The sequence below is a fragment of the Cyprinus carpio genome, chromosome A1 (genome assembly GCF_018340385.1).
Source record: "Cyprinus carpio isolate SPL01 chromosome A1, ASM1834038v1, whole genome shotgun sequence".
Classification (NCBI taxonomy): Eukaryota; Metazoa; Chordata; class Actinopteri; order Cypriniformes; family Cyprinidae; genus Cyprinus; species Cyprinus carpio.
The window spans coordinates 193016-337194 of NC_056572.1; the positions used below are offsets into that span (position 1 = coordinate 193016).

General features: G+C 35.8%; 6 protein-coding genes across 16 annotated transcripts; 4 read left to right on the forward strand and 2 right to left on the reverse strand.

Annotated features, from left to right (window-relative positions):
• Positions 1-4722: 4722 nt before the first annotated feature.
• LOC109060683 (LIM and calponin homology domains-containing protein 1-like) lies at positions 4723-20724 on the forward strand. The gene is made up of 4 exons (XM_042772629.1): positions 4723-5190; positions 18681-18751; positions 19861-19930; positions 20318-20724. The coding sequence occupies exons 1-4, from the start codon at positions 5083-5085 to the stop codon at positions 20510-20512; spliced, it is 444 nt and encodes a 147-aa protein (XP_042628563.1). The 5' UTR covers positions 4723-5082; the 3' UTR covers positions 20513-20724.
• A 586-nt stretch (positions 20725-21310) lies between these two features.
• Positions 21311-59974, forward strand: limch1a (LIM and calponin homology domains 1a). Its single transcript, XM_042772158.1, is given in 30 exon segments — positions 21311-21400; positions 21516-21717; positions 23487-23727; positions 23930-24109; positions 26140-26478; positions 27718-27999; positions 28485-28772; positions 30414-30728; positions 32768-33175; positions 33539-33874; positions 34346-34561; positions 35072-35101; positions 36106-36238; positions 36321-36478; positions 37001-37451; positions 37552-37858; positions 38430-38548; positions 39032-39119; positions 39332-39388; positions 41340-41365; positions 51129-51242; positions 52318-52410; positions 52483-52570; positions 52573-52711; positions 53065-53159; positions 55321-55429; positions 55646-55732; positions 56798-56906; positions 56985-57087; positions 57739-59974. Coding segments are annotated over 30 exon segments (5151 nt in total). The 5' UTR covers positions 21311-21388; the 3' UTR covers positions 57765-59974.
• A 76-nt stretch (positions 59975-60050) lies between these two features.
• LOC109060566 (paired mesoderm homeobox protein 2B-like) lies at positions 60051-68692 on the reverse strand. The gene is made up of 4 exons (XM_042772538.1): positions 68583-68692; positions 61888-62256; positions 60857-61044; positions 60051-60622 (listed from the first exon to the last, which is right to left on the reverse strand). Exons 2-4 carry the CDS (start codon positions 62078-62080, stop codon positions 60356-60358), a joined length of 648 nt encoding a protein of 215 aa, XP_042628472.1. The 5' UTR covers positions 62081-62256; positions 68583-68692; the 3' UTR covers positions 60051-60355.
• Positions 64766-69419, forward strand: exosc9 (exosome component 9). Its single transcript, XM_042772440.1, has 12 exons — positions 64766-64924; positions 65019-65113; positions 65237-65356; positions 65469-65571; positions 66159-66296; positions 66402-66484; positions 67022-67154; positions 67249-67337; positions 68252-68398; positions 68613-68731; positions 69132-69195; positions 69303-69419. The coding sequence occupies exons 1-12, from the start codon at positions 64859-64861 to the stop codon at positions 69331-69333; spliced, it is 1188 nt and encodes a 395-aa protein (XP_042628374.1). The 5' UTR covers positions 64766-64858; the 3' UTR covers positions 69334-69419.
• Positions 69420-69560: 141 nt separating this feature from the next.
• On the forward strand, positions 69561-85396 carry LOC109068113 (tyrosine-protein phosphatase non-receptor type 9-like). Of its 2 annotated transcripts, none has more exons than XM_042772263.1 (13): positions 69561-70306; positions 75115-75258; positions 75361-75450; positions 76817-76941; positions 77031-77136; positions 80318-80428; positions 80545-81398; positions 81493-81589; positions 81948-82017; positions 82122-82200; positions 84482-84632; positions 84855-85062; positions 85145-85396. In XM_042772263.1, the coding sequence occupies exons 1-13, from the start codon at positions 70274-70276 to the stop codon at positions 85366-85368; spliced, it is 2292 nt and encodes a 763-aa protein (XP_042628197.1). In that variant the 5' UTR covers positions 69561-70273; the 3' UTR covers positions 85369-85396. The 2 variants fall into 2 exon arrangements, with proteins under 2 accessions (XP_042628197.1, XP_042628276.1); XM_042772342.1 differs by lacking the exon at positions 69561-70306 and adding an exon at positions 70323-70469.
• Positions 85397-89229: 3833 nt separating this feature from the next.
• LOC109063250 (receptor-type tyrosine-protein phosphatase S-like) lies at positions 89230-135901 on the reverse strand. 10 transcript variants are annotated; one of them, XM_042773257.1, is made up of 35 exons: positions 135546-135901; positions 123484-123612; positions 122133-122278; positions 121776-121917; positions 121217-121402; positions 115781-115891; positions 115574-115585; positions 113971-114240; positions 112404-112985; positions 112161-112303; positions 111934-112075; positions 110346-110642; positions 109808-110001; positions 108903-108926; positions 108300-108417; positions 106557-107210; positions 106017-106114; positions 105313-105569; positions 103686-103779; positions 103294-103503; positions 102812-102972; positions 102433-102444; positions 102208-102323; positions 99907-100004; positions 99530-99653; positions 98443-98618; positions 97005-97124; positions 96253-96407; positions 95253-95538; positions 94809-94987; positions 94548-94674; positions 93989-94114; positions 93518-93672; positions 93085-93220; positions 89230-91939 (listed from the first exon to the last, which is right to left on the reverse strand). In XM_042773257.1, the coding sequence occupies exons 2-35, from the start codon at positions 123560-123562 to the stop codon at positions 91871-91873; spliced, it is 5799 nt and encodes a 1932-aa protein (XP_042629191.1). In that variant the 5' UTR covers positions 123563-123612; positions 135546-135901; the 3' UTR covers positions 89230-91870. The 10 variants fall into 10 exon arrangements, with proteins under 10 accessions (XP_042629191.1, XP_042628672.1, XP_042628795.1 ...); XM_042772738.1 differs by lacking the exons at positions 106557-107210; positions 108300-108417; positions 108903-108926; positions 109808-110001; positions 110346-110642 and adding exons at positions 97706-97729; positions 102038-102076; positions 117447-117464; positions 119407-119415 and having other exon boundaries at positions 135546-135875; XM_042772861.1 differs by lacking the exons at positions 106557-107210; positions 108300-108417; positions 108903-108926; positions 109808-110001; positions 110346-110642 and adding exons at positions 97706-97729; positions 102038-102076; positions 119407-119415 and having other exon boundaries at positions 135546-135876.
• Between the last annotated feature and the right edge of the window lie 8278 nt (positions 135902-144179).

A 144179-nucleotide genomic window follows, 5' to 3' on the forward strand; every position in this document is an offset into this window, starting at 1 on the left:
GTCAATGTCTGCCAGCAACTGTTTGGTTACCAACGTTCTTCATAGTATCTTTTTTTGTGCTCAACAGCTGAGAGAAACTCTTACAGGTTTGAAATAACTTGAGGGTAATTCAAATTTATAGTAAATGATAACTACCCCTTTAAGAGTTGCATTTCCTAAAATAGCCATTCTCCATCTTTTTAAGCCCAAGCTAAAGTTTCATTTCTGCAAATTATTCATATGTCAGTCAACCTTGTTGCAACCCACATTACTCTCGACTACCAAAATTAACTGTCATTTTTAATTTGGGACGTCATTTGATTTCATACGCCTTAAAATTGTGTGTACATGCCTGTTTGAAGAGGACTGATTATATCGTAGCATTTCCGTTTCTTTAAAAAGAGAAATGCACAGATTCTGCAGGAATTGCAGCGTTTTAAGTACCTTCCCTTTATCCCTCAAAAGCTGTGGTCTTAGTGAACGGTTTATGCTTCATGTCCTTTCATTTGCTCTCTCACTGCCCTTAGCTATTCTTTTTAATACAGCCTCGATAAGGCTGTTATAACCATTCATAGCCATGTGCGTTACTTTATAATGAATGCCTGAGATGTGTTATGACCTAGAGGGGTGTTTGTGTGTATGATTATTTTTTGTCATGCGTTGTTAACATTATGAATGGATATAACTGCCTCTGTGTCGCATTATGTAGGCTCTATGACTGGTGTAGAAAGTGTCATATGAATTCTGTGATGTGGTCTCCGAGCCTGCAGTGTCTTAATGAGAGATGCCTTTAAAGTTTAAACCATTCTCCAGTGTTGTCCGCTTTGGTGTCATAAGTCGAATTCATGACCAGAAAATTATGAATTCTTTATTCTTTGCAAACAAAAAATGTGCATTACCTTACTTAACCATTGGCATTCTGTGTTATAGAAGTTTTTTTTTTTTTTTTTTTTTTTCCCTGCTTTTTTTTTTTTTTTTTTTCCTCAGTTTTACTATTTATGTTTTTTCCCTTTATTCTTTTGCAACACCAATAAGAGAGCTTATGAATTCTCTTGCGTTTGTTTATTGGTTGTTTTAATTCTTACCATTAAAAATACAATTGTATCATTTAACATGTTGTAGTTTCATATGTATAATATCTGTAACCAAAATCATTTGAAGGCTTGATATAAACATTTTTAACAAACATTTGTACTTTTTTTTTTTTTTTAAATGAGAGATATTACTAGTAATGCTTTAAGTAATGCAAATGATTTTTTTTTTCTTTTTCTCTGATGCCTATTCCCAGTCTTTTGGATTTTTAAGGGTGGCTCAGTAATAAATGTATAATGTTCTCTTCCTTGACCTTCTCTGTTCTTTACTTTTTCCATCCATTCTTATCTCATCTTTTTGTCTTCATTCTCATGTTCAAGTTTTACTGCTTGGTTAAAGGAATATTTCAACCCCTTTAAAAATAGAAAAATGCCATTTATACTGAAGAAGAAACGTAGAAATTGTTAACGTAGAAATTTACAGCATGAAATTCTGAAGAAGACTGAAATAATATTTTCTTGTAAAACATACTCCAGTAATCTTTGATTTATTTACAACTTCAAAAAAGTTTTTTACAGTGTACAAAATCTGTATGAGGTTCTACTGCAGGACATACAAGAAAGATTCATAGCTGAATGTCCAAACCGCTATTTTCCATACAATTCCATACGAATGCAGGATTTAAGAGGCAAGAAAACATTAAAGACTTTAAATATGATCCACTTTCACTGTATAAAAAAGTGCAGCTCAGACATTCTGACAAACATGTTATCTTCAACAGTAGTAGTAGTAAAGTTGCATACTGTAGTTTTGGAATGACATGAGGGGGAGCAAATGGACACAAATTGCATTTTGGGGTGAACTATCCCTTTAACTTGTCATAGGGATGTTCTGTGTACATGCAGAAATGCATCCATGACATTTTAAATGTCACACTCATCAGTAGATAATACCAGTGGCAACCAGTGGTGGACTTAATTTGATTGGACAGCAAAAGCTATAAAGCTGCTTTATACAGACGTTTTAAGTCTCTGATGCAGCTTTTAATTTACTCCAAAGCAAAATATCTGTGGTTGTGTCTGCAAGCAGTGTCTAGAGCGCAATCCAGTCTACTGCAACTTCTAGCCATAAGCTAAAGATGATATGTAACTACTTGAAAATGCTTTCAATTGTTAATCAAGTTCTATAATCTCATTTGAGCTCTATATGCTTGGAAGACTGTATCACGAAAGCAGCACAAGTTTTGCAACGGTTGGTGCCAAAACAAAGCCCCAAAGTTGGAGTCTCTTTAATTCTGCAGGCAGCAGAAAAAGAGAAATGGTTGCATAAATTCTGATACATCAAAAACAAGCATGTGTGACCAAGGACCACAAAACCAGTCTTAAGTGTCAATTTTTCGAAACTGAGATTTATACATCATCTGAAAGCTGAATAAATAAGCTTTCCATTAAGGTATGGTTTAGGATTGGACAATATTTGGCCATGATAAAATTATTTGAAAATCTGGAATCTGACGGTGCAAAAAAAAAAAATCTAAATACTGAGAAAAATTGCCTTTAAAGTTGTCCAAATGAATTGTTAGCAATGCATATAACTAATCAAAAATTAAGTTTTGATATATTTATGGTAGGAAATTTACAAAATATCTTCATGGACATTCTTTACCTTATATCCTAATGATTTTTGGCATAAAAGAAAAATGTATAATTTTGACCCATACAATGTTTTTTTGGCTATTGCAAAAAATATACCCCAGAGACTTAAGACTGGTTTTGTGCTCCAGGGTCACATATAGTTGTTTATAGTAGCTCTGTCACTTTGTCCAGAACTTGTTTCCGAATGTAGGCGTTGTCTTTATTCTCTCCTGTGCCTTTCATCTTCATCTTTCATATCACATCCACGTAAGCCTCTGGTCTGGAGTCATATCATCATGATGCTGAGCAAGGAAGGAAGGAACATTTGTTTACTCTCACTCAGTAATACAGCAACGGATGTGACAGTCAACCGATATTGAAAGTGTAGAAATGGCAAATGCTAATTGAAATCAGCAGCTGGGAATAATGGCACACAACGTTCACAAGACAATCCACACATAAAGTCTTGGTAACAAGGTTGATATAATTACTACCTCTGTCTCAGAGGAAGAAATTTCAATGGATTTCCTTAATGTTTGTAAGATTTGTGGCATTGCCTGAGGCATGTAGGCCTTAATAACAGGTTTGCAACTCCAGAAAAGTCCCTGAAACTGTACCAGATGTAAAATACCATTTCTATTTATCTGAATGTCATTTGCTTCAAATGACATTCAGATAAATAGAAATGGTATTTTACAGTACACCTCGTTGAGAAAGAAACAATTACTTATCAAATAATACATTTAAAAAAAATCATCTGTGACTGCATTTTTTTAATTCCTCTGCTTTCAAAATGATTGAATGAAATTCATTCGTAACAATGGGATAGCACACAGGACTTCAAAGCAATATTAATAACATACAGTAAATAAAATTTACTGACTACAACAACTGTTGTAGTCAATAAACTGATAATATTGCTATATAGAATAAGGGATTCCCAGAAAAAAGGTCCTTCCTGCAGAGGGTGCATGGCGACTAAGAGCAAAAAAATGTGACTCAGACTCAAGTTGGAGTATGATGACACCTATTGGTTATAATATTTCAGTCCTGATTCTGGGGACACACAGCATTGCACATTTGGTAACCCTCATTAATCTGACACATTCATTTCAGCTCACGAAGAAGCATTATCTCAATCAGATGTTGAATAAAGGAGACACAAAATGTGCAGAGTTCTGGGTTCCCAGGACATAAATAAATATATCTGGCTAATCAGGCTGCAGATGTGCTGTAATATTTTTTGTAATGATATTCATAATTCTGAACAAACCCCTAATTGAAGACATATTAAAATGTCATTTCAGTAGGAAATTCGCAAAAGATTTCCACACAGGTTTGGAAGCTGCTTGGTTTGAAAGTGACTTTTTCACTAATGTGACTGTACCTGTAAAAATGGCACACTGTACAAAGTCAGAAATGAACCATGGGGCAAAAATACCCCACACAGTTAAAATGCTGGGGAGGAATAATGCCAAATATAGTGCACTACATTCTTAAGATTTTTAAAATCTGTTCTCTAAATATTTAATGCATTGCATAGTGCTTTATTCTAGTCCTGTATCTAGATATGCTAATATATTACATGTATTCTAGCAGAGTGTTTATTGTCTTTTGATACGCAATAAATTATTTATGGCTTCTATATGTGATGATTTGATTTTATATGTAACAGTAATTGAGTATTTGATATAGATAAATAATATAAGGTTTGATTTTATATGGTTAGACATAAAGACCTCAAGGTAAAAAAAAAAAGAATCTGAAATAAATTTCAGAAAACAGTTAAAGCCTTTTTTAAAATTTCTCACACTGTACTGAGCACAGAAAGTCTTTTCTGTTCATCCAGTTCAATTGCATGATTCTAGAAATCTCTGTCTCCCTCTATCCATGGGTTTACAACTTTTTCCAATTATGAATTTACCTAACATTCCTGATATAGAGGGTGAAAGACAAGATATAGTTATATCTATATCTATAACAGTATATATAAATTCGCTATAATATAATATAGAGAACGAGCGAGAGAAAGAGAGATAGCTGTCTGGTCGTAACTGGAGCGGTAACGGAACTGCACTATTGTTCTCGTTAAATTCCTTTCCCCCGCGCTCTCGCGCATGCCAGTCTCCCGTTCTTTAGGAGGAGAGAGACGGAGGCTCGCGGGGCTGGGCTCTACGCATTGGCTGAAAGGAGACCTCTGGTGTTTTTTTAGCTTATATTTTTAGCAGCGGAGGTCGGATTCGTATTGCATCGCGCGTGGCTCATCTGCAGTGCTGCTGCGCGCTGGAGAACCGCAGTGTGTTGCGCTCTGAACGCTCGAGCTCCGCATACTGAACGCGCCCGCTGCAACGGCGAATGAGCTCAAGAAAACACGCAGTTCGGTCTGTTTGCGGAGCGCTGGATATCTCATATAGGCTTTCTTCTTATTTTTTTGGAAATGGCCAGTCCCGGAGACGATTCGGCTTCAAATGCCCAGCTGGATCAAGCTGAATCTGCTGACGCTTCGCCAGAACCAGCGTTTCAAGAAGCTCAGAAATGGATCGAGGTGAGTGACCCGTCCATACATGCTCACAGTCGCGTCATTTTAATGTTTGTTTCGGCACTCATATAAAGAGGTTACATTACGCTCTGAACAGCTTATAAATATTGCACCGTCACCTGTTGTGAGCGTGTGGAGCGTCTTTGGTTACAACAGCGCGGGGATCATGTGCGCGCGATCCGGGCGCTGTAAGCGGCTTTGATGGCTCACCGATTCTTTTCACTCACATGACAGCCATCAGCCTATTTAAATTTGCTGCTAGATTTTAGAATGCAGATCGAGTGGACGCTTTTCCAAACAAAATTTAGCTCATTTTGAAGACGTGCAGAAACAGAAGGATGCACTCATAATAGTCTGCGAGCGGAAACGCCCCCTTTTTGCGTTAGAGATTCCAGTTGTTGTCAATATCTCGTTGTTGTGGAAGCCAGGAGACACGCCCCCTTGTCCTACAGACCACGCCCCTTTCAAGGCCAGTCGTCGGGGCAGCGAACAATGCAAGCTCAGTCAAACAGTTTGTTTACGGAGCATTTGTGGCATATACAGTATTTATTCGACCTTGGTTTTATTTGACCTGATTGCGGCATGTGAATGTAGGACTATTTCATCCCCAGAGATGTTAAAGGTTTGAGATGTAGGTCTTGGTATTAATATTATGACCTATTTTATAGGTCGTGGATTGGATAGGGAGAATCCTCACGTCACTGATCTAGATATGAGACTCACTCTTGTGCATTAGATAAGGGTTTTTTAATATTTCAGATGCCATGGACCCCAGATGTGATCATTTTTGTGTACAATTTCTTGTGTAGAGACCAGATTTATAATGTGAAATATTATAAATATCTAAAATATTATTTGGGAAATATTTAGATTCTATTAAATTATATCGCCCCACGCCACTCATTATACTTTTTGGTGTATTATTTATTTACTTACTTACTTACTTCAATCCCATTTCTATTTATTTACGTGAATCCAATTTTTATTTAAATCTTTTTTTTTTTTTTTTTTTTTTCTAAATTTTTCGGGTTACCCCATCACTTGCTTGCTGACTATCAGTATTTCCTTATGATAATATACCTATGGTCCTTCAAAGTTTTACATATGTGACCCACTTAGTATACTGTTATTTAGCTGGAATATGCAAGTTAGATTAGTAGAAAAGATGAAGTTGCAAATATAGTGCACTACATTATGTAGATTTTTTAAATCGGATATTGCATAGTACTTTATTCTGGTCCTATATCTAGATATGGTAATATATTAATTGTATTCTAGCAGAGTATTTATTGTCTTTCAATGCATCATGAATTATTTACAGCTACTATAATGTGTTATGATTTGATTTTATAGGTAACAGTAATTGAGTAGCTATTTATTTCAATTAATTGATTCAAGGGTCAAGTATACTTGATATAGATGAATAATATAAGGTGAGATATTATATGGTTAAGTAAAAGTCCTTATTAAGTGACTCTGAAAATCTGTATTTTCTTATGATAATATACATATGGTACTTCAAACTTTTACATAATGGCCCACTTACAGACAGTTTTAGTGTATTGTTATTTAGTTAGATTATGCAAGGCCTTGCCTAGTTAGAATAAAAGATGAAGTTGCATGGGATTTATGTGATTACATTTCAAAGGTTCCTGCAAAAGTGGCCTGTATGCCATTCCATAATCCATTCACACTTTTTCTGCATTACTGTCAGTTCATTTATCTGTCTGTCTTTCTGTCCATGTGTCCATGTGTTTCTCTAAGTGACACAGGCAGGAGCTCATGTGTTTTAGGACGATCAGTATAAATAGACAGGCTGAAATAGCCCAGCACCCTGCTGCTCGCAAATAGTTTTAACTAAATTGGCACAGAGAGAGACATGGTTCTTCTGTCTCCTGCTAAAAATGCTTTTTCCTAAGTGAGTCACTGAAAGAGCTAGAACATTACAGACCAAAGCATATGGCAGACAGAAGCGTGAACAGCAGACTGCAATACAAAGATACATGGAGCTCTCATGAGACACATCCACAGACTGAGCTTCCCTGGAGTGCTCAACTGAGATGGGATCGATGTCAATATTTAGAATGCATGGCGATGGACAATATGTGACCCTTGACCACAAAACCAGTCTTAAGTGTCATTTTTTCAAAAATTGAGATTCATAGATCGTCTGAAAGCTGAATAAATAAGCTTTCCATTGATGTATGGCTTGTTAGGATAGGACAACATTTGGCTGAGATACAACTATTTGAAAATCTGGAATCTGAGGGTGCAAAAAAATCAAAATATTGAGAAAATCGCCTTTAAAGTTGTCCAAATGAAGTTCTTAGCAATGCATATTACTAATCAAAAATTAAGTTTTGATATATTTGCAGTAGGAAATTGACAAAATATCTGGAACATGATCTTTACTTAATATCCTAATGATTTTTGGCATAAAAGAAAAATCAATAATTTTGACCCATACAATGTATTTTTGGCTATTGCTACAAATATACCCCAGAGACTTAAGACTGCTTTTGTGGACTGATCTATCTATCTATCTATCTATCTATCTATCTATCTATCTATCTATCTATCTATCTATCTATCTATCTATCTATCTATCTATCTATCTATCTATCTATCTATCTATCTATCTATCTATCTATCTATCTATCTATCTATCTATTATTATTGCAAATCGCGAACTATTAATTTATATGTTAATAAAGGTGAGCTATTAGATTTTTTAAATTGAAAGTATTTTTATTACAAATGATGAATTATTAATTTAAATGGTATTCAAATTTTTCAAGTTGAAATTATTTATTATTATTATTATTATTATTATTATTATTATTTCAAATCATGATTTTATTTTTTTGGGTGTACCAGATGACAATTTACTACCTGTACTTACTTATCTACTTTTTTAATTAAATTACTAAATTACTTTTTTTTTATTTTCATGGCCCGTCTTCATAATTTATAAATAATTTGTAAAAAAAAAAAAATCCATATAATCGGTCTGTATATTAGGATTGTTTTAGGCAGAGTATCGTATGTCCTGCAGTCTTTGTTTAGTAGTTCCTCTCTCAGGGCTCATAGGTGTGTGCAGGATGGGCTATGGGACATTGTACAGAAACTGTATGAGGAAACACTCCCAGTGCATCTATCAGTGGCTAGAGACGGACAGCAGCAACCACATCGCATTACACACAGTCTTTCTCAGCCTCTCATATTTCAAGAGACTATCAGGTTCCAGAACACTTCTCTCTTTCTCTGCCTGTTTCTTTCAGTCCTACCATGTGACCACCACTCTCATAGACTCACCATAGAGACCATGTATGTGTCCTGTTAAATGCACTTTAACTTGTGGTCCACTTTGAGAGCATTTAAAGCATCTCTCTGGCAGATCAAGGGTATGAGGTCAAATGTGTGTGTGTCTAAGTGAAAGAGCCGGTACATTTGAGTACAGATGGCTCTGTCATATGACCTCATAAAGCCAGCTGTCACAGCTGTGCGGTCACACACACATACGTACGGATTAAATGATACAGCTTACACAGTGAGAGAGATTTGGGAGGCAGACACAGGCTGTCTACAGAATTCACATTCATTTTATACAGTCTAAGAACACAGGGATTGAAATCACAGACTGAATATGAGCTCTCCGTGGCATATATCACAAAAATATGAAGCAGCACAACTGTTTTCAACATTGATAATAGTGATACATGTTTCTTAAGCAGCAAATCAGCATATTAGAATGATTTCTGAAGGATCATGTGACAAGAATCTGAACTGATTTCTATAAGTCAGTTGTTAGTTAATCATGCATTATAGCTTGTGTTGTGTTTATTATTGTGTGCAGGAAACTATTGTGCACGACAAAATGTTAATAGATTTGTAATTATTGTTGCACATTTTTAATTTTTGAAACATTCACAACCATTTTACCATTTTACATCACAACTCTTCTTGTAAAAAAGTGTTACCTCAAAGGATTGTTTTCGGGATTGTAACAGTCTCTGATTAGCTTTTGATGAAGACATATTAATCTAATGCTCTCGTCTTATACAGCACAATTGTTCATGTTTTGTAAATGAGTCTCGTAGCTTATGTAAAGAAATGCAATTCTTTCCAGCATCAAAATCTCTCCAGCTTCACCACCCACCCTTGAGAGCACACACAATCTTGATGTATTTTGCAATCATTTAAACGCAGTGTTATATAACACTGCTTTTACTCATCTTGGAAAAGCTTTTCCTGGTCAGGGAATAATCTCCAAGTGTCCATGGAACGTTTAGTATAACTCCCATAATTCAGTGCTGCACTATATAAGGAGAGAAGAAGAGATATATAAAGTTATAGTAGAAATAGTATGAGTAGTATGCTATTCCAAATTCAGGCAGCAGACAGTGTGTGTGTGTGTGTGGCTGTCTTTTTGTGTGTGTGTGTGTGTGTGTGTGTGTGTGTCGTTTTGACCTCTGACCTTAAAACGGCACATGCAAATGCATTTTTTTCTGTCGTTGTGGCTAAATTTTGTCAGCGGTCGTGTTGGTCCAGGTCTTTGTTTGTGCACTGAAATTTTCAGTCGTGTATGGGAAACACCAGACAGCAAATAAAACAAAACAGGGCTTCCAAACTAAACCATGCAGCACAAATCTAATATCTGCACGGCCTTTGAACAGTGGGGCACAAGCCACTGAATATGGGTTTGTTGACCAACTGAACAACGCTGCATGAATCAGAGTCATGCACAGCACGATCCATTTGAATTCAACACTGTTTCAGACCTCAATGCAAACCACAAATTTTGCTGTTTTAATCATTGTAAACAAGGACAACAGGACAAAGCAGTGCAATGCACATACTTGAAGGCCTTTCAGTCCACGCATTTACTGTAATAACACAAACTGTATTTGTTGTTTTTTATCTTTCTTCAATTTTAATTATATTTGATGTTTTTTGTTTTTTTTTTATATTCTCTAAACTCTGAGAATAAGATAGAGTAGTAGAAAATATCTTACACTGAAAATATTCCCGGTGGGTGCAATAAATCAGGAACTATTAAACTTTCTTGGCCTATAACCCAATAAAACATTTTGTCTTTACTAATATAATGCAATATGCCGTCAGATAATTTCTTTGCTGTGTTACATTAAATAAATTGCAAAATATACACCCATTCTTAAAGAAATCGCTACTGTTCTCTCAACAAATTAAACATTTGAACATGAATAAAAATGATGCTAAAAAAGGTTGAAAATGATAATACATCCAGCTTGTACCAGAATTAAATATGGTTTAATATGATGTTTTGAGCTGTGTTTCCTGTTACTGTTACAAAATTGTGCTTTGCTAACCATAGTTTCTGCCAAAAATATCATAGTTGCTACAGTTATTGCTCCTACAATAAAACTGTGGTAACTTGGTATTCACCACAACTGTCATCCAGAAATATATGGAAGGTTTTTACACAGCTAGAATGTTTTTCTGTAGACCTAGTAACAATAATTGCAGAAACTGTGGTGTTTTGGTTGAAACTATGGCTACCATGTGGTTGTGGGATGCTTGATAGAATACATTACTTTTGACTAAATGGTCCCAGCACATACTTTTGTGAATATTTATTGCTACAGAACAGAATACATTTAGGAATTAATCTGAAACAATGAATTTTCTCTTATTAATATGTATTGTGCTTTCCTGTGTGTGCTCAGCCCCCTCGGTGCCTCTGCCCCCGTCCCACATACACATGTCATTTGCTTGGTTATTTTAAAATGCTTCAGTCACACACATTCTGTCCATCTAAATTTAGGGTACCTACAGCTGTCCAGTTCTTTTTAATACTTAAATCCATCATTAAGATATTTTTAATGCTGAACTGTTGGAGGATGGTCTCAGAAGATTAAAGTGCTGTGTATTCGTGACCCAATTAATATTTATGCACTTAATTATGGATTCTAGGTTGCAAACAGTTTGATGGAAAGCAATAAAAAGCAGTCAATTGCAGTGTGAAAGATAATCTGCATATGAGGTATGAGGTATTTGTGTTTTTATTCTGATTTTTAGGCTTTTATTAGCACTTTTGAACATTTTGCACATTGGTAAACAATAATTTTCTCTTCAAATTGAGAGTAGAGTGACATTCCTGTGAACAAATGGATAGATGAGCATAACATTTTTAAATCCGCTTTTGCCCATGTAATATCCGTTGTTCTTTTACAGCTTTTAATTTTCCTGTAGTGGTGAGAGAGTTTTCTGTTTAATCCTGTGTGTGCTCTTGTCTGGACGGATGAGCTGGAGTTGTCTATTTCAAACAGCCCTAGTCAGGTGGCCTATTTTCAGATGTATTTTAAGACGGTTCATCCTGAGAGACATCATCCCCTGTCTGTTTCTGCCTCACTGAGAGTAGGCCTGCTTTCTGCTGCTGAGGCTGTTGCTTAGGTGATTATAAGCAGGAATAGCACCCGTACACTGCTATTTTTGTCGGCATTTACTGATGATATCATGGGGCAGATTGTCAAACATGGTCTTTTTATGAATATGGTGCTTGTTGCGGAAGATTTTTAATAAAGGTCTTTCATAAAGCGTTATAAGCCATGAACAAAACCAACAAGAAACAAGGTAAATCACAACACCACAACACACAATATTTGATATATATATATATATACATAGGGATTTTTAATAAAGGTCTTTATTAACACACACACATATTTGTATTTCCCTTGCAGTTTTATATTTTCAGTTTGGATTTTATTTATAGTTCAATTTTTAGTTTAATAGTCATGCTTTTTTATTTTTTAATTTTTGTAGTTTTTTTTTAGTTCAATTTTTAGTTTAATAGTCATGCTTTTTTATTTTTTAATTTGTCTAATATTCATATTTGATTTTAGCTTTATTTCAATAACCAAAAACTACTTTTAATAGGTTTAGTTTTTTAAATATTTGCATAATTAATTTTTTTTTTTTTAGTAATTGTACTACTTGAACTTTATTTCAGTATTTTCAGTTTTTTAAAAGTTGTATATTTCATCTAAAATTTATATTTAATTTTGTTTTAGCTTTATTTTTAATTACCGAAAATATATATATATATATATATTTTACTAATTTAAGTTTTGGTTTTAGTTAACAGAAGTTCAGAGGAAAAGTTTTTCCCAAAAAAACACAAAGCCATGTATCACACACAAGGCAGGTTTTCCTTCACTGCATACACATGATATGATAAGCAGATGAGCTAGTTACTAATTTCAGTGTAATACAATAGTTTATGTTAGTCTGGTATTCCTGTTTTGTGTGTGTGTGTGTGTGTGTGTGTGTGTGTGTGTGTGTTTTAGTGAGATTTAGGCTGATTTGTTGCCAAAATAAAGCATTGTAATATGTGAGTGTGACAGACTAACAAAAGAGAGCATGATTTCGGCAAAAACTGCTGGCAAGTGAGATGTAGCTTTGAGTCAGCTAATCGGAGGCTGCCTTGAGCAGCTCACTGTTTTCTTGGCTCTGGTGAATGGCATCTTGGCCATTAAGGTGAAATGTAGCCTCTTACACAACTGCACTGTAGGGGAGCTGTTGCTGTGGGAATGTTGACTGGACTGTCATCAACAGGTGTAAGTGTGTGTGTGTGTGTGTCATCAACAGGGGGGGGGGGGGGGTGTTTGTGGGGTTTTTGTGAGGTTGGCGTAACTGCTTGTCTGCCACCAGAAGCTTTTTTGGTTTTTCCTAAAAATGTTGCCAGCAATCAGCTCTTTCTCTCTCTTATGTCTATTTCTCTATATGAATGAATTAGGCCAGAATATGAATGCAGGACTGTCATATAGCCTTTACAGTATTAAGAGCAGTTTCAGGAATTAACGTTTTTATTGAGGACAATATTTGCTTCTCAAGGCACATTTCAGTTTATAAGACAAATATCTTTAGATTTTAGTTGACAGTGTATTATAAAAAAACGTAAAAGTTGTCTCCAGGTCATGTCAACACTCTTACCATTATATTTTCCATTTTGGGATGATTAAGAGGTCACAGTGCAAGTTATTAACAATAAAACATATTATTTGTTTGTTAGGATGTTTTAAATCTTATAAAAATGTACCGTACAAAATCGCCTCATCACTCTGGAAATGGCATCAGTTTCAAAATGACCTTTTCAATTAATTATAACTACAGCTTATATAATAGCTTTGTACTACAGTTATGGTAGATGTTAATGTAAAAGCTGTTTCATATAACTGAGTTATGGAGTTGTTGAAGTGATTTCTTCATATTCGAGAATTAATTTCTGACTCTGGTCCACAGCAATATTGAGAATGTTGGAGCAGGCAAATGAATATTTGTATGAAAAACGGCTTGCCTCTAATTTATGTGTGTGTGCTCATCTGAAGAGAGCGTAAAGACATAAAGCGGAGGGAGAGTGAATCTTTCTGACAGTTAAAGACAGCTGCAAGGGATTTCTCAAAGAACTGTGTGTGATTCTGAGAGAGTGAATGTGTCTGTAGTGTGAAAATCACTATATGTAGCTGTGTCCTAAATCATGTCTCATATAGTGCACTGTATTTGCAATACCAACACTATTTTGTAGTGTTTTTGAGTTTTTAGAGAATATATTTTTCCCTGTATAATTAACTTATTTATTCAGCACAAAGTTTGGTATACACTGCTGTTTAAAAGTTGTAATATTTTCGAAAGAAATCTCTTATGCATTTATTTGATCAAAAATATAGTCAAAATAATAATTAGAGATGCACCGATTGCAATTTGCCTGGCTGATTCCGATTTTTTTTTTTTTTTATCGATACCGAGTTCTGTCGATTCTGATTTTATTTCTAAGAACTATTATTAACAGTATATACAAACAATAATCGACTTTTATTTCAATGCAGAAAGTTACAGATGTTCTCTCACTTAAACAACTCTCAAAATAAAGTGCTCTGTGACTGGAAAGAGGTAGAAATAACAATTAACTGAAAATGAGTTGCTGTAAGTAACAAAATGGATGACATTTCCCACTATGTTTATAAATGGTCATTTTTTCCCCCTAACATTAAATGTATCATCTTTCACATAAAATTCTTACATTGTTCCAATTAATTAATACATTGTTAATAATTAATAATTCAACAAACTCCATCTTTCCACTGCAGGAAAAACAGAAGCTGCATCTGAAGTGGCATTAGATGTATTTTGATGATCTAAATGATAGTGTATATTATATAATGATACCTATGCAACATATCAGTGTTATAAGAATCTTTAATAGTTTGCACCAGCACCCAATCCAGTTACATATGCAAAATACCATGCTTGAAGTCATAAACGTTCCCACCGAAAGTTTGTTACCATTGCCTCAATGACCCCCTGGAGGCGTGACCTCCACAGAAGTTAAAAGGACACTACATAAGTGACCTCCCTCTCTCATCATCTTCTGCTGCTCTTCTGGTTGTTGCTCTTGTAGGACTCACCAAGTCCCGGGGGCAGTGGTGAGTCTACAGTCATACTACAGTCATGTCTTCACTTTCCACCTGGGAGACAACTCGCCAGACTACCACTGAGTCAGAATAATATCTTTGGAGTTTGTCACTTCTCAAACCCTGGAAGAATGTGATCGCGATTCCAACACCATTGAGCCTTCTAGCCAACAAGACTTTCACCCGTGACTGCTTCAGGATGCTCATTCAACTGCCAAGGCGATGCAAGTATAGTACATTTAACTAAACGAAACAGAGGTTTAGTATTAGCTGTAGACCCCATTGTAAAATGGCTCTGATGGTTTCAGTCAGGTGGTTTACTGACTCCTTTTCCTAACGGTTTCATTCGTTCAGTCGCATTTGCCCCTCCCCCCATGTATGTGTGACTGTATGTTTGTTCGTTTAGACTAGTTATGTGTTAGTGTTTAGTTAATAAAACTTTCTGTTTTCTGATTCTGTCACTGCTTGTGGACAATGTCCCTTTAATGATTCCTGATCTTGTTACGTGCTCTAATACATTTGTACTGTAAGAAAGTTATTTTCTATGGTGACAAAAATATCATTACTTAAGAGTTGAAATGAAATTACAATGAATGTTTATGGGCCGAACTGATTAGTTTATGGTAATATTAATTCTGAAATTCTGAAATAAATAATTGTAATTAATTATAATTAATTGTAATTATTTAGATACATTTCCCTTTTGAGCTAATTTGCTACATCTGTTAATACCAGAAATGTATGCCTTGCCCCCTCCAGCCAGTGACGCCATTCTTCAATTGCCGCTTTCATGGCAAGAAGCTCTCGATTGCCCACATCATAGGTCTGTTCAGCGGCTGAGAGTTTGTGAGAGAAGTAGGCACATGGGAAAAGCTTAGGAGGATTACCTTGACGTTGGGAGAGGATGGCGCCAATGCCGGTGTTAGATGCATCTACTTCTACCATAAAAGGTATGTTAGGGTCAGGATGATGCAGAATGGGTGCCGAGGTGAAGCAGTTCTTCAATCCTTTGAAAGCTTGAACAGCATCAGTGGACCAAGGAAGGTTAGTATTCCCTCCCTTTGCCATTGAGGAGAGTGGAGCAGCGACAGAGCTGAAGTTCCTGATAAATCTTCTGTAAAAGTTAGCAAATCCCAAGAAACGTTGTAGTTCCTTCACTGTGGTAGGTTGAGGCCACTTGTGAACCGCTCGTACTTTGCTCTTACCTATAGACACCCCTTCAGGGATGATGATGTTACCGAGAATGGAGATTGAAGTTTGATGGAATTCATATTTTTCTGCTTTGGCATACAGTTGGTATTCAGTGAGATGCTTTAATACTGCCTGGACTTGCTTGATGTCCTCCTCTAAAGTGTTAGATTAGATCAAGGTGTTATTATCAATGTATATGATTAGGCACTGGTTCAACGTGTTTCTGAATATGTTGTTTATGAAGGACTGGAACATGCACGGACAGACTATTGGACAACCTGAATGGCATAACAATGTACTCGTTGTGCCCACTGGTGGTGGAAAAAGCAGTATTCTATTCATCCCCTTCTCAGATGCGGAGAAGGTTGTAAACAGAGTGCAGATCTAGCTTGGTGAAAACTTTGGCAGTTTTGAGCTGCTCTAATGCTGCTGGAACCAGGGACAATGGACATCGGAAATTGACCGTTATTTCATTTAAGACTCGATAATCGATACAAGGATGAAGGCCACCATCCTTCTCACCCATGAAGAAGAATCCTGCTGCTCCCGGTGAAGTGGATGGATGAATGAATCCCTTGGCTAGCTCTTCTTCAATGTGTGTTTTCAATGCTTCAGCCTCAGGTTCTGATCTATGCTGCACGGTGCCAGGTAGCAGTTCTATGACACAGTCACTGGGTCCTTGCTGGAGTAGTTTTGAAGCTTTGGTTTTACTAAAGGCTTTAAGCAGATCACCATACTCTGAAGGTATATGTGGGGCTGAGCTGGTTTTGTTGATAACAACAGCAGTGCTCACAGGTATGGGCATGATGGACTTCAAGCATTTAGACAAGCAGTTGGGATCCCATTGCATGATCTGTTCCTCACGCCAAGAGATTTGTGGATTATGGTCCTGTAGCCAGGCATGACCGGGTTGTGTGGAGAATGGATGACGAATAACCAAATTATTTCAGTGTGTTATACTCCGACTTGCAGAATGAGTTCAGTAGTGGTGTATAGTACATGTCCGTTCCATAGAGTTTTGTCTGGCCAGAGGAGCACAAGCCCCCTGACTGAGACAGTTTTTTTTAAGACAGGTGTTCTTAAAGGAATAGTCCACCCGAAATCAAAAATGTCCTGAACATTTACTAACCTTTAAGCCATCAAAGATCTAAATGAGTTTAATTTTTCCAGAGGAACAGATTTGGAGAAATTTAGCATTATGTCACTTGCTCTCCAGTGGGTCCTCTGCAGTGAATGGGTGCCGTCAGAATGAGAATCCAAATAGCTGATAAAAACATCACAATAATCCACAAGTAATCCACATGACTCCAGTCCATAGGTTAACATCTTGTAAAAGGAGTATATTTGTATTAAATCCATCAAGTTTTTAACTTCGAACTGTTGCTTCCACTCTTAATGTCTAATATCCATTCTGTTGCTTACTCCATTGAAAAAGATGTCTCATCTGATTCAGGAGAGAAATATGCACAGATCAAAGTATGTTTACAAGTGAAAACAGTCCAAAACAGTTCTAAACAAATATATTGGTAGATTTTCCCATGAGAGGACGACAGGAGATGGACTTTTTCACTAGAGGAAGCATTTTTATGGATTATGGACAGGTATGTTGCCTAGAAGCAATTGTTTAAAGCTAAAGCATATTAATGATGGATTTGTTTATTACAAACACACAGTTTTTCACTTCACAAGATGTTAACTGATGGACTGGAGTGGTGTGGATTACTTGTGGATTATTGTGATGTTTTTATCAGCTGTTTAGACTCTCATTCTGACGGCACCCATTCACTGCAGAGGATCCACTGGTACACAAGTGATGCAATGCTACATTTCTCCAAATCTGTTCTGATGAGGAAACAAACTCATCTTGGATGGCCTGAGAGCGAGTACATTTTCAGCAAATTATCAATTTTGGCTGAACTATTCCTTTAATAGTGTTCTGTGACTTCCTTTCCTAACAGCAGCTGAAGAACAACTGACAATGAGTGACCTCGTACTGATGTACAGGTCAGCTGTTTTCTGCTCTGAGAGAAACTCTGTGCAAAGGTTTAGGGGCTAACAGGTTTATAGGTAATTGTGTGTATGCTTGCAGGTTTTGTCTTCATTCCAAAGTGCTTTGCATTATTGAAACTTGTAATCTTTATTAATCTCAACTACTAGGTCATGTACTTGGCCTCTTGGCAATAGAGAGCCTTTTTTATTTTTCTCTCTCTTTTACACACACATGCTTGTTTAAACGTGTTAAGTAAGGACAGGTTATGTAATACTAGTTTAGTACTTTGCTTGTGCACATTAAATGCACACACACTACCCACAGTTTATATAATCACTCACACTCAAAGAAAAACATACATATATACATTGTTATACGTACGTACATACATACATATTTATATAATTAGACCCCCCCCCCACACACACACACATTGTGCCTCTTGAATGTGTTAAGTATTACCCTAATAACTACCAGATTTTTGTATAAAAGAAGAAGAGCTGTTTTAGAGCTTGTTTGTGAAACCCTTGTTGTCTTATTTAGTTTTTAAACTTAAAAAGAGCATTAGATGTGTGAGCACACATACATATTATAAAAAGGAAATATCATAACTGATTAAAACATGAAGAATTAAGCTTTGAAGCCTCCCTAAACAAATCAAAAGCATCTGTTTGGTTAGCATTTAGACACAAATCATACTGTAAAACTATAGCTTTAGAAGGGGACATTGGTCACTAAAAGCATTTGACTACATTCAAACTGCTTCAGTCACATTAGCACTCTCTTACCTTATTTCTTACCAAACATTTTCAGTTCTTTTTCTTACTGATAATGTTTTTGCTTTTCTGTTTGGTTGGCAGGCAGTGACAGGAAGAAGTTTCGGTGATAAGGATTTCAGAAGCGGCCTGGAGAATGGCATTCTGCTCTGCGAGTGAGTTTTACACACACACACACACACATACACACACACACACACGTTTGTTTTTGTCAATTGTGGGGACATTTCATAGGCATAATGGTTTTTATTCTTTACAAACTGTATGTGCTATTGCCCTACACCAACCCTACACCTAACCCTACCCCTTACAGGAAACTTTGTGCATTTTTACTTTCTCAAAAAAACTAATTCTGTATGCTTTATAAGCGTTTTGAAAAATGGGGACATGGGTTATGTCCTCATAAGTCACCCTCTCCTTGTAATACCTGTGTCATACTCATGTCATTATACAAAGTTGTGTCCTGATATGTCACAAAAACATGCACACACACACACACATACTGTAAATGTAAATGAAAAATGTTCAGTGGAAGTTAGGTTTTCTGTGGCAAAGTGCTTAAAAACATTAATTGATTAAATGCAGGTGCTATTAATTCGCCAGTATGGAAGTATGAATTCAAAATACATAACATGTTTGTTTAAGCATCATTTACATTTAGGAAATTTTTATGTTAAAGAGGACAAATAAAAGCCTAATTCTGATCACTACACTACTGTTCAAAAGTTTGGGGTTGGAAATATTTTTATGTTTCCTCTTAAGTCTTCTATGCTCAAGGATGCATTTATTCCTGTACATTATTTATTTATTACAATTTATTCCTGTGATGCAAAGCTGAATTTTCAGCATCATTACTTCAGTCTTCAGTCTCACATGATCCTTCAGAAATCATTGTAATATGCTGATTTGCTGCTCCAGAAACATTTATTCTTTAAAAAACAGATCAAAAGAACAGCATCAATGTGAATTTTTTTTTTATTTACATGTAAAAGTCTGTACCATCAATAAATAGAGTGAATGTAATGCAATTAATGTAAGTATTAATTTCTTTTAAAAATATCATGCAGACCCCAAATTTGTGAACAGAGTGATTTTTTTTTTAAACAATTTTTTTTTTTCATTTTGTAGTCCAAACTGTAATGAAGAAAAAAGAAAGGCAAATAAATAAATCACAAAAATAAGATGGTTATGAGTCAACCAACATATTAGGGTTCCAACATATTATGCAATTTCTCTCTCTTTCTCTCATCATATGACTTATTAGGTTGCTGAGTTCAATCAAACCAGGCCTTGTGAAAAAGATCAACAGACTTCCAGCACCCATTGCAGGACTGGTGAGTGTGGTTCGTGTGTGTTTGTGTTGTTCTGTGCCTGTTTGTGTCAGGCCAGTCTCAGCACTGCTGTCTCAGAACAAATCCAGTGCTGTCCCAATTTGTGTGTGTATCTGTGTATGTTGTGTTGTGAGTGTGGTTCGTGAGTAGCTTATCAGTGCTTTAAAGTTATAGCTCAAAAGCAATGTTTTGAGAACTTTAATTAGATACAAAAATCCTGGTATTGTAAGTTTCATGCTAGACTTTCCAAACGTAAAGGAAAACTGCCTCAAACACATTTTTTACATCTTTAGTTGCTTGTTTTGATAACATGCAGCTCATCACACATTGCCTGTAATTGTCACATACAGCAGGCAGCAGGTGCATAATATGTGTCTTTCCTCTCATCAGGATAATCTGACCATGTTTCTGAGAGGATGCGAAGAGCTGGGATTGAAGGGATCACAGCTGTTCGATCCTGGAGACCTGCAGGATACGTCGATACGAGCAAACTTAACGTATGTGTGTGCTTGTGTATGGGCGAACAGACAGAAGCAGGAGGAGGAAAAAGAAGTTTCAGCTAAAGAAGCTACATTTTTATTTTAATTGGTTATTTGAATTGTTTAATGAGACTATAAGCTTAGCCAACAGTTTTTTTTTTTTTGGAGAATTTTGGTTAATCCACATTCAAGGAGATACAAGATGTTTACAATTTTAAGATGTAACATTCAGCAAGGGTTTATTAATTGAGCAAAAGTGCGTTTTACATCGACAAAGACTTATATTGTTACAAAAAGTATATTTCAGTTAAATGCTGTTCTTTTAAACTTTCTATTTATCAAAGATTTTTCTACAAAAATACTAAACAGCAAAACTGTTTTCTACATTGACAATAATCAGAAATGTTTTTTGAGCACCAAATCGGCATTTTAGAATAATTTCTGAAGGATTGTGTGACACTGAAGACTGGAGTGATGATGCTTAAAATTCAGTTATACATCACAGAAATAAATTGCATTTTAAAATATATTAAAATAGAAAAGAGTTCTTTTAAATTGTAATAATATTTCACAATATTACTGTTTTTGCTGTATTTTTACACAAATAAATGCAGCCTGGGTGAGCATAAGAGACCAATCTTACCGACCCCAAACTTTTGAATGATAGTAAATCTCTGTTGATTAGATGGAAAACAGCTGTTTTCTCTCTCTCTCTCTCTCTCTCTCTCTCTCTTTGTTTTGTCTCTGTCTGTATTTGTATGTTTATGTATGTAAGTACACTGAACTGACTGTTTTTAAACTTTACATGTCAATAAGTGTTTGATTTACATTTTTGCTGATTTTTTTTTTTTTTTATTCTCTCCTGTGTTTTTTGAATGATTTTACAGATTTACATTTTTGCTGGCTTGGTAAAGCTGCTAACAGCTGTACAACATATAACGGCCCCACACTCGACCTGAAAGAGTTTGAGGGGCTTCTTTCCATGATGCGAAAGGTAAATCAATTTTTGCCAAGAACACTAAACCTATGAAACAGCTTGACAAATTAAATATTGTTATAAACACTTTTATGTTTTCAATTCTTTTTTTATATTTGGTTTTTGTGTGCAGGAGTGTGTAAATGAAGAGTTAGACTCCCCTAAGCGCAGTATAAGGGACAGCGGTTACATCGACAGCTGGGAATCGGAGCGTTCTGATTCGCTGTCTCCTCCGAGGCACGGCCGCGAAGATTCGTTTGACAGTCTCGACTCGTTTGGCTCACGATCACAGAACACACCCTCACCAGACACAGTTATTCGCTGCAACAGTGATGGTATGACCTTCTCTTCTATTTATTTCTTGTCATCATGCTAGTTAAGTCAGTAGTCATGAAATATTGTCTATAATTGTGCAATAATACATCGCATGATTTTACTGTATTTTTATCAAATAAATGCAGCCTTGGTGAGCATAAGAGACTTATTTGATGGTAGTGTGTATATATATTTTATTTTTACTTTATGTGACATTGAATTGTCAATGCACTGAAAATAAATGATCTCTATATCTTATGCACACACACACACACACACACACACACACACACTTACGTCAGACAGCAGACATTCATGCAAGAGCAGCTGGGGGTAAAAATACACTCGGCACACAATCAGGAACTCTGGACTCAAAGAGAGGAATAATACATTTCCACATATGTGCAGTGTGTGTGTGCGAGAGTGCAGCTGTTGGACTGGACAGACATTCACACACTCATCTGTGTGCTGAGTGTGAGAGGCTCTATATGAGCTGCATCTGATTACTGAGTCCAGACATGGGCGGACTAAAAACAGGGACCGAAAAAAAGCTCATGAAGCTTCTAAACCATAAATTATATTTATGTGTGTGTGAGAGAGAGACTTTCATTTCAAAGATAAGCCAGCACTCTTATTTTCATTGTTTGATTTTTGTTATTTTAAAACAGGAGTCTGCAACTTTTTGACAAGTGCATTTTTAACTGTTCTTATTAATTACATTCACACAAAGTTTTTATTAAAGCCAACCAGTTTAACTATGATATTGAAAATAACATAAAATAAAGAAAATACATTTAATGGACATTTTTAAAAAGGTTTCTCCTGAAATAATTTTTGAATCTTTGTCATATAGTTAGTTGAAAGACTCTATATAATTGTTATTGTTATTTTTGTTGTATGTTGACTTTTTAAGACAAAATTGTCAAATTATTGTAAACATTATGTTGAAAGGATATTGATTTAATTGTCTGAATGATGCAGTTGAATTGTTTTGGCCATGAATATAGTCATTGCTTCTGACATGGTGTTACATTTAAAAAAAAAAAATAATAATAAATAAAATAATCAAATTTTAATTTAATTAATTTTAAAATAAAATAAAATAAAATAAAATAAAAAACACTTGACAGCTTTATTAAGCACTGCAATATTAGATTATTTATGTGAAAATTTAGGAATAATAAGCTGACTCTTGCTGATTAATGCAATGCCAACAATTCAAATTAAAGACATACAAACTATCTACTAAAGAAAAAATCTGTTGCAACTCACATCCTTTAAATTAGTATGACATTTATACAATTAAAATAAAAAATTAAATATTTATAGCTGACTATTTTTTTCTGCTTTTGTCCCACTTCACTTATTTCAGTTATCTGAATTCCTTTTATCTCAAAGCTAAATACGATAGACTTTATGTGACTATGCGGAAGTTCTATAGCAAGAAGCTTTTGGCATGTTGATGTGATCAAAAACTACATAAAATAAATGCATGTAATATTCTGTTGCTAATCCTGATGTTATATGTTTAGACAAGCTTAAATATATTTACACTCAAATACATGTTCTAAGCTTTCATTCATGTCGGCGTTGATTTGGATGGTGGTCAGATGGCGGCATCAAAAACCAACACGCAATAGATGAAATATGAATGCTGGTTCTGTCTGTAAACACCTAAAAATATGAAATACTAATACCAAATGCCAATACATTTAGATGAATGAATAACAATAAGTAAAAATGATAAAAACAAAGCATGTTTCTTTCTCTAAATATGTCCTTCTGACAGACTCTGAAGGTGACGCTGGTCAAAGGAAGTTGCCAGACGTGCGCAAGGATGACATGTCTGCCCGTCGCGTGTCCTACAAAGAGCCTCGCGCAGCTCTGCCCTTTAATCAGTATCTGCCGAACAAAAGCAACCAAACCAACTACATTCCTGCCCCCCTGAGGAAGAGGAGGAGCGAGAGAGAGGAAGACTGGAGGAGTCTAAGCAACTCAACGTCTCCTGTAGGAGGAGAAAGACCTCTCAGGTAATCACAGCCGCTATGATAAACAGTAAGTGTTTGGTTTGTTTGGGTTCTCAGGAGGGTGCTGGAAATCCCTCTTCTGGCTTCAATGTGGCTGAGACACATCATGCATCTAAACAAAAATCAGTACACACAAGCATCATCTGTTTTCATCTGTCAGAGTTTGTTTGATTCTGTACTGTGAAATTCCCATTGCTCCCCACAGACAAGAGCGTGTAGAAGTATTAAAAGAGGGGGCTGTCGCATCTCGCAGCCTTGCGCTTCAGAAAAATTTCACCTGGGCGGATGAGAAAGGGGTAGAGCTTGAGGAGGCAGAGCTTAAGAAAATGAGGAAGCTGGAAAAGGCGGGAATTAAAGTATTACCTGCCTCTGTGCGATATAACAGGTCAGCGGTTGAATGCATGTGTATGGAGCGACTAAAAATATTAACTAGTTGTGTGTAGGGCCTAGTAGTTAAACACAAAGCTTGTGTGTCATTTAACCCCAGGTGGCTTTGTCGGGAGTGACCCAGTGTACTTTTGCTTTGGATTTGTGCTGCTGAGAAATGTTTAATTTACATTATGGCATGGAGTGACACTGTTGTGAATTAGCTTTAGCCTTTGTAGCTTAGCTAATGTTTTGAGTTGATATCAGGTTGTGAATTAATTGGATGACTACTCTGAATCTGTGCTAGGTTGAAATGAGGAGTGTGTGTGTGTTGTATTGAGTTGAGCATATTACGCTAGTTATGCTAATTTGACTTATTCTGAAGCCCTGATGTCTGCATCACCTCCTGAAATGAAAGGACTAACATCTCTCCGTTATAGAGTGCAACAGTTGGGTTAGTAAAGTAAAAATCCCATCTATTTTCTCCACAGGAGAGTTGATTTTGAACAAAAATGTTTAAAGACAGTCACCAGTCTACATTATTTAAACTTGTTTTTAAATAGTCATGTTCAAAAGGGGAATTTCATTGTTAAAAGTTAAATTATTGGTGATTATGTAGATTAATCTTGATCAATCAGAGAACTGCGACAAGAAAAATGTGTTTAAAAAACTCTTTAGTAAATCTCATGAAGGGCTGCGAATAATGTGAAGTTAGTTTGCCTGCACTCTCAAAAAACTTAAATATTTGTATGCATGAAATGTATATTTTGCAATAAACCATATATAGTTGTGCTCATACGTTTACATACCCCTTGCAAAATATGCAAAATGTTAATAATTTTAACTAAATAAGAGGTATCATGAAAATGGCATTTTGTTCTTTATTTAGTACTGTCTTGAATAAGCCATTTCACATAACAGATGTTTATATATGCTCCAAAAGACAAAATAATAACTGAATTTATAAAAATGATTTCATTCAAATGTTTACATTCCCTTGAATCTTAATACTGTGTGTGGTTTCCTGGATGGTCCACTACTGTTTTTGAGGGACTCATACACAAGTGAAAGGTGAAAACATTTATTGATTCTTAAGAAGGCAATAAAAGTGAAAGGTGAAAACATAATTTTTGTCTTTGGATTATCATGTTAATCATACTTATTTTGTCTTTTGGGAAATTATGTACAGTAGGTACTAAATGGAAAAAAAAGATCTTTAAACAAAATAAGAAAAATGTACACATCATCATCCTGTTCAAAAGTTTATACCCTCTAGGGTCATAATGCATTGTGATTCCTTCTTGAGCATCAGTAAATGATTTCACCTTTTATAATTATGTATGAGCCCCTCAGTTGTCCTCAGTGTGAAAAATCATTGTCACTGTTGGAAAGGGTTCAAATATACAAAAGATGCTGGAAAACCAAAGAATGTGTAGGAGCTGGAGGATTTTTCTGAAGAACAGCAGGCAGTTTAACTGTTTAGACAGACAAGGGACTCATGAACAACTTTCACAAAACATAAAAACAGTTGTGGATCATCCAGGAAATGACACACAGTATTAAGATCCAAATGTAAACTTTAAAACAAGGTCCTTTTTTATAAATTCAGTTATTATTTTTTCTTGTGGAGTATATATAAAACATATGTTATGTGAAATAGCTTATTCAGGACAGTACTAACTAACGTGCAATTTCATGATCCCTCTTAGTTTGTTAAAATTATTGACACATTTGCATATTCTGCAAGGGGTATGTAAACTTATGAGCACAACTGTGTGTGTGTGTGTGTATATATATATATATTTGCACATTCTGCAGTGTATATATATATATATATATATATATATATATATATATATATATATACACACACAGTATATATAATCAGTATCTTTAAATCAATTGTTTTACATTCCTTATTTTTAATTTGATTATTTCATTATGTCCATATGGAAAAAATAAATGGGAAAAATACTTGCGGAACAATGCGCTGTTGCACTCTATTCAAAAAATATATTCAAATTTTGTCATGGCAAATTTTCTCCTCAGTCCAATTGTGAATCCTGTGGAGGCCAGTAAACCCAAACCACCTTCACCAGACATCATTCTCCGACGTGACAATGAGTTCATGCGGGCCACCGCTCCACATCAGTGGGACTCGAATGAGGAAGATGATGATGAAGAAGCAGAACGGAAGGTTCCAGATGTCCAAAAGGATGATCTTGCTTCTCGCAGAGCACGCATGAATCAATTCAAACCCAGTGTGGCGCATCACTTCCTGCCAGGCTCTTGTGGCTGGAAGGACCGAGAAAAATGGGAGGGAATCAGGCTGGCATCCCAGCATGCCGTGTTGGAGAGGATGGAAAAAATGGCACAGGAGAAAAGAAGGTGTGCTTTGTGACAAAGAGTGATGGCGTCTCATGCTCAGGGATTAGTTATGTTGGCTTTACAAATCTAACTTGGTGTTATTGGGCAATTTGGGTCAGAGTTTTCTTACAGGCCACATTTACACTGCAAGTGACCCAATTCCGATTTTTTCCTCCCATGTGGCACAGATCGAATATGGCCCACAAATGTGCCGGCTTGTGCACAGACAAGTGCTTCAGTCTATTGCTAACTGTTTCAGATTCCTACTTAAACTTGACTGACTTGACAAATTACTTCAGCCTGTTCTTACTTAGTATGCTTTGTTTTTTCGGACTGATCTGGCTTTTGATTTTTTGGTTCATCTTTCCCCTGCTTGAAGCCCAACCAGAACACCACAGCAACTGCTTAGCGACCACTTAGAACACTCCCTGCTTAACTACCATAATTCTGTCATAACAACTCTCGGAAGTTTAGCATGGTAATATACATGGTAATGTTATTGGAGTTTGGTTGAAAAGATCTGCTATGCTGCTACTGCGGCAGAGCAAATACATAGACTTTCTACTGCCAAGAAATTCACAGATATGCTGCTGTGAGCATGTAAGAAATACTTCTGCCGCACATATAACACACATGAAACTCCCCCGTAGCAGATCTATACAGGTGGAGCTAGGGAGGATGAGGGTTTTGGATGTGTGCTGCAACTGCTACAGCAAGCACCAGCCAAGTATTTGAACATTGAGCAGCAAGCTCATTGGATGCTGATGCGAACAGAAACCAATCAGCTGTGCCATCTAGAGTTTCATGACAGAACTTTGTATTACAATGCACTGTCAGAAAAATTAACTAGCAAGTGACGACTGTTTTCTGATACAATAGTAACTTTATTGTATTGTCAATTGAACCACATTGATTAAAAAATAACTGCCGTAGAGAACATATGCACATGCATGCTTCAAAAAATGGTGCTTTCATTATCATGACGAGCTAAATTGAGACTGCAAGTCCACCTGTCATACTAAAATGAAACTGTTCTAAACACAGGACGAGAGTTGTAGTTTCAACCATACAACTTTACGATGTTGTTCGCGAATGTTTGTTGGAACTTTGGTTTCGGGAAACACAGAATCATTGAGCAATGTTGCTAATAATGAATTTGCATCCATAGTTCTATGGCCAATATTGGTATTATTGATGTTTTCTGAGGGATTTATGGGTCCGCTTTTTTGTATTTCTTATAATGTTACATTTCTACCACAGTCAGGCTGACTCCGCCTCCCCTGAGGTGCCAATCATAACTCGTAAGGACAACCCTTTCCTGAATCCTGAAAAAGACAGGGGAAAAGAGAGGGATGAGGAAGATGAGAAAGAGGTAGAGGGGAAGATAGTTGTCCCAAACCCACACAAAGATGATCTTGCAAGGAGGCGGACTGGGGGAGGGCCACGCCCTCCCAAAGATGCTCATCAGTCATTGGTCCAGACTTCCATCACTCAGTCAGACCTGGAGACATGGCAGAGACTCAAGATTAATACAGATAGCAGGTGCCTCAAAAACAAACACACACTTCTCTCACACTTCTGCTCTGTATACGCTTATTTGAGCACAGTATCAAAAATGAACACTAATTGAGCGCAGAATAATTTGACTGATTTACTGGTCATTTGGCTGGTAACTTTATTAGGAACTGTAATATTCATGGTTTGAATTTTACTCAAAGACTGTGATCCTGGAAGTGACTGAAAATCTGGAATAAAGAAATAACTAAATAATCCAATTGTTATAGGCACAAATAAATGAAAAATAATAATATGCTTAAAAAAATGCTAAATACAGTTTTTAGGTTGGTAAAAAAATATTTCTAATATGATTTTAAAATGTATATTTGAATTTTATCTAAATAACAATATTTTAATATATACATGTAAATAATTAAATATTTAAACTAAATATTTAAATTCACTTGCTAATTGCATGTGTGGAAAAAGTTAATGTCATTCCTCCTGCTTACCTTCGTACTGACCTACAGTGAGTCTGACTCCACCGATGCTGAAGTGTCAATCATAACTCGCAAGGACAACCCCTTCCTGACCTCTGAGAAAGACAGTGAGTGTAAGCAGGAGAATGAGGAGGGTACAGACAGAGAGAAAGGGGCGAGGGTGGTGATGCCTGATGTAAAGACAGATGACCTGGCCAGAAGGCGGGGCCAAAATGGGCCTGTCCCACAGAGGGACCCCCGTCAGTCATTGGCTCAAACTACCATCACTCAGTCGGACCTGGAGAAATGGCAGAGGCTCAAGATGAATACAGAGAGCAGGTGCCTGACATTTGACCTTTACCTTTGACCCTGACCTAACATGACTCAACGACACGCTTCAAGATTTTTTAGAAGTTTTACACTGAGCTTATCTAATCAAATTTTATGTTTTATGTGTTTTTTAACACATAAAACCGATGACACACCAGTTTTTGAAATTAAGTTTTTTGTCCAAGAAAATAACCTTTTTTCTGGTATGTGTCTATCACTGTGTCTTAACCAGAAGTAATGTAATAAAGCAACAGGCAATAGATTTTTTTCCATTTTAATTCTATTCATGAGTATGCTATATGATAGAGCAGGGGCAATAAAATGTTTTATTCATTTTTTAGAATGTTATTTTATTTTTAATCTTGCTTTGCAGAATATTTACAACTGTGTTATCAACCTTAGAAAATGCTATTTAAAATACACTGTAGTTCACATGTTTGGGATCAGTAAGATTTTTTTATTTTTATTCCACAAGGATGTATTAAATTGATCAATTGTGTCTTTAAAGACATTAGAGTTCTATTTCAACATTAATAATAATTGTAAATGTTTCTTGAGTACTAATTTAGTATATGAGAATGATTTCTGAAGAATCATGTGACACTGAAGAATGGAGTAATGATGCAGAAAATTCAGCTTTGCATCACAGGAATAAATTGCATTTTAAAGTATATTAAAATAGAAAACAGTTATTTTATATATATATATTGTACATAAATATTTCACATTATTACAATTACTGTATTTTTGATCAAGTAAATGCAGCCTTGGTGAGAATAAGACATTTTTTTCAAAAACATTTTAAAACTTTTAAATGGTAGGGTCAAGAAGTTATATTGTGACATAGGTATAAAAAAGACGCTCAGTTAATTTATATGTATATATATACACATGCATACATGCATACATGCATACATATATGGCTGCTTGTGTGTATATATATATATATATATATATATAAATATATATATATGGCTATATATATATATATATATATATATATATATATATACTGCCTGTAAGTAGGGAGTATGTTCTTCATATATGTTTTGATTAGCTGTGATTGTGTGCCGTCACACTGTATTTTTGCTGTCAGTGTAGACAGACAAATTACTTGCTACTGAAAAAGTATTACGTCTGGTTAAGTCGCAGTGTGAGCCTAAAATATATTTAAATCGGTCAAAGCTTACAGCCAATAAGCTTGGGCTCTGTCTTGTTACGCTGTTGTGGTGATGTTTGTTAAAGTGGGCCTTTGTGAGACTCTAAATTCTGTTAGCAGAGGGAAGCCCCTCTCTAGCAAACAGACGTCACCAAGGCAACTATTAAAAGCAAGAGATGCTCACAGAGAATGAGGGAGGGGAGCATGTGAGTGTTAGACCACATACTAAACTGTTGTAGAAGAGCCAAGGCTGTGTGTGTCATTCCTTCAGTATAGTAATTTCCCTTTTGTATGTTTAAAAAGGCCATGCTTGCATCAAAAATCACACAAATTCCCATCCAGACATCCATGACAATTCTCTTTGACTTGACATGGTCTTTCTGCACTAGAATTTTATTAGTTTTCATCATTTCTTTCCCTCTGCTCCTCTAATTCTTCTTTCTTTCTCTTCTTTACTTACATGTGTCATGTATGTGTGTGCGTGTGAACAGCGATGACCCTATTGTCCCTCTGTGTCAGACGTGTCTTGAGAAAGGCTGCCACTCTGTTGCCTCCAAGACGAAGGTTGCCAAGAACGACCTGGCCAGTTGCCGAGAACGTTCCTCCGGTGAACGGAGGCGTTTTGTGACTTTTGGGGGTGTGACAGAGATGAAGAGTACTTCCTGGAAGGAGGAGGAGGAGGATAAGGAAGGGGGAGAGGGACAGGGGGACGAGGCAGAGAAGCTTCGATATCTCCTCTCGATGGCACATGTTGCTGTGCCCACCATAGGGCTGGGCTCCATACTGACAAAAAAAGCGGTTGGCAGGTAGGGAGAGAAAGAAAGAAAGGCAGGAGGAGAAGGATAGATGCATAAATACATGCACAATCAAGTACATCAGACCAAAATTTTTATTTTATTGTTTCGCTGAGGGCCATTGATAATATAGAGTATAACATATATTACAAAATAATAGTAATATATATATAATATGTAATATATATTACACTTAAAACAGTCATAATATATTTTCTGATGACTATTTTTCAGCACAACCATTAGTATTTTTGCTAATTTAAGACTTCTGTGTAAATTTTGCATGGAAAATAAATAAGTATCGAATATGTAATAATATAAAAATATAAAATGTAAAGTATATATAAAAAAATATATAAAATCATGTAATATATTATATAAAAATAAATAATGTATATTATACATAAATTATATTATTTTATAAAATACTGTATAAAAATATGTTAAATAAAAAAGCTAATTGTGTGATAAAGATTAAAATAAAATAAAAAATAAATTCTAAGATGAAGCCTAAATTTTTATTTAAAATACAAATTTGCTTATTGTTTAGAATATTCCAACTAGATTGATATAATTTTTTGCTTGGTGCTTAAGGTGTGTTCATGCCATGTTGGAAATATCGTAATTAAGATTCTAACTTCACATCCTCAAAATTACAACTTGTAAACTAAACATTTTGAGACCTCTGACTCGTACCACATGACTGCCACAGCATCATGCGGAAACACTCAAAATGGCAATGTCTGTAAAATGTAGTTTAGCAGTTAATTTTGAGTTAGTCAACAATATAGCAATTCCTATAATTGACTGTTGTTAATGTCTTAATGATGCAAGAATAATCTAAAAGCAAATGAAAGACAAGTTTGATGTTGCTAGCACAGAGCTGAGTAAATATGTTCCACTAAACTATGAGTTCATTAATGGTTCATTTGCATAATGACTTATTGTATTGTGTATTGTTTACACGCATTCATTTTGGTGTTTATAGTGTTTACATAGAAAAGCATAATTCTGAGTTTTTGAACAGCTTCGAGTAACATATATCCCAGTGGTCATCTAGTATTAACAGTAATTGTGAAATGGCATGAACACAGCATTAATTTGTATCCTATTTCATTGTTTACTTCTCAATATGACCCCTTTTAGACAGTGCTCATTGTTTTCTTAGAATCGAGTCGTATAAGCGATGTGAATAGCCATACTGACACACTATTACAAACACTACTTATTGAGGACTGAAGTTTTGTTTATCAAATGATCTGGACTGAATGTTGGAGTTTGATAATGTGTGTAGTGATCTTAGCAGTGATGCTGCATTTATAGGGCATGTTGGTTTGATCTCACTGGAGTTTATGAAGCTAGAGGACAGGTGCCTTAAAAGACTGTTAGCATGATGCTTATAACTGTGGCACCACTGAATGATGCTTGAAACTGTTCTTATTTAGGATGTTTAGAAGAGCAATTGGGTTTCAGGCTGTTAGCATGACGCTAGCATCTGTGGCACCCCTGAATGATGCTAAAATGCGCTTTTTGGCCTGTTTGGGAGAGAAATTAGCTGTGAATGTTTTAGAGAGAGGCGGTTAGCATGATGCTAACAACTGTAGCAGTCATGAATAACAGCTCTTATTTGGGCTATTTATGAGGGAAATTAGCTGTGAATGGCTTGCAGTGAGGCTGTTAGCATGATGCTACCAACTGTAGCACCCACAAATGACATTAAAACTGCACTTTTTTTGGCCTGTTTAGGAGAGAAATTAGCTGTGAATGCCTGACAGGTGGTTTGGACTGAAATATCTGACTGTCTGACTGTGAAGAAACAAGAAAAAAATATGAAATATGCGTTTGTGCTTGTGCAAGAAAGTAATAAAGTGTGTTTTGTAGTTTTGAGTAACTGCATTGCAGTTGCTTTGGTTCCCACTGGACTGCATCTTTCCTTGCCTGTATCTGCATTCGCTGTCCTTCCCCCTCATTTTTTTGTTCTTTTTCTGTCTCTGACTCATTATTTCTCTCTTTCCTTCCACTCCAAATACATTATGAACTAACTTAAACAGTGGAGATGCAATCCCTGAGCCTGCTCCTATCATGCCCCCTGAACCTCCGAATCCTTTCATGTTTGACATTAAACGGCCTTTGACCTCCACCGAGCACAGGTTGCTGGAGGAGGAACTGGTGGAGAAAGTGAAGGATAAGAGGGAGGATGATGAAGAGGATGAAGAAGAAGAGAGGCAACTGGATATACAAAAGGATGACATGCTAGCTCGTAGAACAGGAGCATTTCAGAAGCCAGCAAATGGGACTTCACATAACAGATTCCTCCCGCAGCCAGGTTCCAAGAGAGACGGTGCTACAGTGACTTCCTTAGCCCAGAAAGGAAGTATTCTGATGGGCACGAGTGGAGACAGAGACCTCCAATACCTGGAGAGAAACATAAAGACAAAGAGAACCAAGATTGGACAGAGGTGGGACAAGCAAGACTAAGTCTGTCATTTCTTTTTGTTGATAATGTATGAGTCTAACATGCTCTGTGTTGTGGTGGAAAAAAAAGACTTTTAAGTTTGTTTGTTTTTTTGAGCAAAAATATAGATAATGAAAGAGGAACAGAGTCATATATAGAAACCAGAATGCTTGGGCCAGTAAACAACCTCCCAGTTTGCAATAGCAACCACCCAGAACACTGTATCAATGAGCTAACAATCACTCAAAACATCTTACAGAACAGTTTATTTTTTGTTCCTAGAGAAGTGAATGTATGTGTGCATTTTTGCATGAGTTGCATGAGTTTCTTTTGTCAAGTTAGTTATCACCATATGCTGTTTTGACAGAAATGAACCAGTCGACCAAGTACAAAAGACACCCGTTCCAGTTGCTGTAGTAACAGAAAAATGCCCTGAAATTTTACATTTGTCTTCAACTAACGCCAATCGCTCTGGCATTTACACTGATGATGATGAATGGGGGGATGACGATCAATTGCAAGATTTTGAGAAAGATGACATGCTTGCACAAAGGACTGGATCTTACCAAAAGCCAAGTGCAGGACAGGATTTTAATGTTTTTTTGCACAAACCTGGTGCTGTCAAACATAAAATCACTCCTGTCAGTAGATCTCAGTCACACCTCAAGCCTAGAGAGCAAGAGACAGCCCCATCTCTGGACAGGTTAGGATCCTCTGGGAATGAAGCGCTTGCTTATGAATGCTCTGAATGCTGCTTTCGTGGTGTCTGTGCAAAGGAGAATTATTAAACATGGGCCTTTTTAGATATGGTTTTGAGCTTGGTGTGTGCAGCTTGATTTTTAGAGTACAGAGAAGAGATGAATGTCTTGTGCATCAATGATTTTTGGTGGTTATTGCCTGTTTACTAATATGTGTGACTGGCTTGGTGTTTCTTCACAAACTGAATTATTCTCCTTGTTTCTAGTCCTTGATTTATAGCTCTCTCTGTCTCTTTCTCTCTCTATTGTAATGCATTTTTGACACCCCTAATAGATCTTTCAGCCTTTTAATTTTTGTTCACTCTGTTCTTTGCACTTGTTTTCTCTGGTGATTTGTGTTTTGTGGTCAGAGAACAGAGCCTCAGCCTCCCTTTCACAGCCCTGCTTTGCTTTAGTAACCATGGCAAATTTCTCAGCTTCACCCTTAGCTCTGTGGCCCCGGCCCCAAGAGATGTTGAGGACACGCCTAGGAAGTGCCCTCAGATGATGGACAGGCAGGAGGCAGGCTCTGTGGGTGTGGTGGGACATGAAAGTCTTATTAAAGATGAGCCTATTACCAAAAGCCCCTCCCCCAAACCTCACCAACCCTCACGTCGCCCCCTTTGGCAGGAAGATGATGATCTCCCCCCAATGTGAGAAAGCACTTTCAGGACCAACTGACTGAAATGTATTTTTGTATTTCTGCATTGAAAGAGACTGTGTCTCATGCCTGTATCTATGTATTTTATCATTGTTTTACTTTACTTCACTGATTCGTGCAATGGTTATCCTTAGAGGTGCTGTAAGGGGCTTTTTTATTGAAAAGTAGTCATTTCATTTTAAGAGTTGACTGAATATTACTTACAGCACCAAGTCTATATAAAATGCTGTTGACAACCCATTTTACAGACATGCTTTCTGACATGAAGACACACACACACACACACACATAAAATGTGTGAACATTATAAAAAATGATGTCTATCAATTAAGCTAAAAAAAGTTACATAGCTAGAAACTATATCAACTTCTATCTAGTATAGTGAGGCAACATTTTATTTTGAGGGGTAATAATTTTTCTAAACTAAGTGTTCTTTTATGTTTAACCATTTTGTTCTTTAACTTTATTTATATTGTTTTTTTTTAATCCATTAATGTTCTAGATTCAGAGCTACTAGTGTTTCTGAAACAGAGTAAGTTTATTTTCCTTTCACTCTGTCTTCTTACTGTCGCTGCAGAACTGAGCAGTTGCATGTACTGTCAACACAAGCATTCAGCAGTGTCTCTATTCACATGCAGATACAACCATTTTAATTGTCATCTAAATTCTCTCTTGCACTTTATGCATGCTCATTCAAAAGCTGAGCAGTCAAAAGCCTGTGCCTACACATGCATGCAACATGTATTTGAATCTTTCTCATGGTTTGCTGTGGTGGATGCTTTTGCTCCCTGGAGAAAATTGTTACACATGCACACACACACACACACACACACACACACACACACACACACATTTACTTACTTTCATAACCTCAATCCACTACAGCATACCCAGTTTTATTAAAGGAACAGTTCAACGAAAAATGAAAATTCTGTCATAATTTGCTTGTCATGTTGTTCTAAATCTATATGACTGGATGAGGGGAAAAAATAACAATGTGCTGATTGCTCTTCTCCATGCATTTACAATTCATTAGAGTTTACAAGCTTCAAAAGGATGCAAATATGACGTGTATATATTTAAGTCATACAATAGCTTTATATGAGAAACCAACTGAAGCTGAAGATCAGTTTTGTGAGTTGGGATAAAATATATATACCTTTATGTAGATCAGAAGTGAAGATTTACTAAAATCTAATGTGGTATGATAATATGGGTTTTGAACAACATGAGGGTTTCTTAAGCAATTAAGAAATGATGTTTGTCATATATGTAAATCTACTTTTTCTTGTACTTGTTCTGTTTGTATTCTTCATGGTCCTTATAACCATGTGTTGTTCTTCCACTAACATTTCTTCCACTTGTCATTCCATGTTAACATCATAATAACATTTTATATTTTGCTGTTTTCGTGTCTTCAGGTCAGAGGAAGAGATGTAGTGTTATTTTTGCTCTGGCTTTGATTGCACCTTTCCTTCTTCAGCTAAAAGCATTACAGCACTTGTAAACATGTCTGTTTTTGTTTGTTATTCAAAGGAGTGTGAGTTTGATTGACATGCGTGATGAAGAGGATGAGCTGGCCTACCATCAGCCGCACAGCCAATCACGACATGAGCACCTACACAACCAGTACAACAAACTCCGAGAGGAGGAGGACCAGTGGCAGGACGTGAGTCATACAAACCCACACAAGCACATGTTTAATGAGCTCACATGCATAAGTATGTACATTTTCTGGCTTCTGTGTGTAGGACTTGGCTCGCTGGAAGAATCGGAGGCGAAGTGCATCTCAAGATTTGATCAAAAAGGAAGAAGAGAGGAAGATGATGGAGAAGCTAATGTCAACAGATGGAGGACCCGGTCATCGCCGGAAGAGCATCAAGACATACAAAGAAATTGTTGAGGAGAAGTGAGACACAGATTGAAATCTCTACACCCTCCAGATTTTGGAGGGGTTTAGTGAATATGAAGTGTTGCTTTTTTAAAACAGCCTGCAAAAGTGACTGTTTAGTGGAACTGACTTTTCAAGAGCCAATGACATGATGCTCTTTTTTTGTCTGTTTATTAATTTATTTTAAAAATACATCAATGGCTTGACTAGAATACACCTACTATGATGAGCATGGATTAAAATTCATTTAGATGATGAATTTTTATTTAAAAAATGTCAGGGTAATACAACTGTCCAGATATCATAATGAAGAAAAAAAAGCCTAATTAAGTACACTACTGTTTAAAAGTTAGGGGTCAGTAGGAGTTATTTTTTTATTTTATTTTTTATTAAATAAATACTTGTATTCAGCGAGGACATCAAAAATGACAGTAAAGATGATTAGAAATACTTCTTGAGAAATATTTCCAAAACCTTTTATTTAATTATCATGAATATTCATCACTTAATTTTCTATTGATCTCACTCTCTCTCTTTCAGGGAACGTAGGGAACAGGAGCTACATGAACAATACTGTAAAGCCTCCACTCCAGAAGAAAAGGCAGCTGTGCTTCAACGCTATGCTCTCCGTTTCACCATCAGTGATGCCATATTGGAGAAACTCCAGCTCCCCAAGCTGCCTTCTGCAGCCTCACCGATGCACACGCCACCTCTCCATCAACCTGAGAAGAAACTGACCTGCACCACCTTAGCAGAAGCAGAGGATGTAGAGCCTGAACAAACTGTCCATGTATACCAGAAGACTGCACAAAAACAGGCACCGGCACAGCCCGAAACCCCTGAGCCATCATCTGATGAGACCATCAAAGCTCCAAAAGTCCTGTCAGTGCCTACACAAGTTCCTCCCGCCCCCTCGAAGCCTGTACCCATGATCACCCCAAAACCCTACAGCCAGCCCAAATTCAGCCAAGGCCTCTGCAAATCAATAAAGGCAAGACTATCTTACCCAGGACTGTAATCTAAATAACCAATAATTCATTTAAGGATAATAATCAGCTTAAATAAATGTGTGTTCTCTGTTTTTATTATAGAGCGATGGGCTGATGCGTGTGAATGGTGACAGGACTCAGCAAGAGAACAGAGAGAGGGATGATAAAGATTCTGTGTCGTGTCCTCAAGTCGACTTATCTTCCGCACCTCCAAATCCAGCCACTCAAAGCCAACAAAATGAGGAGCTAATTGCTTTAGAAGCCTCAGACCACCAGCAAAGCTCACAGACTTCCGTTTCTGACCAGGAGAAAGAAGTCGGAAAGAAGGAAAAAGAGTGTTCTCTTAGTCCTCAAGAAGAGGATAGCAAAGAAGACGCCACAACTACACCGTCACTGTCAGAACCAGAAGGTTGAGGATTATAATACTAGGCATAGTTTGTAATATTCAGTGGTCATATGATGAGAAATAGACATACTGACATACAATGAAGGTTTACTGTAACTTTCAGAAATCAAAACTTCTATAAAAAACTTTTATAAAAAAGGGACTGTAGACTGTATGCATTTCTTTCTTCTGTGGAACATAAAAGAAGATATTTCGAGAAATTTTACAGTGTTTTTTTCCATACAATAGAAGTCAGTGGGCTCCAATCATATTTGGTTTCCAACATTCTTTCACAGAACAAAGACATGCATACAGGTTTGAAATGACAAAAGGGACCAAATTAAATAATGAAATAATTTTCCCTTTTAGGTGGACTGTCACTTTTGCAGCTAGTCTCTTAGAGTAATACATTGACACTTGGCTGCCCACATTTCACATCAGTGACACTTGTTTGATAATCAAAAACTTTACTGTAGGTGCAAATACATGCAAATTTCTGACTGAGCACAAAACAAAATGTGATTATATGATGTAACCCAGAGGTAGCATAGACTGAATGATTTTTAAATTAACTTATAGTTTCCTATTTCACCAGGAAAGCAGCCAGGGCCTGACACAGTGATGAAGCGCAACTGTGTGGTCACAACAACCATAGTGACAGAACTCACTCAGACACACCCCGTCCCACCAAATGACATGTCCAGCACAGAGCAGGTGGGCCTTGATTTCTCTCTTTTCACTTTTTAATAAAACACATAAACTTGCAAAAGAATTGAAGTATTGCAAAAGAAAGAAGTCACATAGCATCATATGTGTCTCATTTTTTTTTTTAACAATACATGCATTTTAGGTTTTAATATTTGTATTGTGTGTTAACCGTTTTGTGAATATGCCACGGCTGAAAAGGTTGCAGACACTCTGCTTTGCATCATGCATAAATAAATACAGCACAACCTCTCCTACCTTATTGCTTACAAGATGCTATGAAATAAGCAGAACAATATAGAGGCAACTGATCGTTTTCTGACTGTATGTACAGCTCACTATATTATTCCTTACTTATTTGTAACAGATCATTTTTGTCGGCATTAATATCATACCTTAAAAAATGTAGGTGAATGTATTGCTGTGTATTCTGTTGGAAACCTGCTTATGTTTCCACATTGACTGTGATGATTTTCTTTTTATTTCCCTCAGCTTGATTCAGTCTGTAATTCATGTGATCTGAGCTCAGCTGCCGAGTCCACCAAGGCTGAGGAGACTTCATACTCACTCTCACTGACAGGTAATACGACTTTTACACTTTCCACATTTCTCTCATAATGCGATGACCGAATTAGTCCCTTCTCCACACTTCTCGCCCTTTTTAGTCCTTCATTTACTTCCTATAAATCCTCTGTTGGGTTGCCTTTCTTTCTGGTTTACCTTCTTCTCTTGCTTTTTGTCTCTTTCATTGACTACCCCTTCTTTTATTTGGTGTGCGTGTGGGTCTGTTAGAGTCCTCACATTCCTCTAGTAGCTCTAGGTTACGCTGGGAGTTCTTCGCTCCAACAGGTAAAACTGATAGATGAACTAATAGCACAGGGCTTCCATCTCCACGAACGACAGATGATCCATCTGCTCATCTCTGCTCATCTCTCGTTTGTTAGCCTCCTTTGACTTCTCCCGTTGAGGTGCATTGTACAGTAAATGCTTGTCTGCTGAGGGCACTATGAGACAATACAGACTTTTAAAACTGGTTAACATTAATTTAAGTTGTCATGTTTTGTAAGCACCAAATCAGCATATCAGAATGATTTCTGAAGGATCAAGTGACACTGAAGACTGGAGTAATGATGCTGAAAATTCAGTTTTGCATCACAGGAATAAATTACATTTTACAATATATTACAATTAAAAAATGGTTATTTTAAATTATAATAATATTTCACAGTGTTACTGATTTTACTATATTTTTGATCAAATAAATGCATCCTTGGTGAGCAGAAGAGACTTTAACAAAATTAATCTTACCAACCCCAATTATATTATATTATATTATATTATATATTATATTATATTATATTATATTATATTATATTATATAATTTTATATTATATTATATTATATTATATTATATTATATTATATTATATTATAAATAATGACTGATCTTTAGCCAAATCATTTACATGGTAATACAATGACAGTTTACCAATACGCATGATATATATTTTTTGGCCTAGATAAATTTGCTTTGACATAAATAATATTTTTTTTATTTGCCATGTTGAAAATGTACTTGATTTACTAGTATATAGTATATTATTACTAGTATATTGCAGTAGTAGAATGACAAAAACCTATCACGGTTTCTTAAGGAGGAGATTCATTTTGCCCACTCTCTCCTCAACTAAAGATCTTTCCTGCTAAACATAGAGTTGTGTGTCATTTTGTCCTCATCAGGCATCTGTAGCATATGTCAGCTCTCCATGACTATAGAATAGATTAATTTAGTCTGATCATTGTACAGTCGTGCACTGAAATTAATCATGTAGGAATAAGGATGCTCTGTGTTATATTGCTTTCTTTCTGTTGTTTTCCTGGCTATATTCACTACTCTCAGAGAACAGATCTTCCTTCTTTGAGACGGAGGTAGCTGCAGGTCAGAGTAATGGGCTAGACAAAAGGTGGCATGCCGAAATGTGAATGCTACAACCGAAACTAACCCCTAACCCTAACCAATCAGAAAGACCTTTATCCACGCCCCCTACCTTTTGGCACACCCACTGCTCCAGCCTGCAGTTGTCCCAACCGCATGCCGTATTTTTAGATGAAAATAAACAAGGTGAAAACACTCAAACTGAAAAAACTTTTATTACTTTTCTATAGTAAATAGCCTTAAATGTCAACTTGGATTGGTTTCTTCTTTAAATAATAATAATTTAAAAAAAAGTTTAAAAATATGAATGATATTATAATGTTATACTAAAACTAAAATTAAAACATTGGAAAAACCCTTAAAATAATAAACCCTTAAAAAAAAAAACTAACACAATCACTCAAAATAACATGAATGGACTCTGAACGATTCTGGTTTGAACAATGTAAACGAATTAGATTAATTGTGCAGCCCTAAAACAGGGTCCAAAATCTTTGATTGTATCACTTGAACCACATTCGGAGGGGGTCAGATACACATGACCACTCTAGATTTGTGGTGTGAAGTCTATAAATACTGTCAAAATCTGATCAATAGTGGATACAGGAGATCAGTTGGAGATGCATGGTAATAATTAATAATACCGGTAAGTGTAAACAGAGATCACATGATAGATGTCAGTACTGAATGTAAACAGATATTGTGTCTCTTACTGTCTTTGTGTCATTTAAGTGTTTTATGCTCTGTGTATCGGTGCACCAGTTTGAGCTCCTGTGGTGTTGTCGCTTTCATTAGCGTAAGAAGAGATTAATGAGAATATGATGAGTTTCTAAAACCACTGTTCCCCTCTTCTTTCCTTCACAGAGGGGACTGACTACTCCGCTGACTGTGTAAGTACTTAAGTTGTGCCAAACTCGCACTCATTCTTCATAAATGTCTCCTTATTTCCTCTTCGTGCATCTCTTTTCAGTCTTTTTTTCTTTTGTTAGTCACTCATTGTAACGTTTTGGTCATTTCGGCTGCTGGTGTGCTCAGGGTGGCTTGAGGAAAACAGATGGTGTTGGACGTCTTTGCCGTTGCATTGCTTCTCGCTGATGTTTCAGTGTCTCACACCAGTAGCTTTACATTTTTAAGACAGCGTGTTAAGTTATAATACAAATAGTTAAAAAGTGTTAATGCATCTCAAAAACGTTTAGCATTCTGTTGCATTCAGCTGCATCTAGCAGTTTCTTGTGTGTGCATCCTCTCTTCATACTGTTTAGAGTGCTGTTGCTGCCTTAATCACACTGCACACAATTCTGTGTTAGTTTAGTATTTCTTAAGTAGTGAGCTTTTATATTTATATTTTCAGTTTGTCATTTTTTTTTAGTACTTTGAAATTGAGATGCGTCCTTTGCCAACTAAGTGAAATAAAATAGAAACTGATATATATATATATATATATATATAATTTTAATTTTACATCTAATATTTTTTTATCTAATATTTATATTTTATGTTATTTAAGGTTATTGATTTCAGTTAAAGAAAGTGATTTTAATCATTTTAAAGCTTTAGTTTTTGATAATAACACTTTTGTACACTTTGGCACTTTTTTCAAATGGCAAAAAACTAAAATGATCTGACTTTTAAAACTTAGAAATTTTTAGAAAATTTGAATCAGATTTCAAACCAATTATGCATGTGTCATCAGTAAGGCTTGTAAACATTGGATTTCATATGTGTATATGAACTGCAAAATCTATAAAGATATAAATATATTTTGCAAAAAAAAAAATGTTTCTGTCAGTCTGAGGTAAGGTTTAAAGTAACCAACTGAAACAAGCCACCAACAAAGTTGGTATTGTAACAAATCGCCGAATTAGAAAAATGAGACCTGATTTTGGCAAAACACCCAACCAAAAAAAAAAAATCAAAGTTACAAAATTGATGTTTAAGTATTGAATAATTTCTGTACTTTAGAGTACTTGTGTTCCTACAAGTTGGAACAGTGGTAGGTGCATCCTGTCTTCTTCCTTCCTTTCCCTTTACCTTTCTGTTTCTGTTTCTCTCTCTCTGTGTGTGTGTGTGTGTGTGTGTGTGTGTGTGTGTGTGTGTGTGTGTGAGTGCGTGTATCTGTGTGTGTGTGTGTGTGTGTGTGTGTGTGTGTGAGCGCGTGTATCTGTGTGTGTGTGTTTGTGTATGTATGTGTGCGTGTGTGTTTTTTGTGTGTGTGTGTGTGTGTGTGTTTGTGTGTGTTTGTGTGTGTTTGTGTTTTGTTTGTGAATCAGATTGAAACCCCAATGTTGAACCTTGCAAAAAGGGTTGATCACTGGACATGGGATCCTAATGAAGAGCGCAGACGGCAGGAGAGGTGGCACAGGAGCAGGAACGCCTGCTGCAGGTACAATAGCCAGCTTGGGGTTGTCTGAGAGAAGTGGCGCTCCGGCGTTCTGTAGAGACAACTTCCTCTGTGGTTGTGTTCTGGTTAGCTGTTTCCCATCTGCTCCTGTCTACCCTTCACCTTCTCTCATATCTATCCACACTGTTTATTGACTTATGTATAACTAGAACTAAACTGTTTATGACTTCTTTCTTCTGTGGAATATAAAAGGAGGAATTTTGAAGAATGTGTTGATTAGTCCTGTCCATGCAGTTACAATAAATGAGCAATGAAGATTTTCATAAAGGTCACAAAAGCACTTGTGTATTTTTGTTGGTTTCATACACTACCGTTTAAAAATTTGGGGTCAGTAAGATTTTTTTAAATAAAGAAATTGATACTTATTCAGCAAGGATGGATTAAATTAATCAAAAATCTTTATCTTTATATTCATCGAAGAATCCTGAAAAAATGTATTCTGCGTTTACTTTTATTTTTTTAACATTGATAAAAATAAGAAATTATTTTTGAGCAAGGGGCAAATCAGCATATTAGATGATTTTTCTGACGGATCGTCGTGGACACTGAAGACTGGAGTAATGATGCAGAAAATTCAGCTTTGACATTAATAAGGAGTAAAACTGCATTCTTAATATATCTTAAAATAAGAAAATGGGTAATTTTAAGTATGTTTTTTAATAATTTTTCACAATAGTATATTCAAAAATATCAAACTTAGCTTCTACATTTTTCTTTTTTTAGTAACAAAAAAAAGTATGCTCCTTAAAATGTCATGTAGTGTAACCATCAAGTAAAAAAGTACACACAATAATAATACAAGTACAAAATTATTGTCAAGAATGTTTCCATGTATAAAAAATAATAAATATCAAGAATTCTTCTTATAGTTCCTCCATTTGACCCAAAGAACGCATAGCATAAAAATAACATGATTGACAATCAATGTTATTGTGTGGGAAAATGGCAGCCAGCACATTTTTCAGACTTTTTCCTTTTGTGTTCCACAGAAGAACACGGAAAGTTGGAATAAATATGACAGAGGTGAAAGATTGAAGTGAACTGTTTACTTGAATCCCTCGTTTTTCTGCAGGAGAAATAGCAGCGAGAGCAGAGAAGCTGAAGGAGGAGTGGGAGAGAGCGCAGAGAGAAGTGGAAGTGGAGTCTCCCGAGGAGGAGAGGAGACACCATGAAGAGGTGGAGTCTGCGAATTGTTTCACATGACATCTAATTGCGTTCTTAATGAACACTAATTAGTTCTTCATTTTATAGGAAAGACAGATACTGGAGGAAAACCGTTGACCCCACTGAACCCTCGCACCTCAGGTTTATCATCACAGTGTGGTGACAGAAGCTCCGTCCCTCACCAGCCCTCAGCCCCACGTGACACCATTCGTCCTCTCCTTGGCTGACTGGGAAAGAAAACAGGAAAGTGCTGGAGAAACAGGAAGTGCCGGAGAAACAGGAAGTGCTGGAGAAGAAACAGGAGAACCAGAGTAACAGGACAACAGGTGTGGAATACATACAAAATCCATTAGAAAAAAAAGCAAATATCCTTTTCCAGCAGAACAGTGCGAGCCAGACGATCTGAGCAAATTGTGTTTCCCACTGAGTTCGAATGTTAACCTGACTGGCTTTGTTAAGATACTTTTGTTTAGATACCTACAAAAAATCCAGTTTTAACATCCAACTTAATTTCATTAAGGAGTCTTTGGGGTATAAAAAGATGACTTTGATATACATCTGGCAACCCTGTCATAGGACAAAGTGTAACAGACAAATAAAGATTCAAGCAATGAACATCATAACTCTTCATAAAAGGACAGTGTCTGAAAGGATGTTTCAATGTTAATATAACCTTTCTAGCCCTGCTCAAGTAATCACAGCAGGCTCAACAGGACGGTCAGCGAACTGAACCTCAGGAGAGCCAAACAGCTACACCAAAACTGGAGTTTATACAGGGTAAGACCACACACTTCATCTGGATCATGGATGTCTTAAAACGTTAATTAATAAAAATAAATGTTTTCCCCGTACAAAAAAATTCGATATCACATGTAAAACATCAACAACAAAGTAACTCTCTTTGTGCCTGAATACACAAGTGTATAGGCTATAACATAATTCTTATTTTCCATAAATGTTTTCAAAACATAATGTTTCAAGGTGAATTATATTTAATTATTAATATTGTTATTATTAATTATTATAATATGAATTAAAGGGGTCATATGATGCGATTTCCAATTTTTCTTTTCTCTTTGGAGTGGTTCAGCTCTTGGTGAATAAAGAAGATCTGCTGGAGTTGCAAAGACTAAAGTGTTCAAATCCCTCAAGAGCTATTCTATATAAAAGTTAACACTCGTCGCCACGCCCCCCGAAACCGCTCGTTCTAACACGCCCCACCAATCTCTACGTCAATTATGTGAGAAGATTTGCATAACCCCGCCCCAGATGTTCACGCAAAGAAGGAAGGCGTACCTTTTATTCTCGTTATAATATATATTTGTTGTTGCCGCTGCCATGTCGTATAGACGCTGTGTGTTTCACTGTGAAAGTGAAACTACTTTGTTTGGCCTTCCAAAAGAAGACGATATCCGCTTCGTCATGCCTGGAGCTGATCCGTGCTGGTCGCTGAGGTTTCACTGTTAGACCGCGGCTCACTCTAGGCTCCAGCCTCTGCTCACCTCAAGGCCGCGGTGTGTGATGCTGTTTCGTTGAGAAAGCGACACTACCTTTGTTTTTGCCTTCCCAAAGAAAAAACACAACTGGAAAATCATGTTTATATCACGTTTTATAATGGGTTTATGTTTATGTCGTCCCGTCGCAAACCCCGCTCTTCCAACGCACCGGACAGGGCATCACAATATGTTAAGGGGAGTAACACATTTCCCGTCACCAGCTTGAGGTATGTTTGGCCATTACAACGCACTGGGAATAGGCTGGCCAATCACAGCACACCTCACTTTTCAGAGAGATGAGCTTTGGTGAACATCGATGTTGTTTACCGAAAAAGGGCGGGCATCATAGAGGGGAAACAATAATGTACATTATGTGGAAAATAATGTGTTTTTTTGAACCTTAACTATGCATAACACACATTTCAATTACACCAATACACAAAATAAGTTCGTTTTTTAGCAAACATCATAGACCCCTTTAATATTATGACTTTGGATTTGGAGGAAAAGAGGTTTTTAGAAATACCAAATCTTTCACCAAACATTTTGCTCTTTTTAAATCTACATATTTAAAAATATACACATTTAATAATGATTAGATTTATTTGTGGTTATAAAAATATAGAATTCATAATATTCTAATAATTCTTGATAATAGTTTTATTATTATTATATAATATTTATTTGTATTTTTTTTATTAAAGTAAATGATGTTATTGGATTATTGACTGGTTTTCTTGGTTTTTCATTAAAAGAAAGAACCTAATCCTCATATAATTTAAAACCAAAAATGAATTGACATTAATAAACCTATAAACATCTAAAGGGAACTTGTTTACGCCACGCTTGACTTTTGGAGGACAAATGGCTTTACAAAGAGCTAAAGTTTCTATACCAACATTTTAGAAACTTAAAAAAATAAAAATACCAAAATAATTAAAATAATCAAACTTTAAAGTGACTGTATGTAAGATTTTGATCTTACTAAAGTTATAAAATCCCTAATATGTTTGCAGATTAAGGAAGAAGGACTTTGACATACAGCCAAGTACTGTTGACCCATACTCAGAAATTTGTGCTCTGCATTTGTAACCCCATCCAAAGTTCCACACACACAGCAGTCCGCAACACACACCACCATGAACACACACCCAGAGCAGTGGGGCAGCCATTTATGCTGCGGCGACCGGTGAGCAGTTAAGGGGAGTTAAGTGCCTTTACTCAAGAGAGCAAGTTTGTGTCATCAATCCTGGGCTTAACCTGCGTGTCGCGTCAAGTCTGAGGAGGAGGGGCCCGGGTAAAAAAAACCCTCTCCATATTTTGAATTTGGACTGCAATACCCAAGTTATCCTACCTACAGTACCTTTAAAAAATAACCATAATATAAACCTTCAAAAAGAAAAATGCAAGAACATATCTTTTAATGCTTTACTAAGTCTGACACAATAATGCTTGCATGTATAGAAATCCCAATGGATTACTCATTTTAAAACAGTAAATTAGCAGACAGGCATGCTTTTTCTACTCTGTGTGTTGTACAGATGGCTCTTGGAGCTGTAAGGCTAAAGGAAGGCAAGAGGTTTTGAAGAAAAACGCCTCACTGGATGTAAAAACAGAGTCACACAGAAGCAGGAACAACAGGCCCTCAAAAGAGAAAAAAAAAAAAAAGTTCAACAGCACAAAGAGAAGATCAGACCAGGACAACACAAAAAGAAGAAACAGAAAGGAAGCAAAGAAGAAGTCAAGAGAAAGAGAACAAAAAAAGCACAAACAGAACAAGGGAAGGACATCAGAAGGCAAAATCAGAAATCAACCAAAGAGAGAGTCAGATCAAATCACGACAAAGAAAAAAAAAACAAACAAAGGGAGAGGACAAACACACAACACACAAAAAGAGGCAAGGAAGAAAAAGAGCAATCAGAAGGGCAAGGAAAAAGCAAAGAAAGAAAGCAAGGAACGAGATTCAAGAACATCAACAAATTCAGAAGAGGACACACAAGACCACCCCCCCCCACCCCCCCCACAAAGCAACAAAGGAACAGAAAACAGAGAGATCAATCGAGAAAAATAAGATCAGAAAAAGAAGTGAGAGAAACAGGCAAAGAGAAGTCAAGCACACATGTTTTTGTAGCAAAACAAAACACAAGAAGCAGCATGATAGAAGAGCAAGACAAAAGGGAAATACAAGTAGAAAGAGAGTAAAAAAAAAAGACAGGCAGGAGCAGATTCACGAGGCACAGAGTACATCAATGAGGATAGAGAGACAGAGATCAGGGCTAGAGACACAAAGAGTATAGGAATAAGACACAGTGTTTCTGAGAATTTACATATTTTTGAAGGCAAGAATGCATCCTTGGGTGAGCAGAAGAACTTTAACAAATGAATCTTGACCAACTCCCAAGTATATTATATTATTGTTATATTTATAGTATATTATATAGGTAGATATTGGAATTATATGGATTATAGATGGATGATATTGATATTAGTATTTAGATTATAGTTCTATTAGGAGACATAAGTATAGCATACATTATAATCATCAACGATCTTTAGCCAATCATTTCATGGTAATGAAATGACAGTTTACCACATATCATGATATACATTTTTTGGCCTAGATAAATTTGCTTTGAAATAAGGAATCTTTTTTTTTTATTTGCCATGGTAAATGTACTTGGTTTAACCTAGTATATTATTATTCATTACTAGTATATTGCAGTAGTAGAATGACAAAAAACCGGTCACGGTTTTCTTAAGGAGGAGATTCGATTTTGCCCACTCTCTCCTCAACTAAGATCTTTCCCTTCTAAACATAGAGTTGTGTGTCATTTTGTCCCTCATCAGCATCTGTAGCATATGTCAGCTCTTCCATGACTATATAGAATAGATTAATTTAGTCCTGATCATTTGTACAGATCGTGCACTGAAATTAATCATGTAGGGCATAGGATGCTCTGTGTGATATTTGCTTTCTTTCTGTTGTTTTCCTGGCTTATTTCACTACTCTCAGAGAACAGATCTTCCTTCTTTGAGACGGAGGTTATGCTGCAGGTTTCAGAGTAATGGGCCTAGACAAAGGTGGCATGCCGAAATGTGAATGCTACAAACCGAAACTAACCCCTAACCCTAACCTAATCAAAAGGACCTTATATCCACGCCCCCTACCTTTTGGCACCCCACTGCTCCAGCCTGCATTGTCCCAACCGCATGCCGTATTTTTAGATGAAAATAAACAAGGTGAAAACACTCAAACTGAAAAAAACTTTTATTACTTTTCTATAAGTAAATAGCCCTTAAATGTCAACCTTGGATTGGTTTCTTCTGTTCTTTTAAATAATATAAAATTAAAAAAAAAGTTTAAAAAATAATTGAAATGATATTATAAATGTTATACTAAAACTAAAATTAAAACATTGGAGAAAAACCCTTAAAATAATAAACCCTTAAAAAAAAAAAAAAAACACTAACACAATCACTCAAATAACATGACGTGGACTCTGAAACAGTTTTTTCTGGTTTGAACAATGTAAAAAACGAATTAGATTAATTGTTGCAGCCCTAAAAACAGGTCCAAAATCTTTGATTGTAGTCACTTTTTGAACCACATTCGGAGGGGGTCAGATACACATGACCACTCTCTAAAGATTTGTGGTGTGAAAAACAAGTCTAATAAATACTGTCAAAATCTGATCAATAGTGGATAACAGGAGAATCAGTTTTTTTGGAGATGACCATGGTAATAATATTAATAATACCGGTAAGTTGTAAACAGAGATCACATGATAGAATTTGTCAGTACTGAATGTAAACAGATATTGTGTCTCTGTTACTGTCTTGTGTTGGTCCCCCCCATTTTAAGTTTTTTATGCCTCTGTGTATCGTGCACCAGTTTTGAGCTCCTGTGGGGTGTTGTCGCTTTCAGTAGCGTAAGAAGAGATTAATGAGGAATATGATGAGTTTTCTAAAACCACTGTTTTTCCCCTCTTCTTTTTCCTTCAACAGGGGGACTGGGACTAACTACTCCGCTGACTGGTGTAAGTACTTAAGTTGTGGCCCAAAATCGCACTCATTCCTTTAATGAATGTCTCCTTATTGTTCTCTTCGTGCATCTCCTTTTCAGTTTTTTTTTCTTTTTTTTTTGTTTTTTGTTTTATCGCTCACCTCATTGTAACGTTTTGGTCATTTTCGGCTGCTGGTGGCTGTCAGGGTGGCTTGAGGAAACAGATAGTGTTTGGACGTCTTTTTTGCCGTTTGCATTGCTTCTCGCTGATGTTTCAGTGTCCTCACACCAGTACTTTAAACATTTTTTAGACAGCGGGTAAGTTATAATACACAATAGTTAAAAAGTTGTAATGCATCTCACAAAACTTTTAGCATTCTGTTTGCATTCAGCTGCATCTAGCAGTCTGTTTTTATTTTTTCTTGTGTGTGCATCATCTCTTCATACTGTTTAGAGTGCTGTTTTTCCCTGCCTCGCCTTAATCACACTGCACACCAATTCTGTGTTAGTTTAGTATTTCTTAAGAGTGAGCTTTTAATATTTATATTTTTCAGTTTGTCATTTTTTTTTTTTTTTTTTTAGTACTTTGAAATTGAGATGCGTTTTTTCCCTTTGCCAACTAAGTGAAATTAAAATAGAAACTGATATATATTATATATAAAAATTATATATATATAATTTTTTACATCTGAATATTTTTTTATCTAATATTTATATTTTTTTAATGTTATTTAAGCTTATGTGATTTTCAGTTAAAGAAAGTGACTTTTAATCATTTTAAAGCTTTAGTTTGTCTTTTTGATAATAAACACTTTTTTGTTGTTACACTTTGGCACTTTTTTCAAATGGCAAAAAACTAAAAATGATCTGACCTTGTATTTTTAAAACTTAGAAATTTTTTAGAAATTTGAATCCGATGTCAAACCAATTATGCATGTGTCATCAGTAAGGCTTGTAAAACCTTGGATTTCATATACTTGTAAAAATATGAACTGCCAAAATCTATAAAGATATACATTAATATTTTGCCAAAAAAAAAAAAAGTTTCTGTCAGTCTGAGGTAAGGTTTAAAGTAACCAACTGAAACAAGCCACCCAACAAAGTTGGTATTGTAACAAATCGCAGAATTAGAAAAATGAGACCTGATTTTGGCAAAACACCCAACCAAAAAAAAAAAAATCAAAGTTACAAAATTGATGTTTAAGTATTGATAATTTCTGTACTTTAGAGTACTTGTGTTCATACAAGTTGGAACAGTGTAGGTGCATCCTGTCTTCTTACCTTCCTTTCCCTTTTCCTTTCTGTTTCTGTTTCTCTCTCTTGTTTTTTTAGTATTGATAATGGTTAGGGGTTTGTTGTGTGTGTGTGTGTGTGGTGTGTGTGTGTGTGTGTGTGTGTGTGTGTGTGTGTGAGCGCGTGTATCTGTGTTGTGTGGTGTGTGTGTGTGTGTGTGGTGTGTGTGAGCGCGTTGGTATCTGTGTGTGTGTGTTTGTGTGCGTTTTATGTGTGTGTGTGTGTGTGTGTGTGTGTGTGTGTGTGTGTGTGTGTGTGTGTGTGTGTGTGTGTGTTTGTGTATGCGCGTGAATCAGATTGAAACCCCAATGTTGAACCTTGCAAAAAGGGTTGACCACTGGACATGGGATCCTAATGAAGAGCGTAGACGGCAGGAGAGGTGGCAACAGGAGCAGGAACGCCTGCTGCAGGTACAATAGCCAGCTTGGGGTTTGTCTGAGAGAAGTGCGCACCGGCTGTTCTGTAGAGACAACTTCCTCTGTTGTTGTGTTCTGGTTAGCTGTTTCCCATCTGCTCCTGTCTACCCTTCACCTTCTCTCAAATCTACCACACTGTTTATTGACTTATGTATAACTAGAACTAAACTTGTATGACTTCTTTCTTCTGTGGAATATAAAAGGAGGAATTTTCAAAAATGTGTTGATTAGTCCTGTCCATGCAGTTACAATAAATGAGCATTGAAGCTTTCGATTTTCATAATGGTCACAAAAGCACTTGTGTATTTTTGTTGGTTTCATACACTACCGTTTAAAAATTTGGGGTCAGTAAGATTTTTTTTAAATAAAGAAATTGATACTTATTCAGCAAGGATGGATTAAATTAATCAAAAATCTTTATCTTTATATTCATCGAAGAATCCTGAAAAAAATGTATTTTGGTTTACTTTTATTTTTTTTAACATTGATAAAAATAAGAAATTATTTTTGAGCAGCAAATCAGCATATTAGAATGATTTCTGAAGGATCGTGTGACACTGAAGACTGGAGTAATGATGCTGAAAATTCAGCTTTGACATTAATAAGGAGTAAACTGCATTCTAATATATCTTAAAATAGAAAATGGGTATTTTAAGTATGTTTCATAATATTTTTCACAATAGTATATTCAAAAATATCAAACTTAGCTTCTACATTTTTCTTTTTAGTAAAAAAAAAAAAAAATTATGCTCCTAAAAATGTCATGTGTAACCATCAAGTAAAAAGTACAACAATAATAATAAAGTACAAATTATTGTCAAGAATGTTTCCATGTATAAAAAATAATAAATATCAAGAATTCTTCTTATAGTTCCTCCATTTGACCCAAAGAACGCATAGCATAAAAATAACATGATTGACAATCAATGTTATTGTGTGGGAAAATGGCAGCCAGCACATTTTTCAGACTTTTTCCTTTTGTGTTCCACAGAAGAAAGAAAGTCGAATAAATGATGACAGAGGTGAAAGATTGAAGTGAACTGTTACTTGAATCCCTCTTTTTCTGCAGGAGAAATATCAGCGAGAGCAAGAGAAGCTGAAGGAGGAGTGGGAGAGAGCGCAGAGAGAAGTGGAAGAGGAGGAGAGGAGACACCATGAAGAGGTGAGTCTTCGAATTGTTTCACATGACATCTAATTGGTTCTTAATGAACACTAATTAGTTCTTCATTTATAGGAAAGACAGATACTGGAGGAAACCGTGACCCCACTGACCCCTCGCTCCTCAGGTTTATCATCCAGTGTGGTGACAGAAGCTCCGTCCCTCACCAGCCCTCAGCCCCACGTGACACCATTGTCCTCTCCTTGGCTGACTGGGAAAGAAAACAGGAAGTGCTGGAGAAACAGGAAGTGCCGGAGAAACAGGAAGTGCTGGAGAAACAGGAGAACCAGAGTAACAGACACAGGTGGAATACATACAAAATCCATTACAAAGCAAATATCCCTTTTCCAGCAGAACAGTGCTGATTCTGGTGTTCAGCCAGACGATCTGAGAAACTTGTGTTTCCACTGAGTCGAATGTTAACCTGACTGGCTTTGTTAAGATACTTTGTTAAGATACCTACAAAAAATCCAGTTTTAACATCCAACTTAATTTCATTAAGAGTCTTTGGGGTATAAAAAGATGACTTTGATATACTCTGGCAACCTGTCATAGGACAAAGTGTAACAGACAAATAAAGATTCAAGCATTGACATCATAACTCTGCATAAAGGACATGTCTGAAAGGATGTTTCAATGTTAATATAACCTTTCTAGCCCTGATCAAGTAATCACAGCAGCTCAACAGAACGGTCAGAGAACTGAACCTCAGGAGAGCCAAACAGCTACACCACAACTGGAGTTTATACAGGGTAAGACACACACACTTCATCTGGATCGTGGATGTCTTAAAACATAATTAATAAAATAAATGTTTTCGTACAAAAAACATTCGATAGCAACATGTAAAACATCAACAAAAAGTAACTCTCTTTGTGCCTTGAATACACAAGTGTATATAACATAATTCTTATTTTCATAAATGTTTTCAAACATAGTTTTCAAGGTGAATTATAATATTTAATTATTAATATTGTTATTATTAATTATTATAATATGAATTAAAGGGGTCATATGATGCGATTTCAATTTTTCTTTTCTCTTTGGAGTGTTTCAAGCTCTTGGTGAATAAAGAAGATCTGTGAAGTTGCAAAGACTAAAGTTTCAAATCCAAAGAGATATTCTATATAAAAGTTAACACTCGTCCACGCCCCCCGAAACCGCTCGTTCTAACACGCCCCCACATCTCTACGTCAATATGTGAGAAGATTTGCATAACCCCGCCCAGATGTTCACGCAAAGAAAGAAGGCGTACCTTTTATTCTCGTTATAGTATATTTGTTGTTGCCGCTGCCATGTCGTATAGACGCTGTGTGTTTCACTGTGAAGGTGAAACTACTTTGTTTGGCCTTCCAAAAGAAGACGATATCCGTTTCGTCATGCCTGGAGCTGATCTGTGCTGGTCGCTGAGGACACTGTAGACCGCGGCTCACTCTAGACCTCCGGCCTCTGCTCACTCAAGGCCGCGGTGTGTGACGCTGTTTCGTTGAGAAAGCGAAACTACTTTGTTTTTGCCTTCCAAAAGAAAACACAACTGGAAATCATGTTTATATCACGTTTATAATGGGTTTTATGTTTATGTCGCGTCGCTCCGACCGGACAGGGCATCACAATATGTTAAGGGGAGTAACATTTCCGTCACACGCTTGAGGTATTTGGCCAATTACAACGCACTGGATAGCTGGCCAATCACAGCACACCTCACTTTTCAGAGAGATGAGCTTTGTGAAAATCGATGTGTTTCAGAAGGCGGGGCATAGACGGGAGTAAATATTGTAATTTTTGTGGAAGGTGATTGTGTTTTTTGAACATTAATCTGTACATTATATGGTTTATTTTGTTTTTTTAAACTTAATGTTTTTATTTTTAGTTTCATCATATGACCCCTTTAAATATTATGACTTTGATTTGGAGGACAAGAGGTTTTTAGAAATAACCAATCTTTCACCAACATTTTTGAGATTTTTTTTAAATCTAATATTTAAAATATAACTTTTAATAATTATTAGATTTATTTTTGGTTATAATATGAATTCATAATATTCTAAATAATCTTGATAATAGTTTTATTATTATTATATTATATTTTATTTGTATTTTTTATTAAAGTTAAATGATGTATTGGATATTGAATGGTTTTCTTGGCTTTCATTAAAAGAAAGAAATGATCTCATATCATTTCAAAACAAAAATGAATGACATTAATACACATATAAACATCTAAAGGGATCCTTGTTTACGCCACGCTTGACTTTGGAGGACAAATGGCTTTTACAAAGAGCTAAAGTTCTAATACCAACATTTTAGAAAACTTTAAAAAAATAAAAATAAAAAATAATTAAATAATCAAACTTAAAGGTACTGTATGTAAGATTTTGACTCTACTAAAGTATAAAAATACCATAATATGTTTGCAGATATTTAAGAAAGAGACGTGACATACAGCCAAGTACGGTGACCCATACTCAGAATTTGTGCTCTGCATTTAACCCATCCAAAGTTCACACACACAGCAGTGAACACACACACACCATGAACACACACCCGGAGCAGTGGGCAGCCATTTATGCTGTGGCGACCGGTGAGCAGTTGGGGGTTCAGTGCCTTGCTCAAGGGCAAGTTTGTGTCATCAATCTGGCAACCTGCGTGTGCGTCAAGTCTGAGGAGGAGGGGCCGGGTAAAAAAAACCCTCTCCAATATTTTGAATTTGGACTGCAATACCCAAGTTATCCTACATACAGTACCTTTAAAAATAACCATAATAAACCTTCAAAAAGAAAATGCAAGAACATATATTTTAATGCTTTACTCGTCTGCCACAATAATGCTTGCATGTATAGAAAACACACTGGATACTCATTTAAAACAGTAAATTAGCAGACATGCATGCTTTTTCTCTGTGTGTTATTACAGATGGCTCTTGGAGCTGTAAGTCTAAAGGAAGGCAAGAGGATTTGAAGAAAACTGCCTCACTGGATCGTAAACAGAGTCCACCCCAGAGCCAGACCACAAAGATGAGGAGGTACGTGGATGTGTCTGTGGGATTGCATGCTGGCTTGCATACACACATGACTGCCTAAATGCTGCTTGGCTTTGCTATGGGTGGAGGATGTTTTAAAGATCAGATCAGTATGAGGGTTTTTTTTTTTTCTGGCACATCAAACATTTTTTGCATATGACATGCTTTCACAGTTATGTGTCTCTGTGCTTGTGTGTATGTGTGTGTGGCTGCTGGCAGGACTGGGTCGTGTGAAAATGTTTTAGGGACACACCCATCAAAATCACCCACACCATCACAAGACACGCCACCTCCATCACCCAGCAGGTATGAGCCTTCCCTCCAACACATACTCAATCACATGGAGATACAGTACATGTGTGTGTATGTGTGTGGAGCATTTCAGTAATAGGCTTTTAAAGCATTTGTGTGCTTCACTCAGACACAGTGACTGTGGTGTCATGCTGTTGAACTGACCTATAAGATTTATTGCATCTAATTTAAATGCAAAAGTATCAGTTTAAAGGAATAGTTCAATGTAAAATGAGGTACATTTTACGAGTTTGCTTTGGTTGGAACTTAAAAGGTGTGTTTGCCGTTTTTTTGTTAATTGGAACAGATTTGGAGAAATGTAGCATTACATCACTTGCTCATCAGTGGATCCTCTGCAGTAAATGGGTGCCGTCAGAATGAGAGTCCAAAGAGCTGATAAAAACATCACAATAATAGATGTCACTCCAGTAATCCACACACATCTTGTGAAGTTTTTATCAGCTGTTTGGACTCTCATTCTGACGGCACCCATTCACTGCAGAGGATCCATTGGTGAACATGTGATGTAACACTATATTTCTCCAAATCTGTTCTGATGAAGAAACAAACTCATCTACATCTTGGATGGCTTTAGAGTGAGTGAATTTAGAGCAAATTTACATTTTTGGATGAACTCATTTGAGATGCAAAACGGTTGTGCCACCATGATTATAAGGCATGATCATTGCTTTCATTCCAGGAGTTACATAATCATGCTAAATGCTTATGTGCGCACAGTGCCATTTATTTATATTGCATGCCTGTATTACATTTTTGCATTTGTTACCACTTTAATGTCTGGGACCCCTCTATTTTTTTGACCTAGTTTATTAGACGTTCTGAAGAAAATCGAAATTTAAACCAAATAGATATGAATTTAAAATAAAACATGTATAAAAATATAATAATGTTGGTCTCAGACTTTAAGACCCCATTTTGACCTATTTTATACTATTTATAATCCTACAAATATTAAAAATGTTCTTATTGCTTTTCTTCCAAGACCTGACAAGACAAGAATGCTAGTTGTTAAAGTTTCATTAGACATGAATATATGGCTTTGTATGGCGCCCTCTGCAGGTCAGTAAGTGGAAAGAAGCTTTGCTCCAGTTGTGCACATCCGCTGGGTAAAGGAGCAGCTATGATCATTGAAAGCTTGGGGTTGTACTTCCATATTCAGTGTTTTAAGGTAATGCTCATTTTTGTTACTCTGTCTATATGTGTGTAATGTGTACATCCTCTTATATGAATATCTGATGTGTTCTAGTGTGGCATATGTAAAGGGTTACTGGGTGACTCAAGTGCTGGAACTGACGTCAGAATTCGAAATGGACTTCTTAACTGTCAAGAATGCTACATAAAATCAAGGGGTGAGTCTTAATGTGTTTTAATTGTATCTTAAATATGATTCTTAATGTGCAGGTTATTGTAATTCCCCCCTTTTATTTATTTATTTATTGGATTTTGTTAGATGAACAGAAAAAATGTTTAAAATCTGTGTTCTTAATGGCATTAGGTTTTAATTATTTAAAAACTTTCTTTTACTATGTGCCCTGTTGACTCTTTAGAAAATAAACTCTTAAAAGATCTCACTAGTTTAATGAATCGATATAGAACGTTTTGTCATTTCTGTCAAATTTCTTAAATTTACACAATGAATTATAATGTATTTTATCATTACAATTTAATAATATTTGATATTTGCACTTTTTAGATCATTTGACAAAATTACAGTTTCATTAGAAGAGAAGAACAATAGAAATAGTGCATTCAAGTGATATTTGCATGGATTTTTCTTATCGTAATTCATATCAAGCTCTTCTTTGACGTTGTCTCATTGGTGGTCCACTATTTGTTATTTATTTTTAGCAGTAAAAAACAAATACAATTTTTAATAGTAATTTACCATAAAATATTTTTTTAGTAAACTCAAAATTTATCATAGTTTTTAAAAATGTGATATGATTTTCTGGTACCCTTGTTATGGTTCAACACAGTTCTGATGTGCTCCTTCCTTGCAGCTGCTGGCCAGCCAACAACATTGTGATGCCTCTGCACTTCTGACAACTGAAATCTTAAACCAACCCAGGACCATAACCAACAACAAATATGTTTATTCAAAGTTTCCAACAGCACAATCAAGCATAGACATTAATGTAATTAAATGGATTAAATGGATGATGGCTTTTCCTCTGGACTTTATTTGACTGTCTTTGCACTCGTTGAAATATGACCTTATCGCTTACACGATAAAGAGTCCATAGAATATTACAGCGATTACAGCAGTCTGTTCATACTGTTAGAATAAGAAGTACTGGTAGCACTTTACCTCACAGTGCCCATGTTACACACATTTCAATAGCGATAAGGCCTGAAAACGCTTCACGCAAATAAAGATGTGCTTTCTTGCATTAATGTGCACTATCCAACCTCAGTTCTAAAGGTGGTGATAAAGATAATGTCAAATGCCTGTGCCATTAACTCAAATAATATTTAGGTATCCACCTGCACTCTCACAACAGTTGTCAGTGGGGCAGTACCTTCTCAAAAGGTACTGATATATACCATTTAGGTACTAATACGTACCTTAAAAGTACTAATATAGAGAGTGCATAAATGTTTATAAAAATCTAAAACCAAGATTCTCTTAAAACTGTTGCAGATATTTCATTTTATTAGATGTTTTAGCCAGTGACATTTTTTGATGGCTTTTATAAGTGTGAAATTGACACCATACTTTAGTGTGCTCACTACTGAGGGTGCATAGTTAGAAACATCTGCATTCGTGCACTTGTTTAGAGGATGTTTTTGGCCTAGCAGCAATGACATGGAATTCTAAACTTCCACAAATGAACTACATGTTGTTCTTATGTAAATACATTGTAACATGGGCACTGTAATGTAGAGTGAGACTGAATCCATTTCTGTTGTGGAACATGAGGTAGCACAAGCATCCAGTTTTCATTCAAGAAAATGTGCATCTATTATTTTATGAATAATAAATAATGTCCGGTCTTGCAGGTATCTCACGTTGTTCTTTTATGTTAGGCAACTGTTATTCCACTAACAGACGAACGCATGATGTTGTGCGACTCTTAGGCCTATAGATGATATGTCCGGAAGCCTTAACAGACAACACGGAATGAATACAGAAAAGATTGTCCATCACTTTTATTTATGGTTTGAAAACATGAACTGGAGTGGTTTTGATTGAAACGTTCTGTTCCTTGGGGTTTGATACTTTATTTGTGCAGTATTGTTTAACACCATGTAGACAGCATGTTGCTTAAGGTAGATCTTACATTTCCATTTGATTCTTTTTTCAGACTTTGTTATTAATATTTACGTTTTGCTCTGCAGTTGAGTGGTAAGATTGCATGATCCCTGAAACTTTACATTACAATGTCCATGTTACACGTACATTACAAGCTACTAAAGTAATAACATAAACTGTGCAAAGAAGCTCCACATAATCAGAAGTATATTATGTAATAAACACTGTAATGTAAAGTGTAATCCTTTTCTTTCAGCTTTTGAAATGATTCCGTTACAAACGGTTTAATGTGTTCTGTTGCCTTTCTCTCTTCTGCAATGTTGTGCCTTAGAAATGCGCTCCTAGATAATGTCTATGTCGGCCACCCTTGCATCCAAAGCTTCAAGTTACCAATGTGTATTGGTGAGAGTATTATGCATATGCACTGGGCACTCTGCTTTTACCCTTGTACTTTATTCGAACACAAATGAATGTGCAAGCAAGAGATTTAAAAATGAAACTCACACCCTCTGTAAGCTCTTCAATCGTGTGCATTTAGACATGTACAATTGTTAAATATCTATATTTATCTAAATCAACTGGAAAGGATTTCAATCCAGATGTCACCAAAATATCAAATTCAACAACAAGGACAGATTGTATTTAGCAACTGCTTTTTAACCTCTGTTCATGCTTTCTGTTAATAATTGAGATTAAAAGAAATTGTCATTTAGATCCAGGGGTTTTTGATTGTTGCTTGTATCTTGTTTGTTTTATTTTGTGGCATTGTTAGAATATGAACTGACACAGAAGTAAGGCAATAATTACTGGAAAGAGTAGCCAAGGATGAGTGAGATGTGTGTGACAAATACTTTCATATTCTGTATTTATTATACCCTTTTAAAAATGAGCGATATAAGACAACCTACAAGACGCTGAAATGCAATGGCTTTTATAGCAAGTGTATGTTTTTAAATAAACTGTAATAAACTATTTTAAATGCACTTGCATTTGACCCACATGCTTGTGTTTGTGAGTGCAATATGGTTTTATATATTTGTGTGATATGATATGTGTGTGTGTGTGTGTGCAATTTTTGTTACATAATGTTAACTGTAAATCTTAATATTTAGCTATATTAATCTCTTCCGGAACAAAAAGCAGTACACAATTACACTGTTAGCTGATTATATGACACTTTTTTTCTATCCAGCTTCATTTATTTGCATTTTAATAAAATCATTAAAAAAAGATATAAATCTAGTATCTCTCCCATATGTGTACAAACTTTTTTACATGAGGTTCTAGCAGATAAATAACATAAATGAGGTAAATAAATGAAACTATAGATTTCTATGCAGTGGGTTCTGAGGGTTTGAACTCTTTCAACACATGCAGTGAGCTTGGTGACCTCTTGACCTCTGTGTGAACAAGGTCAATTCGTCTGGAGCCTGGTCCTCTCTGAGACTGCTGTTGTCCTGTTTGTGGTCTGGGTTTCGGGTAGGGGTGTGTTGTGTGCTGTCTGGGTCAGGGACTGTCATCGTTTTGGAGCTGTAGTGGGAAGGTGAACTGTTCGCTTTAGAAGATGACTCCATCAATGGAGCTGCACGCTCCTGTTTGCGAAATTTAGCACGTCTGTTCTGGAACCAGACCTGAATAGAACAGAATAAAATAATGAATAAATACACTTAGACTCCTGACCTACTAAAAACCAGTTGACGTGATATTAATAATATAACTATTTTGAAGTATTCATGCTTTCTTTCATTTGATCTGTGTGTAGTCTGCTTGTTGATAATGTTGTCTACATGATACGTTGCTCTAGAAGGGGGTCTTGAGGTCTCTTAAACACAGTTGAAGAATGATCAGTGCAGAAGCTCAGGTACCTGAACTCGAGCTTCAGTAAGGTGGATCTCCTGAGCGAGCTCCTCTCGTGTGTAGATGTCTGGATAATGCGTCTGTGAGAACACGCGCTCGAGCGCTTTCAGCTGCGCGCTCGTGAAGATGGTGCGCACGCGCCTTTGTTTGCGTCTCTCCTGGACGCCTCGTTCATAAGCCAGAAGATTGTGGTGAACTGGAAAATGAATGGCATTTTAATTGAACAAACATATATGTGTTTTTGGAAAAAAAAAAAACATTAAATATTTTAAAATTTAATTTATTCTTGTGATGACAAAGCCTTTTCTTTTTCAGCCTCATTACTTCAGTCTCCAATGTCACACGATGCACTGGCTTTTAACGTAAAGGGTATGTTTGTTTTTTTTAAAATATTAACTATTTTAATATATAAAATATAGACTAGCATTAATCTTTTAATTTCAAGAAAGAATGTTTCTCTGTGTGCAGTTTTCGTTGACGTTAGTTGTAATCTAATCAGAGTTAACATTTCTTACAGAACAAAAAGCAGCAAAAGATTACACTAGGATATGTTGACTGATTAAATGACGCTTTTTCTATCCAGCTTAATTTGTTTGCATTTTAAATTTTAATTTATTTGCATTTTAATAAAATAACAAAATCAGTAGGCTAACTGTAAACGTCACGGGTGTCCGATGATACTTTTTGTGGAATTCGTGATTCCTTTTTGAAGTATTAGGAAGTTTTTTTTTTTTTTTTTTTTTTTTTTTGTAAAAATTTACAATTTTAACTGTCACTTTTGAACAACTTAATGCCACCTTATTTTTTAAATAATAATAATAATAATAATAATTTAAAAAAATTTTTTTAAAACAGCCTACCCCAATCTTTTGAACGTAAGTGTATGGAATCTAGGCTATATAAAAAAAGTATTTGCTGTTTTCTGTAGTAAAATGGTTATAACTGTCAAGTTTCAAGTTTGAAATCTTAGCCAAATGCAAACAATTACATCTTTAATTAATTTGATATACTAATAATTATCATTAAAGCAAGGACTAACCTGTTATGTAGTGTGAGGGTTGATGAGAACCAGGCGCAACGAAATGGCAACTGGTTGTGTTTCCTAAATTGCACCTGTTGTATTGAAAGCTGAAGGGCTGACTGCAGGAGCTGAACTCCGTGGAGCGGCTAGAGGCTCGGCCAGTGTCCATCCCAGACTCGTACGCAGTGGAAGTCAGGTAACTGAACTCCATCACTACTGCAACACTCGCAAAGTCTCTCTGGTGCAGTCCTCGGAACTGTTTTTATGTGAGGGCTCCGTTGCTTTTATTAGCGCTGAAGTTCAGCTGATTAAGTCGGTCACTGACACGTGGCGGTGGGTCTCATATATTATGCTTTTGACATGTCTCTCCATCATCTCTGCCTCCACCTGCATCATATCAGACAGTAGCATAATGATTGCAGCCTGTTACAACTACACCTATATTTTTTGTTTTTGAAATCTCTACAAACTGTTTCACAAATCACATATTTATTCATTCATTCATTATACTCACTCACTCAATAGATTTATGAGAACGGTCCACACCTCTGAAGTCAAGTGAGATTTTTTTATTTATTTATTTTTTACCTGAAATATGTTTGTACATTTGTCATTAAAAATTAGCTGTTATTAAATTTGAAATATTAATATTTGTATTTTTTTCATAATCTAACACTTTATATTCAGTAGGTAGGCTATACGTTTGATGGAGCATTTTATACAATTTATATTAGGCTACACACATTGCTGGTTAATAGAATTACAATAAGCTGAAAAGAATTTCAGAAGATAATTACATATTAAATACATTATGCATTAATATTAATATTACTCATAATGACATATAAAAATGGGCTAATTAGGGCATAAAACGTTCATCATTTATGTATTAATATTATAGGTTTAATTAAAGTCGAATAAACTGGAAATATACAAGCTTGGTATAAATAAGCAGGGATTAACATTTTTTCTGAACATGAAGTTTCTGTTTTATGCAGCTTCAGATTTGGTTACTGTAATCGGTATTTATCGGTATCGATATTTCTTTTAAGCCGTTTTGTTTATAGGCTTTCAGTTACTCGCATTTATTTGTTCTTACTTAGTTTGAACCTTGCATGACATTTGACATGAACTATAATCAAAGAGTTATTGTGTGTGGTATAAGTGTATATGTAGGTGGAAAGGAGAGACAGGAGATGATAGAGTGGGTTTTTAAATGCAAATATCCACGCGTCTTTGTGCTCAACAAGCGGGTATCACGTTGAGCCGCTCAAAGGCCTGGCGAGTGTGCAGCCCATCCATCATAACGTTATGAGAGCAACAGTCCTACACAAGAGCACCAGCTGAACAATATCCACAACGCTGCTATGATTAGTCGTGTTCGGCTGGTACCATTACAGCGCTTTTAAAAGGGACATCTGCGTACATGTGAATTTGCCACAGGCGCGTTCAAACGTAACAATAGCTTTCCAATAATATCACATAATAAATCACATTATTTTGTTACAGATTGCATTAGATTATGATCCATCAAACTATCCGAATTGTTGCACTGAAAAGGAGAATGATTCATAAATTGTTTAATGAACGCTGCATTTGCTTAATAAATCAATTTTCACAGTCTGACCCAGCGCTGGGTTGCCAAAATGACCCAGATTGGGTGAAAAAGTTTCACTTTATTAACAGATTAATATGGAAGACGGTCAATCCAGCTATAACTGACCAAAGATAGCTTTGTCCACCGATTATTTCCTTCCAAAAATGCATAATCATACCATTTTTTTGTTTTGCTTTTTAGAAATCAATCATTCCGACTTTAGACAACGGTTCGAGGTAAAATGGACAAATAATTAAAACATACCTGTTCTCTTTTTCACAATGTGCAGGTGCGAGTTTACCGTTTTACGTGCCCTAAGCAAAGTCAAAACCACGAGGCCCCACACAAAATCATTTTTCTCTGAATTAATAGTAATGTTGTGTATTGTATCAATAATACTGAATAGAATGAAGTGACATTTAAAATCTGTATTTACTTTTGAAACACATTTACAAAATGAATTTACTTTTGAAATATGTTTTTAATTTCATCTAGCATCAGTGGTTCTTTACAGTAATGTATAGCTAATCCACATCCTGCTAAATAGCTACAAAAGCTAGCCTATTTACAGTTTAACATCTGCATCAGTGGTTCTGACTTATGCAAAATCAAATATATAATGCAATTATATAGGAGCGAAGAGAACTCAATTCTAATTTAAGCAGCTCTTTTTAGTTCAGCAGAATTTTAAGAAATTTAAGTTTTTTTCTTACAACAAAGTGATTATCTCAGAGTGTTTATCTATCGGTAGGCTCGTTCTGTAATATATTGAAACCATTTTTTTTTTTATGCAACAATAACATCTTAAAGCTGCAGTTCTGGATTTCACAGCTGGATTTAGGCTAAAGATAACGAATAATAAAGTAATAAATCAGCAGGCTAATTAATTTAGTTACAATGACATGCACGAACTCAAAAATTCAGAATAAGCGAGTTTCTCACACACACTAGACTAAATTAAGGTAGTCTGTTTCAAATATATAATAAAAATTAAACAAAAATGATTTCTGAAAAACGTAAATTATGTCTGAAAAACAATTTTACCAATATAATAGCAATTATATTAGTAAGAAAATTTTCTTTAGCAAAAGACAAACAAACAAAACTTTATTTTTAATCCTCGAAGTGAGAAAGCAAGTAGCCTATATCGATACTGAATTATATATTTATATATTATGTATTTAATTTTCTTTCATTTTTTGTGCTTTTGGTGGAACGTGAAATTTCAAACAATATGACCTACTGTTTATCACATGGTTGCATTCGGCGCATACGCAAATACCGTGCGCCACTGTTACACCTACGTCATAACATTGCGCCGGTTCTACGCTGAATGAAGCGTGCGAGAGGATGCAGTGATAGCTCGAGCTGTTTATGTGATAAGCTGTCAAAATGAGGGATACTCCGCTATCCAACTGCGAGAGGCTTTTTCTTCTTAAAGCTATAGAAGAGAAAAAAGTAAGTTTACAATGTTGAATTTATATTTAAGATGCGACATCATGCAATCCACATCTCTGTCTTACTCGCTGAACCACATTTCTGTGTTCTGTAGCGCTTAGATGGGAGACAGACATACGATTACCGGAATATTAAAATCACTTTTGGAACTGATTATGGCTGCTGTAGCGTGGAACTTGGAAAAACAAGGTATCAGTTTATAGTTGCTTCCCTACACCACAGATTTTAAAGTCATAACAAATAATCAGTTGCATGCTTTTTAGGAGAACAACCGCAGAAAACCCATTCGTATCACGTTTTTTTTCTCTCTAGGGTGTTTTGTCAGGTATCTGGTGAGTTGGTCCCTCCAAAAGATTCACGTCCCACAGAAGGCATCATGTTTTTTAATTTGGAATTGTCTCCCATGGCATCACCAGCCTTTGAGCCAAACAGGTTCACATTTATTTTATTCTCTCTTGTGTATGTATGTATGTGTGTGTGTGTGTGTGGTTTCTTAATTCCTAATCCCTGTGTGTTTCTCATTGTGTTCCTGTGTGTTCTGTAGGCAGTCAGAGTTGTTGGTGACGTTAAACAGACAGCTTGAGAGGTGTCTGAGGAATTCCAAATGCATAGACACAGAGTCTCTCTGTGTAGTTTCAGGAGAAAAGGTAATACACACACCTGTCATGTGATAACATACAGTATATAACATACTCTGCCATTGGAAGGCTTGGATCAGTAAGGTTTTTGTAACAGAATTAATACTTATTTTGAGGATGCATTAAATGGATCAAAAGTTACTGTAAATATTTTAGATTGTTACAGAAAAATCTATCTGAAATAAAAACATCTTTTTATATTAAAGAATCCTGAAAAAAATCATTTAAAATATTTAAGTATATTAAATATATATATATATATATATATATATATATATATATATATATATATATATATATATATATATATATATATATCAAAAAATATTAAAGCAGCAGAATTGTTTTCAACATTGATATTAATAAAAAGTGTTTCTTGAGCACCAAATCAGCATATTAGAATGATTTCTGAAGGATCATTACATTTTAAAGTATATTAAAATGGAGAAGTTATTTTAAAGTGTAATAATATTTTACAATGCCACTTTGCTTACTCTATTTTTGATTTAAAAAAACAACAACTTTTGAATGGTGATTTGTCCCATGTCCCGCATGAATGAATGTCCCTTCACTCCCTGTACCTCTGTTATTGACAGGTTTGGCAGATACGGGTTGATGTCCATGTGTTAAATCATGATGGAAACTTGATGGATGCAGCCAGCATTGCTGCCATATCTGCACTCTCACATTTTAGGCGGCCAGATGTCGCTATACAGGGACGAGATGTCACTGTGGTGAGCCCTGAAAAGAGGCCTAGGCTGTTTTAATGTATGCAATTAGAAGGTGGTTTTTATTTTGTATTAGTTATTTTTTCATGATTTTTTTTTTTTTTTGAACAGTTCAGTCCGGAGGAGAGAGATCCTATTCCTCTGAGCATTTATCACATGCCTATATGTGTCAGCTTTGCTTTCTTCCTGCAGGGGTGAGAAACATCACATGCACTCAATCTCTTACAACAACACACATTTTACTGATCTTATTCTGCAGGCAATTGGAAAAACACAATGCATTGGCGTTTGTTTAGTTTTGCTTTTCATAATTGACAAATTCTGAGACATCAACGGTTTTTGAACTAAATGCAATAAACATTAAACTGACTCGAGCTGAATAATGACGCTCTGTCTTCAGCTGACCTGCTTATTGCTGAATTTAACTTCTATTATTCTACTGAACTGACTGGAGCTGAGTAATTTCTGTATTTTTAGAGCTTCTTTACAGCAGAATTTCATGAAGTTTGCATCATTTTTTCTGTTACTTCCTTATTTAATACTGAGAAGATGATTGGAAAAATCCTTATTGTATAAAGTGCTTAATAAATAAAGGTGGCTTGACTTGTAGCAAATGCTAGTTGCATTTTGAACTTGTTTTGCCTTTTTGTTCCGTTCTTGCTGTTTTATGTTTTCAGTTGACATAAGAAATGATTTTTCTCCATTCTTTGTTTACTTGTTATTTCTTCCGACTCTTATTTGCTTGTGGACCCTTGCGAACGAGAAGAGCGAGTGAAGGATGGATTATTGGTGATAGCCATGAACAAACATCGAGAGATCTGCTCCATTCAGTCTAGTGGAGGAATCATGCTTCTCAAAGACCAGGTAAGAGTGTGTGTCAGTTATATAGTTTTAGTCCAGTTTTATTTGTTTTTAGTTTATTTCATTGATTTATCATAAACCTTTTGTTTTCTTGCAGGTTTTAAGATGCAGCAAAATAGCAAGTGTAAAAGTTTCTGAAATTACAGAGCTCATCAACAAAGCCTTAGAGAATGACAGAAAAATCAGGTATGATGTGTGTGTAGTTTAAAGGGGTCATATGATGTGATTTCAAGTTTTCCTTTCTCTTTGGAGTGTTACAAGCTGTTAGTGCATATATAAGATCCCCAAAGTTGCAAAGACTAAAGTCTCAAACCCAATGAGATATTCTTTATAAAAGTTAAGACTCGTCCATGCCCTCCTAAAATGCCTTGTTTAAACACACCCCCACATATCTACATCACTGTGTGAGAAGATTTGCATAATACTGCCCAAATGTTCACACAAAGAAAGAAGGCGTAACTGTAGTATTGTTGCTGTTGCCGCCGCCGTCGCCGTCATGTCGTGGAGACGCTGTCGCAGTGTGTTTCGTTGTGAAAGCAAAACTACTTAGTTTTGCCCTCCAAAAAAAAATTGATGCATTTAGGCATAGAGGAGCAACAATAATGTACAGTATGTGGAAAATAATGTGTTTATTTATAAACCTTAAACCGCATAAACACATTGCATTACACCAAATACACAAAAGAATGTTCTTTTTAGCAATGTCATATGACCTCTTTAATGTTTGTTTTTTAATGTTTAATGTTGTTTTTTTTTTTGTATTTAAATTTAGATGTTAGAATTTTATCTAAAATTTAAAGTCATATAATCACCCTTCATGTCTTATTACAGCAAATATAAAGCAATAAAATAATTAACATTTAGATTGTACATTTATATTAAATTAATTTTTTAGTAATTACATATTAATAAAATATCTGTAATTAAGTGTGTGTGTGTATATATATATATATATATATAGATATATATATATATATATATATATATATATATATATATATATATATATATAAAAATATATAATATGTATGTATGTATGTATATTTACTTAATTACAGATAGATACGTATGTATGTATGTATGTATGATTGTTCTTTTAGAAAGGAGGGTGGAAAGTTTGGCTTTGCTGAGTCCATGCCCAAAGAGCGAATCACAACTCTTAAGAGAGATGAAGTCCCGGTGGAGATGACAGATGTCAAAGAGACTGCCAGTGACATTGTGGACAGAACAGAAACTACCACAGAAGTGTATCTACTGGCTTATACAGCATCTTTAAAGATAGTTTTAGAAAAACTCATGTTGATTGAGAATGTATTAATATCTTGTTTAGAAATGCAGAAGTACAAGAGTGATGTCTCAGTGGAGATGCATTAAATTTTAAAAGGATATTGTTTTATATATCCTATTGGTGTGCCAAATAAATTATTTTACCTGAATATTACTCCTTGACCCCGAAGCCAGTGTTCCTTCTGCTGTTCTTGTTGGCATGGGAACTGCACAGATAGGTGAGGGCATCGTGAACTCATGGGCACTCGAAGAGGATGAAGAGGATGAACCTCAGACAGAGGACAGAAAAACAGGTACAGTTTCAGACGTGTGTTTTTGTGCTGTAGAGTAATTGTAGACACACTTCATATATATATATATATATTTTCTGTCTGAGAAGGAATTGTCTGCCAAAAAAATTAATGTGTGTGTGTATGGTCCATATATTCTGTATGTTGTAGGGACTACATGTCCCCACAAGAATAGTATAACCTGAATTTTTTTTTTTTTAAATTTTGGTCCCTATGAGGAAAATAGCTTCTAAATGATACGCTTATTTTTAATTATTTGGAAAAATTTAAAATATAGTATTTTCTGTAAGGGGTAGATTTAGGTTTAGTTGATAGAATATAAAGTTGTAAAGTATATAAATCATGTCTATGGAGAGTCCCCTGAAACAAAACCGTGTGTGTGTGTGTGTGTGTGTGTGTGCAGATGAAGTGATGGTAATCTCAGACAGCGAAGAGGAGGAAGTTGTCATTCTTCATGAAGAAGCCCAGTGAGTAAATTCATTAAATCTGTCCTCTTCTCTCACTCATAAAAGTGCAACATACCCACGTAATTCATTATGCAATGTATTCTAACCAAATATAATCCTTTTTTAAGGAAATCCACGAAGACTTCTAAACAAAAATGAACTTTGCCGCTGCAGAGGATAGAGACGATCATAAATCAGACTATTTGTTCTTTTTTTGTACTATGAAATAAAATTAAATGTGAAAATATGGAATTCTTTGTTTTTCGTCAGCAATGGCTTACTGCTTTAAACAGGTAATTAAAGCTTCTGACCATGTAATTGAACAGAACTGCACGTTTAGACATGAGATTTGTTCGAGCCTCCACATTTTAAATAACCATGTGCTTGTAAATTCATACATTTTTGTGTGAGTCCGGTTTGGGGATTGAACCCGCGACTTTGTCGCTATAAGCAACACGCTCTAAACAGCTGAGCTCACCGGCCTAGAAGCTGTCTTAAAGAGTATACTGCCTCCAGTCTATTGTCCTCCTACCTACTTACTAAAATCCATAAATATCTTGTGTACGAACTTCCAAGCATAGTTTCACCACGTTACTACGCATGCGCGAGATCATGATGCACGCCGCTGTGACGCCGTTTGACAGGCATCAGCGGCGCGTTCCCGACAGCTGAGAGAAACGCACTTTAAAATCGTATGTGATATTTACCCTTCTGGAGAGTTTCTAAGGGTTAGATTTAATTTTGAATTTGTTTATTTTTTTGCTTGTAAATATTATAGTGTCTTCTGGGACAAAGTGTAATTATGGTTAAAAGAGTGTTTGAAAAGTGGTTGAATTGAACCTGTCCTTTATGTATATTAAGTATGGAAACTATGAAGAAGGTGGTAAAAAAGGTTTGTTGATTAATGTTTTACTGGTGTTAGCGAATAATTTTATTCACAAATTTTGATTTTTTTTTTAAATCACCCACGTGTTTATAGTGTTTAAGAATTATTTGAGACAATACTCAAAAACTTTGTCAAAAAAAAAAAAAGAAGAAAAAAAAAAGTTCCCGACAGCTGAGAGGGCGCGCCCGTAGACGTTGCTGCTCAGGCTTCAAGATGGCGGAAGCCCTGACAACTCAAGAGGAGGCGGTAAGATACCTAAATATTTTCATTAAGCCCTTTGTAGAGTTTCAAACTGAGTCGCCACCAGCTCCCCTGTAGTATGTATTAAGATGATACGTCGCATGATATAATTGATAACCATTTATTAACAAGGAAGTAAATGAGAATCGGCCCTGTGGCTGTTTTTGAGGTAACGTTAGCTGAGGTAAATGCTAGCCGTGTTAGCGAGCTAGCCACGCTTCACAGAATAATTCACATTTATAACTTTTTAATACACGTTTATTGACCGGTATGATTATAGAATTTTATGAAATGTGTATATGGCGTTGTAAAATGACTCTTACGTGTGTTGGACTGAGAACCAGCTGTCTAGCAGTATGTTGGCATACAACGCGAATGTGACTCGCGGTCTGTTCACATTATTATTATTACAGCATGACTGCATTAAATAAAAGATATTATAACAAATCTGCATCTCTGTCTCCTGTAATGTGTGGGCACATATGGATCTCCATGTCGCGGTTACTAGTTAACAGAGCGAGCCGGGTGTCTGAAGTGCTCTAGTGCTGGAAAATGTGAGACAGCTTTCACTTCTCTGTCTCTGTCTCAGCGTGAACACTCATCTAGTGCTGGAGGTGCCGTTTGTTCTGAGTCGTTGGGAAAACGGTGTAATAGGAGTGTAGCATAACGTCTGTCAGCACAGTCCACTGTCAGATTATACTGCTTCTGAAAATGCATTTGATTGAGAGCTGTCATTTTAGGTAACTGCAAAAGTGTTTCGGTTTTGCTTATGGAAACCCTTTGGAAAGTCTGGTAAATGAGAGCAATGTAGTGTAGCTCGTCTGGTACATTAGCTAGTGGTCAACCGATCTAGGGACTGGAAATAGAGAGTGGGATGGCCAGTGTGATGTTAATATATAGCCTAGATGTGACAGAGTCAAAAAAAGATTGTGATCAAAAATGCAAATTAAAACAGTGACGTGTGATGCGGTTTTTTATTTACATTAAATCATTTAGCAGACGCTGACTTAGAAATGAGAAGAGCACATAGAAGCAATTCAGACCAATAGGAGGGCAACAGTATATAAGTGCTGTAACAAGTCTCAGTTAGTCTAGGACACTACACATACCAGTTTTTTTTTTCTCCAGATAAAGAGACAAACAGAATAAGAAAATGTTAGTATTAATTACTAATGAAAAAGATGTGTCTTTAGGCATTTTTTGAAGACTGAGCTGTTCGAATTGAGATAGGCAGGTCATTCCACCAGCTTGAGACAGTCCAGGGGGAAGTCGTGGCCTATTATGGTTAGAGAGTTTGACTCCTAACCCTTAGGTTGTGGGTTTGAGTCTCGGGCCGGCAACACCACAACTGAGGTGCCCTTGAGCAAGGCACCGAACCCCCAACTGCTCCCCGGGCTTGGCTGCTTAAATTGATGTTGTGTGTTCGGGTTTTGTGTTCACAGTGTGTGTGTGTGTGTGTGTGTGTGTGTGTGTGTGTGTGTGTTCACTGCTGTGTGTGTGCACTTTGGATGGGTTAAATGCAGAGCACGAATTCTGAGTATGGGACACCATACTTGGCTGTATGTCACGAAAAAAATAAAAAATAAAAGGCAAAGTCCTGTGAGAGTGATTTCGTGCTTCTTTGGCATGGTACCACAAGGTGTCATTCATTTGCAGAACGCAAGCTTCTGGAGGGCTCGTAAGTCTGAACTATCCAGTTTAGGTACTTTGGTGCAGAGGCAGTGGTTGTCTTGTAGGCATACGGCTGTCGGTAGCCAGTGCAAACTGATGAAGAGAGATGTGATGTGCTCTCTTCGGCTCAATGAAGACTACTCTTGCCGCAGCATTCTGGATCAGTTGCAGAGGCTTGATAGTACATGCCGGAAGGCCCGCTAAGAGAGCATTACAATAGTCCAGTCTGAAGAGAACAAGAGCCAGGACAAGGAGTTATGTGGCCTGCTCTGATAGGAAGGGTCTAATCTTCCTAATGTTGTATAAAGCAAATCTGCAGGACCGGGCTGTTGTAGTAATATGGTCTGTGAAGTCACAACTCCAAGGTTCCTGGCCGTCCTAGAAGGGGTTATGGTTGTCGAACCTTGCTGTATAGAGAAGCTGTGATGAAGTGCTGGGTTGGCTGAGACCACAAGCAGTTCTGTCTTCGCAAGGTTGAGTTGAAGGTGGTGGTCCTTCATCCAGACAGAGATGTCTGTCAGACAGGCTGCAATGTGAACTGCTACTGTTGGATCATTTGGTTGGAATAAGATGTAGAGTTGAGTGTCATCAGCATATGTTTCATCACATTTTATAGTTTAACATGTTATTTGTTGCTAGTTTTCACTGTCCCCTGATCCTTCAGAAATCATTCATATGTTTTAATATAACTTTTATTTATGTTAAATAAAAGTTTTATTCATATTATTATATTTATTTGAAATAGAAATCATTTGTAACTTTATAGATGTCTTTACTGTCACACTTCAATCAATTTATTGTGTCCATGCTGAATAGAATATTAATTTCTTAAAAAAAAAAAAAAAATTTCTGAACCCAAGTTTTTGAAGAATGTTGTAAACTAAAATTATTGCATAAGATTAGGGCTGCACCATAAAATGTATTTTAATTGTGATGACAGTCTGCTTCTTTTGACTTATAAAGAATAATCATTTCGCAATAATTGCCTGCTGGTTATTTAACCTGAAATTAGATTTTCTCATAAATTGATGCATTTTTTGCTCAGTGGTTTACTTAGTCTACCCAACCAGAAAAACACGGGCAACCATGTAAATTGGAGTTCAGTAATCTCTATTGAGTTATTCTGCTCAAATAATGATGTAATGCAGTCGGTTTTTCATTTACATGGTCATTTGTGCTGTTTGCTGCAACTAAATCTGCAAGCAAACTATGCAAGTTGATTTTCTCTTGAATTCTACTTATGTGAGAGTACAATAGCACTGATGAAATGTAAAAAAATAAAAATAAAAAAATAAAAATTGTGATTATATTTTTTTTGCAGATTTATTGTGATTAACCATTTAACCATTATTTTGCAGCCCTACATAAGATCCACTCAAAATTCACTAAAACTATCTGGTTTCTGACCGCATCACAGCACAGAGACAGCACTCATTAAGATAATAAATGATATTCGCTTAAATTCTGACTCTGGCAAAATATCAGTGCTGGTATTGCTAGATCTCAGTGCTGCGTTTGACACTGTTGATCATGACATACTACTAGAGAGACTGGAAAACTGGGTCGGGCTTTCTGGGATGGTACTCAAATGGTTCAGGTCATACTTCGACGGGAGAGGTTATTATATGAGTATAGGAGAGCATAAGTCTTAATGAACGTCCATGACATGCGGAGTCCCACAAGGCTCAATTCTTCCACCGCTCTTGTTTAGCCTGTATATGCTCCCACTAAGTCAAATAATGAGAAAGAACCAAATTGCCTATCACAGCTATGCTGATGATACACAGATTTACCTAGCCTTATTGCCAAATGACTACAGCCCCATTGACTCCCTCTGCAAATCTTGGTGTGACTCTGGAGACAGACCTTAGTTTCTGTAGTCATGTCAAAGCAGTAACTAAATCAGCATTCTATCATCTAAAAAACATTGCAAGAATTAGATGTTTTGTTTCCAGTCAAGACTTGGAGAAACTTGTTCATGCCTTTATCACCAGCAGGGTGGACTGTTGTAATGGTCTCCTCACCGGCCTTCCCAAGAAGACTATAAGACAGCTGCAGCTCATACAGAACCATGCTGCCAGGATTCTGACTAAAACCAGAAAATCTGAGCATATCACACCAGTTCTCGTACCTTACACTGGCTTCCAGTTACATTTAGGATTGATTTTAAAGTACTTTTACTCGTTTATAAATCACTCAATGATCCAGGACCAAAATATATTGCAGATATATTCACTGAATATAAACCTAACAGAGCACTCAGATCATTAGGATCAAGTCAGTTAGAAATACCAAGGGTTCACACAAAACAAGGAGAGTCCGCCTTTAGTTACTGTGTCGCCCGCAGTTGGAACCAGCTTTCAGATGAGATCAGATGTGCTAAAACTTAGTCACATTTAAATCTAGACTCAAAACTCATCTGTTTAACTGTGCATTTATTGAATGAGCACTGTGCGATGTCCGAACTGATTGCACTGTATTTTACGTATTCACTGTATTTTATGTAAAATCATTTTCTATTTTTAACTGTCTTAAATTAATTTTAAATAAGTCAATTTTTAAATAATTTTCAAAGTTTTAAAATTGCTTGTTTTTTTTTTTAAATTATTTTTCTTCATGATTATTTTACTTTCTTTTATGTAAAGCACTTTGAATTACCATTGTGTACGAAATGTGCTATATAAATAAACTTGCCTTGCCTTGCCTTACCTATCTGTAGAAAAAAAAGGGATTATTCATTGACAGGGCCATTGATCGATTTTTCAACAAGGGATAGCTAACATTTCTATTATAATACCTGGAGAAAGCAACTCGTTCAGCATTCCCATTCATCTCAATGTGCTTTGCCAGAATAAATATTGACTTATGAATGTCTGTCAATAGAAAAGGATGCTGTGTGCAGCCAGATGGTGTCATGCTAATCAGCCAGACTTTGGTTAAGCCAACATGGTTATTGATTGGCCATGTCGATGATCTCAAAATACCAAATATCAACTGATTTCTAGTAACAGCAGCCAGACCCAATCAACACAATAAAGTACAGTATTTGTTACAATAAATATACAAAAATAGATTGAAGAGTGCTCTTTCAGCATTGGATGGAGTAAACTTCCTGATGAAATTTATGTTTGTGTGTGCACCAGGCGGTGAAGGAGTTCCTGGCTGAGCTGAGGCATTGGGAACAGTCACAGAATGCAGATCTTATCAGTCAGGTGACAGCGGTTAAGTTCCTCACGGCAAGAAAGTTTGATGTTTCCAGAGCCATAGACCTCTTCCAAGCTTACAAGGTAGTGTGAAAAGTTTGTGTGTGTGTGGTTGCTCAGATGATAAAATTCAGTGTAGTGTATGAGAGAGTCAATTTACATTCTAATGCTTCTGTGTGTTTACAGAACACCAGAATAAAGGAAGGCATCTACAATATTAACCCAAATGAGGAGCCTTTAAGGAGTGAGTTACTTTGTGGGAAATTCACAGTTCTGGTGAGTACGGTTTCACATGAACATAATGTGTGGATGTGTGAACATTACTGATGTCCAGGCCAGCTTTTTGGATGCTGTTAGCAGTTTGCTGTTGCTTTTCTGCTGCACGAACATTTTAGTTGTACAGATTGGAGATGGCATGATTTGTAGACTTTGTGTGGTCAGACTATTAGACTAAAACTATTTAAAATGTTATCCATTTTCAGTCAGTTGGTGCATGATTTATACGCGAGTGTGATGAGCTTTTTTGATCAATTATCAATTTTAAACTTGAATTTCAGTTTTGAATTGGCTCACTGTGCTGTTGAAACACTACCAATAAGAAGTTTGGGGTCATTAAGATTTTTTAAAGCAGTTAATACATAATAATTGATCAAAAGGGTCAGCAACAACATGTATATTGTAACAAAAGGTTTGAATTTTTTTATTTATTAAAGGATCCTGAAAATATATTAGGTTTCCACAAGATATTTAGCAGCAAAAAAGATAATAATAAGAGATGTTTCTTGAGTAGCAAATCAGTATATTAGAATGATTTCTGAAGGATCATGTGGCACTAAAGACAGGAGTAACGATGCTGGAAATTCAGCTTTGCATCACAGTAATAAATTACATTTTAGAATATATTCAAATAATATATAGTAAAATAGTTATTTTAAATTGAAATGATATTTCATAATATTAGTAATAATTCACAATAATTTACTGTATTTTTTTAATCAAATAAATGCAGCATCGGTAAGCATAAGAGACTTTTTTCAAAAACATTGCAAAATCTTGCCGACCCCACACTTCTGAACTGTAATATATATATGCATTTGCAAAGACAGTTAACTGGAAACTCAGTAAGTAACCCAAACTTTGGCAAGCACAGCTATAGGAATTTGTACACAACTATTTTTTTTAATCACTTTCAGATTATGCTAACCAAAAACAGTACAAGTTGCGATCATTCATATTTACAGTCCCTGTAAATAAAGCATAAAATAAAGGCCACCATCATTGCTAGTGATGGCTAAGGTAATTTAATCTGTGATTTCACACCATCTCACACAGAGCAATTCCATGATCTTTGTTTAGTCTGGACGTTACTGTTTGTTTCAGTCATTTTTCATGCAGGGTTGTGCTGTATACAGTTTGCTCAAGTGTTTGTGTAGGCAGTTCTGATGTATTCATCACGTCTTAAACAGTTTTCAGAGCACTGAGCATGCCAGAGAATTATTCCAATGATATAAAGAATAATCAGCATTAATGCAACTTTTGCAGACAGTACATTTGACTTGTTCTTGTAATGTGTGTCCGTGTTTTAGTCGTGCATATGTTTTTGCAAGTTGTGTATGCATTAATTTGGCTTCTGTGTGTATAGCCCGGCCGTGACGCGAAAGGTGCGGCTTTGGCGCTTTTTACAGCACGTCTCCATCGCCCAGACCTCACTACCCATAAGGCTGTTCTTCAGGCCATTATATATCAGCTGGACAAGGCCATTGAGAGGTAAAATAGACCACATCCATAAATCTGCTCAAATTTAATGTGTTTAACAGCTCTGCATCTTCATCTAAAACATCTTTCTCTTCCCCCAGTGTTCAGACACAGAGAGACGGGCTTATTTTTATCTATGATATGACGAACTCCACATATGCCAATTTTGACTATGAGCTTTGCGTCAAGATTTTGAATCTGCTTAAAGTAAGTGTTTTTGTGCTGTCAAGACCATCTGTCTGTTTCATACTGCGTTATATGGTGTTAACAGAACTCAGAGGGGTTTGGATATATAGGAAAATTTTCATCTGTATTTACTGCTGTACTTGTAATTTGTGGACAACTGGAGCTTTATCAGTATTCAATCACATACAAATATGGTTGGCTGATGTATTGAAAATTCACAATATGTCTGGGATAATATATTGTCAATAGGGTTGCAAAAAGGTGGAAAATTTCCAGTCAATTTCGGAAGTATTCCAGAAATTTTGGAAACTTTCCAGGATGTTTGGAATATTCCAGGGTTTTTTGGAAAGTTTCCGGAAATTTACCAGAAATTTTCCACCCTTTTGCAACCCTAGTTGTCAACATATTATGTCAGCATTGTACACATTGCTATGATTTTTATTTACTTTTTGTTTGTCTATATTATAGATTTTCTAAAGATTGTGTCATTACACTTGTTTCACATTCCTGACTTATCTTGCAGCTGGCAAATGTGTTCAGGTGTTTTCAATTGTGTCTCTGAGTTCAGTAGCAAAAGCTTTTTTTTTATTTTTTATTTGATAATGTTGTTTATTACCAGGTTATTTTTGTTCATATACTCTACGGATCTAGTATGGGTTTGCAAAGATATTTTAATGTTTTTGAAAGAAGTCCTTTATGCTCACCAAGGTTGCATTTATGTGATCAAAAAAAAAAAATACTGTTTTAAAAAATTCAAATATTTTCTGTCTTAATATATTTTAACATGCAATTTATTCTTGTGATGGCAAATTAGAATTTTCTGCAGTCATTATTCCAGTCTTCAGGGTCACATGAACCTTCAGATATCATTCTAATATGCCGAGTTGATGCTCAAGATTATTGCTAATGTTGACAACAGTTGTGCTGATTTATATTTTTTGCGGAAAAATATCTTATTTTAACAGTGTAATGGTCTTTACTGTCCCTTTATGATTCATTTAACGTGTTCTTGCTGAATAAAAGAATATATTTATTTAAAAATATAACTAAATAAATAAGTAAAATAACATAAAATAAAAAAGTACTGACCCCAAATGGTAGTGTAGAGCAGTGGTCTCCAACCCTGATCCTGGAGCGCTACCGTCCTACAGATTTCAGCTCCAACCCCAATCAAACACATCTGAACCAGCTAATCAAGGTGTTCAGGGCTACTTGATAATTACAGACAGGTGTGTTGGAGCAGGGTTGGAACTGAAGTCTGCAGGATGGTAGCTCTCCAGGAGCATGGTTGGAGATCCCTGGTGTAGAGGATAAAATATTTCTTCATTCTTGTTCAATTTGTGAACTGTGATTATTTTAAATGATTATTTTAATGTGATATTCAGTGTTTTAGGTTTTGCAGTTTAAATCTTGTTTTTGAAAAAGGTGTCTATTTGGTTAAAAAAAAAAAAAAAGATTCCTCAGATTGGAAAAAAAAATTCAATAGTGGAGCAATGGAAATAATGACCAGTTCTTAAGAAATTTCTTGAAAAATGTTGCTGTTCAGTCCTGCTAACTAAGGAGACCGTTGACCTTAGATGGATAATTCTGAGAGTGCATGAGACCAAGTCTCTTTGTTTTGTCCAGAATTGATGAAAAGTATGTGCTACTTTTAATGAACAGATTTTGCTGTTTTAGCTCAGCCTATAACAGGTGCTAAAAATCAAGCACATAGCCACACAACCTCCTTAGACAAACATTTTTAGTTAAAAGAAACTCTTTTTGTTCCAGCATTAAAGTGCCCCTATGCACAAACCAAGATCCATACAGAGAGTATTTTCTGAGATTTGTCTAAAAGAACACAAAGACCAGACCTGAATCCCACTGAACAACATTAGGAACTTTAGGACCCATCGCTCATCTTTACTGCCTGACCTCACTGATGCTGTAGGGTCTGAATGGGAGCAAATCCTCAGCATCTAGTGTCTTTCTCGAACATTGGAAGCTTTTAGAGCAGCAAAGGGAGGATAAACCTACAATTAATGCAAATGAAACTGTCAGCAAGCACATATGAGCACAGTGCTTGGCCATCCACACACTTACAGGCATATAGTGTATCTACAGATCTTAAAGTTCCTAAAGTTGTTCAGTAGGATTCAGGTCTGGCCTTTGTGCAGGCCAGACAAGTTCTACAGCATATTTAAAAGTTTGGGGAAAGTTATTTATTTATTCATTTTTTTTTTTAAATAAATTAATACTTTAATTAAGCAAGGACACATTAAATTCATGACCATGACTGTCAGTAGTGTCAATAAAGACTTTTGCTACACTGTTACAAGTCTATTTTTACATCTATTTGAAATAAATGCTGTTGCTGAACTTTCTGTTCATCAAAGAAAACTGAGGAAAAAATTTATAATGGTTTTGACAAAAATAGACCTGTTGATTGTCACTTGCCTAATCGGGTCACTGTTACATCATCACAAAACTATATCATTTGTACTATATCATTTGTACATTGTACGTCAAGTCTTTTTAAACCATTTGGAAGTTGCGTGCTCCACAGTAGTTTCCTGTGTGCTCACAGTCGCATCCAAAGCACTCTGACATAAAGCGGCCCTTAAACACCCCCTGAATACCAAATTAAGCTGTTTTTCACAGTTTATTGCACTTATGCTGCCAAATAGACACAAAATTACCTTAAAAAACCCGTCCTGGTGAGTATCCTCATAAACATTTACATTTATGCATTTAGCAGACGCTTTATCCAAAGCGACTTACAGTGCATTCAGGCTAACATTTTTTTTTTTTTTTTTTACCTAACGTGTTCCCTGGGAATCGAACCCACAACCATTTGCGCTGCTAACACTATGCTCTACCACTGAACCACAGGAACAAATGCAGTCAGTTTTGTCTTAAGTGAATGTAAGCAGTCGTTGAGAAAGAAAACTGTTGTGTATCAGACAGTATATTGAAACCACGCAGTCTGTCTTAAAGGGAAAAATACATTTTAAAATAGAAAGTTATTTTACATTTTAATTGACTTTTGATCAAATAAATGGAGCCCAGGTGAGTTTAAGAGACTACTTTAAGAAATCTTACCAACCCGAGCTTGCAAACGGTTATGTTCTTGATTTTTCAGAGGGTTTGTTTAGTGGGTGGGTCTGTGAATGGGATTGGCACAGTGTGTGTTGTTTACTGTCAGCCGTTTTTTGTGATTTAGGGGGCTTTCCCTGCTCGTCTGAAATGCGTCTTTATTGTGTCATCTCCACTGTGGTTCAGAGCACCATTTGCGGTACTCCGTCTGTTTGTGAGAGAGAAACTGAGAGAAAGGGTATGTCTAGAGCTCTGTTTATGCAAACACTAAACTTTTTTTAATGGACAGTGCTATATTTGCATTTTTAAGGGTGCAATACTTTGAATGTTTGTATTCATGTGATACCTCCACAGGTGTGCACTGTAAAAGCCCACGAACTGGTCAATCACATCCCAGTCAGCTCCCTTCCAGAACATTTGGGTGGCTCGTCACAGTATAGTCACATTGCCTGGATCCAGTCCTGCGTCAACTCCAGCCCCAACCACCCCAATAACTCTCCCTACGTCACTGGGGACTGCTTGGGCAGTCTCCTCCGCTCCTACTCCATGGAGCATAGCCAGAACACTTCAGCAGACCCCTTAGCTGCCAATACTTCGGGGGCCACCCTACTGGGGGACGGACTAAACTCAAACTGCCCCATACTGGATGACGGCAATGCCAACCTGCAGAACCACAGGACTGCAGGGCATGCACATTGGAATGGCTCTGTACTGCCAGGTTCAGGGGGAATCTTGGGGTCCAACGCCAATGTCGTAAATGGGCGTGGCCGGCGGCCGCCCCCACAGTCAGACACGCCCCCAGACACACCCCTGCACCAAAAAATCACAGCTGGTGCAATAATACCAGGAGGTGGAGGAACTATGGGTACAGAAGGCGCATGTTTGGATGACAGAAGGCAGGATGGCAATGGTGCTGAGGACATCCAACAGGATGTGGAGTTTCTGGAAGAGCATGGAGGGGATGGCATTCCACCCCTTCCACTAAAATCGAGGCCGCCACCCCTCCATCACAGCCCCGCCCCAGATATGAGCTGGCTACCGGGAACAACGACGGAAACGGCTGCGTTGTCGGTGCATGTGGCTGAGCCGGGCGGAATGAGCGTGCAGGATCTGGTGCAACATGTGAAACGTAAAAAGAAGAAGGGCATTTATCAGGAGTATGAGGAGATACGCAAAGAACCTCCTGCTGGAACCTTTGACTACTCTAAGTAAGTGACTTTTGCTTTTGAGAGATGGCTCTAAAGATGATACGTTTACAGACAAAGAAGTGTTTGCTTATATAAATGATGTTTATTCTCACAGGAAAGTTTCTAACCAGATAAAGAATCGCTACAGTGATGTCCTCTGCCTTGACCAATCACGTGTTCGACTCTGTCCGCTCAACAATGAGGATGATGAGGTCAGAGTAATGCCCTTTTTCCTTTATGATCTTCTTCATGATTGTCATTGTTCAGTGCAGTGTTTTTTTAGTATAGTATTATTTATATACTATTATAGAATTTAATATTTTGAATTAGCTTTATTTTTTTACTTTTGTTATGTCCGTTTGTCATTTTTATTGTTTTTTTTTATTTTTACATTTCTATGTAACTTTAATTTTTTTGTACGTCAGTTGTAGGTTTAGTAATTTAAGTACTTAATTCAAATAAAATGTTTTAGTTTGTTTTTCATCTAATATTTTTAATTCACTTACCTAAAACAATTTTTTTTGGTTCAACACTGATTCATTCTTCATCAATTTGACTGTTTGCTTTCAGACATCTGACTACATAAATGCTAGTTTCATGGATGGTTACAAGAGGAGTAATGCTTACATCGCTACTCAGGGTGAGACACTTTGTTAGACTAAACATTGTGTTTTGAAGTACACATACATGCATGGTACAGATGTCAGTGTATGTGTGTAAATATAAATGTTTGGGTTGTTTCAGGGCCTTTGCCAAAAACGTTTGGAGACTTTTGGCGAATGGTGTGGGAGCAAATGGTTTTAATCATTGTTATGACTACAAGGTTAGTTTCCTTCTGTGAAAAGTTAAGGAATGCTTTAATGATTCTTTAACAGGATTTTGGACGGGACAGTGTAATGGTGTGTTCACACTAGACGTGAATGTAATCGCGTGAGTAGATTACATACAAAGTCAATGCAAAGAAGGGATTAGAGTCGATTTTTCACCAGGCGATGCGAATGACGCGAAATGCATGACGCCGCAAATGCACGATATTCGCCTCGTCTTCCACGCAAGCTCTAAAATTCCAACCTAACGGAAAATTTGCATGATGCGTTCTCGCGCAAGCCAATCAGTGAAGAGCTTCTTGACACATCCAGTTGAACACATGGGTTCTCGCGCAAGCCAATCAGTGAAGAGCTTCTTGACACTGCGACTTATAGTCAGGTGTGACTTATTTATCCAAATTAATTTGACATGAACCAAGAGAAGTGAACCAAGAGAAAACTACGTCTACAGTCGCGAGAGGGCGCTCTATGCTGCTCAGTGCTCCTGTAGTCTACCCCTGAAAACATAGAGCGCCCTCTCGCGGCTGTAGATGGTAATGTTTTCTCTTGGTTCTTGGTTTCTAAATAAATGTGACTTATAGTCCAGTGCGACTTACAGTATATATGTTTTTTTTCCTCGTCATGACGTATTTTTGAAATGATGCGACTTATACTTAGGTGCGACTTATAGTCTGAAAAATACGGAATAATCTAGAGCGAGTGACGCGATGCGCATATTCGCGTTGCATCTGGTGTGAACAAACCATAAGGCTCCAACTAACAAAAATACCATCCTAAAGTTAGGGGTCCATAAGATTATTATAATTTTTTCAATAAATGAATACTTTTGTTTATTTTGCAAGAATGCATGAAATTGATTAAAAGTGAGTTTTGACCTTTATGTCATTACAAAATATTTCTAATACAAATGTAGTTCTTTCTATGCCTGAAAGAATCCTGAAATTCATGAAAACCATGCAGCGTCATGGTTTCCGCAATAATATTTAGCAGCGTAACTGTGTTCAATATTGATAATACAGCTGGTAATACAACAGTTGATAATACAACATTGAGAACACCAAATCAGTGTATTAGAATGATTTCTGAAGAATCATGTGACACTGAAGACGAGTAATGATGCTGAAAATTCTTAATATTTCAAAATTTCCTGCAAAGTATAATATTTTACAGTATTTCTGTATACTGTATTTTTTAACTGTATGAAGAGCCCCAAGGGACTTCTTTCAAAAAAATGAAAAAAATCTTACAGACTCTACACGTTTGAATGGTATATGTCAAATATGTTCCCAATTGAAAAATCCTTGTTGTTTTTGTATTTAATTGAATACACTGGCTGATATTTTCAGCTAAAATGGCTAAAAAAGAAATCTAAAGTGTATAATTTTATGTTGTATAATGTTCAATTACAAAAACTCAATATTGGTTGTTGCAGCCCTGCAATGTTTTTTCATTTTTCATTTTCATTTTAATTTGGTTAATAGAATGTCTGTCCTGAACTTATAGATGTTTTTCATCATTATATTCATAATAAATATAAATGTCTGACAAAGTAGACCAGTATAATGACTAGGGCTGCACGATTAATCGAAAGCGATTGTCATGCGCATTTTGTCAGTAAAGCCGGCTCTGTTATCAGCAGTAAATCATCACCACATGCTTTCAGATGGAGTAGCATTTACTACACAGAGCCGTAGTTCACTGACAAGTTACGCAAAAAATAGCATTTTTAGCTTCTCTGTGAACTACGGCTCTGTGTAACATTAGTAAATGCTGCTTCATCTGAGAGTACGTGAAAATACCACATTTAATAACATATTTATACTTCAAACTCACTTCATAACGTCAGTCGAGTGTTTGAAATAAATCCTTCTGTGAGATGATGTGGGTTCTTACACAGAATAAGGCATGCAACATATTTCATAGTATTCTAAGTCGTGATAAAGGCATCATCGCATTATAAATATACTTTATTTTAATGAAAATTATAATAATAATAACTCAGATAAACCATATATTGTCATAATGGTGCGTTTATTAGTCACGTTGAATCAATAAAAGCAGTTAAATCTTCTGTTACTGCTATAAGCTTTTCCAGTTTTTTTTTTTCTACAAGGCGTATTTGGATTTTCGGCGCGAGAGCGCCCTCTGGCCTTTGGATGCAGAACTGTACTTCACTGAAAGATACGCATGACAATCAAAGCTTCTGTCGATTCACGATCTCGATTCCATTTCGATTTATAATGCAGCCCTAATAATGACTCTTGATCTCTGTCTCAGAGTTGTAGAGCGAGGCAGAGTGAAGTGTGGACAGTACTGGCCATTAGAAGCTGGGCGCACTGAGGATTATGGGTCCTTTTTGGTGAGAAATATCCATATTGAGATGTTTCAGGACTTTAAGCTATCATACCTGGAGATCTTCAACACTCAGGTCAGTCCCTCAGTCTCTGTTTTTATTTTAGTTTAGTTAAGTTTCATGAGCTATTTGTTTTGACTATCGACATAAAGTCTGGTCCACTTTTGGGCTAATTCTAGCCAAGAACAGCACCATAACATCACATGCTTATTGTGTAGTTAAAGACACATGTTGATCCTTTTTATATGTATGTTAATGTCATTGAAACATAAATGACAGGACAAGCTTCTCTTTCAGACAGGGGAATGTAGGGAAGTGTCTCATTACCTCTACATGAGCTGGCCAGACTTTGGTGTTCCGAAGTCAGCGTCGGCCATGTTGGATTTCCGGGCACACGTGAAACAGAGACAAGAATCCTCATTACGAACACTGTATCCTGATTGGATGGGACCCCCAGGGGGCCCCCCAGTGGTGGTGCACTGCAGCGCAGGCATCGGCCGAACAGGTCAGTTACTGCCTTCATTTCTGATCTCATTGCTTAACAGCCCTACAATTCTTTTTCTTTTTTCTTTTTTCTTCAATCTCAGGCACGTTTTGTACGTTAGACATTTGTCTCTCTCGTCTGGAGGACATCGGGACAGTGGACATTAAGCAGACGGTGCGTCGCATGCGGACACAGCGTGCCTTCAGCATCCAAACATGGGACCAGTACTACTTCTGCTACAAAGCAGTGATCGAGTACGCCCAACAGACCGGCCTGCTGCAGCCTGTGGAGTGGTCCGACACCGAGCTGGAGACCGACAGCGAGTGAATCAGAAAAAACAGAACTCGCAGGTGAGGGGACGGGGGGGAAGGAGGGAAGAGAGGAAATCTTTTTCTCTTTTCTGGTTTCATGGTTGAATGTAGACTCTGAGGAAGATGCTTTTGTCCTGCCACTTTTCAAGCCCTTGTTTTTACTCCAATCCAGACGTGATCAGAGACTGTGGCTTGATGTACGAGTTGTAGCATTTTTTTTTTTTTTTTTTTAAATAAATACTGACTTGCACATGTGGAATGATGAAATTGTTGAATGCAGTTTATCGTATTACCTGCTCTTTTTTTTTTAATGCTCTGAGTGTTGTCGAAATTCAATATCACTCAACTTGGGGGTTAAATTCACACTTTTATCAAAAGTGTAAAAGCATAAAACTTGAATATTCTTTTTTTTTTTTTTTTCGTCACATTAAAATAGCAACTTCTTTGCATCTAAACAGGTTCCAACAGTTTTCTTTCCAGTTTTAGTTGTTGTCATTATATGTGTACTTCGTTAAACTAATCTTCAAGCCAAAGGTATGGTGTTGAATGCTTGGATGTATCCGTAATGATCGTTGTGAATTAAACCCTTGTATATCTTGTAACATACATTTATATATTGTGCATAACAACCTTTGAAAAGCCTTGTTTTAATATAATACTCTTAACTTTCTTCAGAATTATGTGTGTGTATATATATATATATATATATATATATATATATATATATATATATATATATATATATATATATATATATATATATATATATAAAGAATATATGTATAAGTATATGTTGGGTTAAAACAATATGAAAAGAGGAAGATGAACACAACTATGCTATATAGTATATCTAGGTGACTGTTCTGGTCCTGCAGTTTTAATTTTCATCTAACCATAATCCATGATTATCCAGCCTTAATGCAGGCCGTCTATCATTCACAGAGCGTCTCAGCTGTGAAGATTCTCTCTTAACCTTCAGTCACTGCCTTTCTTTCTCTAAACTATGAACTTTGACTTTCGACTCAGCTGGTCTTTTTTATTTCTACTTGTTTTTTGTTTTTTTTTGTTAAATCTCCTTCCACTATGGGCCCGAAGTTGAAGTATCCTGATCCGCACGGACGCTGATTCTGTTACAGCGATTATTTAAAGTGTTCCGTACTGATGTGAAGTGTTGGAGTCAAATGTTACAAGTGAACTGGGGTCTTCAGCTGTGTGTGTGTGTGTGTGTGTGTGTGTGTGTGTGTGTGTGTGTGTGTGTGTGTGTGTGTGTGTGTGTGTGTGTGTGTGTGTGTGTGTGTGTGTGTGTATGAAGCCCTGGGGTCAAAAAGCCCCAGTTTTTGTGCCTTCAAGTTTTTTCAGAACAGCTGGTCTCACATGCATATAGGGAATTTATTTTAATCTCAGGGGTATACTTGGTGTTTTCCTGTTCTCAAAAATGTCATTATCCTCTCTGGTAATTATCACTTCCAAAAAAAAAAAAAAAAAAAAAGTGAAAGTCAAAAAAGCAATGTACACAAATTTTATTTTGAATTATATACAGCATCCTGTATTATATTCTGTTGTTATTTATGCCTTTGTAGAACTTCAGCAGTATTGAAATTTGAATGTTGGTACGAAAAAATGAACAGACATACTATTTTAAGCAGATAAGCTAAAGAAATCAAACCGCATAACAAAAGACTGAACAGTTTTTTGTTTTTGTTTTCCATTCAGTTCAGTGAGGAATTATGTTACTCATCATTGTGTTTTGGGAGATAAAATCTGTTATTTTTCCAGATGCCTGTAGCAGAACCTTATTCATATTCTGTGAACTGTTAAAGGGCCAAGACTGAAACAGACAAGTGACCGATCAGCACGGCTGCCACTAACAGTTTTTAACTATTTGCCAATCAAAACACAGAGGTTTTACATGTAAAAAAAAAACAAAAAAAACATATGAACTTGAATGTTATTAGATAAAAATCATATAGTCTTTGGGAGAACTTTTGAATGCTTTCTCCTTGAATATCAATGCTTGTATGATGACAGATGGTAGTGAATGTGTGAACATCCCACTCATCTAATGTTTGCTTGTTGACCGACTTCTCCAAATGCAGGTGTGTAGAATGTGCTTGACTTTTATACAGCTGATTACTGCTTGAATGAGACTAAGTGGAAGAGACACACTTGGCTCTGATTTATTAAAGCAGTCGGGAATGCGATGTGAGTGTTGTTACTTTTGTTTTTCTTCATTTGATGCCCAAAGTGCTTGTGATTGAGTAATGACCTTTTTACCCGACATCTGTCGTAGTAAACATGAATATTATTCTGAAACTGAGCATGTGTTTGTGTGACAAAATGAGTTGATGAGAACTGAAACGTGAAACAATGACTATTGAAATATATAACCATTGTGTTTTCAAAAAAGGAGTGATTTATTTCAGAATTGGCTGTAATTTTGTGTGTGTTTTTGAGTCAAACAGCACATTGCTTTGACTTGTCTCACTTTGGACCTGATTGCTGATTTGAAAGCTTCACACACAAAGTAGTAAATGATTGGCAAAACAGTCAAATTGACGCTTGGAACCAAAAAGATTCCAGCAGAAAATTGCACAGGAATTGTAAAGTGGTTTTGTTCTTTTTAATTTCATAAGGTGAATGTGTTTCTCAGCTTTTGTAAGGCCTTATAAAAGTGGCTGGAATTAGTTACAAATATGAAGGGCTTACCAGCACTCTTTGTTCTCACAGTTAAACTAAACTATTCCCTGTTTATCTAGAATATCATAAAATAATAGGCGACCGTTGATGGATGGTATAGTGCTGAAATGCATCTACAATTTAATAGCAAAGGAGATATACACAATATTGAAATATCCCAAACATTAAGTGAATTTGGCACAAAATTTAATTCAAGTTTACTAAAACTAAAAAGGAATGTTCACCCACTTTTTAAATGGTTAAACTGGGCACTAGGGGGCGCTAACAGCTATTAATCGGTCCGTGTTTTTGGCTAAATGCAATAATCTCAGAAAGGCTAAATCAATCATAAATCTTTTTAAATAAGAACAGTTACTCATACCTCAAGTGTGTTTTATAAAAGTTTGTGGTTTTTGTTCAATATCATTGGAGACATCAGGTTTTTATGGCTCATATAATTGAATATAATAAGATAGAGTAGAATATGAAGCTTATATTCAAGTAAAACATTTTTATTTTATTCATCAGCCTAAATTGAGCAAAATCAATTGCTATTTATATGGCCAAAAATAAGATGAAATTCTGATAGCTTGTAATGTAAATCAGTGGAATTATATAACAGTATAACAGAATACTTACTTAAAATGCGTATAAATATCAGATGTCACTCTGTATCTCCCAATAATGCGTCTTAGTAAAATGATAATGATTAGTTTTAAAATCCAAAGCTGTGTTTTTTTTCTTGGAGGCAAAACATGTAATGCAATGCAATGAATGATTGAATACAAATAAATATTACTCAAAAGTCTTGCGTATCATATTTGATACTAGCATCTATTTGTTCTAAAAGTGATCTATGCATTATCAGGTAAACCTAAGTTGCTGTTCAGTCCAATAAGTCTTCATCTAAGATAACATGTATTCTTTAATTTATTTAATAAAAATCTGTGAAGATTTAACAGCAAAAAGATAGATGTTTTTGGAATGACACTAAACATTAAAAATGATACTATCAGTCAGATGACAAAAGGCCTGTAGACGTGTTTTCAGCAAAAGTTTAATCATATTGATAATTTAAAGACCTTAATTAATGTATCAAACTTAATATTTTATAAGGTTAAAATATTTGAGCATCCTTGTTTATTTTTGCTGGTCAATATAAACCAATCGCTGATCAGGAAGAATGGAAAGTGCCTCAAAACAAGTTCTTACCATTTTATTTGTAACAAATAAAACTTTTCCAATACAATTGTATCCTCACACATCTGTCCTTACAACATAAAGTAGGAAAATTAAAAAAAGAAAATGTCCTCTGAAATATTTACATTTACTACAAAAACCAGAGGTAAAAGATTTCCCTTTTGTGTTTCACATTAATTGTTGATGGGTGAAACTGTAAAACCACTCACAACGCTCGACAATATGAAAATGGATATTTGGTCAGATTACATGATACAGATTGTGCTAGTTTTATTTTTCACATAAACCAATGTCATGATTCATCAAAATCTGAGGGTGCCTTCGCCTCTGTACAAATGGTGACTGTCATGCACTGGAAAATAGATGACTTTTTAATGATGTGCCATTAAACAAATGCTAATTGACATCCTCTTGAAAATATAAGCATAGCTAGTTTCAACAAAAGTTGACATTTGAAAACCCCTGAAACTTGGTTGTGATATTAATACGCTGTAAGATGTAACAGTATGGAGAAGGTAGATAGTGGAAGATTTGCATGTTAGATTTTCAAATACAAAACTAACTCAACTCTGTTTTAAAAAAAATAAAAGTACACAAAGACAAAGATGCTGTAAAGAAACTAAAACATTTCCTTAGACCCAAAGGGAAATGAGCTGAAGTTTGCAGTGACCAGACTTCCTCGTGACTATTACGACTGGACTAGAAGGAAAACCACTCATATTAAACAATCGGTTTCAACAATAACATTATGCACATATTATCTCTTAAGCTTTGGAACCAAAACTTGTGTTTCTCTTAACATGCACACACTGTGAGCAACACTGTAAAATTAATCTCATTCAGTACAAATAACATTCTGTGTTGAAGAAATATTAAGGGTTAGTGCATAGAACAACAGTGCGGTCATATCCAAAACCATAACCTTGAGACTGTTGTGGTCCATGATGTTGATACAGACACGTGAGGGCCATTTTTATGTGACAGTTTGTTGCCAAAGTTGTAGATCTAATTCATCATGCATCAATGTTTTCTGAACCAAATTCTAGACATCCAACTGTGAAAAGTGAAAAGTCTTTTAAAATGTCATTTGAAGCGACTAGCTCTGAGTTTTGAATTCCCCTTTTCGAATGCGTCCTCACCAGCATGAAAAATGGCCTTTTTGTTGTTGATGTTAACACACTAACATCACTGATACTATCATAATGCTGATAAACAAGAATACAGACAGTAACAGTTAGAAATGAACGTTTCCTGCAGCGGTATAGTCTATTTCCTGTTCCACACTCCATTATAATTTCAAATACAAATCATTTATAATATAATAGCTATTATATATGTAATGGAATAAGCAGTTCTCTTGGCCCAATATAGATACAATAAACGTGCATCCTCTCAAAAATGGACACATATTGGCTTTCAGTAATATCATGGTCTAGTCATCTTGGCAGTACTTGATTAAATTAAAATTGGTCTTGATGTGAAATATGTGAAATATATATAATTCACTCTGATGGATGTAACTGAATTTAATTCAGTTGCATTAATTATCTTCTTTTTTTCCATAAAAGCAGGTTCATATCCATAAATGTGGAACATATAACTTTAATAGCGAAACCATTTTAAACATGTGACTATGATAAGGCACTACCAGTGTCAAATGATCCATTGTTATTGTTTTAAACGTGTCACCTCATGTTTAGAGAGTCTGGTGCCATTTGAACTTCCAAACCTGATTGAAAGCATCTGTTTTGGTAAGTTATAAATAATAAAAAAGTCTTTAAATGTTACTGCAATCAGTACTTTTTGTAACTTATGTGCATTGACAAGTACCTCACTCACATAGTATAAATATCAATCAATACATTGATAGTTTTTTAATATATATATATAATGTGCTAATATGCATAATAACATTTTATTTTATACTTTATATTATATAGGATTAATGAGACGATACAATTACAGTGAGAATATCTCTAATACTTGAGTGGTTTTAAACTTGAAGGTGCGGTTCACGTTCAGTATTGCACATTTGTTTTTAAACAAATCTCCGCTTTCAGCTTGTTCATCTGTGATAGATATGCACGTATATATCTAAGTGTGTGTGCTACAGATAAACAAACAGGATACTAGCATAAGCACCGATACTTCAGCTGTGGTTGAATTTCATCTTAAGTGAGTGGGTGGATCCACTATCCACAAACTGGTGACAAAAAAGAGTGGAAACTCTAAACCTGGACTGCATCCCTCAATAAACCTGGGGTCTGGTGTTGAATGAATTCTGAGAAGTAAAAAGTACCATTAAATTGTTTGACTGTGGTCTCCTCCCTTGCTTTTGGCATCTCATTGGTCTGTTGAATCGGTCCAGACAGCACATGTGATTTCATTGGCTCTGTTGGCTGGTTGCCAGAGTTTCAATCCACCCCAAATATGACTCGACAACTTTCAGTTATATGATTGGAGCTACAATTTGTTGTGACAATGCTGTATCCCAGCTGCCCACCCTGTCTGGCTATTAAACTGTGTGCTGTCGAGAGAAATCAAACAGACTCTTGAGCTGTGGGCAACAGAAAGAGGCTGTCACATTGATCAGATGCAGGTCTCGGTGTGTGATGATGTGGCCCTTGGTCCAGGGGAAGGTTTTATGTTGCATAGTGATCAAAACTGCCCAGGTATTCCAGCGCTGCTCGATAGCAGAACTGGTACTGCTCCTGTGGAGGGCGCACACACACACACACACACACACACAGAGTGCTGATCAGTACACTACTGAAAACTGTTTAGTACAAAAAAAAAAGGTGAATTAAACTTTGTACATTTTTGTGATATTAGAAAGCCATAATTATGAGAAATAAAGTCTCAGTTTTATTTGTGAGGTGAAGAAACAATTATGCAAAATAGTCACAGTTCTGTGATAGTTGTAAGTTGTGAAGTTACAAATACGCTAAATAATATCACATTTACTAGAAAGTCAGTTTTGGGGTATAAAATCATAATAACGAGTAATATAGTCACAGTTATAAGAAATAGTCAATTATGAAATGTAAAGTCACAATAATGAGAAATATATCCATAATTGTGACCCTGGACCACAAAACCAGTCATAAGTGTAATTTTTTTCAAAATTGAGACCTGTACATCACATGAAATCTGAATAAATAAGCTTTCCATTGATGTATGGTTTGTTATGATAGGACAATATTTGGTCAAGATAAATATGTTTTATTTTGTTGTATGTTTTGTTGTTATAGGAAAATATTTTGTAAATATTTTTGGAATATATTTTAAAGTTGTCCAAATGTAGTTGTTAGCAATGCATATTACTAATCAAAAATTAAGTTTTAATATATTTATGGTAGGAAATTTACAAAATATCTTCACGGAACATGATCTTTACTTAATATTCTAATGATTTTTGGCATAAAACAAAAATCGATATTTTGACCCATACAATATATTTTTGGTTATTGCTACAAATATACCCCAGAGACTTAAGACTGCTTTTGTGCTCCAGGGTAAAAATTATTATAAATAAGGTTGTAATTATGAAATATAAAGTCTAAGTTCAAAAATAGATGCAATTAGGAACTATAACTGTCACATTTGTGAGAAATAGTTGCAATTCTGAGATCTGAAGTAACAAAAACAAGTAATAAAGCACAACTAAGAAATAGTCAGTTAAAAGATATAAAGTCACAGTTGTGAGAAACAGACCAATGGCTTTGCATGTTCAGCTATGAAATATTTCAGCATTTGAAAAATGCTTGTACTAGTCTAAATCAGTTCTGGAACTCGGAGTAGTATAAGTAGAAAGACATGAGTACTGCATCATGTGGGTTGCAGTGTGCAAGCTTACCTCCGTCTGCACCATGGCTGGTCTTTGAGTACGCAACATTTTGACAGTCTGGAAGATGTCGACCACTCCTTCATAACGCATCCTCTCCAACACTATACTCAGAGTGATAAATACACCTGTCCTCCCAACGCCAGCGCTGCACAAACACATCACAGAAAATAGCACACCGAGCGATACATTAAGATAATTGATTACAGGCCTTGACTCTGATTGGCATTATGAATCATTACTTTTTTTTAAACAATGATTACCTGAACTGTAAGCATATAATCAAGTCATTTTGATTCAAATCTATATACTTCATTTTTTATTTAGTTGGTAGCTAACTTTGCAATAAGAAGTAGAACATGCAGTCAAATGCTTTCATGAAACAGTCTCTTGCTGAAGACGGACTACTAAATTGGACACTTAACATAATTATTATTGTCTCTACCTGCAGTGTACTGTAATGGGTCCATCCTGACCAAACTGCTCTTTTGTTTTGTGCACTTGACCGATGAAATCAATGAAGCCTTCACCAGATTTTGGCACGCCCTGCTCTGGCCAATCGGTGAACTGAAACTGCCGGACTGTTCTAGACTGACCGTCCTAGTAGAGAGACACATCATGAGAGACAGACAGATGCAGCATTTCATCCAGACGTCTGTGGAGAAGTTATATAAACCATGGAATTGTATTAAACTTTCTAACTAATAAATCATTTCTAATTTGCCAGCTAATGTGTTTCAAGCATTATATAATACAGTAATATAAGCTAATGTATTGAATGAAAGTTTTATAAAGCGTAATCGAGAAAACTATACGTTTCCATTATTTTTTCAGAATGAAAAAGAAAAATTACTGTATATTTCCTTTTTTTTTAGTTTTTTTTTTCACGAGCATTAGTAATGAGTGTTCAATATACCCTTGCATCTGTGACTTTAAACTCTCGCAGTATATACTGAGGCATGTTGTACTCTGCCATGGGATCCACCACAAAGTACTGATAGCGTGCTGACCTGTCCGATGGCCAGTACTGATGACATTTCTCCTGCACAAGAAAAAAATTCACACATTCATCAGTATTACTATCGTTATCTGAAACTCAAATTATCATTATTATTAACATTTTGTTAATTGGATTGAAGCGGAAATAAAATGGAAAACTGGATAAATAAAAATGGAAATTAAATGAAAATGATAAATTTTAAACTAAAATAAGCTGAACCACTAAAAAAGTAAAATAAATATTTAATATTTAAAAATAACTAAAAAATAAATAAAAAGACAAATGCAGATAAAATTAAATTAAAATGAAAACTGAAAATAAAAATAAATGCTAATTAAAAATATTTATAAAAACTATAATAGTATATGAATACTAAAATAACACTGATTACCATTCATACCACTTTACAATAAACAATGACGTGTGTGTGTGTGTGTGTGTGTGTGTGTGTGTGTGTGTGAGAGAGAGAACTAACCCTTCCCATTTCTCTGAGTTTAGTAAGCATAACTACTATAGTAGAATTGTGTTCCCAAAGCATCCGCCAGTAATCTTCAACTGTCTCAGCCAGCGGCCCCTGAGTCGCAATATACGCCCTCTGTTGCCTAGAGTGATGAGAAGGAAATGAAAACTTCAAGAACTGAGAATTTCACCAGCTAACTAACAAATGTTGATGTTTCAGTGGCTTGCATTATTTTATTTCAACTAATAAATATAAAAAAGAGAAACTGCAATGTACCTGTAGCCATCTATAAAACTGCCATTGACATAGTCTGAGCCCTCCACTCCTCTGATTGGTTGCAGACACACGCGTGTGGTCTCATATGGCATGATATTGACCAATCGGTTTTTGAACTTATTGCACGGAAGGCTGGCATTGATGAAGCGGGAGTTATGAGCTTTGGCATTAGCTAACCGCTGAAAAAGGGATCCAGACATAGACATAAGCAAACAAGTTTTTAATTTTATGAACAGGCACATTAAAAACTGCCAGCAACAGGAAATAATACAGTATTTTATACATTATTTATAAAACAAATGGAACAAATTACAACTTTTTTTGTTGTTGTTTTTAGTTTTTTAATTGTTTCAGTTTCAGTTAATTTTTTACTGAATAAAAGTAACAAATGACATCATATTGTTACTTTTAAATTCACAAATAACATTCGTGGGATGCACTCACTTTAAACTCCTGCTCCATTCCGCTGATGTGCTCCGGCGGTTCCGTCTGTGACAGTCTCTGGATGTAGGCGTAAAGGTTCCGTGCCGGAACCTCTGTGTTGCCGCAGGAAACGGCCTCCAGCAGTGCCTCATAAATAAAGACGTACTGCTCCTCTGTCTGCACCATGTAGTTTCGCTGAGATCGCATCAGAGTCACGTGACCATAAACATCTATCGTCTTCTCCTGCTTCACACGCTCCAACATGGCATCAATCACAATGAAGCAGCCCGTTCGGCCCACACCAGCGCTGAGAGAGAGAGAGAATGCTTCTGTCACAAGCACTCACATTAGCACATTCCAGCATAAAGGTTGAATTAAAGTTACTGTTGTGTGAAAAGTCATTTTTTGGTGATTTCCTCTCACTGAATATTTTCAGAGCATAATATCAGACAAAAGAAGACTGAGAAACACAAATGATATATATATTTTATAATTATATATTATATTCCAAAATACTTATTTGAGTATTATTATTTATTTTTCTCCTTTCTCATGCATTTTCCCCTAAACTGTTAAAAATCCAATAATTAGATTTATTTAATAGAAAAACTTACAAATAACTTAAATTGGCCATGTGAAAAAAGTCAACTAAAATTAGAAAAAGAGAACAATGAGGAAAACAACAGGAAAGAGTTGAGGGGAGCTTTCTGACAGTTTTAAGGCATTTAATGTTTTTCTGAACGTCTTTTGTATTCTCATATGTAATTTAACATTTTCCCTGTCTTGGTTCATTTATAAAAAAAATTAGCAATGTATATAGTAATGTTGCTTTTGTTGTGTCTAAGAATTAGCTGCAGCATTTTAGGAGAAAATTATGTGATATATTCAACACAATTAAGGCCAATGATTCAATACTCCCTACAGAGTAAGAGACATTTCATTGGTACAGGACTTAACAACAATCTTACCTTTATACGTCTGACTGGATATAAATGTGTTAACTCAATTCTGTACTAGTTACCTGCAGTGGACCACAATGGGTCCGGCGTCTGGGGGGTTGCAGGCTTTGACCCGTCTGAGGAAGGCCAGGAAGAGAGTGGGGTGTTCAGGTACCCCCTGATCTGGCCATGCTGTAAACTGGAACTGACGAAGCTCCCTTTTCTCGCCACTCCCACTCTGCACACAGAAACAACCCAATTCAGCACAGTACAGTACCATATACTAGACTACACTAAACTAGACTAGACTAGAAGATTTCTTCTCATCCAAGCAGCAGTATTTTTTTATTTAGCATATTTCCCACCTATTGTATACGGCCCTCAATATTTCACACAATAACAGTCACAAGCTCAGGAACATTTGACTAATATTTTATCTGCAATACGTTTTGCAATATCTGTTCTTTCAGAGGTATGTGTAAATAGTTATTAAATTAGTTTGGTTATATTCAATATATTTTTGTGGTGTTATGTTTCGGGTTATATTCAGATAATTCATGCATTTTCAAATTTCATCTATTTTTCTCTACTTACAGTAGCTGTACCTGATTTTCTCTAATGCTTTGAAGCATATTCACGATTCGACACAGTTCAGAGCATGTTCATATGTTTACATTCATTTTGTTGCACTAAAACATTTAAATGCATAATCGTGTCACTACATAGTTTATTTGGGTAGCACTTTATTTTGATAGCAGACATTCTGGCGATCTTTACCGAACTTGTCAAGGGTTTATATATTGTTTTTATGTGCTGATCACTGTTGCTTTGTTACCTTAATAAGAGCAAAAGTCCTGACGCAGTAGGTTGCAAGCTCCACCGTGTCCAGTAAAGTGACTTGCATCAATCCGTATGTCTCTGTACCTCTGCTGGGCCAGTACTGGTCACATTTATTCTGCACACAGTTCAGCAGACACTTAGTAAACGTCTCACTGCTGCATATGTCTCAATGTCAAAGAAAACATTGAATTAAAGCTGAAGAACCAGCTGAGATCAACAGTGACAGTCAGCTGCTCTTCAGCCTGGCTGCTTTCCATCAATAACAGTACTCACATGGCTATGTGTCAGTCCGCTCCCTAGCTCAACAGTAAGTACACTACCAAGGGAGTGGATTGCCTCATTATCAAAATCATTCCAATGCATTGAACAGTTGACTTCCTAGAAATCAGCAGAATGCCTTTTAACCTATTTTGAACTAATTCCCATCAAAGGGAAGTAGGGAATAGACTGAGACACACCCTTTGAGAGTACATTTCTGCATGCAGTGATAGTGTGATAACCAGCCAAAAATTCAAGTTACGCTTTGGCAAAATGTGTCTCAGAAGTCAGTGAGGGAAAGAGGACGCGAGAAGAGACAGATCAGAAAAAGAGCCAGTAGGTGTGAAGAAGGATGAGGGGGAAAGAGGTGAGACACGGAATATCAACCATTCAAGTGAAAAGTGAGAGTGGTCCAATTAGCCAAGTGAGACGTCTTGCCTTTGAGAAGAAATATGAAGGCATCTGGAGAGTAATAGACAAACAGCATAAGACTTACTCTGCTCCGTAACACCACACAACACTCACTGAGAAATATGGAAAATATCAAGGCTGCGTTTGATCAAAAAAAGCTAGTATGGTTAGTATGTGTGTGTTTTTATGAGTTTGATTAAGTGTTGTAGTATATCAGTAGTTCTGTTCCAAAATCTAGTCGGCTGACTACCTAGACAGCTTTTCCAAGTTTTAATTTAAGATTTTTTGGTTAGTGTAACATTTGCAACATTGCATAATTGACAACCCACCAAATAAAAAAAAAGACAAAAAGAAGATTTTGACAAGGAATTAATTGCATTTAATATATCACTGTAATTGTATAGTGAGCATAATGAACAATTAGAAAAGTATAAATCAAAAATGCCAGCAATTTCTGACATGGTTTTGAATTAGTTTTGTTATATCCTGCGTGTGGTCAGAAAAATATCTTATAGAACAGAGAAATCACTCACAGTAACATTCACTTCTCTGGCATCATGTCTTCACTAGACTGTTGTACTTCACAACTGACTCCATTCACATTGGTAGTTGCCTAGGGTGACCGTATGTCCTCTTTTTCCTGGCCTGGATTTCTAGGATGCTTACTAGATTTTGGAACAGAGACTGCATGTGTTTCTGTCTGGAAATGTATGACTCCACATGACTCGAGTGTGGTCTGTATCTGTATGATTTAGTGCTCTCACCCTGGATTTCTCCTCAAGTTTGGTGATCATGATGATATTTGCTGTGTGTTGTTCCCACACCAACCTCCAGAAGTCACTAAACGTGTCTGGCATGGGGCCCTGGGTGGCGATGTATGCACCCTGTCGGCGGTACCCATCTATGAAGTTGGCGTTGATGTAGTCACCGCCTGGAACACCTGCATAACAAGAGGAAAGAACAAAAACTGCATCACTTTCAAACTAACAAGAGAAAAAAATCTATAAACTCAACATGCCTTTCCTACATTTTAATAGGTGTAATGAGTTATGATTCAGTTCTATTAGTAAAGTGACAGATCAAATCAAACATCTCAGAAGTACAAAGTATATGGGATTTTAACTGGAAAAAGACAACAAGATCTGATCTTAAATATTCTGCAAATGTATCAGACATAGTTTGAATAAGTTATTTTATTATTTTATGCTATTTATAGTCAAGTCAAAAATTATTGCAACAATTAAATAGAATACAATCAAAAAAACTTCAATATAAAAAACATTGTGTATATATTATATTATATAGTATTAAATATACATTTATATATATATATATATATATATATATATATATATATATATATATATATATATATATATTATCATAGTACTAATTAATTTATTAGCTTATAATAAGCTTATAATTTTAATTATGATATTAATTTTAGTTTAAAATTTAGTAATTCTGCTATGTGTGTTTGTCATTTTTTTTTGTCTATTTAATTATTAATTTTTTGTTTTAGTAATTTTAGTACAAATTTATTTTGTTTAGTTATCAAGGCAATTAAGTTAGCAGCATCCAGTTAAGTTGATCTAATATTTATAATGTTTTACTTTTTTTCAGTTTTATTTCATGTACCAAAAAATGTATAGTTTTATTTTTAGTTTACAATAACAACACAGGTACAGTATGTGTACATTTAGAGATAACAAATGGGTATGAATGGGTAATAAGGTTCTCATGGTTGATTTCCCATTATAGCACCTCTTTAAGATTCAAAAAAAGTGATATTTCACTCAAGTACACACACAGAAACAGCAGTATTGACATACTGAGCACACACACTCTCACCATCATTGTTGGAGAGTGCTACTCTGGTGTGGTCATAGGCGATGACGTTGGCGTATCTGTTCTTTGGCTTGTTAATCTCAAGGTTAGAATGTTCCCATGAGAACTGCTGCCCGGGATCAATAGACTACAAGAGAGAAGAATTACATAATTACACATGCATTAATTACACATCACACTAGACATGCCTGTACTGTACTTCACGTTACAAATATCACACGGCTTTTGCAATGAAATTAGCCCTCACACAAAAAAAGTACTCAAAGCATGTTATAGTATGCTAAAAATGTGGTGCTAATATACATCATTCATTGGCCGATATGTTTTTAATGTACATCCGTGGGGTGTGAATATACATGCATTTGTGTGTGAGATCTGACCTCATACTCTTGAGAGAACCTCAGGCTGTCATTGGCTTTCATCCTCTCTACATGAGCTGGCAGTTCTGAGATGGACACTGGAGGGTGGCTGGTCATGCCTGTCAATCACATGACACAAACACACCACTTCAGACCCTGAGAACACGGCACACTACTGGACTGAGCACTGAGCAGTGTGAGAGAATGTTAGTGATCTCATCTATGTTTTAGTACTAGCGTTCATGAGTGTATGTGTTTTGAGAAGAAAACTGCTAAAAGAAGTTAACCCTGTAAAGCCTGATATATAAAAAATATCATTTTACATTTTTTTTTTTTTATGGAACAGTTATTTATTAAAAAAAATCTAAAATGTATTATGAAATAAGAGAATTTGAGGCTCATACCCGAGGAGGGGAAAAAAACACCTCAGTTTTATTCAGAGGCCCAAACTGTGCATAAATATGCAATTTGGTGCAGTTGCTGATTTTTATATGGCCATAAGTAAGATGAAATTCTAGTTTTTGATGTAAATCAATGAGATCTTTATAACAGTAAAGCAGTCTACTTACAAAAAAATGCATAAAAATATCAGTCTATACCTCCAAATAAATGATGTCTTATTAAATGCTTAGTTTTATGATCAAAGCTCTGTAGTTTTTGGGGTTATATAATATTTTTGGGGAACATTTAATATTTGACTCACATTTTAACATGATTTTTCTAAAAACAAAAAAACCAAATGACACGTGGATAATCAAGTGCTTCAGTCCAGTATGTGTCCATCTTGAAATATTTATTATTCTCAAGTTAACTTAATTCAGATAAGTAAAGACTTCACAGCAGAAAGACACATGTACCATGACCCGAAGGGGAAAGTTTTTCAGTTTTGATCATGCTGATAATTTAAAGGCATTAGAAATGTATCAAATATGATACATACAGTGAAAAGTGTTCATAAGAGGAATAATGTTATTTTATTTTTTAAACATTATTTTAAGGGTAGTTTGCAACAGCAACAGACATTAATTCACAACAGGCAAATATAAAATTTGTCATTTTCTAAATGTAATAATATTGATTGTTTGGATGGATAGTTGTACTTTTAGTTGGCCAGTCATATATATTTAATGTTTTATTGTCCACACAAATAATAACTGAACAGTAATCATTTAAAGCTCACAAAATGTAAGCTTGTCAGTTATTTTTTAAAATTACAAATGCTGTAAAGTGATACACTAGGCATCTATAAACTAAAATAAATGTTTTATTTAAGTAGAAAAGTTTATAGTCTGGTGAATAGCTGTAGGTCATTGAAAATGCATGTACATTTTTACCTACTCAGCAGAAAAGAATATACACAAATGTTATATTACATTAAGTAAACAGCCTCACAGAAAACGTTTTTTTTTTTTTTGTTTTTTTTTTTTTTTTTTTTTTGATTGTGGGAGGGGACTGGTCTCCACCCAGACAGATATTCACATCTAAACACATCGAAAATTTCTAGAAATAAAATCTGAATGACACTGAATGTGCGCAGCGGGGGGTATAGATTACAAGACAGTCAGAAGTATTAGACAAGATGAAATAAACAATGAAACAGCTGAATCAGATCAAATTAAACTTAAAGCAGAAATCAATATGGCTGCATTCAGAATATCACTGAGAAGAGTTCATTTCAGGTCTGCAATAGTTGCCTGTACAACAAAGTCAAGATCAACATTGATTTAACACTAAATTACTGTAATCTTTAATATAGCTGGCTTTATTTAGCTATAATTGTGCACGTCTGCGTGTCTAGATCAGTTTTTGCCATTATTGTGGGGACTAAATGTCCCCAAAAGGATAGTAAAACTTGAAACCACCTACACTGTGGAGGCCAGCCAATAGTCCTCATGAGGAAACATCTCAATAAACACTAAACAATGACTTAATGAAATGCTAAAAATGCAGAAAGCTTGTGTGAGGGTTTAGAGGTTAGGGGATAGAAAACATCATTAGCTCAATATAAAACAAAGAAGTCAGTGGAAAGTCCAACATATGATGGAAAGTGTGTGTGATTGAGTGTTTGCTGGTTACTAAAGCCAAAGCGGTTACTGCATATGTGTTAATGGCGGTAAAGCAATCAGTATAGACTCCAAAAAGCACAACTAACTTGATAACCGTCGATAACCGATGATAGATGCACGCAAACCTAGAAAAGAGACAACACTGTGTTGATACAGACAGTGTGTGTGCATCAAAGGGGGACTGAAAGTTGATTCTTCAGCACTCTGTACCTGTGTGTGAGTGTGTTTGTGACATGTCTTTTCATCAGCATATTACCAGCCGTTGGGAAGTTGATTCTACGCAGCTCCACTGGGTCAGATGGATGCTGGGAACTCATGGCTTTACTGCTGCTGGGAAAGCTGCACTTCCTGCCCTCCAGCTCTGCCCGCTTCCTGTAACATCACACGCGCAGGAGCATTAAAGCAACACTCACTTAGCAGGAAATAGTTTCTATTGCATTTCGGTCATAATTAGATTGAGAGAGAAACATAATACACAGACCTGTCTGGTTTGCTGGTTTGTGCACGGATAATGCGAGGGAAGAAAAAAGAATAAGGGATAAATAAAATCAGCTTCTGCTGCATCTATCATTTTCATTCCTTTGCTTATGACCCTCTCATTCCTTTCCATTTTCAATCGAATGAGTAAATCGTGATTCATTTAAATTTTCATTTAAATTTAAATTTAATTTTGAAATTTACACAAACATTAGCTAGGAGATACGACAATTCTTGGTTTCAGAAATACGTAGAGCAGAGCATAATTTTAAAAAAATTATGTTCACCATAGATTTATGATTTTTCTATTTTAAATGTTTAAATTCCCTTGAATGCCATCAAAATCTCAATCATTCTTCTGCTCAATTATCTTTCTCTCTCACCTTTTAAAGAGGAGGATGAGGATGACAATGCTGATAATGAAGATGACGGCCAGCACTGGCCCCACCACCCACAGAAGCCCCTCCTCCTCGTCTACGATTGGCTGCGGCTCAACATCGGAGAACAGCACGACATCAGAGAATGGACTCGTGGAGTACAAGGTCTGTCAATCAAAGATCAGACACATAGCACATTAACATAAACATATTTCAAATGTTAAAAATATATACAAAATTGAAATATAAAAAATTACATGTAATATGAATTTTTTAAATAATTTTTATATAAAAGTTTTTTTTTTTTTTTTTTAAATGCATTGTAAGTTTTGCCCCCACATTTTGAGACATTCACCCCTTTAAAAATAATCAGTATATCATAATTTGAGAAAGGATGCTCACACAATGATGAAATTATTTAACACAGTAAACCTAATCACTACATCATCATTATCATCTCCAACACGAGAGAGAAAAGAAAGACTTACGTTCTGGCCCAGTTCAAGAATAGCCAGCACGAAGCACACACACTCCTGTCCATTTACAAGAGGTCGGTTCATGAATGCTCCATACACACGTCCGTCTCCTAGTTTGAATTCAGCTGGAAGATTCTGGAAATGAGCGCTGATGTAGGGTTTTGCCTCCGCCTGCCTCCGTAGACGCACAGAGTGACCGGTGCCGTTAATCTCCCTCAGCAGCTGGAGAAAGCAGAAAACAGGACAAGCACACGAGCTGAGTTAATCACAACAGACACTGCAACTCCCCTATACTGAACCAACATGTGCTTTAAGCTTTCAACAGCTTTTTCAATAATGATAGTGAACGACTTGATCAAATTGTACAAAATATTGAAATTACAACATCAGCAAAAACATATTACCTCATCAATGTTCATCTCATCTGGATCACTCCATAAATTCTGGAAGTTTCCTCCTCTCTGCCTCTTCAGAGGGACAACCACAATGTAGAAACCCCTTCCAATAAAAACATGATATTATATTATTATGGGTGAAAGAAAGGTCCGGGTTATTAAAAAAAATAAATAAAAAGTTTTTATAAAGACCATTAAATATTTTTGCATTGTGAAATTATGAAATTCTGACAAAAATCATCAGTGAAAATATTTTTTTGTTTTCGATCAGCATATATATAGGGTTTTATATATATACAGTACAGACCAAAAGTTTGGAAACATTACTATTTTTAATGTTTTTGAAAGAAGTTTCTTTTGCTCATCAAGCCTGCATTTATTTGATCAAAAATACAGAAAAAACAGTAATATTGTGAAATATTATTACAACTTAAAATAATAGTTTTCTATTTGAATATACTTTTAAAAAATAATTTATTCCATGCAAAGCTGAATTTTCAGCATCATTACTCCAGCCTTCAGTGTCACATGTAACATCCAGTCTATCACATGATCATTTAGAAATCATTCTAATATTCTGATTTATTATGAGTGTTGGAAACAGTTCTGCTGTCTAATATATTTGATGAATAAAAGGTTAAAAAGAACTGCATTTATTCAAAATAAAAATAAAAAATTCTAATAATATACAGTATATTCTAATAATATATTTTCTTTACTATCACTTTTTATCAATTTAACACATCCTTGCTGAATAAAAGTATTGATTTTATTTTTAAAAAAAGAAAGAAAAAAAAAATTACTGACCCCAAATTACTGACCAGTAGTGTATATTGTTATTACAAAATATTTATATTTTAAAAACATAGCTTCTTTTTTTTTTTTTTTTATTCATCAAAGTATCCTAAAAAAGTATCACATGTTCTGAAAAAATATTAAGCAGCGGGAACTGTTTCCAACTTTGATAATGAATCATCATATTAGAATCATTTCTAAAGGATCATGTGATAAAGATCCTAAAAATTCAGCTTTGCATCACAGAAATAAATGATAATTTAAAGTATAATAAATTTAAAAACAATTATTTTAAATTGTAATAATATATCACAATATTACATTTTTTTCTGTATTTTTGATAAAATAAATGCAGGCTTGATGAGCAGAAGAAACTTCTTTCAAAAACATTAAAAATAGTAATGTTTCCAAACTTTTGGTCTGTACTGTATATGTGTGTGTGTGTGTTTGTGTGTGTGTGTGTGTGTGTGTGTGTGTGTGTGTGTGTGTGTGTGTGTGTGTGTGTATATACACATTTATGTATATTTTGTTCTGCAAGGCTGCTAGATAATAAAGACTTCTACATTATTACAAATAAATACATTCTACATTAATGAATTGTACATTATTAAAATTAATAATTACAAATAAATACATTCTACTTGAATGAATAGTACATTATTTAAATTATTTTAAAATACTTTCAAATAAATGCTTTTCTTTTGAACTTTCTATTCATCAAAATTCTGCAAAAAATGGATGTTTACACAAAAATATTAAGAAACACTACTGCTTTCAACACTGATAATATTAATAATAAATGTTTCTTAAGCACCAAAATTTTCATTGGTATTTTCCTGACCTGACATTAGCCTGTCCCTGGACAGTGGGCAGCTGCAGGGTAGCGATGCTCTGAGAGCTGGTCTTGTCCAGCAGCTGGGGTTTCCTGGTCAGCAGGTTTGGAGCCGTCATGGCATCTGCGCGGTGCTGCAGGCCTCCAGTGCCATCAGCTTTACTGGTCAACAGGAAGGTGTAGAGAGACTGTGGCTTCAGCTTAGTCACCAACTTCTGTCCGAGCCGCCCATCCACCTCCACGCTCTCACCATCACCATATGAGATCTAACAGAGAAAGAGAAAACAGAAAAGCAAATAAGCAAAAAATGCATACTTAACCAGCCAAGACTACACATGTTGTGGCATACACACACTCGAGGATGGCAGAATTAAATTAAGACTGACACTTCAGACACTTGCTAGCATGCACACGCTCACACGTTTATACACACACTGTCATACACAATTCCATCTCAATATGTTGCATGCAAGGGTTGTGATGGAGGAACAACACACACACACACACACGTTTGTTTTTATACTGAGCTAATGATATCGTCTGTCATCTAAGTCAGTGATTCTCAACCAGGGGTCCGGGGTCTACTAGGGGGCCTCAGTCAAAACGTTTGAGAACCACTTCCCTAACCTTTGCACACATTTAGATTTTCACCAAAACCTGACCCATGCACACACACGCATACACAGCAAAGTACTGTATTTTGCAGTACTTACAACAAGAGACTGTGCTTTATTACTGGAGGTTCGTGACTCCCAGCTCAGCAGCACTGAACTCTTCATAGCAGCTTTCACTCTGAAGTTCACGGCAAACACTAATAAAGAAAGACAGCAGATCAACACATCAATACTACAGCTCCCCTGAGCAGAACCTCTGGCCTCCAACATTGCTAAAGCATTTATGAGGAACATCAAAGAATCTTTCCAACTGTTTCTACTAAAAACATTTACCACATTTATCAGGCTGACAGGAGAAAAAAGCTAGCCACTTTTTTTTTTCTCATAGTGCTGACAAGAATTCATCACTCCTTTCCAAGAGCTCACCTTTACCATAGTAGTCTTACGAGATAATGGAGCACTTCACATTCACCTACAGAAAGATTCTCACCTTTTATCTGCACTTAATGAACGTCACCAAATATGAGACTCAGACCGACAAAGACCAGACAGAAACAAAATAATGAAAATGTTGTGATTTTGTTTAGTAAGGGTTCCCTGACTGTAAATGTTTGTGTGTGAGATACACGTGAGTCCTACCTTCCTGTGCTGGTTGTGTTTTGATGGATATGGGGACACTATAGGGCCCAGGGCCATGTTTACTAAGCATGCATACTCTCGCCACATACTCAGTATTTGGCCTTAGGCCATTTAGAATCACTGTGGCCTCCGAAACGTCCGATTCCATGGCAATGTCTGTGCCGTTACTATAGGTGACAGCGAACCACACACGGTAACCTTGGATCCGGTCAGAGCTTTTTGGTGGCTCCCATCTCAGGATCACAGATGAGGAGTTGATGCTTTCAGCTGTTAAGTTGGCCAAAAGTGGAATGGCTTCCTGTACGCTCACATTCTGAGCATCTGTTGTCCCGGGGGCTGTTACCATGTCATCTGTAGTTGTTTGCACAATGTTTGGTGTTAAAAGTGTGATCTGAGCGCTTGAACCATAACCCCATATAGTACGGGCTGCAAGTTGGAACACGTACAGCACCCCTGCGCTCAAAGACGAGACGGTGTAGCTGCGTCTCTCAGAGTCTAGCTCCTGCACCATGAAGGAGTCTGAGGTCGGGTCAGCCTGGCCGTACGAGAGCCTGTAGCCCAGCACAGGGGACACACCAGCAGGGGGAGGCTGCCATTTTAACAGAGCAGAACCATCCTCCGATGGTGTGACTGTAAGCAGGGGCATACCTGGCACTGTGGAGTAGAGAACAATAACGTTGATTAACACTGAATATGTAGCACTGCAGCAAAGATATGTGTTGGGTAAGTGATGCACTTGATTTTATGGTTACTTCAACGATTAGTTCACCCAAAAATCCCAAAAGAGACTTTTTTGTGTGCAATACCCAAAAGAAGAACGTTTCAATGCTCTTTTCCATGAAATTACAATGAACTGGGACTGAAGATTTCAACTTTTAAAAATGATGCACTGAAATGCCCTGATGAATGAATTCACTGAAATAATGACATTCACCATAGCTTTAATAAGTAAAGTAATGTGAGTCAACTGTTTGATCTGGTCACAAATTAGTTGAACTGAAAAGTCATGGACTCAATATCTAGTGATATTCAAAAAAAATCTTGACATCCGCAAAAGCTTTCCTATCTGCATTTTTTTAAGTTAATAGTAGTATGATTTTCAGTGAATTATTTGAGCCAGTTGGGACAAAATCAGTTTGAATGTTTATTTATGAATCAAAAAGTTCTCTCAATATCCTGAGATATTCACTGAAAAAATTCAACATCCACCGTAGTGAATCAGTGAATCGTTTGATCCGGCTCACAGAATTGGTCTGAATGATTCGTTTACATATCTTATAATTTGAAAAGACTCAATATTCAGTGATATTTGCTAAAAATCCTGACATCCACCATTGCTTTCCTTGACACATTTTTATGTTAATAGAAGTACTCAGATTTGTCGGAAAATCTATCCAGTGAAAATCTATTCAGTGAATCATTTGAACCGGTTCGCAAAATTGGTCTGAATGATTCATTTATGAAACTCACAGCTTACAAGTAAAAAAAATGTACTCAATATCCAGTCGTAGTGTTTAATAGCACAGCAAAGGAAGAATACCATTGAAAAGAGCATAAGAGCATTCCTTAAATTTTCTCCTTTAGTGTTCCGTGAAGAAGAAAAAAAAAGTCATACAGGTTAACATGAGGTTAAGTAAATAATGTCCAATTTTGGGTGACCATTCTCTTTAACATTGAGAAGAAGATAAAAACAAGCATGTATACCAATCACTAACGTGTATGAATGTGGGAGTGTGTACACACATGATGGCTTAGTTCTGATGACAGTAGGTTTGCTGCGTGCTCCATCGCCTTTTGAGGTGAACGCAGCCACAGTCACAGAGTATTCAGTGTTCGGCCACAAATCGGTCAAAATCAGGTCCTAATAAACACATACACACCTTATTAAAACACTTATTAAAAAAATGAAATGTCCTACTGCACAGCATAGTCTGTATTCATATCAGAGACTGAATAAAGAGGAGGACAAGAAATAGTTGCAAAATTAATAGAAAAAAATCACAATGCTCAATATGGTGGCTCTAGAAATGGATGTCTGATCTCTCAGTTAAAGGAGTTAATAACATTTTGACAGAGAGATTGTTCATTTTATTTTAGTACAGCATCTATGGAAGCTACTTTTTTTATATTACTGTTATCTTATCGATTTGATCTGATTCACGTTATTGAAAAGTTATCAGATTCCATTTTTCCCATTCAAGTATAGAAGCTTTACATGCCTTCTGAAAAGATAAAATATAGCTGCCTGAAGGCATAACCAAGATGGCCACAGAGTGAACTCATTTGCCTTAAAGGGACTTTTATTCATGTAAATATACTTATTAAAATTCTGGGTCATATACTCACATATTGTTTCGAGTCGTTCTGTGGCTGTTCACAAAAACAAGACACAAATAGTTAAAATTTATGAAAATGCCAAGATGTAATATGATTATTCACAACAACACAATGAATAAAGGTCTACTGAGAATAAACAGTGTGAAAGGTTTACTGGAACAATTACATGGTGGTTTTAAGGCTCTTGGTTTTTGAGATTGTTATCAGAGTTTCTGTCTTAGCATGCGGATAATAAGCAGATACTGATGTTATCTGATGATTTAGGCACATTAAAGTCCATTTAGAGAGCATTAGCTGAGCTAAGAAGCCTAATTACTGACAAACAAACAACTCGTCCAGATCGAGTAATAGATGGGATCTGCATCATATTTCTAATATATGTGAGCGATTCACTACTTGAAACCTTGAAAAATTAAAACATCTTCAAACTATGTTTCAACTGTATGAAAATATTCATCACATGTCCTTGATCAAGTTAATTTTGATAAATGCGATGGAGTGAATTTTTATTTATTTTGTGTGATGGTAATGGCATTTTTTAAGTTTTTACAGAATAAGTTGGATAAACCTTTTACTTATTAACAAAACAGTTAGCTAGCAGTAAATTATGTATTTACATGTATTTACATATGTATTTAATTTTTTTTTACACATGAATACACTGTAAATACATATAATACATATCTTCAAGTTTACAGGATCTTTTGAGTCACAAAGTCAAAAGAGTGTAGTTGTGATTAATTTTTGAGAGTCCTCGATTAAAATATTCTTTATCTTTGTCATAGTGAGAACAACTCACCAAAAATAAACACCCTATTTCTAAAGGTTTGCAGCACATGCTGACTTCATAAGTGTATTTGTGTGTGTGTGTGTGTGTGTGTGTGTGTGTGTGTCAGTGAGGTGAAGTCTCCTACCTGCGGGTCTCTCAGTAGGAGTTCCCTAAGTCTAGGAGAGACTGTTCTCTCCCCTGCTGTTCGTCTGGCGTATGTCACCTGGTAACCACGGATCCTTCCATGCTGTCGCTCAGCAACTGGAGGTTTCCATGACACTCTGGCAGAGGTGGTGTTTAAGACCACCACATCCACACCCCGTGGCGGTGCGCTGGGCACTAAAGGGGCATTTTAGTAAGGGACATGTAGTCACAGCTGAGCATTCCTTCCAGCTCACAGGAGAAGGACAGAAAAGTTGAGGAATCGAGGTGTGGTGTCGGGGTTCAGTTTGTTGGGAAACAGCTTTTGCCATGAAAAGGGATTTGAGCGGGGTAAAAAAAAAGCAATTATCTATGCAGATGGAAAACTCCTTAAAGCAGGAAATCCAAAGAGGGTCTTGGGAAGTCAGGAGTACTGCATTCACGTGTTTCAGGACAAGGCAAATGTTGGGAGGACAAATGTGTCTTTGGTAGGTTTAGCTTCAGGTCAAGGGTCCAATTAAGGCACTGTCATATAGACATACCGTCTTCCTCTGTGCGGATCAATATCGGTAGGCTCTCAGGCCCTTGACCTGTGTCAGTGTAGGCAGCAACTGTCACGGAGTACAGGGTCCCTTTCTTCAGCCCCTCTATCCGGTACCGGAAACAGTTAGACGGGATGTCCGAGATCCTTTGTACGAGGTCTTTCTCCACTGCCACATATAGGATGGAGTATCCTGTTATACTTCCTTTTTCATCTGTGAGGGGTGGAGCCCAGCTGAGCAATAGACTTGTGGAGGAGGGGCTTATGCATGTGACTTCCTGGGGAGGGGGTATGGACTCTGATTGGGTGGTTAGAGAAGTGGGCGGGTTTAATCGTGTGTTGAAGCAGCGATGGTTAGTTTTAGTGTTGTTGTGAATGTAAATGTGTGGAAAGGAAATGAAATCAGAGGAAACGACAAAAAAACAGGACGAAATAGACATAAATGCTGTGGTAAAATAAATTAAGACATCTAACTCCAAATGACTGTCCAAATATGGTGAACTGATATAAAAAACAAATACATTAAACATAAAACTTACTTGTTTGACTCCCTCTTTCCAGATCCTTTGATGCTCTTACCTGCTCTCTACACTTAACCCATCCACCTACATCTGTCACTTTGTTAGACAGGAGTGATGACATTACCAAAAGCAGACCGCTTTGTGTCATACGTGAGTGTGTGGACCAGTTTTGGAGAGTTACCAACTAAACTCACTCGAATTTTCATTAACCCGACAGCTGTTTTCAGTTTAGTGTATTGCTTTCACAGTAACAAGCAATCATTTCCAACAGTAGCGATGTGTCCAAAGCCAAGTAAAAAAGCTATGCAGCTGAGTGAACAAAGGCATAAAAACATGCTCTCTTAAACTCTGCTCTTCCATGTCTAGCATGGGGAAATTGATTCATTTAAGTGAATCTGATCGTACTGATAGTTCATTTCAATGAATAGGTACACAGAGAGGCTCATGACTAATTTAGTTAAATGCTGATGTTTATTGTTATGTACAGTTCTAAAAATACACTATAAATTGGGGTGTAGTTATAGTTGTATTATCTGTATTATCTGTTTGATTATGATTAATTATTTTGTTTATTTTTTTAATTATCTGTTCAATTTTAATGCTGTTACCCCATTGTTTTTATGTCCTTGTTCAAAAGTTTGAGGTCGGTGAGACGTTTTAATGTTTTTGAAAGAAGTCTCTTATGCTCACCAAGGCTGCATTTATTTGATGAAAAAAAAAAGGAATACTGTGAAATATTATTACAATTAAAAATAACTGTTAACTATTTTAATATATTTTAAAATGCAATTTGTTCCTGTGACGACCAAAATTTTCAGCAGCCATTACTCTTAAAAAATTTAAACATTTCTTATTATTATCAATATTGAGAACAGCTGCTTAATATTTTTGTGGAAACCGTGATGCTTTTTTTTCAGGATTCTTGATTAATACAAAGTTCAAAAGGGCACCATTCTTTTATAACATTACACATGTCTTTACTGCCACTTTTGATCAATTTAACTTAATAAAAATGACAACTTCTTCCAAAAAAGCCCCCAAACTGTCTGCATTCTGCACAGTACATACGTGTTTGTGGAGTCTGAACTGTGATTTCACTGGTGAACGCTCCAAGGCCGTGTTTACTGCGCGCTGCTAGTTGAAATATGTAAGTGGAAAACGGCTTCAGATTCTTCAGCAGATAACTGGAGCTGGGATCAAATGATATTTTCTGGAAGATAGAGGGTTAAAGTAATTAGCATAAAAGCAGACACTGCAAAAATGAAAACGTTTTGTATGTGTGTGTCTGTGTGTACCTGCTCTGGCTGGTCTCCAAGCCTGTAAATGAGCTCATAGCTAGTGATGGCATCTGTGCCGCTGTGAGCAGGAGGGATCCACGACAGAAGAATGCTGGTCTCTGATTTCACCTCTGCCTTCAGCTCTGTGGGCTGGGATGGGACTAGAAATGAGAGGAAGAAGAAAGACGATGATGCAACAGAAACAAAATAAGCTGCAATATTAGAATCTATCAAATAATCCTAACATCACATTCTACACACCTCCTGTCTTGGCAATGATGTGCAGATCGTTGGAAAGAGGTCCATCTCCCACTGCGGTGAAGGCGAGAACTCTAATATAATAGGTTTTGTTCGGTGTCAGGTCTCGTATGTTCAAAAAATTGGCCCCTCGAACCATTTCCTTCTCCCACTGGTTCACAAGCAGCGACGAATCTGACGTGTAATACACCCTGTAACCAACCACCTGACCGTTGGCTTCCTCTGGCTCCTCCCACTGCACCATCGCCGTGGAACCACTCAGCATCCGGCCTCTGACGCGACGAGGAGGAGAACTAGGTGCCTGTTCGGCCGTGCGAGCTTCCACAGTCTGACTCGACGGGCCGCGGCCGATCGAATTCACCGCCATAACCCGGAAATGGTAGTGTGAGTAGGGGCTGAGTCCACCCACGCTGTAACGAGTTGTTGCTATGGCATCAATTTCTTTAAAGGGGTCGGTGGAGGAGGCGGGACGATACTGGATGATGTAATATGATACAGGAAGTGGATTTCCACTGTCCCACATTAGAGTAATGCTGGTGGCAGATCGCTCCATGACAACTGGAGCTCCTGGAGGATTGGGAAGGGCTACGGAAGGAAGGAAGAGAGGGATAAATTAGGGGAAATTGATTTTAAATATTAAATTAACATTTAATTATAAATATATTTAAGTGAAAACCATTCAAACATCTGGGGTCAGTAACATGCATTTATACTTTTATTAAGCAAGCGTGTATTTAACTGATCGAATTTGACATTACAGACTTATATATATATATATATATATATACTTAAATAATAACATATATATATAATTTTATATAACTTTAAATATAATAAAATAAAATAATAATAAGAATGTTAGTTGAGAATCATATCAACATATTATAATGATTTCTAAAGGACACCAAAGACTGGAGTGATGGCTCATAAAATTCAGCTTTGCCATCACAGAAATATAAATTAAATTTGACAATATATTAAAATAGAAAACTGTTATTTTAAATGAATAATATGTTACACTATATAACTGTTTTACTGCATATTTGATTAAGTAAAAGCAGCTTTGGTGAGCATACGAGACTACTTTCTAAAACATAATTAAAAAAAACAACTTTTTTTTTTAACAGTTTTCATTTAGTATCAATAAATAACATCACATATAGTAGCGATTTAAGGCATCATGTGAAGGTTGTTCCAAAAGGCAGCAATTACACTGCCTTCTAAAAAGCTATTTTTGGCCAAATTAAAGCAGAAATTGATTTTTTTTTCCCAGGGAAGGCAATCTCAATGCACTGAAACAAGCTCAGTCAAACCAATAAAAATAAGATGGTGAATAAAGGGAGAGAAATGTTGATTTTGTGTTGCCTTTGAAGAGTGTTCCAAGTCATTGACTTTAGTTAGCCAGGCATTAGACAGCAAGGCAGCTCTCTAGGATTTGGAACAACCATCAGCCACCCTGCTTCCTAAATACTTGCTCTGCCAATGGAACATATGGCTTAACTAAATGGTTTCTCTTTCTTCAATAACATGAAGCATTTTCAAAAAGTCTTTTAACCTCACTCCTGCGTACCTTTAACTGTGATCTGGGCAATGGTTTCAATAACTCCGAGAGTCGACATGGCCACACACGTGTAGTTGACAGACTGGCTTACATCTGTGAGCTCTAAAACATTCCGCCCAATAGGCATGTCATCTTCTGGAGTCAAATCCTCTGATCCCAGCATCCATTTGACATATGGCATGGGAACGCCCACTGCCTGACAGGAGATATTCACACTTCCTCCCGGCATGATCTCATAATCCATCGGTGGCACTGAGAAGCGAGGAGGGATGCGACGCACTGAGGGTGTGAAAGACAGTGAGCCATTTATTAATTCATGCTAAAGACATTATTAATGCTACAGAAAGCATTGTGTCTAATAGGATATGCCCTCAAGATGTTGTACGCTGCAGGTTATCAATCTGTGTTGTAGAGATGAGTGGGATACGATGCGCCTGTGTCTCCTCTTTAATGTGCCAGACTTTTTTGTGACGTGACTGTATAATTAGAAAGGACCCATCAAATACAGCTGCCTGTGACCAAGAGGTGCGCATGAGAAAAGCAATACACGTTTTTTTTTTCTACACACTGATTTTGGCAAGTCAACGTACATAGTCCACAGGATTAGTCATGAAGAATTAAAAGACAGTTTTTCTGAAAATGGTACTTGTGAGGTAAAGTGTGCCAGACAGTGATACTGAGTCTGTGATTTAAATGTTGAAAAAATAAATTCAAGTCTGGTTTATGAAAATGCTAATAATATACAAAATAAAACTGGGAAGCATCAGTCATTTTTGTTAGTTTTCTCATTTATGTTAGATTTCTTTCTTTTTTTCTTTTTTTTAATCTGAAATTTTATTCTAAATCATATTTGTATTAAATAAAATTGTCAATTCATGTTAGCTCAGCACTGTTAAATAATATAATTTATTTAAAGAAATATAACTTTATGTAATATATACATTTATTACTGTAATATAACTATAATATACTGTATATATAACTTTTGATTTTAATAATGTCAGTAAATGTTGAAATGAACAATAACTAAGATTAATAAATGCTTTAGAATTATTTTTAATTGTAAGTTCATGTTAACAAATGGAACCTTAGTGTAAAGTGTTATATTTCTATATAATATTTAAGCATTATTATGGTTCTATGTTAAGGCTGCTTTCTTGTAATTTCCTTAAGACACTATGAAATATATTATATATACTATATAATTAATTTTACATCTACTGCATCTGATTTTTTTTCTGGAAACTAATCTTTACCCTTCTCTCCCCTGCTTATAAATTGTAAAAATACAGAACATGATGGTGCTGCAATGTCTCAGTATTCTATAATTAAACGCATAACCTCGGATGAATGTATGCAATAAATTGTAATTTTTTTTGTTTCGATGGACACAATTTCAGATGAGTGCACGGCATTATCATTTGCTATTAGTATAAGTAGGATCAGGTAAAAAATGTCGGACTGATGTCAAATGACATATGCAGTATTAGGATCTGGAGAGTGAGTTCGACTGTCCGGAGTGAGGGAACGATTACAGTATGTGGATGTGAGAGTCTGAGACTTAGATTAGAGTAAGAAACAGAGCGTTGGATTTGAGAGGAAGCGCACTTACCATCTCTTAACTCTACAGAGGAGTCCGGCCGTGAGAAATGAGCCAACAAGGAAAAATAAACAAATGAATAAGCTAAGAACAGATGATCTAAGAAGAATCAGACAGATCAGACTACACAGATTCTCTGTATCTCTTCATAAGAATGTGTTAGTTACAGGTTTTATTTTCTGATTCTACAGCACTCAAATAAGTAACTCAAAGCTGTACCTCTGACGTAAAGGTTAGCTGGTGCTGAGTAGCGCGTTCCTTCACTGTTGGTCGCGACACACTCGTATTTACCCTGATCAGTTTCTTCACTCTGATCAATCTGAAGTGCACCTGGATACATACGCACATATAAAGGCATTTTCATTTACAACACACACAGACTTTGCCACCAGCCCAGTCCTTTGGACGGAATGTTCTGGGTTGTGTACAAGTTAAGCTCTATCGACAGGCATATATTACGTTTCACAAAGTTAGTAAGCAATTCCATCATGATAGTGTCATGTCTTAAATTTCTTCCCCCTTTTCTGAGGAAAATCGACAGCATGTCACAGATGCTGTACATAAAGCTTGATTTGTATTGAACCGGTTACATTTTGTTAACTGTATCTCAGATGTGCCAGCGCCAAACAAACTGTTTTGCATGACAGTGGTATCAGAGTATAAAAATAAAAATAAAAAAAATCTGGTAACAACATTCCAATAATAACATAAACAACATATTGCCTTAACATCTCAAAAACTAAAGAGTCAAACAAGTGTCTTCGTGAAAGAGAAAAAGAAAAGCAGTCAGCCTCTTTCAACAATGTTATTTAAATACTAACAGTTAGATATAGACACCAACAGACAGAAATGACTCCAAAAAGAGACTGTTGCACTGCATGCAAAAGCAGACTCTAAACAGGCTTCATTAGATAAAAATAAAAAATAGCCTGATTTATCATCCATGGAGAAATTTCTGGCTGAAAAATGAAATGGTGTTTAATTAGAGGGAGAAAGAAGTGAAAAGATCCGCAGAGGGATCGGAAGAGCATGAGAAAAACAGCAAAAGCAGAAAAAAATGCTTAAATTTGAGCAAAGAATTTCAAGCATGTCACTGAAATTGCAAACATAATGGTCTATATTTCACAATACAAGATGATACGGGATAATTTAGTTAGTCTCTTCTCTGCTCCCATTATTTAGCTCAAAAACATCAGCTCAAAGTCATCTGTTCCTCAACTAAAAAATTACAGCATACTGTATATATTATATTTTTCCTTTTAGGCAATGATGCAACTATTCTGGACTGGAGGGGAACAAAAAAAAGTTGATTTTCTTGGCTTTTAGTCCATGGCTATTAGCTTTATCATGTAATATACACATTTAAAATGTATAGCCTTCAAGGACAACCGACCAAAAACAATAGAGGACTCTCACATTTTTATCCAATAATATGCTCTAGAATGTTTTAGGGATGAGTATTTCGATATGTCCTGCTCATGCTTCCTGTTTCAAAGAGTAATACATCACCCCAAGAAAGAAAACTGCAATAGACAGTGTCAAGATGTCACTAAAGTAAATCCTCTTTCATTTTTAGTAGATATTTCAAATGATTTTTATCAACTCACATAATTAATGTCTATTTGATTTTAATTTACCATGAAAATAACACATTCAGATAAGATCTGTGCAAAGAGGAGGTAGTTTTATCATGGCGACAGAACCCAAACATTAATCATGATGAACACTGTCACTGAAAATGACACGGTTGGTCAAACAGAGAGAAAGAGAGAGAGAGAGAGAGAGATAGAGAGAGAGAGAGAGAGAGAGAGAGAGAGAGGAAGAGGCAGAAAGAAAGAGAGCAGTAAGGTGTGGATAGATGTGGTGGGTTGCTTTAGTCTCTTACCTCGGATAGGTGTACCCCCTGGATGTGTGAGAATGAAAGCAGATGGGAGATTAAAGAGAAGACGAGTTAGTGTAGCGAGGGAGAATGACAAAAAGACAGAGTGACAGAGAGAGAGCAAAAAGATAGAGGGATAAAAAAGAAACAGCAAAAAGAAAGAGTGCAAGAAAGAGAAAGAGGGGAGGAGGGAGACTCTTCATGTCTTAAGTGCAAAGTGTATGTTGAGCTTTTATGAGATGACAGAAGAGGTCGTCTTAACCGAAAAGAACTGAACATTTTCCGTCATTTAGTATGTTTTTAAAATATTGATGATTCAATTTTTTTTTTTTACATTTTTATATAATTTAAAAAATATATATTTTTAAATATATATTTAAAAAATATAATTTAAAAAAATATATTTTTAAATATAATCAATATATATATATATTATATATATATATATATATATATATATATATATATATATATATATATATATATAGTCTCTATTTATTATATTTTTTTTTTTTTTACATTTACGAAAATGCATTAAATTAATTTCACAAATATAAGGCATCTGGTCTATTGCATATCCCTGTTTCAGAAACCCTTTTAACCATTCCCGCACTAGATATAGAAGCCCGTTTCCACCACTGAATAAAAAATAAAAATGGTAAATTTAACTTTTTACCTCATAATTCTGACTTTTTCCCTCTGAACTGCATAATATAAATTCTCAAACTCGCAGTTCTAACTTTATTTTTCACAATTTCAAGTTTATTTCTCGCAATTCTGACTTTTTTCTCATAATTCTGACTTCTTTTCTCAGAAGTGGGAGATATAAACTCACAATTGTGAGTTATGAAGTCCAATTTTAATTTTGAAGAAAAAAACACTTTTCTTACAATTACAATTTATATCTCGCAATTCTGAGAAAATAAAAGTCAGAATTTTGAGACGGAAACTCGCAATTGCGAGAATTTTTTTTAGAATTGTTAGATAAAAAGTCAAAATTACCTCTTTAATTTTTTTTATTCAGTGGCAGAAAAAACCTTCCATGAAAAAGGCAAATAAGAATTTGAATTTAGAAATAAAGAAAAGGGAAAAATGTTTTAAAGCAGCCCTGTGAACTCGAATTAATGGTTTCAGAGAAAAACAACCGACTGCAAATGCAGTGCAGTTGAATAATTCATGATATACTGTTTATTAAATTAAATAACCAGATCACAAGACCGAAGAGTGGAATAAAAAGCCAAGAATCTGCTACATCAAAGCTCTTCCCACTGACATCAGTGCAACATATAAAATACCAAGTGTTAAATGTGAGAGATAATAAAACTGACAAAACATGACGGAAAATTTACAACCAAGCCGTCAGTGACATATCGATTATTTGAACCTCTGAATGACACCTCCGTTTTCTAAAAAAATAGTTAATAAAACCAGTGCAACAGAGAAAATATCTTTGAAAAATTGGAAAGAACACAGAGACTTAAGACAGGCAGACTCAAGCCCAGAGAGAGAAGAAAGCCAAAAAAGGCCACGGATTTGGGTGAAAAGCCACTGTAACATTCAGCATTGGGACAATAAAACCTAATTAGGCAACAAAGTGAAAGAAAGAAAGAGAAAGAGAGAGATCTGAAAGAGTGAGGGGGTAGTGATGCAGGAAATCCAATGCCGAAGGCAGTGAGCGTTTGGAGAAGTTAAAGAGTGAGCCAGTGAAGGAGGGAGTGAGAAAACGTAAGTGAGAGTGGAAGCCAGAGGCTCGGTAGCACATGTTAGAGGGGCAGCGCTCAGGTAAGACTGCTGTGTGTGAACAGAACACACTATGTGCTGACTATGTGTGTGGACAGAGGGGGACTGTACTGTTAGGGGAAATACAATATATAGATATATCATGCGCTTTACCAATAACGATATGTTTGTTTGTTTTGAGCTTGAACGTGTGAGTGTGTGTTGTGCCTCAGAATAACACACTTACCAAATGACTCTGTAGATTAAAACACAGAAAAAGAGACAGCACATTTATCACTTAAGGTTCTCGCACAGCAAAAACAGTGTGTTTGAGACTGTGTGTGTGTGTGAGAAAGGATTTAAGGCTACGGGATTTCTTTAAAGATGCACTCTAAGATGTTTGCGGCATGGGAATTGTTGGCTGTTATGGTGTGTTTCATTGGTCTGACAGTGACTGCTTGCTTGGACAATTGAGTTTTCCCACTGCTATAATTTGTCTTGTATGTGTATATTTTATTATCACCTTATCCTTGTTTTGTTTACTTTGTACTTTTATTATTATGTTTTCTAAAGTATATGTGACCCAGGGCCACAAAACCAGTCATAAGGGTCAGTTTTTCTAAATTGATATTTATACATCATCTGAAAGCTGAATAAATAAGCTTTCCATTGATGTATGGTTTGTTATGATAGGACAATATCTGTTTGAGATACAACTATTTGAAAATCTTGAAATCTGAGGGTGCAAAAAAATCTGAGAAAATCACCTTTAAAATTGTCCAAATGAAGTTCTTAGCAATGCATATTACTAATCAAAAATTAAGTTTGATATATTTACAGTAGGAAATTTACAAAATATCTTTATGGAACATGATCTTTACTTAATATCCTAATGATTTTTGGCATAAAAGAAAAATCAATCATTTTGACCCATACAGTGTATTTTTGGCTATTGCTACAAATATATCCCAGCGACTTAAGACTGGTTTTGTGCTCCAGGGTCACATATAGCAATGCACAATATAAACTTTATACACACATGTTCAAAAGTTTGGGGTTTGGGGTGGTTTTTTAATGTTTTTGATAGTGTCTCATGCTTACCAAAACTTCATTTGCTCAAAACACACAGTAATAATGTGAAATATTATTACATATTAAAATAACCGTTTTCTATTAAGCATTGCTTAATATTTTTGTAGAAATGGTAATACTTTTTTACAGGATTCTTTGATAAATAGAAAGTTAAAAGAAACAGCATTTAATTGAAATAAAAATGTTTTGTAATATACAAACGTCTTTATTGTCACTTTTGATCAATATAATGCATCCTTGCTGAAAAAAAGTATTAATTTCTTTAAAAAAATCTAAATCTTACTGACCCCAAACTTTTCAAACAACAGTGTGCAGTATATCAATACCACATCAATTATTCTATGATATTAGATACTTAATTATGAATGCTATTTTTTTAGCATTCATATTACCTCTGCTGTCAACTAACTATCACTTCAAGTTAATCTTTAAAAGCACTTAATTTATAATAATTATTATAATTATTTATAATTAATAACACTCTTCAATGTAATCTCTAACAAATCTCAAAATGAATATTCATTTTCACAGTGTATATTATAATGTTATCAATTGTAAATTCAAACAAAATTGTATAGTTCAATATTGGGCACAACATGAAAATAATTATTACCATAACGGTACGAATTTCAATACTGGTGCATCCCTAATGAATTATGTATATGAAGTAAACATATTATCAAATTATTATTATTAATATCATTAATATTAGTAGCTTGTTGCAAGGATAAGCAAAACTCAGCTGGTCATGTGATCTCAACATGGCATCCCACCATAAGGGGACGACCTGCTCCATGTAGAACAAAACATTTTTTTCTCATGTGAATCTCATGTGAGTGTATGTTGTTTAAAACATATATATAAAATGTACTATTTATTTTTTTAATGAGCTAAATTTGCTAAGTGCACCTTTAAACAAATGAGGAGAATAAGAGCACAGAGACTGTGTAAATGAGCACACACACCTGAGCGTAGCTGTTTGATCCGGCCGTGAGTGTATGTATCTATGGGGAGGAAATCTTTAAACCAGGTGATCTCAGGGTCAGGTGTTCCGCTGGCTGCACACAGCATGGTAGCAGTGCGAGAACGCTCCACCACCTTCAGCTGAGGGCCCATATCTATAGACGGGAAACCAGCGGGAAGCTGGTCCTCTGAAATAAACAAATACAAACACACATTACACTCACACCTCTGCCTTCAATGGATTGGATCTTTACAAGGTGAAGCTGATCTTATGCAGATGTTATGCAAAATAGCACACATTTTTTTCAGTCTTCATTTGTTAAGGATCTATTCTTGTAGCGCCAACGTACTATTTAAAATAATAAAAATGTAATTTTACACAAAAACAAAATTACCCCAAAAACAACATAGAAAATGATTAAAGCTCTGTAGATTCAGAGATTCAGCGTGGGCCTATACTTGTATATTCACCATTATATTGCTTATTGGTCACTGCATAAAAACCATTATCTTCTAATTGGTATTTCCCATAATTTTTTCAGTGCAGCGTTCTATACCTACCGCGGAGCACGCTGAGCCGTGTGGAGGCACTGATCTCTCCTGCTTCATTAGATGCCACACATTCATATACAGCCTCATCACGGGGGGTCCGCAGAGGCTGCACTCGCAACACAGACCCTGACCCATCCTCAAACTCTATCACCTACACACACACACAGAGAAATGTGTTGGTAACTCCCTGAATAGCTTGTGTGTCTTTATAGACCATGTGTATGGCATTCTTTGAGCCAGGGGCAAATGTGTGAAGTTACAGGAAATCTCACTTTAGTAGTGTTACAACCTTGTATCGCTGCTTGCAGCTGATGTGTAAGCAAGCTGTCTGTATGGTTTGTGTTTGTGCAATTGAGATGTGTTTACCTCAAATCTCTGGTTGGTGACTTTTTTGCCTTTTCTGCTCCATGTGATTCTAGGCTGCGGATCTCCTGTGGCTTGACATACGAAGGAGGCCACGCCCCCCTGAACACCTATCTGATCAACAGGCGTCCGAGTGAACTGAGGAGGAGCTGCAGAGGAAGACAAAGATTTGTAGTCTGTTTAAGTGAAAAAAAAATGGAGTCACGTGTGGCGACCTATACTCGGAATTTGTGCTCTGCATTTAACCCATCCAAGTACGCGCACACACACCATGAACATATTGCTGTGGCGCCCGGGGAGCAGTTGGGGGTTCGGTGCCTTGCTCAAGGGTCTCACCTCAGTCGTGGTAATGAGGTTGGAAGAGAGCTTATTTGATCCCCCCACCAACAATTCCTGGCGGAGCTGAGACTCGAATCCACAACCTTCAGGTTACAAGTCCAACTCTCTAACCATTAGGCCACGACTGCCCGGAGCAAGTGAAGTAACTGCAGATAAGTGGAGTGATTGATGCAGTCTGCAGTGGATGCTAATCCACTCGATCTAAGGATGATGTCACATTAATCTGCCCAGCAGCTCCAAACTAATGGCATGTGTAACTAACCAGCACAGGCTCAGCTCAGGTTCAAAGAGAACAATGAACTGAGTGCGTGGGTGAAAGTTCGTGTCATCACCCCAGATGTTGTGTGATACAATCTCTTCATCTTCACTTTACATGCTTTAATCTACAAAAGCGCAGATAATGTTTACACAAGAGTGCAATTACGCTTACATTTTTATAAAATACAATTACAAAGACCAAACAGAGAACAATAAAATGATTATAATAATTATTATAAAATCATTTCATAAAAAATAAATCTATTTAATAAATTATTATGAATTGATTTTTTTTTTAAATAATAATTTTTTTTTCTACATTCTAAATTCTTAGCAACTAAAACTCAACGGCATTTCTTTCCTCTTCTACTAGAGAATAACATAATGCCCATCTGATTATCTTCTTTAATGCTTTATCGTGCATCAAATGAAAGATAAAAATCCATGTATTAAATTTTGACGTCATTTCTTTACGTAGTCAGAGTTGACTTGTAAACACTGATCCGCACATTTGGTGCAGTGAAAGAAACAAATGGAGGACAGCATTATAATCCCTCCAACTGGTTTAGTGCGATGAAATTGCTTAGCATGCTCCAAAACCTTATTTTTTAATTACATACTACATTGTGACCTGCATTAAAGTGTGCCTTTATCCTTTGCGCTGGTTTCACGAATTTCACGAAAAGGCCCAGCAATTATTTTGAGTTTCAGAGGATTCTGCCTATGTTTTATGCATATTTGACATCTATGTACTCACATTGCGCATGTGCCAGCTGGAGCACGCTCAGTAGAATCAGCTGGTAGGCGCTTCTGTAGATCATGTGACCTCTGGCCATCCTCTCATTGGCTTATCTGTGGATCACCAAGCTGTAAGTGCACTCATAACCTAAAGTAAACATGTGAACAAGCAAACATATCTGTCAGTCACGTGTGTAGGCCGCAGCATGACATCGATTGCATTAATCAATTAGTACTCTGTGTGCAAGACTTTCTCTGAGGATCAGATCACAAATCACTGAGTGGTCATATAACATAGAGCCTTCACAGACAGAGAGTAGTCGAGCTTGCATTAAAGGAATAGCTCACCTAAAAATAAATCAGTTACAAATTCTAATGTTGTTCCAAACTGAATAGAGGACTGTTGAGTAAAAAAAACAAAAACAAATAAACAAACATAAATAAAGCACCATAAAATAAGTCCATATGATTTGTGATAATGTATATTCAAAGTCAACTTGTTGAAACTCTTGCTGTCTTGCTGTATTTTTTTATGTATCAGTGTTGTTTTATGATGCAGACTGCTTTTACACCTTTACTTTATTTTTATTATTCTACATACTTCCAATCATACAGAAGACTCCTCTGTGGTCTGTTCTGGCTCAAAGTGTTAAATCAATGCCCCACAAGTCAGACTTTATTAATAAAATTGAAGTCAATTTATTGATTACAATTAGTTTTGCTAGCAGTATAAGTACTCTATCTTCAAATGCTCTATATAAGTCAAAGTACAACTATTAAAAAAATGTCAATCAAGGCAATATCAGCGATGGCTCTTCAGGTGGTCATGAAGCAGCATTTGATGTCACTGTCGTCACAGATATTTAAAGATAAATTAATGACCTCCCCAAATGGACATGCCACATTTAAAAAAGCCTGTTTAATGAGTTCTCCCCTGGATTTGGCGAGCTCCCCTCCTCTCGACTTTTCATCCACACAACAGACTTCCTGTATACTACTTATAAAGTTGCTCTAATACATGTTTTCTTCTCTGCTTTGAGCAAAAATACATCATCTCAAAATCAGCCACTTCTGCAAACACAAATAACTCTGCAATGCTCTCCAGCCGAACACTCACAGTACTACTGAGTGAATACTATAAACATCATACAAATATTACATTCACACAAATAAAATACATGCGCGTCGCGACAGTTACATCATTGCCCATTTAAGACCTTTTCAGGAAATAAACAAAATAACAAACCATTATACATAAATCAAAGGAATACATTACATTTTTTAATATATTACCATATAAAACAATATATTGCAGTAGAATTTCACAGTATTAATGCAGACTAAGTTGGTGAGCAAAAGAGACTTCTTTCAAAAACATTAAAAAATCTTACTAAACCCGAAACTTTTAACGGTACTGCATGTGTTTGGAATGGCATGAATACATAATTTTCATCGAATCATTTAACTTACTTCAGAATATTGTCGGTTATTGTATTAGTACTAAACACTGCGATAAACTGACACAATGTCACTTTGGACTATGTTTCAGTTTGCACATTTCCCCTGTTGTGTTGGTTATCATGGTTATTTGATTTCATCCTTTAGTTAATTATCCTTGTTTGCACATGTATTTAAGTTGCTCTGTTTCTGTTCACTGTGGTGGGTTCTTGACTGCATCAGTTGTGCTGTAGCTGTTCTCTTTATGTGCATTTTATTAAAGTCTTTTGCCTTCATCGTGTTCGTTCTGCAGCACTGCTGTGTGACAAACATTACTACAATCTGCCATTACACACACTTTACAGCTGTCAGCTGAGTTAGCGAAATAGTTTTATGAGGGGAAAGTTCAAAAAAAGGAAAAGCTGACAGTAGGACGAACAAAAACCGATAACAACTGTCCCGGTTATAGCAAACGTGGGATGAAAAATCCTTTAAAAGTTATACAGAGTTCAGATTATAACTCTGTAAAACTTTAAGTATAAAAACAGCATGGAATATATGATAATTTGAGACAGCTCCTAAAGGCCTCTCTCTCCAGCAGGCTGGAAAACTTTACTGTAAACTCAATAATTATAACATTCAGCCCATAAATGTATAATGCATCTTGCTTCAGAAAATATAACGAAGAGAACGAGAGAGAGAGGTAGAAAGAGTTGGGTGGGCAGTTGAACTGCACTAAGTAAAAGTTGCATTAAATATGGATGCTGTGCATGGGAGATTGCACAGATGGGGGGAGTGTTGGGAATCGCTATGGTAACTCTGCCCCCATGAGCACCACGCTTGTCACATCACATCACATCATTAAGAGAGAAAGTAGTTGCAGACCCCCTCATCCGTGCAGCCTCCCCCGTGTCCTATCCATATTTAATTCCTCCACTGCTCTCTGAGGCTTCCTTCACTTTTACAGCACTGAGAGAGAAAAGACCACACGTGTCACTTCCTGCAGGGAATCATGATGATGTAGGAAACGGGGAACGGTGACACGTACAAACCCCAAATGTATGTGTTTCCACAGGATTCTGCTGCGGAGGAAATGGGTCAGTCTGATCTCTGACTCATGTAAAACTGAAGCCCTTCAAACCCCTAAACCTACACACACACACACATACACACACACACCATCTGCCTCATTTGGAAAACACTCCACAGCAGCTTTTCACAATCCCTAATACACATTATTATCAGGAAAATACATAGATGTGTGCAACGCATATGCAGACGCAAAAATACACTGAGTATATCCACCAAAGATACGTTACATCTAAGACCAGTAGTGAAAATGCTGCTATTTTGTATTTTTCTCATTTATATTTCATAAGAACTTCAGTAAAAATAAAAAGAAACAAATTTTACATGAAATAAACTATAAAAAATTAAAAGAATAACAAATAAATAAACACATGTAGCACAGAAAATGGCCATATGACTTCAGCTAGTGCATATTCTATTTCATTTATTTTTTATTTATTTTCACTTTTTTGAAGGTGCGCACTCACGATGGAATAAACTTCAAAAGTCTTATGAACTATGTTGTCCAGCATTTTTTGAAAGAGCATCTTCTGCTCCAGATGAAGTCTGAAGAAAATCTGACCTGTCGCACAAGAGCATTAGTACAGAAACATTTCTTTGTTTTAAACTTTTCAAAATCCTACAAATATTTGTTAGTTTACAGATTTAAATTAGGATCTGAATTGTAGATTTTCAATGTGGATTTTGTGTTTAGTCTGTGTGTGTGTGTGTGTGTGTGTGTGTGTGTGTGTGTGTGTGAATTATTTTCTTCTCCCCTGTGTTAGAGCCATACGCTACTCTGCCTAATCTGGAAAGAACAGAGATCATTATGATAACCTGATATTTCCTGCTTCAACTCCATTTGTGCCAAAAGTCGATAGCTAAGCTTTGTGGCTACGTCTGTGTGCATATAAGAGAGACAGAGCGAGAGAGAGCAAGAGACAAGAGACTATGAAAGAAAGCCGACAGCAAGTGTATAAATGTGTGTATTTGTGTAACAGTGAGACATAGCTGCTGACTAAACAAATCTGCATCTTATTTACTTATTCAAAGATGCAACGAGTCAATTTATATTTATTACTAAGGCACCAATCATGTTAACAATGCACAGACACAATTAGCCTGCAGTTAGGTGATATTTAGTCTTATTGATAGGGTTAACAGCATGTCATACAACAGTGAAAACAACACAGAGTGTCTGTGATGAGCTTTTATCCCATTCGGAGTACATGTTCAAAGGAGAGTTTGCACAAAAATGAAACCTTTTTTTTTGTATTTATTCACCCCCTTGTCATTCCAAACACATAGCCTTCTTTCTTCCATGGAACACAAAAAGAGATATTTCATAGAGTATCCTGGCTGTTATTTTACATTCAATAAAAGTGAATGGGTTCCAGTGCTGAATCTCCAAAATGACAAAAAAGAGCACCATAAAAGTGGGCTAAATCATGCAATATTTTCCAAGTCTTCTGAAGCCATACAACAACTCTTAGTGACAAACAGATCAAAAATGTGACTAGTCATTGAAAATATCGCTCTTCATTCTCAAATATTGCACCTTTGATGTCTCATATTGTGCAGGCTTTCCTATCAATCTGCACCTTTACATGCACACCAATATGCTTATAACTACCAATAATCTGTTTATTGAAATAACCCGTTTTACTGGTTTACATGCAAACCAATGACCCGGCAATGCAAGAAAACCATTTACAAGACTGATTTTTTTTTAAATCAGGTTCATGTTAGTGACATCGAAACATATGCATTCCTGCATTCCACTCATAGTATGCTATTTAGTATGTGAGTTCTGATGGTAAATAAAGCATTATAAACCCCCGAGTATTCCAAAATGTCAGCGGGAAACGATTCTCCTCTCGACAACTGTACCACTTCTCTTTCAACTGCACAAGATGAGGAGACATTTTTTATAGTACTTGGGTTAAAAAAAGAGATGGGGCCCTATCATACACCCGGTGCAATGCGGCGCAAGTGTTTTTGCTAGTTTCAGCCCGACGCAGTTCTCATTTTCCCATTTTGATGAGTTGTGTTCAGGCGCATTGTTGATGCGTTGCTATTTTGAGAAACTGAAAATAGACTGCACCATAGACCAACTCAAACCTGGTCTAAAGTCTGGCGCAATATTTTTTCTTTGTTATTTAAAGAGCGCGTTAGTAATATGTGTCTATTAGGCGGGTGCAAAATCCGCGTTAACTTTGCTTATTACACACACAGAGACGCACTCGTTTAGACCATGTGCCGGGTGCACCGACCATTTTCCCATCGTTAAACTAGCAAAATTGAATTCGGACACGCCCTGAGTGCACCTGCGCTGTGCACTTTAGACCATGTGCTTAGATCGTTTAAATAGGGCCCATGGAGTATATAATATATTTATGATATATACAACACTTACTCACTCTGGTTGGATGTGCTTAAATCTGCAGGAAGGATGCATTCCTGATATAAATCACACATGCACACTTCAATAAGCTGATGAAAGAATGCAAGTTAAGGTGTTGGGCAAAACTGGGGTAATTGGCAAAAATTGTGTTTTGATCGGTCACAAGATAACTGAGAAGCAATGCTTGCTGTTTGATGTCATTGACTTCAACCCTGACACAACATCCAAATCTGCCATATTCAGTGATGTTTTATGGTGCTTTTTGTTATTTTGGAGAACTTTCATTATATGGAAAGAACTGACCAGGATAAAGGCCTATTTTAAAAAAATTACCTTCTACTCTCCACATAATAAAGAAAGTCATATGGGTTTGGAATGATGTCAGAATTTGGGTGAACTATCCTCTTAATGTCTACACAACTTATTTTAAGCCACATCCCCTTTATTTCAAGTGAAAAAAGACCCCAAATTCCGTAGGCTTTAAAATGATTACAATTAAAGCTCAATAGACAAGCCACTAAACTCCCTCTCAAACTCTGACTGAACAATGCACTCTTATTTTCCTGAACAACATCAGTTTTTAACTATTAAATGAGCAGCACTTTATAATGCAGCTTATTAACTATGGACCTGCAATGCGATAAATATGACTGTTGCACTATTAATCTGTCTTCAACAGGGGGTTCATGACAGTACTGCAGTCATTTTTGTGCAAAAAAAAATAATACTCTGATGTTCAGCTAAATGTTTAATTATCCCTCCCACATTAAAATGCATTAACTAAAATTAAAATGCACCATATAAATGACTCTGTCTGTACACCATTAATCATTTTAACGGCATTACCATGTAAGCATAATAGAAAAGTAAATAAATTCAAACATTTGATACTACAGTATATGCATGTTATTATAGGACAGGCTTCAAATGTGACAGGAGTCCCTGCTCTGTCTCTTATCCACCAGGGGTTCCCTGGCCTGAAAAAGGTCAAAGACCCCTGCGGATCTTTCAAGTAAACCTGTTTGGCAATAACGGTGGTTACATAAGGTGATTTGCAGTATTGGGGAGGAAATATACTGTGTGTGTTTCCCAGCGTTTGTCCGCAAACACATATAAACACTCATTCAATTGGATACAATCACTAACTGGAAAGAGAGATCACCACCAGTTACAAAGAACTGAGTTCAAGACCATGTTTTCTAATTTTGAAAAAGCTTCTCATGTCTAATATGCATCCCATCACATGAGCACTCAAATATATAACGGCAAAGAAAGACAATTCTTTGGCCATATGGCCACTGTAACACAACACAAGAAAATGTTAGTGCAAACACAAACTCTACGAAACCCCTCATTAAGTCTCTGTACAACAGATGCAGCTGTCAGGGCAAGAGACAGATGAGGACAAAATGACATGTAGATGTGGGACAGTCTCGCTGGCAGGCACTCATTGCCTTGACAACGCAGAACTCCAAATAGAGCTACTTTGACATGGAGCAGCTGTGACAGTTAACAGGTACACACATCTGTCTCACTCTGGCCAAAAGTGACCTGAAGCGTCTACATATGGAACACCCTGCATGACACGATCACATGGGTCATCTGCGTGTTCCAAGTGACTTCTTCAAACTGTTTCACGGTTGTACTTCAATGCATCATTTAAAGAGCTTCTAGATGTTTCAGTCTGCCAAAGAAAGAAAAGAAATATTGATTTGTTCAACAAAACAAATAATCAAAAAGAACGCCCAGTCCGGATGGTTTGGGATGTTTATTTTAGACATACAGTACACTTACAGACCCAGTGTATGTCTAAAATAAATAACTATATGTAATAGGGCTGCATAGGGCTGCATGTTAGCAGGGTGATTTTGTTGGGGAGAGCATCAGCAGCATAATAAATAAATGAATAATTTTACCTTTCAGTAACCATTTCAGAAATCTCTTTCAACTTGAGTTTTCATAGGCCACATTCCCACTATTTTTGACTAATTCAATATGTATATTTTAACTATAAAATAATAATAATTGCCATGAATTCATTGTGATTATTGATAATAATATGATTATTGATTCCATCTTCAGGTCACAAAAACCCATCAGTTCCACTCCTTAATGGCTGGGCTTTAAATATTTCTTTGCACCTTTTTCTTTGGTATTATGTAATCATGTATTTTTGCTATAAATGATTAAAAAGGGAATCTGTACCCTTAAATACAAATTTTGAGTATAGGTGCTTAAATAAAAACACACTTAAAAAGACAAACAGCTTGTATAAATGGATTACCACAATTTCATATTTTATATCCTGCAATTGGAATTTTGTTGCACCAAGCTAAAACAAACCATAATCACTACAACAAGCCTTTTTAAGGTGCCAGATCACTTGCGATTGAGGATCATTCTTCTTTTTTTTTTCTTTTTTTTCTTCATCATACACCAATACTTTCCCCTGCTGTTCAAAATTGGAACATGGTATGCAAGGCATATAACAAAGGTACTTTATATCTTTATATAATGTAGCTGTCAGTAAAAATATTTATAAACCACTCATGAATAGTTCTAAAGGTTCCAAACAGGAATGGCTAGTGCTGTAAGTAACAGTGTGTTCCTTTATGTGGCATGCAGACGGTATAGTGTGCAACTGAACAGACTCAATAAGAACACATGACATTACAGTCATTACGATATGTAATGATCTAACTTAATCCAAAATACAGCAGTGATATTTCATTATCTACATACACATTTACTTATATCATGTTAAAATGCTCCACAGGGACTTCAGGGAACATTTTTGATGATCTAAACAAATCGATAAAATCGAACTGATTTATGAAACTGCACGGTTTTATTAAAACATCTTCAGAATAACTCGCATCTACTACCACATTATAAGCCATGGTGCTTACTGTATGTGGATAACACTAGCTTCCTGTTTCTCCTCAGAGGCAGAAATGCTTTAATAAAAGGATCTGAACCTCTAGTTCATGAACTGTCCATCACTACAAAGTCTCCTTGATCATCACTCTTTGATGTATAGCTTATAAAACCCATCCTATTAAATTAATCTTGAATATGCTTGTATCCTGCAAGACCTGTCTATAATACTTTACTGAGTTTTTAAAGTTAAAGTGTGTAAATCTTTCACTGTTAATGTACTTTCTCTTATCTCAGCTCTTATAAGTAATTTATCTCTTATCTCTTATAAGTAATTTTAGGCTCTGTGGCGCTTTTAAAACATTGCTCCGTTTACTTCCCAACAAGCCCAACATAGCAGCAATGGCTCAGCCATTGTTATAAATCTGGGGCAGGTTTATCTAAACAATGGAAGACTGAGAGAACTGTTCGGGAAAACCTTTTTAAATACAGTCATTATTTTTGCAATGCCATTTGGTTTATCAATGGGGTCAAAAAATCACATGTGCACCCACAGAGGTAAGCATGACTGAAAACGTATATGACGTGAGAGGAGTAAAACTAGACTTCCAGACAGATGTAGGAATGCTCAAAAATGATGTGAAAGAAGTAATACTAACCATCCAAACAGATGCACTAATACTCAAAATGTAAAGTAAGGAATAATGTACAGTCAGCCGGTCATTACTGCAAAATAAACCCTATATTCTGATCACTCTTTTGAGGTTTACTTTGCAATAATGACCATCTCTGTACATTATCCGACTGAACATTATCCCACTTATTACACAGCTGCTTGATAAACAAATAAATAAATGGACATGAAGTATCGATTTGAGCTGAAATTATTTTATCATGCAAGTAGAAAAAGATGAAAGAGCTATACTTGAAACTAGCACAGCCATGTAGGAAATTGGTTGTCAGTTTTCCCTGCAGGCCTAACATTTGTCTGCTTTAGTTAGTGTGTTGCAATAATGGATGCATATGGACAAGATGGTTAGGTGTCTGTCTAAATATAAAAATAACCATAACAAACCCATGACTTGAGTAACAAGCTGAAGTCCTCAAAAACCAAATCATGTCAGCTTTGCCATGCATCTTTGCTATATAAACTGTTGTACTTTTTTTGTCATGATGATTCTCTGTGATTGGAATGAGGTCCTCTCAGCCGTGATTAAAGCATATTCAAAGACATTTTCTGGAGTTTGTCTATGGCGCACTCAAAAAAACAAAAAAATTTTTTTTGCCTCTTGTTCAATTCTAAAGTAACATGAAAGTAGCCAACTCAATTGTGTTGACCCAAATAAATTTAATTTATTATGAATTAACTAAAATAAATGGTGTGTAAAAAATTTCTTCAATTAAATTAAGAAAGGGTAATGAATTCATTTTTGAGTGTGCTGTGCAGCAGGTTAGTGGAAGACTAGAGATTTTAGTCTCAAGTGATAGTGTTCAAAAGGGACGAGATGTCGTCTGACTAAGCGTCACCAAAGATGCACCAAAAGTATAAATTTATTAGTGTTGCTTGAGTTGCTTTGGGGATACATCAGCATCTTAGGGATAGTTCACCCAAAAATGAAAATTACCCCATGATTTACTCACCCTCAAGCCATCCTGGGTATACTGTATATGACTTTCTTATTTTAGACGAATACAATCTGAGTTATATAAAAAAAAATTCTGGCTCTTCCAAGCTTTATAGTGACAGTCAATGGGTGCTGAGAATTTGTAGAACATAGGCGTAGTGTAAGCTCCGATGAGAAGTGATAACGTAGAAGTGCAGAGTGTAATGTTTATGGTGAAAGTGTATTTGTGCAGAGAATTTGTTTAATATGTAGAGAGGAATTTGGTTTTCAAAACGAGGATTTGTAAAGAGGAGTTTATTTCTGTTTATAGTGTAAAATGTTTTTGATTATTGCATATTCTCACCGGAGTTTAATTACCCCATAGCAGATCTATACAGGTGGAGCTGGGGATGGTGGAGGGTTTCTGAAATGTGCTGCAACCAAGTGGCAACCTCCCGCTCTCTCTCGTGAAGCCAACAAGGAAGTGACTTAAACTGTAATTCATCGACTGGCCGCTTGAGGCTGGCTGCAAAAGGGAGTCAATCCCATAGACTCCCCGTGTTAAAATGCCCAACTTTACAGCAGAAAAAACATGTTTACAGCCTGGTTAAAAAAAATATTTTGGTGTATATAGCTAGTTTTGCCCTTCATGACAACTGGGGGAGTGAATTTTTTTATAACTCATCCGTTTAAATTATATTAAGCCTTAAAGTTCTGCATAATTAAGGGCATGGCCACTTGAGTGACAGGTGGATTGCCGCTGCTGACACTGCCATCAAGCTAGGCTTCAGCTCCCGCCTTTTTGCCCATTTTCGATTATCCAGGAGTGACACGAATTGACGCACTGCAAAGATGCCAACAGCCCACTCCGCCCACTTTGAGCTTCAAAAACGCTCTTCAGAAATCTACGGGTGATGTCACAGACATTATGTCCATGTTTTTATACAGTCTATGGCTGCAACTGCTACAACAAGCACTAGCCAAGTATGTGAACGTTGAGCAGCAAGCTCATTCATTGGCTACTGATGTGAAAAGAAACCAATCAGCTGCTTCATGTGAATAATGACGTGATCATTTCAGATCAAGTTAGAACTTATAGGTATTCGCCATCTATAGTTTAATGACAGAACTTTGTATTTATTATTTATTTTATTTTAACAAAATATACATTTCTTTTCCATTTTTATAACTGTGTATCAAGTACAAAAAGTAAGCAGAAGTTCTGTTCCATCTCACTGTGCTTCATCTACCTGTATTCAAATCCAGGAATAGGCTACATCACAAACTCCTCACTCTTTTGCATTTCTAGTCTCTCAACAGTAGCTTGAAGCACACTCAAATGTAACTTTTGGCATAAATGCAGTTTTGCACTGATTGAGTCAATCACAGTCCCATGAAGTGGCTTGAAACTCAATCATTCAACAACTAAATAATGGCAATTGAGTACAAGCTCTTCTTAAGAAGGTTAGAAATCTTTTTCAAAAAGAACCCTTAAACCATATGGTTTTGACAGTAATGCACATGCAGAACACTTGGGCTGATCAAGCCTTAAGCACTGTGCGCATCAGTGCTATTAAACTCTTCTCCAGTTTCAGGAAGAGAATTTACTGCTAGCTTTCAGCTCAGTGTCATAAGCACAACTTTCACTAGCAGAAGCACTTAGGACCCACACCTATAATTGGTATCAGAAATGAATGTCTGTGCAATAAGCACAAGGATTGTGCCTCTGTGATGTCTGCATTATTAATATAAACCATATGCCGCTGAAGCTGAGGCAACCTGCTTTTCAAATAGTGCAGGTTTTCAAGTGTGCTCCAAGCAAACCTTAGTTTGCAGGTATGGAAAAGAAATAAATTATTCAAAACTAAGAAAATCTCTCTCTCTCTCTCTCTCTCTCTTCATCCATCTGTCATTTTCTCACAGCTCTGGGCATTACGGGTCAAACACTTCCACCTTGCTCAGACCAAACTCCAAACTCTCCGCTCCGTTCCTCCAAATTTGTTCTCTTGCATATGCAAACCTTAATACCCAAACATCATAATATCCCTCGATTTTCCATCCCTCCCCTTCTGTGTCTCTCACACACTATGGGGGTTTTGGGGTGTATAGAAATTTTTATCAATTTTATTCCCTTTTTTGTGTGATTTTTTCTAATGTGTAGAGTCATTCAGTTTATTGGTCCATTAAGAATATGTTTTTAATGATCCGTGGAGAACATTCTGTCATAAACAGTAATACTTTAAGCTCAGCATAATGCCCTGGAGCACTGGGTTCCCCGAACATCACTGAACGATCTAAAAAGCAGTAGTGGGGAAACCACATCAAAAATCCATGTCAATTAAGACAATAAAGCAATTGCAAATGCATATCTACTGTATGCATATATATATATATATATATATATATATATATATAGCATGAATATGACAAATAGAAATATTAAGAACATGATGCAATACTCCTTTTCAAAAACACATTATGTTAATATGCTAGCAAAATAGCAGCCAAAAAGTGGGAATGTGCATGCAATATATTCTTCTGTATTAGCCTGCCTATGATTTACAATAAAGGATTTCCCATCTATTCACATACAGTTGTAGCTCGAGTGGATGACTGAACATAACAATGAAATTATTTTGTCATTTCCTCTACAATAACCGGGGAGGGGATAAGGCTTTACTCCTCGCCTACCTGATCAACATCACTGTCGGGTCCAGGTTTTAAATCGGGTCTCACCGGCTCGGTACCGCCTGTGAATTCATCTATAAGCACCAGAGATATAATCCAGAAGCCCGCCCTCTCCTTACGGATGATCACCGGAGCTGGGCTGCACTATTAAAAGCACAAGAGCAGCAGAATCACTGCGTGTTTCCAGCGCGCGTAAAGAGCTCGCAGGTCTGTCTCTATGATGATGCTGATGCTGTGTGTGCATGCAGAAGCGCTCGCGCACACACTCACGCGCAGCGGAATATGAAGGGACGGGCTCGAGGCAGGAGAGAGCGGCGGCGTGACGTCAGGTGCCCCGGAATGAATCTCCGGTTCAGGAAAATAAATAATTTGGAGACATTGCATTTGCACATCGGAGAAACTTAAGGTAAACGTCCAGAAACTAGGGCAATGAAATTTGACAGTTTGTATAATAATAGTTCAGGGTCCCTACATCTTAATCTTAAACATCCTACATAGGCATGACACTGTTTAAAAACGCATTTGACAATATTAAAGTGTGGTACAATCATGATTAATTGTAGTCTAATAATTTTAATTAGGAGACTAGGTTAAGTTGTCACACTTTTTACTCCAATGAATATTTCTTAGGTCAACTTTATTTTTAAAAGTGAATTTCATTCACTTATTAAAAAAACGACAGAAAGAAGCAGGGAGTACTGTCTATATGAGGTAAGATGTCACAATGGATCCTCATATTAAACAGTTTTTAGGAGAATGTAAACAGTGAAACATTTCTGAAACAAAATAAATAAATAAATATTTTAAAGTCAAAACCTGCACCGACCTGACATTATGAAAAACACCTTCATCCTGAGAATACAGTTCAGCCTTTTGGCTAAACCAACCTTTCCTTATGTAGTTTTATTGTGTTTAATTACCCAACTCTTACACAAATTTGATGATAATGGAATTTTAATTTGGAGGAGAGAATTCAAAACATTTTCATTTAAGACAGTTTTCAACTGTTTTAAATCAAGGTGAAGAAAAAAACAACAACAATTTTTTGTAAAATAAATCCTTATATTTACTGAGATATAGGACTTGAGGAGAGAATTCAAAACATTTTCATAGCAGCATGAGTAAATACAATGTCTATATGTTTTATATAGTAATATTAGTTGTATGCATATATATAGTATTATATATATTAATTATATAGATATAATATATTATATATATCTTATATAGATTATATATATATATATAATTTGTAAGATAAATATATATAAAAATATAGCAATATATAAAATATATATTCATAATACCAGAATTATGGAATTGTAAAGTTTTTATATATTATTTTTATGATAATGCTATTGTATGGATTATTATTATTTTTATTATGTGTTGCAATTTATTTTGTATTAAAAAGGTTTTGAGGATGAGTGGAATTTCTATGTCTTAGTTAATTTAATTTTATAAAGTAATGTGTGTGTTATAATATTAATTTAAAGGTCATCATTGTGTACATTTATTTGCAATGCCTTTTTTCATTTCGTTTTTTACTGTCATTTATTATTTACTGTTAAAAAACTGTAAACATTCATTTTATAATTTTTTTTTTAAATAAATATATATAAAATATAGTATACTGTACTAATAAATATATAAAAAATATGATGAAATTATAATTATAAAGTATTGTAAAATATGATGAAATTATAATTATAAAGTTATATGCTGATTAATGTGAATGAAATACTTTAAAGGTGGGGATTGTAAAAATTATGAAATATTTTCCACCATTGGTGAGTGTTGGATTTCTCAGAATGATCAAACAAACAATGAAATATTATTTCAGCCTATGAATGGCAAGTTGTTTTGCAAATATGTGATTAATATTGGTTTTATGTGATTAATATATTGTTTGATTGTCTAATTGTACAAAAACAGGAAGTGTGTTTTTTATTATTTTTTTAAAAATATATATTTTTTTTTTTTGTATTTTGTACAAAACAGAAAATGCTTCTTGTTTTCTTTTCTTTTTTAGCATCTCAGGAAATGTGATTAATAGCAAATTGAGGTGCCATTTTTTATAGTGGGCGAATTTGAAAAATCATACACAAATAAAATGCAGAATGAAAATTTGTTTCTCTCGCATGTCACCCACCCCCCCCCCCCCCCCCTCTGTCTTCTCTTCCGCTCAACACACACGGTCACTAGTCACAAAGATTGGATGCATCATCAGTACCCCAGTTCCCAGAGAGATATGTAAATGAGGGCATTAATTTGCTTTAGTTGCAGAAAGTGCTCAGGTAACCACAGACCCGGCAGCCCTCGCATAAACACTCGCACACACATAAGGAAGAGTTATTTCTGGAAACATCATTAGCGACCTCGAACGAATGTAAAGGTTGCAATGATACTGGAAACATCATTAATCGACCGTACGAATGTAAGGTTGCATGTATAATGCATCATACAAATAAAAAATGTTTTAGTATGTTGGTGGATAGATGGAGGTATTTGATGCTTTTTGTAAGAAATTTCAGTGGTAGGAAGATACCAAACACATGCACTCACACGCGCACACAGCATCAGAGTGCTGACATTTAATTACTCTCAATCTGGCCTTTGAAAATGAAAAGATACCAAGTAACGGAAACTTTCTATCATCTGTAATGGGTATCATGCGGTGAACTGTTGATTTAACGAGTTACTCAGCATTCTCCGGTCAATCATGCGATTTCTGTGTGTGTTTTCTTTAAAAAAAAAACCAAATGGTTGCTGCTCTGTAATCCTCACACTAATCTGATTTCTTGTGTGAGTGTGAGCACGTGAGAAAGAAATAGAAAAAAACAATCCAACCCATCCCATCCCCCAGATATCCATCCTTCCTATCTCCCTCTAACACACAAACTCGTGCACACAAACACACACACAGAGGGCATTATTGTGATCACATGGCCAGTGTCTTTTTTTTTTTGTCAGCTGAATTAAGTGTAAAAGACATTCTCATTACACTGATCAACTCCAGCTGACTTCTTACTGTACTGTACATAAACCTGTCTACATTTAATTCAACTAAAAAACAAAATAACAGAATAGACTTGAATAGAGTTGCAAAACATCAAAACATATGCACATGGCTGTTAATGAGATTTTATCTATATTTGGTTAATCTATCTGTGAACCTAATCTATTCTTACAGTTTGTTCAACTGAAGTGACCATAATCAGATTTTTATTTATATCCACACTATTGCACATCTAAAAAACCCCTCTCTCTATCTCTGTCATTGAGTGATTGCATGTACACATTTATTATATTTTCTGTCCATTTAATAGCTGAATTTCATTGCATTAGATACAAAATATCAAACAAACAAATGTTTTCTTTTTTTTTTTTTTTTTTTTTTTTTATGTTCATTTTATATTTGTATATATAAAAATTTTTTTTTTTTTTTCAGAACATTTCATATTAAACTACACATGTAAATATAAACAAACATGTGTTTATTGATGTTTTACGTGCTGTTTTTGTGCAAGAATTTTTGAACTTCTTTTTGAACTTATTTTTTTTTTTATTTGAAATGTGTTGATGGAATTGTGTGTTTGTAGTATGGAATTGTGTGTTTGTAGTATATTTCTTTAAAATAAATGCTACTTGGTTTTATGTTTAATGCAAAGACATTATACATTTTTAATTGGGCTTTTAATTTTAACAAATACTGGAGTCAGTAAGAAATCTTACTGACTCCATTATATAATATATATTATATAGTAGTGGGGCAAGATTAATCGCGATTGAATTGAATCCAAAAACTATATGTGTGTTGTAATGTGTTATTTAGATGTATATATAAACACACAAAAATACAGTATATATTGTGCAAAGTTATAAATGTATATACTGAGAGTCACATAATTTATATTATATATATAAGTATTTAATATATAAACATAATATATTTTTCTTAAATATATATACATGCATGTGTGTGTTTTTACAGTATATATACATAATAAAATATACACAATACACAAACATATACTATGTAAACAAAAAAATTGTCAAAAATGCATTGTTGCCCAGGCAATAATTTATACTATATTAATCTATAATATAATATATATATATTTATCTATATATATATATATCTATATATATAATAATAGTAAACAAGATGCACAATTATCAACCAGTTACATTTGAAACATCTGAGAAAGTTATTTGTTTTTTCCTTCACTCCAAGATCACTCTACATATCTCTCACACAAGTGAGCATAGAGCGAAAATGAAAAAATGGAGGTGAAGCTGAAGCAGAGTGATAACAGAATTCTGCGAGCTGAGAGGGGAAATTGCTGTCACTTCACTCCCACACTTTGGCTTTTATTGGAACTATTTCTGAGAGGGGAAATTGCTGTCACTTCACTCCCACACTTTGTGGCCATAACTTTAGTCTTGAAACCGTGACATCCACTATATTAAATTTCTTGCTTCTAACTCTACTGTAAAAGCAATAGCACACTCACAACTTTTGTACAAAAAAATATAATATAATAGAAGATAATATTATATATAAATATAATAGATATATAATATAAATATAATAAATCTAATATAATAAATTATAATATAATAAATATAATTTAATGCTAAGCTTTTACTCAGCCAAAAATGCAATAAAATGATTCAAAAGTGTCAGTAAAGACATTTATATTCTAAACAAAGTTTCCTATTTCAAATAAATCTATCTTTTCATTTTCTGTTTGACTTTTCTATTCATCAAAGTGTCCGTGAAAATGTATTCAATAGTAAGTATAATGTAATAGATTCGTATAATGTATAGGACACAAGTAACTTTGTAAGGGATATAGTATAATGTAATAGATTATAATATACTACAATATAATAATTTATAATATTATAATAAAATATATATAATTATACCCTGCCACAATATCAGAGCAGGTACATTTCTTTCAAGTCAATTTCTGAGCAACTAAAACTGCATTCTTCTGGGGTGCATTTAATGAAATATCGGAATGCTATTTAGGCTACTCCGAGTGCAAAAAAAAATAATATAAACCAGTCAGTTTTCTTAGATACAAATGGCAGAACTGTCACTTACTTCCATTAAATCGAGCACAAACCTGTGAGGCGGAATGGTGGACTATATATATGTAATGATTTCTATATAGCAAACAGAACCAGCCAACTGCAAACCAGGACTGGAATAAACTGTGTGCGTTGAGCTGAGGTTATAAAGTGTAGCAAGGTGTATTACCTGTTAGTGTCTCAACTCATGGCTTGGTCAGAGTTACGAAGCTGAATAGAACAAAAAGAAGAGAAACATAAAGTATTATCATCGCTTTCAGTTTTAAAATGTTAAAAAATCAGCCTCCAGAGGAGGGCAGCAGCAGTCTCACAGCATGAGATAATGCCTAAAGTCAAAGCAAAAAGTTGTGCCAACACCGAGGCGGATGGCCCCTGTGTGTCTGTTTTCTCAAGTTTATTTGCACATTCATTTATGAGAGCTATGGGAAATATACTATTTCATCTATCACTTTAGCACTACCAGATTCATAAGTACCACCTCTAATAAGAGATGGAGATAAAGGATGAGTGAGAAAAAGAAAGTATAGTTATTGAGGAATGAGGGGAGAGGTGGAAAAACGATTAATGATATATCTGCAGCTAGTTTAGCACATAAAACAACACACACACACACACACCACGAGAAATGATAGACATGAGGAGGAATCAAGGAGTGAAAGAAAATATATGGAGAGAGAGGAATGAAAGGAAAAGACTGAAAGAAAGAAAAAACAATAGAGAGAAAGAGAGGAGAGAGGAGAGAAAGAAGTGAGAGAGAAACCCGGACCGAGGGAAGAGGGGACAGATGAGGTGTAAATGGAAATTAGAAAGAATGCGCACTTTGATAGAAATGATTCACGCGTTTTTATGGACAAAGTTATCTGTTTGACAGAAGCCAGATACTCAGGCAGTTTGAGCTCACGGGACAAAATTAGACACTTAAAAAGGAAAGCAGCTTCAAAGAGGGGCTCGGGTTACTACTGGATCATTTTTTTTATTTGAGTACATATTTATTTTTAAGCCGTAAAGCATGTTGAAAAAACTAGTCTTCGCAAAATGCTAACTTTCTAAATATTGTGAAATAATATTTAACATAATAAAACAATTGTTGTTCAGTTGTCACCTGTCACCTGGTGTTTCTCATGTATACTTTTACAATGGCTGAGCTGCTGAAAAAAAATACTAGTTGCATATATATATAATATATTAAAGTAGATTAGAAATATATATATACATATATATAATATGAGTGGTGACAAATGGTTGTGATAAATGGTTGACATATTATTAACATACTGTATGTACATTTTTACTATGAGGATTTTATATATGTTATTAACTGTTCATTTTCCCGAAGAATGTATGTATGTGTTTATGTAGGATAACTTGGTTTTGGACAGAGCCAGGGTGTGTGAATGTGTGTGAATGCAAACAACTGTCTCTTACTGGTGTGAAAGAAGGACAAGACTCCACAGGTTCAATCTCCTGCCATATAAAGATGACAACAACTTTCATAGAAGGTAACCTACCACACAGGAGTGTTGTGAAGTGTGTGAACAAAAAACACACTAGAGTTTAAACACACTCAGCTGCTCTTTTAAATCGGAATTCTGAAAGATGAAAAACTCTCAAACACCCACACACCACACACACATCACTGAATCGCATCAACATCAACACAGTCACTGGGATTTGACTGTTTTTCGGTCTAGTTTTGAAACAGCTGATTCAGGTATTCTACCACTAATGCTCTGAGATCAACAGACATCTGTCTGGGTGAGTGTGTCACTTTAGTAAGATGAAATGAAATTATGTCTACTATTAGACTTTTAGTACTCTGCATGACAGAAAATGGTCATATATTCAGTATATATACATTACTGTTCAAAAGTTTGAGTCAGTAAGTTTTTATTTTATTTTATTTTGTTTTATTTTTTGAAAGATTTTTTGTTTTTATTCAGCAAGAGCCAAGGACACATGTAACTGACAAAAATTAACAGTAAAGAAATGTACAGGGGGCCCAAAAGTCCACTAGCAAAATAAATTAATTAATTAATAAAATAAATAAATAATAATAGTAATAACAATGTTATCCAGCATTTGAAAATGTTCCCCTGAGCATCTTCGATGGAAGGAGGAACATCTGGCCTTTGGTACAAATTTGTTTACATTTGATTAGTGACCTAGAAATAATGCAGAAAATATGTCATTTTAGGGAAAAAAAACCTTTCGTTGTAGTCTCAGAGATTTGGACCCCACTGTATGCTGTAACATTTGCAAACATCTGGATTGGATCTATTTTTAAATAAGGAACATAAATGCGAGAGATCACGCTCAAGTGTGATATTGCTGTGACAGACGGGGTGTATTTTGGATTTTAAGAGCAAAAGGGTGTGAATGCAGTAAGATAATATGGCCACTAGGTTGTGCTGTTCACTGTCTTTCACCAACCACAGGATTGATCACAAACTGGTTGTAAAATTACCTGAGAAATGTGGTGGGGGAAAAAAATTCAGCACTGCTTATTCATTAAGTATTATGTTTATGCAATACATGTTTTATAGGGTCTAATACGCAAAGTGTGCATGCTCATATGTGTTCCTGAGTCAGACAGTATACAGACTGAAGAGCCTAAAACAGTCAGCCCTTTGTGTGTGTGTGTGTGTGTGTGTGTGTGTGTGTGTGTGTGTGTGTGTGTGTGTGTGTGTGTGTGTGTGTGTGTGTGTGTGTGTGTGTGTGTGTGTGTGTGTGTCAGTGTGTGTGCGTGTTTGAGAGAGAGAGAGAGAGAGAGACCGAAACTGAATGGAGGTTTTATTGATCTCAGTGGACATCAGCGCCTTCCAGCATGGCCTTGTACAGAAAGGCACATTAAAACATCTAAACAGTGTTAGAGTGTTGAATATGAGATAAGACAAGCCTTAACTACTGGCTATCTAAGACAAAAAAAGATGCAAAAGTGGCCTTTTGAATACCACCATTTTCATGCCAGGCCCAGAAAGAATCTGCTAAATGTTCACATCTTTTGTGATGATTTTATGAAATTTAAACATATTAAATTGTGAAGCTGAGCTGATAGTACTACACTTTCACTGATAGCTGAAAGCATTATCAAATTGCACAAAATATTTAATAAACTAACACAAGTGGTGGCGTAAGTGTAGATGGGCGTTCCAGTTTTGTGCAGATTCTGTTTGTGGCTGTTCATCTATCTTATAATTAAAAGGGTTTCTGGTGCAGTAAATTTAAAGATTGATCTCTGCCATTTGTTGCATTTCAGTTATCACCTCTCATTCTCACTTTTGTCACCCTGCTTGTTAGTTTTTCCAAGCTGTAAAAATACCAGTATGAAGATCTCACTTACCTCTGTGTTCTATTTGAGTCAATCTGGAAAACAGAGAGAGAGAAAAGAGAGTGAGATGAATACAGTCATCCAAAACGACAGCATAACACCAACACTTCATTATCATGCAACTATTTTCCATACAAAAAAATAATAATAAAAAATGCAGTCTCCATGAACTGTGGCAATATCAAATGCTCTGTCATTGTTGAAGT

Excerpts from the sequence above, each read along its gene's own strand:
- LOC109068113 (XM_042772263.1), top strand. The coding sequence starts at position 70,274 with ATGGCGGAAGCCCTGACAACTCAAGAGGAGGCG. Across the intron at positions 75,259-75,360 it reads ACCTCTTCCAAGCTTACAAG|AACACCAGAATAAAGGAAGG; the intron begins GTAGTGTGAAAA and ends GTGTGTTTACAG. Across the intron at positions 81,399-81,492 it reads GGAACCTTTGACTACTCTAA|GAAAGTTTCTAACCAGATAA; the intron begins GTAAGTGACTTT and ends TTATTCTCACAG.
- LOC109060566 (XM_042772538.1), bottom strand. The coding sequence starts at position 62,080 with ATGGAGTTCAGTTACCTGACTTCCACTGCGTACGAGTCTGGGATGGAC. Across the intron at positions 61,045-61,887 it reads ACCCTCACACTACATAACAG|TTCACCACAATCTTCTGGCT; the intron begins GTTAGTCCTTGC and ends TTCATTTTCCAG. Across the intron at positions 60,623-60,856 it reads TTACTGAAGCTCGAGTTCAG|GTCTGGTTCCAGAACAGACG; the intron begins GTACCTGAGCTT and ends TGTTCTATTCAG.
- LOC109063250 (XM_042773257.1), bottom strand. The coding sequence starts at position 123,562 with ATGGCCAGAGGTCACATGATCTACAGAAGCGCCTACCAGCTGATTCTA. Across the intron at positions 110,002-110,345 it reads GATCCGCACAGAGGAAGACG|TGCCCAGCGCACCGCCACGG; the intron begins GTATGTCTATAT and ends ATGCCCCTTTAG. Across the intron at positions 95,539-96,252 it reads CCCATTGTGGTCCACTGCAG|CGCTGGTGTGGGCCGAACGG; the intron begins GTAACTAGTACA and ends TCTCTCTCTCAG.
- exosc9 (XM_042772440.1), top strand. The coding sequence starts at position 64,859 with ATGAGGGATACTCCGCTATCCAACTGCGAGAGGCTTTTTCTTCTTAAA. Across the intron at positions 67,338-68,251 it reads GAGAATGACAGAAAAATCAG|AAAGGAGGGTGGAAAGTTTG; the intron begins GTATGATGTGTG and ends TTGTTCTTTTAG. Across the intron at positions 68,399-68,612 it reads ACAGAAACTACCACAGAAGT|TGTTCCTTCTGCTGTTCTTG; the intron begins GTATCTACTGGC and ends CCCCGAAGCCAG.
- LOC109060683 (XM_042772629.1), top strand. The coding sequence starts at position 5,083 with ATGGCCAGTCCCGGAGACGATTCGGCTTCAAATGCCCAGCTGGATCAA. Across the intron at positions 5,191-18,680 it reads AAGCTCAGAAATGGATCGAG|GCAGTGACAGGAAGAAGTTT; the intron begins GTGAGTGACCCG and ends TTTGGTTGGCAG. Across the intron at positions 18,752-19,860 it reads AATGGCATTCTGCTCTGCGA|GTTGCTGAGTTCAATCAAAC; the intron begins GTGAGTTTTACA and ends ATGACTTATTAG.